Source organism: Vanacampus margaritifer, chromosome 1 (genome assembly GCF_051991255.1).
Source record: "Vanacampus margaritifer isolate UIUO_Vmar chromosome 1, RoL_Vmar_1.0, whole genome shotgun sequence".
Classification (NCBI taxonomy): domain Eukaryota; kingdom Metazoa; phylum Chordata; class Actinopteri; order Syngnathiformes; family Syngnathidae; genus Vanacampus; species Vanacampus margaritifer.
Window position 1 is genome coordinate 48289769 of NC_135432.1, and position 144179 is coordinate 48433947.

At 39.7% G+C, this 144179-nt stretch overlaps 6 protein-coding genes across 16 annotated transcripts in view; 3 read left to right on the plus strand and 3 right to left on the minus strand.

Annotated features, from left to right (window-relative positions):
* Positions 1-19920, minus strand: part of pals1a (protein associated with LIN7 1, MAGUK p55 family member a) — a 27409-nt gene extending 7489 nt beyond the window's left edge. Inside the window, exons 1-7 of the mRNA XM_077566346.1 lie at positions 19747-19920; positions 5116-5412; positions 4676-4847; positions 4190-4290; positions 1990-2097; positions 803-880; positions 556-696 (exon numbers count right to left, since the gene is read on the minus strand). Coding sequence (XP_077422472.1) covers positions 556-696; positions 803-880; positions 1990-2097; positions 4190-4290; positions 4676-4847; positions 5116-5295 — 780 coding nt within the window. The 5' untranslated portion in view covers positions 5296-5412; positions 19747-19920. The remainder of the gene's footprint in view (positions 1-555; positions 697-802; positions 881-1989; positions 2098-4189; positions 4291-4675; positions 4848-5115; positions 5413-19746) is intronic.
* Positions 19921-21123: 1203 nt separating this feature from the next.
* gphna (gephyrin a) lies at positions 21124-67091 on the minus strand. 4 transcript variants are annotated; one of them, XM_077566632.1, is made up of 25 exons: positions 65620-65659; positions 65298-65381; positions 56611-56689; positions 56479-56536; positions 54167-54259; positions 53879-53973; positions 53704-53770; positions 50850-51137; positions 49306-49407; positions 41850-41987; positions 36997-37039; positions 36759-36896; positions 36505-36597; positions 35794-35849; positions 34503-34622; positions 34366-34424; positions 34110-34263; positions 33907-34028; positions 32124-32211; positions 31932-32005; positions 30721-30785; positions 28565-28668; positions 27272-27368; positions 25492-25630; positions 21124-25400 (listed from the first exon to the last, which is right to left on the minus strand). In XM_077566632.1, the coding sequence occupies exons 1-24, from the start codon at positions 65642-65644 to the stop codon at positions 25497-25499; spliced, it is 2376 nt and encodes a 791-aa protein (XP_077422758.1). In that variant the 5' UTR covers positions 65645-65659; the 3' UTR covers positions 21124-25400; positions 25492-25496. The 4 variants fall into 4 exon arrangements, with proteins under 4 accessions (XP_077422758.1, XP_077422674.1, XP_077422589.1 ...); XM_077566548.1 differs by lacking the exon at positions 65620-65659 and adding an exon at positions 66973-67091 and having other exon boundaries at positions 34366-34622; XM_077566463.1 differs by having other exon boundaries at positions 34366-34622; positions 65620-65664.
* dnal1 (dynein, axonemal, light chain 1) lies at positions 66774-77153 on the plus strand. 4 transcript variants are annotated; one of them, XM_077566842.1, is made up of 9 exons: positions 66774-67189; positions 73897-73959; positions 74505-74546; positions 74713-74822; positions 74970-75025; positions 75108-75163; positions 75296-75422; positions 75528-75668; positions 76559-77153. In XM_077566842.1, the coding sequence occupies exons 1-9, from the start codon at positions 67061-67063 to the stop codon at positions 76600-76602; spliced, it is 768 nt and encodes a 255-aa protein (XP_077422968.1). In that variant the 5' UTR covers positions 66774-67060; the 3' UTR covers positions 76603-77153. The 4 variants fall into 4 exon arrangements, with proteins under 4 accessions (XP_077422968.1, XP_077423051.1, XP_077423123.1 ...); XM_077566925.1 differs by lacking the exon at positions 66774-67189 and adding an exon at positions 74048-74220 and having other exon boundaries at positions 72825-73959; positions 74680-74822; XM_077566997.1 differs by lacking the exons at positions 66774-67189; positions 73897-73959 and adding an exon at positions 73968-74220 and having other exon boundaries at positions 74680-74822.
* Positions 77154-77823: 670 nt separating this feature from the next.
* Positions 77824-89441, plus strand: tedc1 (tubulin epsilon and delta complex 1). Of its 2 annotated transcripts, XM_077567044.1 has the most exons (9): positions 77824-77895; positions 77975-78103; positions 78714-78795; positions 81420-81625; positions 81746-81883; positions 82295-82360; positions 83677-83763; positions 84646-84783; positions 85872-89441. In XM_077567044.1, exons 1-9 carry the CDS (start codon positions 77851-77853, stop codon positions 86199-86201), a joined length of 1221 nt encoding a protein of 406 aa, XP_077423170.1. In that variant the 5' UTR covers positions 77824-77850; the 3' UTR covers positions 86202-89441. The 2 variants fall into 2 exon arrangements, with proteins under 2 accessions (XP_077423170.1, XP_077423184.1); XM_077567058.1 differs by lacking the exon at positions 83677-83763.
* Positions 89442-101012: 11571 nt separating this feature from the next.
* On the minus strand, positions 101013-122792 carry rin3 (Ras and Rab interactor 3). Of its 3 annotated transcripts, XM_077574601.1 has the most exons (16): positions 122775-122792; positions 120315-120415; positions 119888-120032; positions 116751-117210; positions 113320-113431; positions 113165-113237; positions 112328-112419; positions 111087-112023; positions 109011-109185; positions 108748-108919; positions 108467-108588; positions 108190-108376; positions 106118-106249; positions 105863-106029; positions 102926-103040; positions 101013-102719 (listed from the first exon to the last, which is right to left on the minus strand). In XM_077574601.1, exons 3-16 carry the CDS (start codon positions 119920-119922, stop codon positions 102451-102453), a joined length of 3048 nt encoding a protein of 1015 aa, XP_077430727.1. In that variant the 5' UTR covers positions 119923-120032; positions 120315-120415; positions 122775-122792; the 3' UTR covers positions 101013-102450. The 3 variants fall into 3 exon arrangements, with proteins under 3 accessions (XP_077430727.1, XP_077430736.1, XP_077430745.1); XM_077574610.1 differs by lacking the exons at positions 120315-120415; positions 122775-122792 and having other exon boundaries at positions 119888-120167; XM_077574619.1 differs by lacking the exons at positions 119888-120032; positions 120315-120415; positions 122775-122792 and adding an exon at positions 119732-119776.
* An 11096-nt stretch (positions 122793-133888) lies between these two features.
* LOC144053093 (uncharacterized) overlaps positions 133889-144179 on the plus strand; it is a 28186-nt gene continuing 17895 nt past the window's right edge. For both annotated transcript variants that reach the window (XM_077567183.1, XM_077567265.1), the window contains exons 1-2: positions 133889-134077; positions 136334-140351. In XM_077567183.1, the coding sequence (XP_077423309.1) occupies positions 136964-140351 (3388 nt within the window). In that variant the 5' untranslated portion in view covers positions 133889-134077; positions 136334-136963. The remainder of the gene's footprint in view (positions 134078-136333; positions 140352-144179) is intronic.

The window sequence follows — 144179 nt, forward strand, 5'->3', positions numbered from 1 at the left end:
TTCCTGTTAGCATTTGAAAGGGACCCTCACTTCACTTTTAGCATTAGCGTTAGGCTAACGATGTTTTAAAAACTAAGCACGTTTTGTATTTAAATATACAGTGGATGTAATTCTTATCGCCGTGTGTTTTACTCCAACTGGGGTGTCATTAAACAACTTAAAGGACGCTTAGGGATAACAGAATAAGAATAACCAGAATAACATACGCCACACACTAGCTAGTTGCTAATGCCACACAAGCAAAATGGTGCATTCAGGGTACTTTTACAGCGTCCGAAACTTCGGTTTTCTTCAATGATAACCTTTTAGGGGAAAATAATCGGCCGATTGTTTTGGCTGATGTTTGAAAGGCAATAATCGGTCGATTATAATCGGCGGCCTATTAATAATAATAAAAAAAAGTCAAGTCAAAAAGGCATCATGATTGTAATTAGAAACAAAATAAATGTTAAACACGAAGACAATACAGTAGACCTATTTGATATTACAAATCACAGATCAGAAATTCAAATCAGAGTTATAGTATTGCATCTGTTTGTATATCACTTGTCTTACCAGTGGTATGTCTTGGGCCTTCTCTATCTGAACAACTTTTACAGTCTCTCCTCCCCATTGTGTCAGTGTCTTTGTTTGACTGGTCAGTGGTTCCAGTTCCATTTCTTTCTCTGCTATGCTGTCATGTGCCAACAGCAAAGACTGCAGCATAAAGACACGGACATTCCATAGGAACTTATTCACAACAAATACCAAATTACTATTTTCTTAACTTGTTGATAGAGTTTAAGAAGGTATGAGTCTTCACCTGGAAGTGAATGTCTGACAGGAGACTGCAGAGTTCCAGTCCTTCTTTGTTCTGACTTGTTTGGCTGAGATTTCTGACCTGAATCAACAACATTGATGCAAAATAAACACAAAAGTGTAAGCAAGACAATGGGAAAATCTCTTCTTTGAATTATGACTTAGACTTTTGCAGCCACACTAACACACAGACTAAATTGTTTGTGTTTACGTTATTAGGCATTTGAAGCTTTTTGAGTAATTGAATATAGTGATCCATACAGTAGATCTGTTTAGTTGACAAAAATGTCTGTTGAGTGCTAGGTTCAGATCGAACACGAAATATCAGGTCACCCCGTGTGTCTATCTCAATCGCAAGGCAATAAAAAAAATTTTATAAAGTTTTTTTTAAATGATCAAAAGAAATTTGCAGTGAATTAAACTTTTTAATGACCATGTGACACCCCACTTTGTGATTCTTAAGTTTTCCTGAACTTGTATGCCAAAACATTTCCCTATGTTATTATGGAAGGAGACTCGTTTTCAATGGAGAAGCTGTAGTCCTCCCTCACTTAAGAGTAATACATAGTTGTGTGTGTGTTTTTTAAGTGTTTTATTTCTTTATAAAAGTGTCTTCACTTAAGTCTATATTGAATTATATTTAACGTGTAAATTAATTTTGGGTCTGAAAAAGATTAATTACATTTCCATCCGTGCTCATGACCCAAAATTGTACACTATTGCAAGCATGCTGTTAGTCAGTAGGTAATGAATTACACGTGGGTCTTGCATTAATGACCAGAAGCTTGAGAACAATCCTGTTGACCAAATCAGGTGTGTTGGTGGAGGGAAACAAATATCTAATGTAACATAAAAAAAATAGGTAGGACAGTGGCTCTCGAGGACCAGGCTTCCTTACCCATCATGCCCTAGATAGAGTGATGTTATGATGTGGGGCTATGAGAGTTTTTGTGACGGATGTCAGCTAATGCTGTGCGACAGGACGTTTAGTAAACCTCACTCCCCGATGCCTTCGGAGCTGCACTTTCCAGTAGGCTACAAGTCTGGGCTTTTAGCTAGGTTGTGCTACAATGCAGTCAGTAAATTTCCCTCCCTGATGCCTTAAGAGGTGTACAAGGCGGTGGCTTAGGAGCTTGCTCTCAAGCTGTGGTCGTGGGGTCGAGTGCAAGATGATCACCAGTTACATATTACCTCCAGTGCCAGCTGCAGTGCCTGGTGTGTTTGAGGGTATGGGGGAGAGGGTCTGTGCATGGTGTTGGCCACACCATTATGGATCTTGAGTGCAGACTGGAAATCAGACTAGACACAAAGGGCACAAACATTTAGTGACAGAAATGGGTAAAAACAAGAGCAAACATCTGCCAACTATTATGTCCAGGTTTGTACAACAGACAGGCAAGTTTGAATTTAGAGTAGCGCGCCATCAGTGAAGTACCACATTGTGCCGTTGAGGTTTACTGGAAGACATGCTGCGCAATAGAAGATGATGATGAAAAAGAACATTTTTGATGCTTACATTTATTGTTAACAAGTAATTAACTCATTCACTCCCAGCCATTTCACTGAAGCAACCCCCTTCGCGCTCGGCTATTTTACTGGATTTTGACTGATTTTGCAAGGCCCACAGAATATTGTGTTTTATTGCTACAAAAACATGGAACCTACCAAAAGAAAAAATATCTTCCTTCATTAGGAAAAAAGTACATTTCTATCTGTTTCTGTTTTGCAGCATTATTCACAAATCTGTTTAAAACATTGGGGAAATAACTTTTTGCAACATGGCGCTGGTTGATCCCTTATACTCTGCTGGCCGTTTTTTGTAATAATTACCATTGCTTCAAGCATGTCTTCAGTTCAGAGCCTGCATCGAAGCCTTCTGTATGCTATAGCGTTAAAAACCTGGGACAGCTTTTAACTGTGTGTGTGTGTGTGTGTTTTTTTTAACAGTGTTGAATTCTCGTTTTATGAGTCTGTGTTTTAGTAAACCTCAACTGATATTGAGAAAGAAACAGCTTCAAGCAAGAACAATTTGTTTATCTTTGGAGAATTGTGTAAATGACAAATTGAGGCCAGGAGCCAAGGAATACTTTTAAAAGAGGAAAATTATTAAAAATAGTTTCATTAAAAAAAAAATCTCTATAATGTCAGATTTGCACCTTGTGAGTGGGTCTAAAACAAACGGGGATCAATGTATGAGAAATGTGTATAAATTTTAAAAGTGCTTAATTGATTACAGACAAAGCAGGCTATTAGCATGAGCATTGATGGCTATCCGACCATAACGCAACAGACAATGTCACACCGAATTTTCAAGGTCAAAGTTCTAGATTGATCCAAGCCAGTTCTCTCTACAGTTAGGAATTATACTTTAAATTAAATTATCATGTGAAGAATTACAGTAGAAACAAAAACTATAAGCACCAACTTTAATGTACTCTACTAGGTTTCACTGAACTTAACTATCCTATATGTAGTGATAATATGGGAGAAGGAAGACAAACATGGCCATTTAATTTTCATGGACCTCAGATTTAATCTGCATGTAGACAGGGGACCAAAATGTAGAGAATTGCATGCATTTGATTACTAGCTGTTGGGGGCGGAGCTACTGCAAGTCAAAAGAACCTGGAGGTTTTTCCCTCCTTGAAACCTTTTTACCCACTGAATGTATTTGGACATGGGGCACCAATGTTTTTGAAAGTCAGAGCTACTTCTTGGGTACTAATGTAAAAAAGGCTACCAGTTTGACACAAGCTTGTGAAATAACAAATTTACCCAAATTACATTTATACAGTATGTTCGTATTAAAATTTATGTTTATTTACATAAAGACACTGCTCATGTTTAATATTTCTCACAGTTATTAGGAAACAAAAATATCATAATGCAGCACTTTATTTCTATAAATCTCTGCTTGCGTTCACACTTTCTAATGATCACTTCTACAACATTGATAGAAAATAATGTCCCTTCACTAATGAGCTATGTTTAGAACAGGCCTGTTGGTTAATCATGTATTCCTCAGGGGCTACCTGGCGCCCGGTGGCATCACGTTGGTGATATCTGTAATGGGGTCCTGCAGCAAGAGCAAATGTTTGAACTTCAGCCTCACACTCCCTGATCTCAAAACACAATTAAAATGTGCCTTCTGTTCTTAAAGGACTAAGAGATCGGTTTCATGGCGTAAAGCAGTGTACAAAGTAACATAATATCACTGTTAGTTGTCAGCTTTTGATACAAACCACGCAATAAACAAAAATACTCCAGAGTTTAACTGAACTATCTTCGATAGCAAAAATCTACGGCAATGACTGTTCCAAAATCTCCATATGTATGAACTATCCTTATTGAACTTGACCAAGTGTTCCTCTTTAAATGCCCAATCTATTACCTTGTTAAGTAGTGCAAGAACCAGCTCTATGTCATTCTGACTCTGCTGGTCGGACAGACAGCCCCGGACCTGCTTCAGTGACAGCAGCAATTCCTCCAACTCTGCAGAAAAAAACATTGATATTACAATTCATAGCTTCTACCATCTAAACTTCTTGCCCAAGGGCATAATGAGAATATTGCCTTGCACTGGCTTCACAGTAATTGAAAAATGCTTTTGTCCCATTTCATAGTGAAGAGTAGAGCATGTATAAACATTACAGTCCCCAAGAGATTTAATTAAGTTTCTTCCAGGAGTCTCTTATGTCTGTCTCTCCCTCCCTGTGGAATTCCCTCCCACATGTTCTTCCGTACATTCCTTTCACTCCAAGCTTTGCTTCCTCTTCTACAGCTCACCGTTTTCACTAACTAACTTTATGTATGCTCCAAAAGTGAAATAAATGCCACTTCTATTACTTTATTTATTCTGAAATGTTAGTTGTCATACCAAGCAAAGTGTCTCGACTGCCGAGCGGCGGTTGCTGTGACGTGTACGTGTCCTGCAGGAATGTGGGGTTGTCAATGCCAATGTGGGGATTCTGGGAGAGCTTCTTCAGTCTGAGTGAGGCATTCAGATCTAGCTGCCGACCCTCCTCCTCTCGACGGCGACGCAGGTCCTCCTAGCAAACACACAAGTCAAGGACGCACGTGAGACTATGAGACGTTTGGCGGCCGATTAGCAAAGTTTCTCTACAAACAAAGCAAATATAATCCCTAATACTGTCAGAAAAAAGAACATGTATGTACTGAACAAGGATGTAGTGACCAATATCCTCAGTTATTATTCTTGTCAGGGTCCGTCTTAGTCATGAAAGACACTGTAAAAATAGAAAATATATTTTTCGGTAAAATCTTTAGTGCATGCAACCATATGGTGTGTTTGCATACCTGGTGTTGTCTTATTCTCTCCAGTTGAGCAGATCGCCGGACTGGCAATGTCCGGCTCCCGAGTTCTCCTGGGCAGTCGACGGCCATTTCCCTGTGCTGCTGTCCTACCCTGAGCTCTTCATCTCCTCCTCTTCCTCCTCCCTCGCCAGCAACATGGCCATTCAGATGAGAGGTTGTCATCCCTCACACACTTAGAGCCACAGTACGACTACAGATTTCAGGGTTGCCCAGATATATCACTTTATACGGATTTCTAGGAGGGTAGCTCAGTAAACATGGCAGCCATGTTACCTGCACCTAGTGGAGAAAGCAAACACACCAAAAGTTAAACTTGTGCATACTTTTTTTTTTTAATGTTTAAATAGTGGCACAAAAATGTTTAGTCAGCTACCGTGTGCAAGCTCACCCACTTAAAATAAAGACAGAAATAGAGAATGTGAAAATGTGGTGCAGCCATAGCTCAGAAGTCATCCAGTAAATGAAGGGTTGATTGTTCGAATCCTGCTCTAGCTGAGACGTGTCGTCTTGTCCTTGGGCAAGACACTTCACCCACTTTGCCTCCAGTGTCACACTGGTGTACGGCTGGGTGTGAATGTTTGGTGGTGGTCGGAGGGGATGTAGGCGCATACTGGCAGCCACACTTCCATCAAACCACAACCAGAGCATGAATGTGCGAATGTATGAATAATGTATTCATTGTGAAGCGTCTTTGAGTGTTCAAAAAAGTACTATATAATACTGATGCATTATTATTTTATTTTTTATATCGTGGAAATCACGTAAGATTTTCAGATCTCTGCCATCATTTTAAGTCGGAGAACTTGCACAATCGGTGGCTGAAAAACTAAATACTTTTTTTCGGATTATTTTCGTAAAGTGGAAGTCAATCCTCCCCAAATTCTTTACATTAATATATTGTATGCAACCCCGACAAGTCTTAAACATGATATTCTGATTAATCTTGCGTTTGTGAAATATCAATTAAGCAAAATTCACCTGTTTTTATCCATGCACTAAAGGTTGCCTGAGCCCTGAGCAATTGTGATGTCATTTTCAGTGGACAGCAAGTGGCAACCTGGCGACCCGCTGAGATGGATGAAAATTATATGTATATCAGTAATTGCAAGTGAAAATCCATCCCTACAGTTAGGGCTGGACGATTAATAAAAAGTTAATTGAGTTCAATTTTGGATTCTCTCGATCTGTAAAACATAATAATAAAAGAAGAACAATTCATGTGCAGGATGGCGTGGTGCATTTACAAGTTCCCTATGTTGTGAAAGTACCCTGAATGCACTAAGTTGCTTGCCGCAAGGCCGGAGCGAATCAATGTGACTCCGCCGTCACTAAGCATCCTTTAAGCTGTTTAATGACACATCAGTTGAAGTTAACTGTAAAACTAAACACACGACAAGAAAACTTACAGCCACTGTATATTTAAATACAAAACATGCTTGTTTTTAACACATTGCGAGCCTAGCGCTAATGCTACAGTGAATAGAGGAACCCATTCAAATGCTAACAAAAATTAGCAACAACTCGGGAGTGATGTTCCTTCAAATAATGAATATTCTTGCTGTGGAAACGCATGCCCACAAATAAGATAATCAATAGTGTAAATTATTCCCAATCTGTGAAAAAATAGTTCATTTAATAGAATTCAATCAAAAACGTTCTTTTGTTGTGCGTACACCATGGATGCATGGCACCACGCTGCCCCCAAGAGGCCAAATCGTAGGAGCAGGAGCACCCAGTATTTGTTTTCAATTGTAATTTTAGTATATTCTTATTTTATTACTAAGTCATATTTAAAAAGCTGAGTTTTCTTTATCACAACTACAACATTAAGTTTAATCTGCTGTCTCTCACCAGCAGGGCTGTGAATTTACATGCGTACGCACACACAATGCTCAGATCCCATGGTGCAGGAGTGAGGAATGCCAGGCAGTTCTGGGAACAAAATTCCACGGCTGGGGGGAGATATGTGTGTGTATACAAGACCATGTATTTGTGTGATCAAGACACTCATCCCTTACAATATTTACACAAAGGGTGGGACTTTTTGGAGTGTTAGTGTGATTAAAACTTTACCAGGACCGTTACCAGTACCGTACCGTGATATTTAGTGGGCATAAATGACTTCATACTATCATTTTAAAGGACTGGTACTAGACATGCGCCGATCGATTGGCCACCGATCATGATCTGCCGATATTCATGATAAAGTATGTGATTGGAATAATTGATCAAAGCCTTTTATTCCCGATCAAAAAACCTATGATCCGCAGGTCATGCTTTGCAGCCTGCCTGGCCTGAGAGACCAGACTCAGGGCAATTGCGGTAACTCTTCTTCCGTCCCCCTCTCCCCTCGCTTTACACAGCAGGCGGCTTGCTGCCCTGTACGCACGCGGCAACACAGCGACTCAACAGCGATGAATTCCCACCGACTGCGAAGCGGTTTCTGTACGGCATCCATACGGACTGCAATTCACACCGAATGAGTTACAAGAGCTGTACGTGTCGGAAAATCCGCACTCGTGAAACCACAAGATTCCCCAGGGTTCACGCTGGACAGTTGAGTTCACGCAATAACAACCGTGTATATATAACGCTACTGATAAACAATAGCCACACTTTCCTGTCGTCACATCAATATGCTTTTTGGACATTATTTCTGGGACTTCTACCATGGTTAAGTACGTTTTGTGTTTAAATAGTGTTTTGTCATTTTTAATTTATTTTGAGCTTGTTTTTTGTCTTTTAAAATGTCTGACTCATGTCAAGCTATGTAGTTAGCCATCTTACTTCCTAAAAAAACGAGTTCCCAAACTGTTTTATTTTGAAATATAACGGAGCTATCTTGATGCCGACACCTGATTTCTTGTTTGGCACGTATTTTGTATTTTACATTCAGTAGGGTATTCAATTCCAGTGTCCTAAAAACCCTGCATCTCCCCCATTTTAGAATGGTTCGACCCAACTTGTCTTTTGCCACCTAGATTCCCCGGTCAATCACTTGAACTTTATTTACAATTCCGTTTACAATTATTTATTTTTGAGAGCTTTGCTATGAGCCCAAAGGGGGACACTTAATGTTGACAACTTTTATGTGCACTATTATTTCATGCACTCTAGTGAATTTGACACCTTTTTTCCCCATGAATGATGCCACAAACACCTAAACAGTGCTTTACTTCTGTAAAACACTACCACCAACAATGAAAATGTGTTTTTTGATAGCAAAATACGTTTATTTACATTCAACAGTGTAACAATTTGACAAAACAATTTCGCAAACTATTTACAAATGTGTGCAACCGTGGTACTATTTACAATTGTGTGGATGTTTCAAATACAGTTTTTCTTTTTGTAACACTCCCCTGCATGCAAGGGGACGCAGCAGGATTTGCACAACAGATTAGTTTCACTGCGATTGCAGACGCTACACTTTTTTGCTGGCTTTTTTGCCGGGGAATAGCAAGTATATACTGCAGTGTGTGTTTGGCCATTTTGCCATCAAGTCTACTCTCAGGATCATGATACGGCGACGTTACGGTGGTGTTACGTCTGGCTTCCCCATGTCCTTCAGTTCCTATACCGGGTGGTTGATCCATCTTATCCGCTCCATTCATGGTGGCATCGTAGTCCATAACCAGTGTCTTCTCCGTGATCAAACTGTACCCACTCCTCCGATGAATATGCATTGGACTCGGGGCACTCTTTGTCGTCCGATTGAACGTTCGCCTGAACGTGCTCGGTTGTGCTCCGCGTTTTCCGGCGTTAGCATCGCTAGCCGGTGAGGCTTTATGACGTGATCATAGCCGCCGCGTCAACGCTTCCAACTTCGGCGTCAACCTCGGAGTCACCATCATCATCATCGTCGTCATCAATGTGCTCTTTAGCATTGGTCGATGCTTTTCGTCTTTGAAAAAAATGCTCAAGCGTGAGCTGCTTGCAACCGGTCACCATTATGGCTTCCTCAGCCATTGCCCCCTCAACACTCTAGCTCCGCCTCACGTCTTCTACTGACGCCTACCCAATCTTGTCCAAAGAGAGTCATCGCTGCCATCTAGGGGCCAAAAATAGGCATTATACTAACTAGATCTGCTTGATACTTTCAGCACAGCTGGCCAAGGATTTCCTCCACCAGCCCCCCCCCCCCCCAAAAAAAACTTGGTGAACGTCTTTTAACGTCTTTGGCGCTCCTCCTCAGGTTTTTACTGAACGTCATTTAACGTTTTTGGCAGTAAAAGAGTTAATGACACCCCTAAGGATCAAAATTATTTTTTGCCTTTTGTGAATCAATGTTGTCATTTGGGCAGAAAGTCTCTAATTTTGTGGAGCATTTTTTTTTTTTGTCCCAGGGACCTGAAGCAAGGGTTTTATGAAATAAAAATATTATAATATAACGAATGGGCAAATTGTGTATTTTTGCTTATAGCATCAACAGTTTGTATTACTTAATTCACCTTGTGTATAGCAACAAACTTTATTTTCATGTCTAGAAGCTAAGCTAAAAAGATTTAAAAAAAAAATAAAAATATAAGTCCTGGTGTAATGTAATGAGAGCATTCATTGTGAAGACCTCAAAAGTCTAATAAAAATTTGGGACCACCTTTATTGTGGCAACAAATAACATCCCTGATAACAAATATTTTATACTATATTAATATACTTATAACCTTAATGCTCACTCCTCATGACGGACATACACTGTAACAGAAGTAAATTCACTTCTGGTTCTGTTTAGCAATTTTCTCTCCAGGCTTCAGACACTTATTAATTTGCCTGCAATTTTGCTATTCAAAGGTGGATGTTTTCCCACTTTACATAACATCTAGGCCGTGCAACGTGAGGGAGTAAAACTCAGAACCTTCCGTATGACAAACGCTAAATTCAGAGGAGCTCTAGTATATTTAAATTAGAAAAGAATATATTTTTTAATATTATTTATTGTGTTTGATGTTTGATCTTGTTCAAATCACTTACATCACAACATTTAAAACTGATGCTCGAGGAAGTAGAGGACAGCAGTCAACCAGAAACAACTGTGAAACCAGTCCACAATCGGGAGCAGGGGTTCGCACAGCCGAATTTGCATATGCAGACAAGACACAGGAATCAAACTCCTAACATGTCCATGGAACCAGTCCACCAATCAGGAGCGGGGATTCGCACAGTGATATTTGCATATGTCACTGACAGTTGCTTGCCTCCGCGGCTTGGCTGGAGGGAAAACATTGAGTCTGCGCCCAGAAAAATCCCAGACAGGCCAAAACAAATCGATCGGACGATACCTTTAAAAACATTTTTTATAAATATATTGTTGGAAAAAATAAATCATACAAACTGTGTCAATTACACCAATATTGCAAACATTTCAATGGCTTTAACACTTCCACATATCCAACAGACTTTATGTTTCATGTAACATGATGTATGTAAACATGGATTGCAGTTCCGAATCCCTCAATTTATCATATAGACAGATGATAAAACATGTATAAACATGTTTTAAAAATTACAGTTTATCGATCTCCGGCCAGTAACATCACACATGCTAACATGTAAGAAAAGTAAGATTATACCTGCCTAAGACCTAGACACGGTTTGGTTTTGTTCATGAACATTTGGCCACACACACCCAAATGCATCCTCTTAATAATTGACCACTGACCGCTTTCAGTCACAGCTCTAAAAGGCTGTTGCTGATTCAATCCCTGGCAGTTTTGGTTTAAGAAGCTGGCCATAGTGAAATGTTACCTTCACCTATTGGGCAGGAAAGGAACCTGACCTGGATCATAGTTGAGTAGTTCAGACTAGATAACAGTTGGGCTCACCTCTCTCATTCTGAAGAAATAACAAAAATAGAGCATTAAATAACGGTCCTTTCCATCCTGCTCCATCCTGATTTATCATTTAAGACTCTTTTCACTCGCAGGTAATCTTGTAACCTAGTTTGCGGTGGGTTATTATTATCAGCTATTATCAGTTCATCTCATGCCATCCATACATTGAACCTCAGCTTGTGGAAGTTTAGATTAAATTTTGTTAAAAATAGTTTTGAACAAAATTCAAGTTTACATTATCTTTTAAAATAATGCCTGGCCTAATTGTTGATGTGCTTAAACTTTTTCTTTTGAATTTCATTTATGAAGCACACTCCAACAATAAAAATGTAGATTTCAAATATTCTCTTCTTGGTATATTCAATTGATTAGTCATGCACTACAATTTTGTAATGTCCTAGAATTCAAATTCTTTATTTGGGGACCTTTAGCAGATATGAGAATAAAATAGACTAATTAGATTAATTAATAAAAAATCCTGTAATTAATTAGATTAAAATTTTTAATCGCCTGACAGCACTAAAATATATGTATAATGTTGCTCCTCTGACAACAGGAATAGAAGTGCCGATTTATTAGGGCTGCCACAAACGATTATTTTGCTAGTCGATTAATCACCAACAGAAGTCGTGCTTAGTAGACTAATTGGAACACATCGTCGTCGTCCTGTGGAAAACATTTATGTCCATTTTTTTTAAAAACGTTTTTGGGATGTCTGTATTCAGTTTCATCTCATAAATGTAAAAATGTCAAAAATGACAAAAATGTACATGTTTTTCACAGGACAGCAACGATATGTAAATGGCAGCATATTGCACCAACAAGCAGCTGTTCTTTTTTAAAACCATCATTAGTTTATACTTTTAATTCTTTAAAAGTATGTACACATTAATAATGAAGACAATTAAGATTATAGTACATTGAACTTTGATTCGATTTTGTAGCTTGTACCATAATTTCTGACATTTATAAATCGATGATGATATTAAGGCTTTAGATTTTGGTTGTTGTTGTTGCTGTAAATCAGTGTATTTTAAAATTGAAACAAAAACTATGCAGGGTAGCACTAATACTATGAAACTATAATATTTCACTCTTCTTGGGGACTAAGCTTTTTTTTTTTTAAATATATATATATATATATATATATATATATATATATATATATATATATATATATATGTCTACTGTAGAAGGTAGTGAAATCAGATGAATAAAATTAGGAAAACACAACTAAAATGAAAACTTGCATTCTTTTTTTATTTTGTTTTATTTAACATTTATGAGATATATTGTTTTGCTTCACTATTATGTGTATTTTAAAAGCAGTAAATTGATCTACACAAACAAAATATGATATGCACCTGAAATGAAAAAAAAAAATAAAATAAATCCTTAAAGATTATGAGGAACTGCAACTGTACTGCATATTATAACGAACTATTTTGTGCTTTATTGTAATATGTGGCCGTTGAGGGATTGTGGCAAAGCTGTCATGTTTTGTTGAGTCTTGCTATGTCCGAGTTCATAAACGCAACACTGTGCGTGGTCGCGACTCACGAGTCAAAAGAGAGAAAACGACCTCCGTGAGGGAACACGTTCGATGTCAATGCGTTCGGCGGCAAACTGTTTTGGTTAATAAACGCGAGTTTGCTGACTAAAGCCTCTATAAACCTTAGAAATATGTTAGTGTGTCAAACAGAACATCATGTTAAACACACTGTGCAAATGCTAGCTTCCAGACATGACTATATACACTCAGGGGTGGCCAAGTTCGATCCTCGAGAGCCACTATCCTGCCTGTTTTCCATGTTTCTCTCCACTAACACACCTGATTCATGATCAGGATCGTCATCAGGCTTCTGCAAAGCTTGCTGATGAGCAAATCATTAGATTCAGCTGCGCTGAAGGAGGGAGACATGGCAAACAGGCTGGATAGTGGCTCTCGAGGACCGAACTTGGCCACCCCTGCGTATGCCAAAAATATTATTAGGCATCAATCACAACATGCTTCCTTTTTAAATGCTGCTTTATCACTGCCATGGTGCCGTGAAAGGGATGTTTACCTTGTATTAAGTATTTTGGTTGAGAGATGCGCCTGAAGTTTCAGGCTCTGTTGCTAACACGGGCTAGCCATGACACACAAGACTACCAATAATGCTTTTCTTTCCATTGCAGATGACCCGGATGAACACAACGTGGTATCGAACATCCCTAATCCTGACCATGCGCCATGACATGCATGTAATCTGCAAATTCGTCGCTTTTATTTTTTACAGGCAGTATGGGCAATAATAACTTTTAATTTTTAAAATAGCAGTCGCCAAGTGGCTCCGGGTCACATCCAATTCCATTCAACAATCATTTCCTTCCGCCATCCGTCATAGGGCAGTCACGCAATCACGTGACGTCGGTGCAAATGGTCAATATGTCATGTATAGCCCTGACTACACCACTGGCCATTGCCAGCGCAAGCATGACAACACTATATACAATTTTCAAACACTGAATCAGTAGCACATTTTCAGTTGTATGTGGCCTAATTTTAAGTCCATCAGGTCACAGAGAGAGTGAGAGTGAGAGTACATTCCAGAGAACAGAGGACTTGTGTATTGTGCTGGATGGGAACCCATGCGCTTGTCCTTGTTAGCTTAATCAGTCTCCGTAAATATCAGCCTTGGCCTCATCACCTCAGCAACATGACCAAATACAGCATAGCCTCGCCATTCCGATTGAAGTGTATAAATGATGCGCGTTCGGATTGACGAAAGGAATATACCACCCCTGTGATTCTGAATGAAATTCCATTCGGATTCAGCCTTTTCATTCTGATTGAGGTGTTTATATGGAGCATTTTCGTTCTGTTTGGCCGTTCAGATTCATTCTAATCGGAATACATGGCTTCATGTAAACCAGGCTATAGTGCAGCTTACTTTATATAACAGTGTAAATGTACAGCCATTAATAGCTAAACCCCTGTAAACAAAAGTGATTACACCCCCTAGGTGAAAATGTCCAAATTGATCACAGTTAGTCCTTTGTCCCTCCCCAGTGTCATGTGACTTGTCAGTGTTACAATGTCTCAGATGTGAAGGGGGTGCAAGTGTGTAAGTGTGAAAGTTTAATCTGGCACCTCATGGAAAAAAAAACGCTCTAAAGATAAAAAAGAAAAAAAGAAAAAAAGAAAAAAAAGAAAAAAAGAAAAAAAGAAAAAAAAAGAATGGTTACTCTATATAAAGATAGCGTAGACTAAAAGAAGATAGCCAGCAAACCTGAAGCTGAGCAGCAGTAGAGTGGCCAAGACCATCCTGCGATTTAACAGGACAGGTTCCGCTCAGAAGAACAGGCCTCGCCTCAGTCAGCCAAAGAAGTTAAGTGCACATGCTCAAAATCACATCCAGAGCTTGTCTTGTATAAATGGATGTACGAGTGCTGCTAGCATTGCTGCAGAAGTTAAAGGTGTCGGGAGGTCAGCATGTCAGGGCTCCGGAAACAGTTTGATGATGACAAGTAGACTAAGGACATGGATTACTGGAACAATGCCGTGTGGTCTGATGAGACCAAGATAAACTTATTTGGTTCAGATGCTGTCAAGCGTGTGTAGCAGCAATCAGGTGAGGAGTACATAGACAAGTGTGTCTTGCCTGCCTACAGTCAAACATGGAGATAGTGTCGTGATATCGGAAGGACTGCAGGAATCAGGGTTTAAAGTACTCCGGGAGCACCATGCCAAAGAGAATGAAGGCAGTGCTGGAATGTAATGGTGGCCACACAAAATATTGACACTTTGGGTATTTTCATTTAGGGGCGTGCTCGCTTTTGTTGCCAGGGGTTCAGCCATTAACTCTCCCAATACATATGACATATCAATATGTCATAAGCGTCATAGTCGCCGCGTACACATGACATATAAATACGTTGTAAGCTTCTTTTTTTTTATGCACGAGTGTACAAGAGGGGCTGGCACGGCTTCTGACTGAAGGATTAGGCTTGAATGCAATGTCATTGAAACAAAACGGCCAGCAGGTGGCAGCAAGTATAAATTAAGACAGTATCACGCAAGGATCTTGTTGCAGAAGAAGAGAAATAGGAAGTGTAGATTGAGACTGGGAGTGTCCTTTGTCACTGCTGCGTGTTGTAGAGCGGGGAGGAAGCATAAAATGAGCGATCGGCAGAACAAAACCGTTAACCCTGCAGGATTGCTTTTTGGATTAAAAAAGCACCCTTATCGGGTCATCAAAGCATGATGGCGGTGATCAAGTTGCTGCACGTCCAGGAATGACGCTTTCCTTCGTCGAGATGCTGTGGCAGAGCTGCAGTCAGACCAGCCAATTGTTTATTTATATGTGCAATAAACTGTTATTTTGTCATCAAAAGCACCTTATGGAATGTTGTCTTATTGCACGAAAACTTTTATTTAGATGTTTGAGCTGTCACAAAAGAAAAAAATTGTAGTGTTTAAGTCCAAGTTATGCTTGAAATGTTCGTTTTACAAAAATCAATTTCTCAACGTTTTTTTTTCTTCTCAGGAATTACATTTGCGCCAAAACTTATACGGGACTTTGATTCCATGTTGTCACTTGTAAACACTTCACCCGTCTTCCTCATGGCTGGCGCCACCGAGTTACGTGACTGAATCCTGCCTGCTGATTTGCAGAATGAAGACGTATCACTTCCTCCTCTTCCGTCTATGCACGCAAATTCGCCAAATGAGAACTTTCATCACTTCCTCCTACTTTTCATCCAATCAATTGAGCCGTTTTCCCCCCCGATTTAGAGATAGTATTAAAACTAGATAATGTCAAATTGGACATGGTGAAAGCCAAGTTGACGATAATATCGAAGACAATAATTATCGCCTACCCCTAGCTGGGACAAAATATCGTTTGGGAATACTGCTTGTCCCGATTCGCGGTATTGATCCATTGAGTGTCGATAGTTTTGGATACCTTATATTGCCGTGCAGCGCCGGCACCACCGGCTTCTTACAATATCTTAACCTGCCAAGCCGATGGGTGGCAGCACTGCACCACCGCAGCTTAGAGGCAACTCAAAAAAGACACAAACTAGAGTGTAGCCTACTAGCTAGTACGCCGCCGATGCAGCAATCGCGGGGCAAACATCTGTCTTTCTGACAGAAATGTTTAAGGCTGAGGTGGGCACACCCGGTCCTCGAGGGCCGGAGTCCTGCAAGTTTTGGATGTTTTTTTTCTCCAACACAGCTGATATATGATTAGCTCATCAGCAAGCTCTGCATAAGTTTGGTTAATGATCCTGTTGATTGGAATCAGCTGCGTTTCAGCAGGGAAACCTCAAAAACCTGCAAGACACCGGCCCTTGAGGACCGAGTTTGCCCACCACTGGTTTAAGGCCACAAGCGTATAAAAGTGCAGGCTTGTAGCTCAGCGTCGTTCCTGTGGCCGGCGCCTGCCGTTACAGCGACAACTGTAGGCTAGAGCGCTCCACAACAGCACCTGAACAAAGCGCACACCATCGAAAAGTTGGACTTTTGAAATAATTCAGCACGCCAGTCAGAATAGTTTGTGCAGAGAATGTCTGGACATTGGAACACCGGAACAGGGGAGCTTCAGCGAGGAGGCTCTCCAGCTTGGTGTGGACCATCGTAAGGAGAAGCGGTTCGGAAAATCGATGAATGACTACTAGACACGTTTAAAAAGTAAGTCCTAACTTTTATAGATTAAATGTAATACATAAAAACCTGCCAACAATTCCGTTTAAGAAAAGCCTCTCGGAAAGCATTGATTGCTTCATTCATATCTTGGGGATTTAGAAAAAAAACGTGGGCTGCTCTTTTCCTTATTTTTTTTCTTTTAAATCAGATGTGGAAAAGCCAATCGTTTGATGTTTGATCAGTGGGCAAAGGTGGAGATGGCCACGGTAATGTTGGTCCGGATTGAGAGACATTTTTTGGACATTCTTAGCAATGTATGCATAGTATGTGCAATGGTTTTGAATGGAAAACTTTTGTCTGATCCCCACTTTTACTGATATTATTTACGGAATTACCAAGACAGATGGCTGACATTGATAATGCATGATAATATTGTTTTCCTGATAAAAAATAAATAAAGAAATCCATGAGTGAGTGAAATATGGGCGATACCGGACGGATGATCCCCCTTTTTTTTTTTTTATAAATACATAGGTTAAGGTTAATACTAGCCCAAAAAAAGCCCAAAAATTAAAAAAGAAAGAAAAAAAAGATCGCAATACATATCGGATCGCCACCAAAGTATTCGGATTGGATCGGAACAGAAGTGGTTTGTCCCAGCCCTATAAAGAACTTACTAAAAGAAGTAGAAATTCACGATAATATCGGTGGCCGATAATTATCGGCAATTATTAACCAATTTGACGTCATACAGATAAACCAGATAATAAAGAAATCCGCTGATATTAATAGACATGCCACGATGGTCCATCTATTGTGGTTGTGGCTCAAGTTGTGCCCAACTCCTCAACCCCTCCCCTATGGTGGTAGTCGCCAGTGTGGGCTTTCTTTTCTGTGTTGCATTTTTAAAACATGGCTGTTTTGTTTTGGCAAAATCAAAATGAGTTACTGGTTGTCTTTGAAGCAGATATATCAATAAAATGCTGCTTCATGGTTCTTTACACAATGTTTCAATACACGTTAGGAATTTAAAGTATATTTGTATTCAAGTTCATTTTGCAAACAATTATCGGCTTACTTATCGGTTATCGACATTGGCACTTCCTAAATTATTGGTTTATCGTATCGGTTGAAAATAGCATTATCGTGCATCTCTAAAAAGAACGTACATTACCAGAGTGGAGCAAGTAAATGGCAGAACAGAATGGATCACGTCACATGTAAACAGGTGGCCACAGATCTTCATTCGGAATGATTTAAATCGGAATGACAAAAAGTCTTCATGTAAACTCGGCGACTGACATACTGTGTCACACTGACATGATCATTGACACACTTATTTACTTTTGAGGGACTATCTAGGGATTTTGAGAAAGATAGTGGCTTTTCCATATTGGTGTTTCGCTACAAATTGTTTTGTGAAATGCACTTCCTGTTTTGCAAATGTCAAGAATGAATGATTTGAGACATGTACCAAAGCGAGTGAATTAAATTGCAATCCCCAAAACCGGTCGTATAAGGCTTTAATGTTGTGTGTGTGTGTGTGTGTGTGTGTGTGTGTGTGTGTGTGTGTGTGTGTGTGTGTGTGTGTGTGTGTGTGTGTGTGTGCCAATCATGGCATTGCTGTTGATGCAGCCCCAAAAGTGTATCTATTTTGGCTGCATTGGGGGAAAAAAATATTGCAGTAGCGTAGGATTTTTCTTTGTCCCCCTACCACCCTAACTTGTCTTTATGCAAATCTGTTCTATGGTGCAAAAATGATTGGGGACCACTATCCTAGAGAACTGCAAATCAGCTGATTGTGTGGTGCCAATCTGTGAGTCTGAAAATTCATTAGACAGTGAGGTCAGTGGTTCAAGCAAAAAAAAAAAAAAAAGAGAGCACCAAGCAACAGAACAAAATCGTTAAGTACTTGACATACGGATATATAAAAATGTCTCACACACAATCCTCTAGCACAGCGGTTCTAATCTCAACCTTTTTTCAATGCCCCCCTGTGAAGTAGCCCTAAGTACTCCTTACCAACACAAAGCATTTCTGGTTGAGAAAAGACTGAAATTAGAGTGTTGTGCCATCAATGTCTGATTTATTACATTTTTTAAATTAATTTCATTAATCGCTTGAACTTTTTGGAAATAAAAAAAGATGTTACTAAGAAAGAATGGAAGAATTAAAGTTAAATATAGATATGTGCAAATTAAAATTGTCACCATTAACTGTTATCCTTTGGGGGTCATAGTAAAGATGTGTTCTCAAAAATAAATAACTTTCTTAAGGTTAAGTATTGAAATGATTGACAGGTGATGCTAGGTGCCAGACAGGTTGGGTCGAACATTTCTGCTATGGGGAGACTCAGGTTGTTTAGGAGAATTAAGTTAAATAACATTTATTTTATGAACTTAAATTTTACTGAAGTATTTGCATAAATTAGCAAATATTTTTAAAGTATTTTTGCATGAATGCCGCGTTTTAATTATTATTTTAAAATCTCACGTACACCCACCCTCATTGCTCTGTGACGTAATGGGTTAGCTGTTGTAACGTTCGAGATAATAACCACACACAAAAAAAACTGTTTTACGTCGTACGCCTCCCTCAGCAGGCATGGCTAATAGATTTACGTCAACAAAACTGGTATAGTACACGAATATAACAGTTATCATTATAATAATGTTAAAATAATGTTTAGATGCATCAGTGACAGAAGAGTTATGCTTTCTCGCCCGTAATTAAAGTTGCGTGAGTACAGAATTTAAAGAGTGTTTATTGTTTTGTGTTAGTCTTTATTGTTGGTCAGTTCTCATTATTTCATCGTAAATTACTTTGTCCATGATTTCACATGGTTTTGTTGTATGTGGGCAGGGCGCGGTGACAACTAGCTGAGAGCAGTCAGCCCGACTATCCAAAGTTACGTCTTTGCCAACAAATCGGTGCTGATAAACGCCCATTTGTTTCAAACACTATTTGCTGGCGTCCCTCAATCAAGGCACTTTCTGAACAGGCCGAGTGAATGTTACCAGTGTGTTGTTGTTTAACTTACAGTTAGCAGGCTAATATTAGCAGCTAACTAGCTAGCTCACTTGCCCCTTCCTGCAGCACCTGTTGATAACAAAGCCACTTCATGTGGTGCCAAAACGCGACAGTACTCACGCAGTTCCAAGGAAGTCTCACGTTCCGCTGTTGATAACAGCACACTTTAATCCAACCAGTTGGAGTTCTTCAGGCGCTATGTCAGTTTAGTTTCACTCTGACAAGTTTTAGTGCTGCTCGGTTCTTGGGCTCCGCAGCTCAGACGTCTACCGCCCCCCTCCTCCTCCTCGCTCTTCTCACACTACTGTCATCATTTCCACACACACACAGAGCAAAAGGAGACGAACGCCCACCCCGGAAACGTGGCCTGACCAATCAAACACTCTTTTTCCGACCAGCTCGGAACATAAATTGCATCTGCATTCGTCTCATACCACTTGCATTACTTTTTATTCGGCAACGTCTATGGCATGCCTATAAAGTCTGAGATCAGGTTTTGTAGATACAGTATACATGTCAATAAAGAGTGTCACAGCTGCCATTTTGAAATATATGGGGTCTGAACGATGTGGATGGAATTTGAAGAGTGTCTGAATGCCAGACAAACTACATTCCACAGGGCAAGCTGTTGGTTATGCGAAAAGGAAGTTGACCCCGAGATAAGGGAAAGCCCGATCAATGAGTTTCAAAGACCCGGCGAAGAGACTCAGATTCAATCTCCATGGCAACAGACTCAGTGAATTTAACCTGTTCGCTAACAGGTTTTGGATGCAAAATCCTTCATTTCTTGCGGTCTCCTCCCACCTCACGCAAGCTGTGCTACATCAAAAAACAACAACAAAACCTTTTAATGTCGGTAAAATTATTTCAGATTGGCACTGCACCAAATGCATAATGTAAATTAATAATGATTAAATTAAGGGTTTGGTCCATCCGCCAGAAAATAGACATGCGTTGATTATTGTTTTCCAAACTAAAAGATGTTTGTAAATGCCTTTTAACACACACACACGCACACACACTCTGAGAATATTTAAAATTTTATATGATCAATTGATTATCAAAATAATTGTTAATTAATTTGATCATCGATTAATATTCGATTAATCGTTGCACCTCTACTAAACTGGAATTCCAATATTAATTTCTGATCAAACATTCATCTTCATAACATACACACACACAGTCTGAGAATATTTAAAATTCTAAATGAAAAAAAAAACAACAACCATGGAGCACTAATACACACAATATATTTCAGCAAAGGTGGCAAATCCAGGTCCAGAAAGTAAAAACGCTGCCAGTTTTACTTTAGCCCTTATCGCCAATTGTTTCAGTTGTCGTGCTAGCTAGCTAGCTCTTATGGTGCTCATTTACCTGCTAGGGCGCTAGCTAGCACTTGGGGCTAAAGCCAAACTGTGGCAGGGTTTTTTACTTTCTGGACCTGGATTTGTCACCTCTGCATTTCAGACTAAATAGAAGAGGACCAAAACGTGATACAGAATAATCAGGATTAATTTTATTAATTCATTTTCAGTTTCAATAATATCATTACAGAAAAACAATTTACATGATCTTTTATACAGTAATAGTAGAATGCTGTGTAATTGCTTCAAGTGCTGGTCATAGTTGATAGTGTGTGCAATGTGAGACTGATTTCAGTCAAGTGTTAATAATCACTCGTACAAAGGCAGTAATAACCTGCTTCTTCTTACTCAAATGAATCTGTTAGGGTTTGATTCCGCCTCTTTGGGCAGGTGCCTGGAAGAGCTCGTATGCTGTGTTCAGGTCATAATGGAGCTACCGGAAATAGAAATTGCACAAAATGTAGCCAATCTTTTGACTGAACTTTTTTATTCTAATGTGTAGACTTCTATTTAACGTATCGCACACAACCATAGAACAAGCTTAAATTAGATGACATTCTCTTCACCTTCCTCCATTTTGCCATCTATGATATGAACGCAGCATGAGCCCCCAATATAAATATGATGCATTTGAGGTATCAGGGATATTTCTGATATACACACTACATACAATACAACCAAAATAAACAAGCACAAATGAAGCATTAACATTAGTTAGAAATCCTGCCCACCAATAGCAACCTGCCCAAAGCATAAGCCACGCCCCTCACGAGAGCTGGGAGGGGAGGTAGGAGCAAAAGTTTGGAGTCAGTCAGGGAACAGGTCAAAGCTCTAAAACACGAGTGCTCGTGCTGCATTCATGTCACAAATAACGATGCTAATATGAACTTTAAAAAATAAAAATAACTTTCATCATCTAATTTTGGGCAAGTGAAGAAAAATGATAACTAGCAGCATCCATTCATTAAAAATATCAACAAGTGCTGTCACTATATTCATCTGATGAAAAGTATCGGTGCAGTAAACTTGCTTTTCTCATAAGATCTGAATGCAGCATGAAAGCTTTTGGACTGCTTTATTTGGCACTGAGAAGAATCACAAACTTTTGGAGCAAAGTGGGCGGGAATAGATTGCTTACAGTGCACTTATTTGGCAAATTTTTGAAGGTCAGTTTCTAATGATGATAACATCGTAGTCAAGTTTGTAGAGAAAGTGATGTTGGAATCGGTTCAATGAAACATCAGATAAAATACGATTAGTTTCACATTTGTTGGGCTGCATACAGTACAGTGAGCTTGTTAAAGGATTACCATGTTTGTTGTTTTTTATTTTTCAATACAACTGAATGATGGCGTGGTAAATCAATGCCAGGTCAGAGGGAACATTATGGAACAACTAGAGCTATGATTTCCACTTGTGTGCTGTGAGAAATTATCCAATTGATTTTTTTTTTTTAAATATATATTTTTTCATGTGTCTATGCCAGCGATGATTAGTGACTGGCAGAACAACGAAATACTCATCCATGAGCTGGCAGAAGGTGCAATAACCTGCGTACAACCTGTTGCCATTTATACAACAGAACTTCAGACGGTCCAGATTTCAGCAAGCCCTTTTCTTCTTTTTTTTACTGGATTTTGACAGATTTTGCTAGGCCCGCAAAATATTGTTTTCTATTGCTATCAAAACATGGAACCTACCAAAATAAATATTAGAGTCTCTTTTTCCATCAGGAAAAAAAAAGTATATTTCTATCTGTTTCCGTTTTGCAGCAATTAGCATAAGAATATAGCTAAGTTTCATCATTATTCACAAACCTGTTTAAAGCACCGGGAAAAAGAGCTTGTTGCAACATGGCCCTGGCTGATCTCTTAAACTCTACTGCCACCTGCTGGCCATTTTTTGCAATAACTAGCATTGCTTCAAATTAAGCATTCTCTTCAGTTCAGAGGCTGTATCAAAGCCTTCTGTATGCTCTAGCATAAAAAAACAACATAAAAAAAATTATAAATACGTTTTGGGGACCATGGCAATATTTACAATATAATGTGTTTATACATTTTTGGGAGCAAATGAGTTAAAATGGTTGCCGTGTCAGAAAGTGTAAGTGAATGCTGAAAAGTTGAGCCTCAGCTGAAGTGTTGTATAAATAAATGAAAAAGTCAAACGACAAACTAAATGATAAGAGCGGACGTTGCCGTTTGGAGGCTGCCAGGTTCCAATTCCTCATAATCTTTTTTTTTTTTGAGGGGGACTGGTAGTTGTCTGCTTCCTGAGCATTGTCTTTGAGCAAGGCACCAAATCCTCTAAATCCAGAGGGGTGCAATACCATTAGGTTTTTGACATCTCGAATTTTTAAAAAAGTCTAATAAAAAATATCCAATAAGACATTTGTTTCTCGCAAGTATGTTTGCTTCAGAAGTCTTAACAACCTTTCTAGCATCTGACCTAGTTCAAAGTTCAAATGTTTGAAAGTGAAATATTAAAAAGGGATGGTCAAATAAAAAGTAAGAGTCATTCAGGTTTGTCCATTGAAATCCTGTAAGCTGTATTCCCCATAATGTCATGAAAATGGAGCAGCGGCATTTTACTATGGAGGACCAAAATTGCCAAAATAAAAATAAATAAATAAATAAAAGTAAAAATAAAAACGGATATAAAAAATATAATTCAAAAAATTAAAGGATATATATATATATATATATATATATATATATATATATATATATATATATATATATATATATATATATATATAAAGTAAATAAACAAACAAATAAAATAAAAAAAAATGAGATTCAAAAAACAAAAATAAATGCCAAAATAAATAAATATATAAATATAATTAAATATCAACCAATAAATAAAAACGCTCTGCAGGTAGAAATATTATTCAAATAAGGGGGCGGTCCTAAGCGTGTCTAGTTTTGCCGGCTTGCATGGAGAGCTCCAGCATTGGACAACTATCTTGTCCACTGTCACCACAACTTGCTGTATGCAAGCCGGAGAGGCTTCCTTGTTTGCCGACCCACTCAAACGACCAATGAAAGGCAGTTTGCAACGGAGTAGCCCAACATAAGAATGCTTAGGACCGCCCCCTCATTTGAATAACATTTTGACCTGACAGAAGGTCTGCATCATGAAATAAATGTGAGAACAGAGCGTTTTTATTTATTGATTGATATTTAATTCTATTTATATATTTATTTTTGTATTTATCAAGACATTTATTTGTATTTTTTCATCTTTTATTTTTATTTTATTTATTTATGGATATATATTTTTGTTGTTTTTATTTCCGTTTATATAAATTTTTTGTATTTAATTTTTGAATTATCCCTTTTTTATATCCATTTTTATTTTCACTTTTATGTTTTTATTTATTTATTTTATTTATTTATTAAGTCATTTTTTTGTTTTTTATTTTGGCAGTTATGGTCCTCCATATTTTACTACAGGCCAGAATTCTGTTTGTTGTTTGCCTGCTCTGCCCCATGAGTTAAAAACAAACAAACAAACAGAAAAACCACAACAATATACCAAAAATGCAAGGAAGAGAAATTCTTGCAAAGTAACAATAACCCCAAGTTGAAGATTCACGAGTTTTATCGGGTAACATGATGTAAACGCATCTCCACACGGGAACTGGACTACGTACTTGCAACGCCGCACCTCCGTCCACAGTGGGAGAATATTCCACAGGCTACAAATGGGGGCCTTGGACTCAATCGCTCGTGAATACACAAGTGAAGCCACTTACAGTCAACTTCCACAAAGTTTGTTTTAGGTCTATATTTGCTGCGTTGATGGTTGTCCGGTGTCATTCAAGTACGACTTTGCCAATGATCCACCGCTCTCAGCAAGTCAGCAGTTTTATGGTGTAATACAATGCACCATTTGATTTTTGGGGGAGGTCAATCAAAGTCAGGGGAAGGGTTTTCCACCAATTGCAGACGGATTCTACAAAAGGCTGTTTTGAGAGGAATGGAAGATGGAAGAGCAGAAATGAAGGCAGAAGCAGAGGAAAGTCTTTCTATATCACTACCAAGGAAAAAGGCTGAACGCACAAAGCAAATGACCTTGAGAGACAAGAATGTGATTACTACCATAATGATGATGATATTCAATCATAACCATAATAATATCATATGAAGTACGATAATAATCATTATAATCAGGAGAATTATATAATATTACAGAATAAAACTCATTTTTATATATTTCTGCACTTTTTTTTTTCATCTTCTCAATGCAGACCTATGAGGATTTTTTTCAGCCTGTGCTGGCTCCAATTGGCTGTTGCATATGACATCCCAGCTAATAGATGCCCCCGCCCATTTTTTCCCCCCTCCTGTCCAGGCAGGAAGTCCCAGCACCGTCAATGTATTTGTCTCGAGGGACTGAAATCTGGGGAGAAAAATATCTGTGTTGGTTGATACATTATCAGTCTTGGGCCACGTTCAAGATGGTGATGATGAAGCAAAACGAGAGAAAGCACCTGCATCATAGCCGTCCGATAACCATGACGTCCACAACTTCTCCCTTGTGCAGTTCCACATACTGCTCGGTTTTAGGAGGCAACATCAGCAGGCCGTTGGCGCTGCGCATCGACATGAGCCTGCTGGACACTTGGTTACCTGAAGGGTGGGGCCAACATATTGGAAAAGATGACATCTTCAGAACATTTGTTGATCATCTCAAATATGAAGCAAATCTAATGTGTTCACAAATTTGCTGCAAAGCACAGGTCAGACTTACACTGACACCTCCAAATCTAATACATACAGCTCACTTTTTTTTTTTTTGTCAATTGGTCGTATGAATTCTATATATTTAATATGTCTTACCTTTAAGTGTTCTTATACAGAAATGCGCTGCTTAATATGAAGAGTTGTTTAAAAAAAATGTGAACAAAATTGAAGTTTAAATTATCTTTTAAAATAATGTATGGTCTAATTGCTTTGTTAATATGCTTAAACATTTTCTTTTGAATTTCATTCATGAAGCACTCTTCTCATCTTGGTGTATTCACTTGATTAGTCATGCACTACAATTTTGTAATTTCCTGGAATTCAAATTATTTATTTGGTGACCTTTTATCAGATATGAGATTAAAATAGATTAATTATTTTAATTAATTACAAATCTTGTAATTAATTAGATTAGAATATATATATATATATATATATATATATATATATATATATATATATATATATATATGATGAGGGTGGCGCGGCTGAGGACCATGGTCTCAAATTTGGAGGTGCTGATCTTCATCCCAACCGCTTTACACTCGGCTGCGAACCTCTCCAGTGAGAGTTGGAGATCACGGCTTGATGAAGCCAACAGCACCACATCATCTGCAAAAAGCAGAAATGCAATGCTGAGGCCATAAAAGTTATGAACAGAATCGGTGCCAAAGGGCAGCCTTGACGGAGTCCAACCCTCACTGGAAACGAATCAGACTTACTGCCGGCAATGCGGACCAAGCTCTGGCACTGGTCGTACGGGGACCGCACAGCCCCTTTCAAGGGGTTCAGTACCCCATACTACCGAAGTACCCAAGACAGGACTCCCGAAGGACACGGTCAAACGCCTTCTCTAAACCCACAAAACACATGTAAACTGGATGGGTGAACTCCCACACACCCTCGAGGACCCTGCAGAGGGTGTAGAGCTGGTCCACTGTTCCACGGCTGGGACGAAGACCACACTGCTCCTCCTAAATCCGAGATTTGACTTCCCGACGTACCATACTCTCCAGCACCCCTGAATAGACCTTACCAGGGATCCTGAGGACTGGGTTCTCTCTATAATTGGAACACACCCTCTGGTCCTCCTCCTTAAAAAGGGGGACCACCACCCCGGTCTGCCAAAAATTGTCTAAAATTGACTTTTCAAATTGCTATTTCAGGTGATTAATAATTAGAGGAAGCCATTAATTACAAGTACCAATAACACATACTCTCTTTTTTTTATCCCATATTTACCAATACATAAAGAATAATAAATTAATAAATAAGTAAGACTACAAATTAGTATGAAGGCTTTCGATTACCGATTAGACACACAGCCTCAGTATGTAAACCACCTACTTTCTATTGTCATCAACCTGTTAGCTTAGCTGGAACTGTAAATTGGAATATGACCAACAAATATTGAATGTTTATCTGGAATTTATTTATTTTTTAACAGAAATTAGAGGTCAGCTGACTTTTGGTTGATAGAAAACGTGCGTTCCTTGGTCATATAGGTCAATACTTGTGTGTTTGCACCTGTGCTTTGAGCCCAGGGCAGCGGCTCTTGGTGATGCCAGGTGAGAATGCAGCGATGGTACTCTGGTCGAGGATCCAGCTTCACATCACACGAAAGCTAAAACATAAAAACAACTAGTGTTGAGAGAGACGCGACGTGAACATACAGTGTGAGTATATAGGCCTGCAATTTCCTAGCTCTCGCATCAGTCACTGTAGCTTACAGTGACGTTGCCAGTTGAGGCTAACGGCAGGTGCGTCAAGAATGCTTTTGACTACTGCATTTTGTTAACGTTTGTTTAATAAAGTGATTGAACGAGCACCAGCAACTGTTTCCGTCCTTCCTCTATACCACCCGTTATGGATTAGAATTCATCATAACCAGTCGTGGTAGGCTGTATATTCAATTTGCTAATGATGTTTACTTTCACATGGACATGTGGATGAGTAAATTTACTATTCTGTACAACTTAAAAAATAAAAATCTCTCAATAAGCAAAGCACAAACACAAGACTCAAGCAGTACATGAGAAGTATGTTATTGCGTGACAATTTTATTTTTGTCAATTCAGGTTTTTAAAAAAAAGACTTGATAGTTAAGATGAATGCAGAAAACAAGTATTGCTGCCATTGTAGTTTCCGCATGGTCTTGCATGCTTGGAAGTTCATATTGGTTGCTGCCATTGATTAGATCATAATGTGCACAGTTTCTATTTTTTTTTTTTTAAATAAAAATATGACTCGTTTCAATGCTTTCAGTGCTTGTATGTGTATGTTTTTCATTTACATTTCCTTTAGCAATATCATAATACTGAGAGTGAGAGCCATGATAATTTTGGTGTGAAATTGTGAATTTTTCATACCATTTCATCCGTGGTTTAATCAATTATTGATTGTACAATAATCCCTCCTGATAATGACCATATTTTACAGCTATGTACAATAAATGCATTTACATCGATGTACTGAATTATTTTATAATCAAACTCATTTTATGACAAACATCTCAGAAGTTGTCCACTTGAATGCATTCATTTTTACAAATCAAATCTAGTTATTCAATAATATTAGAAGATTGGTGGTTTTCACTTTAGAGTAGACGATGATGAAAACAGAGACAAATGCTCATATTCAGTCTGTCTGTCATATTCAGTCTATTATGCATTGGATACCTTTGACAAACAGACTGACGGGTGAATCAAAAACATTTTTCCTTCAAGTTGACTTAAAAAAAAAAGGCAGTTTTTTTTTTTGTCTTGCCTTTTTTTTGCCATTTTTTGTCAATGTGTGTGAAAGAGTGAGTAAGAAGGTTACCCTCGCTTTAATAATCGTGGGTCTAGGGTCCAGAATGCCTTGCATCTTCCTCAGTGCAGGAATCACGAAGAGATTACATGTGACCACTGCAGACACTGGGTTACCTGCAAAAACAAGTTATCACAGGCAGTGGTATAGTGGCCCTTTGAGGAGTGGGTATACTGTAAAATTCCACTTTTTTTTTTTTTTAAAGTCGTCTCTTTCTGAATTAATGTGGAATGAGTTTGTCATTGTATAAATAATGATGTTAAACAATAATTAGTTAACAAGGAACAACAATTGTGAATAAACAGTCACTATAAGATCTCAATATTGTTTAAGGCCGAATCTTAACGTACATGTCTCCATTTTTGTGTTTAACTTACTTTAAAATCCACTACCAGTCTGCTACTAAAACAAAAACTCGATCATGTAGGTAAGTGTGTAACCGGCGGCGCCGACTCCGGGGATCGAAACCACACAGCAAGTCCTCTCTGGTGTACAGTATGAGCACAATGCACTCAAAGTGTGGAATGCCATCAGCGCTCAGGTCAATATTTGAAGGATCATTTACTCTCTTTGTGACCCGCCCTACTCTGCCTATAATTGGCTCATCAGTCCTCAATGCGTAAAATTAGCCAATCTACTGTAATCCGAGAAGGCATCGCCTACCAGCCAAGTACAGGCAGATGAGGGTGGGCCATGGCTTTACCATCATCACATACTGAATGGTAGACGCAAAACTGAGGATTTTTGAGTTGGTAGACGCAAAACTGACTGAAAAAGAAGTGTGTATACGCCGTATGCCCGCGTATACCCTGGACTACACCGCTGATCACAGGTTTTGAGATGAAAAAAAGCAGCACTTCATGCCAGCTGAAATGCAGTGTACATACATTAAGTGGTAGCATTTTGAAGAAATGGAACGTGTAGAACCACCATTTAAAATGGCCTATTTATATCTGACTTCCATCCGCTAATGGGATATAAGCCACGGAGGAGGCGGGGCTTCCAACTTCCTGGTTTTCAACACATCAGGTTTGTTTCTGTTTCCTGTTTGCAACGTGCGAGCCGCTTCCGTCTTTGTGCCCCTCGGTTGCGCGTTCCCGTCGACGGGTGCAAGTGTGTCTGTTTCAGTTGTCTGAAGCATCTCAGAGAGTTGAGACTCCCTGCGGCGGGAGCGCGCGGTTAGGGGGCGCAGGGGTGGGGGTGCGAGTGTTGGAATGCGGCCATCAGTGGCCGCAAACGACGCTGATGTGTGAAACCCGGAAGTCCGTGGCATCTACCCCATTAAAAAGTAAGGAGAGAACAGAAAAATAAGGAGAACACGAACACCTGACTTGACCATTCAGTGGAGTGAACAGACACTCTTGCAATATGTAATGATATTCTTCAGTACACGGGCTGAGCTAAGATTTCATTTTTGCAAAGATATTTTTCTCAGATCTGACTGAAACCGTCAGAGAGGTATTCATCTAAGATAAGAAGGCCTTTATTATTGTAGTTATAGTTTGCTTTGGTAGAGAATTGTACTGTATCATAAATATAAAATGTATCTATTATTTTGAAGAAAGAAAAAAACGGTTGGATATTGAGTGGACTCAGTCGGGTCGGGGAACTTTATTTTGAAAGTTTTACAACCCAATCAACTATTTTTAGACACATCACAGCTGGAAGTGGTGACAGAGATGGTTCTCTTTACCGGGATGAAGAATTATTATTTTTTGTCTGAACAAAAACTAAAACCTACTATAAAAAGTAGGGATGTTCTGTACATGTACTACTTTTTTTTAGACTGATACCCGTATGATACTCAATTCTTGAGTAGTCACCGATATTGATAGCACTACTGCTTTTAATACATAACATTTCCCAAAAACAATGATGACAGATAATTTTAAAGAAATACTTGTATATCCCAATTACCCAATATAGCATTTTTTCTTAAAATTTTCTGTTCAGCTGATTTCTAGTTCCTGATGGTAAAACAACCACAAGAGGTAGTAAAGAGCCGCCGATGCGAGTACCGATACCTTGACATATCAGTATCAGTATGCACTCATCCCTAATAAAAAAAAGAAGACAAGATTAGTGCTATAATAGAATGTTAGATACCAATTCAACGCTACCAACAAAATCTCAACATCAACACAAACATACAGACACAAGTTTTGTACCTGGCAGAGCAAAGATGAGTTTCCGTGCTCCATCAATGTCAACAGTGGCAAAGGTAGTAGGAAGACTGAAAATAAACACAGACCACTTTTTTTAAGCATAGCTTTAAAAGCAAAAGTTGATTAGAAGGAGGTATAACTTCTAAGGTTAGTGTGTTACGATTTTCTGAGCAACACAGCAAAACCTGGTTCAAAATTCATTGCGTTCATACTCAGGAGGAGATGACTTATTCTTAAGATGACGACGAAAAAAAATGGTAGTTATGGCAACTTGGTTTCACTTTCAACAACAAGGCTACAATGTGATGTGGGATACTAGTTAAGGTAAGGAGAGAAGTAATTAACTCATTCACTCCCAGCCATTTTCACTGAAGCGACCCCCTTCGCTCCCGGCTGTTTTACTGGATTTTTACTGATATTGTAAGGCCCACAGAATATTCGGTTCTATTGCTATAAAAAACAGGGAACCTACCAAAAGAAAGATTAGAGTCTCTTCTTTCATCAGGATTTTTTTTATACAGTGTTCCCTCTATAATACAGCCTCGCTGAATCGCATATTTTATTTAGTGCAAGTGCATGCTTTTTTTTTTTTTTTACAGTAATGTACCTATTTTATAAAATGTATGAAAGTTTGAACATTGAGAATGTTTAAACAAGAGAGAAATGTGAGAAAATGTAAATGCCTCAATGAGAAAAGTGTATCAATTGTGTGATAAGGGGTTTAACAGCCTTAAAACATTTATAATAAATGTAAAAGATAAAGCTAACTACTTAGCGGATTTCATTTATTGAGGGCATTTTTTGGAACCTAACCCCAACGGAAAATGAGGGAACACTGTATTTCTATCTGTTTCCGTTTTGCAGCAATTAGCATTAGAATATAGCTAAGTTTCATCATTATTCACAAATCTGTTTAAAACGGTGGGGGAAAGAGCTTGTTGCAACATGGCCTTGGTTGATCTCTTATACTCTGCTGGCCGTTTTTGTAATAACTACCATTGCTACAAGCTTTCGCTTCAGTTCAGATGCTACATCAAAGCCTTCTGCGTGCTCTTGCATATAAAAACATTTAAAAAAAACATATAAATATGTCTTTGGGAGCATGGCAATATTTAAAACAGAACGTACTTATACGCTTTTGGGTGCAAATGAGTTAAATGAAGATGAAAGGGCAATAAAGAAAAATGATGACATCAACCTTTAGGTCTACTCACCCTGGTTTCATGAACACGCGCCCAAAGTGAATCTGAGCATGAAGGTCAATGTCCAGCACCTGCTTTAGGAAGTCCTGATTGGACACGCAGTAAGTTACGGTCAGCTGACTGTGCCAGATGTAATTCATCAAATTTTGCCAGCTGATTAAAAGTGGATGATTCATCATGGAAGCGTCAGAGGGTGGAGCTTACCTTCTCTCCCATGGACACACCCCCTGAGGTGATGATGACATCAGCACGACTGTTTCCCTCATGGAGAGCTGAGAGCAGATCATCAGGGCTGCACATACAGGTAAAAAAATGTCACCTAAATGAATTGAGTGAATCTGTTACATTTAGAACAAGAGAGTTAAGTGTGATTAAGCACACGTTTTTGAAAGCTGAGTATAATTTCACTGGCCACACCCAGGCCTGATGATCGACAGATTTGTTGAAACACTGTATTAGAAAATCCTACAACATCCATCAGTTTGTGCCCTTAATCTTAAAAACTATTGGATTATGCAGCAGGACAACAACCCACAACACACAGGCAAGTCTGCTTTGGTCCAAAACAAAAGCAGAAAATTGTTTTAAGATTTTCAAAGGATATCAAAGGCCAGATTAAATCCAATTGATATGCTGCGGTATGACTTTAAATGGAAAATCAAAAACACTCCACTATGAGTTAGAAAAGCAAATGGTTGGTTGTTATCTAAAATAACAAATACAGTAATAACTGTTGCCTTAGTGAGGTTGGGCATGCAAACTCTATGAAAACTCATTATAGTTGCTGTTTAAGATGTCTAATGTCAAAAGGTACATAGGGTTGCAGATTTTATATATTTTTTATATTCTAAATAAAATATTGCACATTGCAGTGCTTTCTCTTATTTATATTTATTTTGGCAAAAAATGATCTATTTTGTTACGATAATAGTGAAGTTTCTATACAAATTTATCTCTATTTAGTTTTGAACTTTCAATTTTTTTTAATACATGTTATATAAGAATATTAGTTACTATAGTTGCGTATAATGTATTCTAATATTGTTCTAATAATGACTTGTAATTATTTACTCATACACTATGATGAAATATTTGCACAAAGTTTAAAGGGACGGTATTGAACTGCTTGGTATTAAACTTTTACTGAAACAGGAAATATGTTATTGTGATTTTTATTCTCCCCACTTTTTTTGCCGTGTAACAACTCCCAGATAATACTTCTGATTAAAACCATTAAAATTGAAACTTGCTTCAAAGACCCACGCCTTCCGGGGTATATATCGTCTGTTTCCACATTACTTACAGTATTTGCACAACTTACCGTTAAATATCAACTTTTCCCCATTAATTTGCAATGGGACAGACATTGAATGCAACTTTCCACGCCCACTTCCAGATATACAACTGATCATCATTACCAGCTCTCTGATCCTGCTCAGTGGCACAGTTTTGGTAAAGTGCATTGTCCAGTAACCAGGAGGTCACGGGTTCGAATCCCACCTTCGACTGTACATTGCAAATATATCCATGGCCATTATGCTAAGTGATATACATGTATACCAACTGACTATCAGATCAGGGATTATAATTTCCCTGAAATGATTAAACACGTGTCCCTATTCAGCATTGATTGCTTTCAGCTTTGTACAAAACTTTTAAATATGAATACGCCCTGAGCCATGAGCTATAGGACTTCACTTAGCTCAGTGCGCTTAGAGTAATTGCCTGTCACCACGTAGAACCTGGGTTCAATCCCTGCTTGGACCAAATTTTAGTACATTCGATGGTTTGAATCCCACCTTAGACTGGTTGCAGCTCAACTTATCTTTTTTTTCATTTACCTTTCAACTACAATTAACAATGAGTAATTTACACATAATTTATCTTTCAATTTACTTCATAAGCATTCAGCTTTCAGCATTCTCACGCAATTTCTCAGAAACTGTACTTAGTCTAGTTATATATAGCATAGTTTGCAATGATTTACTTGTCTCCAACAATGCCCAGGTTGATGGTGGGGTATCCATGTTCCTGGATGGTCGCTAGCAGAGTCGAGCGATTGGAGTCTCTGATCTTTCCTGGGTGAAGGTCATCCTCTGGATTCAACAGCTTGAATACAATACATCAGTGGGTTTATTAATCAAGGACACAGTGGGAATAATCTTGTTTTGATTATCTGAGGGCACACACCTCATTTCCAGTAGACATGACAGCCACCACTGGGAACTTGTGCACGCTAACATCAGTCACTCCCACTGTAGCCAGCAGACCAATCTCCGATGGGCCCATGTGTGTCCCTTTGGCTAACACACACTCTCCTCGTCTGATGTCATGACCTATAGGCCTGAACAGGCAAGAACAGTTGGCTTCAATTACAGGTGAAATTCTGAAGTACCTTTAGGCCCGACTGTGCGTGTGTGTGTGTGCTGACTGTTGTTCTTTCTACCTGATGTCTTGTCCAGGCCGAGCCTGCACCATAATCCTCACTTCTAACTCTTCTGTGCCCTGAAATATACCAGAGATAATGTAACTACTCTTGATGAGATCCATGTACTCCCCGCCAACAACTTGTTGGTTGCTTACATCTTCAGACTCCCGCAAGAGTTCTGTATCTTCCACTTGGACTACTGCGTCAGCGCCGCAAGGAATGGGAGCACCGGTGGTTACCCTCATCACTTGGCCTGGCATCACTGTGTGGGTGGGCTGCATTGATGCACAGTCATATTACAACTGTCAACTTTGAACTATGGTGCATACTTTGCCTCAAGCTTGTAATTGTTACTTATGTTTCTTACCAGTAACTGCTTCAAAAATAAATATAAATATATATATATATATATAATTTCCCATGGGAGCATCTTTCTTTTGTTGACTTGTTACTCATTCCTGCAGTTCAGACCTATGACAGTAAGTAATGAGTAATGTGGCTGTGAATATTTTTATAAGCACACCCTCCATCCATGTTCTACTTTAGTCAGCCTTCAGGCAATATGAGCTGTTGTACCAAAAAAAGCCAATCTGGGATGACCATAGAATGTGTGTGCGATGCCTTGTTGTGTTATGAATGAGCTACTCTCTTCAAGTGTTGGATTTGTCATTGATAGAGCACTGTTAAAACATTGCTGGCTAGTTTATTCAGTATGTGTAATACCTTGTAACAACACATGACAAGTTGCAAACATTTTGTGTATTGTGAATGTTCAAAACATGATACCTTACATGGTTAGCAAAGGTTGTAGCATCTTGATGTGCTTCTTCCAATGCTCATTGTGTAGTACTTGTAATTTCATTCTAAAATGAATTCTAAGTCATACAGTGTTAAAGCTGCTCTCTGTAGTAGGCTAACTAGCAGACTAATTTAATGTTGTGGTATTTGTGGTCAAATCAATTTATTTAGCACTCTTGACTTTATGTTTTCATAATTGTTCAGACATCCTGATATGTGATCAAATACAACATAACTATTGACATTGGTTGGAATGTTAAGCTATTTTAGATTGAGACAATACTACATATAAAATTATATAACTTCATTAAAACACCGGCGAAACTAAAGTGGGCTGGTCTGAGCCTTGAAACTCCAGGGCTGAAAATTTGTCCCATTCCGGCCCTGACCATACCCAGAATGAACTTAATAAGATCACAGATATAGTGCGGAGGAAGACTAAAAATTTTGGAAATGTAAGCAAAACAAATACTTAATTTTAAAGTGTACACCTCTCCTCTTTAAGTTCTGTACCATTGCAGGTCATACCCCAATGGGAGAATGCCAAAAAAGGATGCTATGTATAAATATTTGTCATCTTCATTACTTTTGAAAATGGAAAAGTAAAGTCCTCATATCGATCATACTGACTAATGAATAAGGGCTGACCTGTTGTCCAGCCTGTGATTCTCCCATGATGAAGCGATCTCCTGGGCCATCAGCAGCTGCAGGACAAAGAATTACATAAATACAATCAACTCATTTGCTCCCCAAAACGTATAAATATACGTTTTATTTTAAATGTTTTAAGTGCCCCAAAGACATATCTATACGTTATTTACGCTAGAAGATACAGAGGGCTTTGATGCAGCCTCTGAACTGCAGAGAACAGGTGAAGCAATGGTAGTAATTACAAAAACGGCCAGCAGGTGGCAGCAGAGTATAAGAGATCAACCAGGGCCATGTTGCAAACAAGCTCATTTACCCACAGTTCTAAACAGATTTGTGAATAATGATGAAACTTAGCTATATTCTAATGTGAATTGCTGCCAAACGGAAACGGATACAAATGTACTTTTTTTCCCTGATGAAAGAATATACTCTAGTCTTTCTTTTGATAGGTTCCATGTTTTTATAGCAATAGAACGCAATATTCTGTGGGCCTTGCAAAATCAGTCAAAATCCAGTAAAACAGCAGGGAGCGAAGGGGGTTGCTTCAGTGAAAACGGCTGGGAGACAATGAGTTAACTGAAAACTAGAGCATCTCTCCTGAATGGTGATTTAAGATTGATTTCAATGCCGAATATACTGTGAAAAATCTCAACCTCATCAAAAATCTCATTTAATGCAAAAACCATCAGATTGAACCAAACTGCCTACCTCTTACAGCATAGCCATCTTTAACTGAGGCGGGAAATGGAGGAAGGTTGTCTTTGGCATAGATGTCCTGAGCAAGCACTCGACCCAATCCGTCTAGAAAGAATACCATTTCAACAACATTACAACCATCACAACAAGTACAGTTAGACATTAAAATGAACTTAACTGCGCACATAGTAGTCAAAATATAACCTCTTTATACGATGCAAAAACGGATCAGTGCACTCAGCACACAATCTATGCTGGAGACTGACCTCTGTAGTTAATGACTTCAATTCCCAGAATAGGAGTCATCTCTAAGACAGTGATGAAGGCTTTGTCCATTGATGTCAGTGGAAATGGGGACATTCGATGACGTCGTGCCACTTTGCTGATGTCTACCGCACTGTGGCCTGCACACACACACACACACAACAAACACACGCACACACAACGAAAGTTATAGTTTGCACAGTAATGCAGATTTTCAAGAGTGATGTGTAAATGACTTACTGGCCCTCAGGATGTTCTCATTACTGCCACAGCGAGACTGGACCTGGGGGTGGACAATGATTTTCCTGTTTTAGTTGTCGTTTCACTCGCATGGAACCAACTCAAACACTTTAGTTCTTTACAGTTCAACTTAATTGACTCCTCACAAAGGATTGGGAGTGGATGATTGAAAGTAAGAAATATTACGTAAAATTGCTTCAAAATCATGATGAGTTTGGTTACCTTTGGCACAGCCTTCATTCGACTTTGACTTGTAAAAACCAGAGCGACCTATCTATTATAACCTCTGCAGCACTGATAAGTTTAACTTGCTATTACACATATGAACAAAATTGATGAAAGAAAAAAAATGTAGAAAAATGTTTTATTTTAAAAGTTTTAAGTGTTCCAAAGACGTATTTATGATTTGTTTTTTTGTTTTTTTATGCTAGCCCGTACAGAAGGCTTTGCTGCAGCCTCTGAACTGCAGAGAACGGTTGAAGCAATGGTAGTAATTACAAAAACAGCCAGCAGACTATAAGAGATCAGCCAGGGCCATGTTGCAAACAAGTTGATTTACCCGCACTTCTAAACAGATTTGTGAATAATGATGAAACTTAGCTGTATTCTAATGCTAATTGCTGCAAAACTGAAATAGATAAAAATATTATAATAAATATAAAAGTTCCATGTTTTTATAGCAATAGAACACAATATTCTGTGGGCCTTGCAAAATCAGTCAAAATCCAGTAAAACAGCTGTGAGCGAAGGGGGTTGCTTCAGTGAAAATGGCTGGCAAGTTATAAAACTGGCCTGGACAAAAACGATGGAATTCTTAACATTTTATTGCACAACCTTTTGAAACAATCACTGCAATCAAAATTACTTTTGTAACTATCAAAACTGTCAATGAGATTTAAGCACTGCTCTGGAGGTATTTTGTTCCACTCTTCATGAGCAAACTGCTTCAGTTGCCTCAGGTCTGAACTTTGAAGGGTGCATTCTTTCTCCAGACAGGCATGTTTCAGCTCCTTCCACAGATGTTCAATAGGATTTTAGATAAGGGCTCATGAAAGTGCCACTTCAGAATAGTCCAGTCCTTCTCAAATAGTGGGGCGGGCCCCTTTTTCTTTCTTTCTTTTTGCCATACGAGAATAAAGTGTAATTGTGCATCCTCTACAGTAGGTAGCAGTGGTGCTCTTAATTTTTGTTTGAATAGCAGCCAAATTTATGTAGGCTACATCAAATGGATGTTGTCAGTCTAAAACACAATGTTAATGAAGTTATTATTTGTTGTAAGTTGATTTTATTTTTTGTTTTCCTTCATGTTAGCAAAGATAAAATGATGTGCAGAGGTGTAACAATTTTATAGATCAATGAGACTATTTATAGTTGTCGCGGAGAGCTGGGGGTGGGGCGAAATGTTTTCATCTTCCTAAGAGGAAGCAACAGAGAATAAGCACTCAAATAGTTCTTTGTCAATGTTGGTAATGACGTACTGAAAGAAATTCCTGAGCCAAGAAATAAATATGAAGTAGATAAATAACTCATACACTATGTTTCTTAGTGCAGTAAATAATACTGAAGCTTTAAATGTTGTAAAAACCCTAAAAAAAAAAAGCCCACTGATTGCTTTAATATCGACATGACATTAGTCAAAAGCATCATCGAAAATATTGTACAACCATTCACATATATCTGTAATTTATCATTTAAAGCTGGTATCTTTCCATCAAAAATGAAAACCGTTAAAGTCATTCCTAGTTATAAAAATGGAGATAGACATTTATTCATTACCTATAGAGCAATATCACTTTTGCCATCGGTCTCAAAAATTTTAGAGAAACTTTTTTCACATAGACTGGACACTTTCATCAAGAAACACAAGCTCTTAAGTGAAAATCAATATGGATTTAGAGAAAAACTATCACCCTTGATGGCAGTAATTTACTATTGGGATTTTTATAGATTTAAAAAAAAGCATTTGATACTATAGATCAGGGGTGGGCACACTCGGTCCTCGAGGGCCGGAGTCCTGCAGGTTTTGGTTGTCTCCTTTCTCCAACACAGCTGATATATGATCAGCTCATTAGCAAGCCTTATATAAGCTTGGTAATGATCCTGTTGATTGGAATCAGCTGCGTTGCAGCAGGGAAACCTCCAAAACCTGCAGGACGCCGGCCCTTCAGGACAGAGTTTGCCCACCACTGTTAAAGATCATAGTAAATAATTGAATAAATTAGAGATACGGCATAAGAGGCTTAGCATATAAATGGATTAAAAGTTACCTAGATAACAGATATCAGTATATGTAGTTCAACAACATACTGCACATTCAAAACAATTGATGATCTCTCATGGCTTTTCCCAAGGGTCAATGCTTGGCCCCAAGTTATTTATATTATATATAAACGATATCTGCTACTTACAAGTGTTTTGTTTGCTGATGACACAACTCTTTATTGTTCTGGAGAAAATCTGAAACAGCTTCTGATTACGGTGGAAAATAAATTAAAAGTATTAAAAAATTGGTTTGACACCAACAAATTATCTCTAAATTTAAACAAATCCAAGTTTATAGTTTTTGCACGAGACAGGTCAAGCACTAAGTCACAATTAGAGTAGATTCTAATGAAATAGAAAGAGTGTATGAAAAAAAATTCTTGGTGTAGTTATTGATGAAAGATTAAGATGGAAGTCCCACATAGACAATGTTAAAAGGAAAGTGTCCAAAATTATAGGGATCCTTTATAAAACAAAGGAAGTTTTGAATAAGAAGTCTTTATATACATTATATTGCTCATTATTATTATTACCATATCTAACCAATTGTGTGGAAATATGGGGAAACGCTTACAAAACAAATACTTACCCTCTTTTTAAACACACAACAACCTACTTTGCCACAATATTCAGAAGCTGTTTGAAATCAGAGACAGTGACTATGATTTGAGGGGTATAAGTGTCTATTAGTATAGTGTGCAATTAAAAATGTATGTATAAGACTTTGTGCTGATTTATATATCTGTAAAAATGTTTGCTTATCAACTAAATGTGCAATACTGTTGGCATATCTATGCACGTATAAGTGCAGCTGTTTATGTGTAAGTTTGTGTTTGTTTTTTCTTTTGTAAGGGGGTAGGACTCGATAAATTTAAAAAAAAAAAATTCTTTTAATTCTTCCTACTTCCTTTTGAACATGTAAGCTGTGCTTAATGATGATTGTGTATGTAAAAAAAACATTTTCTTTTAAATCTTTTTTATTTTAATTGCAGTATTGCTGTTGCTGGTTTATATGTTCAACAAATAAACAATAGTCCAATGTTTTGCTCTTAGCCATTCTTGGGTGTTCTTAGATGTGTGTTTTGAGGAATTATCCAGCCCACTACTTTAGCACTGAGGCCAAGCTTTGTGACATTGTGCAGCACATTTCTCTTTACAATACCTGAAAGTCTTGAGATGACGTATTATGCATTGATTCAAGACACGCTGGGCCAGATGAAGCAAAGCAGCCCCAGTACATAACAGAGCCTCCTTCGTGTTTCACAGTACGGACAGCGTTCTTTTCTTGGTATGCCTCATTTTTGTGTTTGTGTACATAGGGCTGATGTGCCTTGTTAAAAAGTTCCCATTTGACATTTTCCCAGAAGCTTGTCAACATGCAGTTTGTCAATTCTACATTTTAAATTATTTATTTCCACTAGTGGTGTCCTCTTTGGGCTTCTTCCATGAAGTCCACTTTGCTCAAACATCGACGGATGGTGCGATCTGACACAGATGTACTTTGTTGTCCTTGGAGTTCAACTTTAATTTCGTTGGAGGGTGGTTCTGGCCTCTTTTGGTACAATTTGTAATAGCCGTCTGTCCAAGTTGTCATAAATTTCCCTCCTGCGGCCACATCCAGGGAGGTTAACTACAGTTCTATGTGCAACTGCAGTCACCGAAACATCAAATTGATGGTCATGTAGGCCTTACCTTGAACGTGCTTGTCAAAAATTTTCTTTCTACACTCCTGAGACAATTCTCCCCTTCGCTTCTTCTGGTCATGTTCCGTGTTTGCACAATATGTCACCAAACAGCATAGTTGACGATTTGTTAACCTTTAAATGGGCCAAGTGACTGCTTACAAGTTCGAAGACACCTGTGATACTAATTAGAGGACATACCTTGGTTGAACATTGATCAAAAATATGGTCAAAACATTTTCAAACTTTGATAGTGGTACCATCTTTTTTTCCCAGGCCGGTTTCACAAGTTTATTTTTTTTAAATAATCCTGCTGAACCACAATTCAAAAGCAATTTCTGATTTTCACTGGTTCATTTAATTATTTATCTTTTTTTTTCTTTCATTGTTGTTATTTTTCATTCATTAATACGGGAGTACCAACAATTTTGTCTATGTTTCAGACCTTGATGGAATACAGTAATGTGTTTCATGAGCATCATTATCAGCATGTCCCTCATCAAAAATTCAGTCAAGAATCTTTAGAAAAAACACAAATGTGTGCTGGCTCAAACAGTAGGGACATGCTTTCTACCAGTGAGAGAAGTTCTGAAACAGCAACTTGCAAATGTGACCTTTGGAACAATTCCAGCATGAAGTTTTTGCATGTTTTTCCCGGTTTAGAATGTGCATTATTTGTCTTTGTAAAGCACATCTTAGCATATTTGTATTATGCTTGCTTGGAAAGACATTGACAAACTTTGAGAGATGGGGCAGACACGGCAAGATATGAGCAAAAATGCAGGAACGGTTTCTTTTTACATGGTTGGAAAAAAAAGCTGCTTTTTGCCACTTGCAAAGAAGATCTTGTTTTGGGCTTTAGTTTTCTAGTGTCTCCATTCATATTTTAACATGACTGTATGTGTGTACCTTAGGTGTTGGGCATGATGCAGTGGAAAGGCGGGAAGTTGCCTGTGTAGCCCGTGGTGACTCAGAAGGGGTGGAGCTCAAAGAGGCAGAATCTCGAGGAAGCACCTGAACACCTCGAGAAATGATCGAGTCCGGAATCTACAGGTTAAGAGAGCATAGACATTGAGTTTATCCATGCCTCCCTTAAAATCTTTGACCTTGCTGCACAGTAACATATTCTTGAAACATTAAAAAGAAAACTATGCATCAAAGATTTGGTCTATAGTTAACAGAGACATCAACAACACTAAGTAAAATGTAAATGAGTTTAATATACTGAATGATAGATAATTAAAAAAAAAAAAAAAAAAAAGATGGTTAAGAGAATTAGAGTATATTGTAACAAAATAAACATATTACATCATTCCTTCAATTAATTTAAATGTTGTCATGTTAACTTGTGAAGGAGATTAAACTGATTTCCAAAGCAATGACACCTATTATATTACAGAAATAGTTACATCACAGTTTAACATGCCTGACATAGCATACATCTAATTTTTTGAAAATAATGTAAGACGCAAATGACTCATTTCACATGAATTAGTTTTACAGTCCCCAAGGAAAGCCAGTCTCGTTTTGTTTAGAAGTATCCTAGTAGTAGTAAAACGATCCTCTTATAATGAGGTACAAACAAGGTAATAACTGTGAAAACGCATAATTAAAAAAAAAAAAAGCATTAAAAACATAAACATTGTATCATCCTGTAGTTCCAATTTTGTTGTTATATATGGTGTTTTAAGTTACATTTGGAAGTACTGTATTTGGATTTTGACAGTGGTTTTATGATTTTGCCATTACATAGCACCATATTAGATTTTACATCAAATAATCAAGGCGTGAATTGAGTGTAGACATTCAGCTTTAATTTTAAAAGTTGCACAAAAATATGGCATGTATCCATCCATCTTCTTCCGTTAATTCGAGGTCAGGCTGTGGGGGCAGCAGCTAAAGCAGGGAAGTCCCTCTCCCTAGCCACTATATCCACCTCTCTCGGGAGAACCCTGAGACGTTCCTAGGCAGGCTGCGAGACATGGTCTTTCCAGTGTGTCCGGAGTCGTCCCCGGGGCCTCCTCCCAGTGGGACGTGTCTGGAAACCCTCACCAGCAAGGCGCCCAGGAAGCATCCTAACCAAATGCCCGAGCCACCTCATGTGGCTCCTCTCAAAGCGGAAAAGTAGCAGCTCGACTATGAGCACCACCCGGATAACCAACCTTTCACACTAGCTTCTACTGAGAGCCCAGAAAATTAATTTTGGCTGATTGCTGGCGGGTTCTTATTCTTTCGTTTAAGACCAAGCTCATGGCCATAAGTGAAGGTTGGAACGAAGATCGACCGGCTCAGCCCATCAGCACAACTGACTGAATTCCCTTTTGTAGTAACTTAGTGATATGACATTCCTTGGTGAAGACAAAAAAAAACCCTTCACAACATCAATAAAGAATACTGTGAAGTAGTAAAGTATGCATATCAATGACAGAATTTAAAATAAAGTACCTGCTAAATGTAAATAAATAAGCTTTACAAAGGCACAAACAGTGGTAATATTCAAGAAAAGTAAAGCCAAATTATTATTATTTTTACATTATTGAAGTGATGAAACCAAGGTCTACTTGCATGGTAATATTGGTGAAAGTGTGGAGAAGGAAAGGAACAACTTGTCGTGATGCAAAGCATACCACCACGGCTTACTGCTATTTATTGATGATAGGACTGCTGACCTATGTAACAAGCGGAATGCTGAACTGTGGCTATACTAACACTCACACAGTCAAAATAACGCTACAAAAGATGACAGGACTAAGAATTACTTTGCAGCTGGTTAAGGAACCACAGAGTACAAAAGTCTTGGCCTGTCAGTGCAACCTAAAAGAGTGAACTTTTCACTAACTGGAGATAAAATGTAAGTAGGGTGAGAAAAAAGCTTAATACCCAAAATATTGTGGCAATATGGGTTTGATATTTTCAGAGGTTGAAGTTCACTTGAGTAGAGATGTGCATATGAATTTTGGTGATGATTCATAGCATTTTTGTGTCATTAAGAGACATTTAGCTTTTGTATATTTACAGTTGTGCTCATAAATTTACATACCTCTCGAGGGTATCTACACTTTCAAGCACAACAGCAATTATAATTGCGTCAAAATGCTATTGACACCCTGAAAATGAAAATTCCCAAACGTCAAACTCAAGCTCAAAGACTACACTCAAACCATTGTTACGACTGAGGTCGTGAGGTCTGTGCAGGTGATACCATTTGTGTCCTGTACCCTTAGATGGGGCAAAACATCACACTTGGATTGTTATATTTCAAATCATAGAGGTGTGTAAAGACAAGATAGCAAAAATAATAAACATGTCAACACTTCTGGAAATGTATCGATCAGATAAAATAATAATAATAAAAAAAAAAAGTTGTAGCTGCAATGCCAATCTTAAGCCCTCTCTGGTTGCTAATAATTTGATGTAAAACATGCAAAAACTGTTAGTGTCTACAGCAAGTTGAGATGTCTTAAGCACTTGAGTAATTTCATCAGACTGACATAGCACCTCCAGAATCACAGAAGAGATTATACAACTAAATGCCTGGGATGGTCATAATCTAGTCACTTGTGAACTGACTAACATACAGTATACAGTACAAACCCCAAGGAAACTTGCATACAGTACTTTTCTGAGAAAGGGGAATATATATTTTGATTACCGATATGTAAAATAAAACCTGCTCAGGATGTACTGCATATAGTGGTCCCTTGCTACTTTGTGGTTCACTTATTGCGGATTCAATTTATTGCGGATTTTCATTTGGGTCCTGGACATAAATTAATCGCCACATACACTGTCGCGCCATTGCAAACGAAAGTGCATTGAATTATAACATTTTGATGAAAATAAGCATTAGTATTCACATTCATATGTATAAAGTATAATAAAATGAAACATAGAGCATTCCTGCCTGATAATTCAATATGGATGGCAGTGGATAGCATTTCCATACTGCTCGGTGAAGGCGGACATGGATCGTCACGAATGCTCGCAAACAGGAAGTACGTCGGCGGAAACCGGAAATGCGTCATCAAAAACCGGATGTTGGTTTAGCGATTAAACTGTTCCTTAAAGCAACACAAAGGACTTTTCAGTTTTTGTTGATTATGGCGGCACCATATGGACGAAAGCAGTAGTGTTTTGCCTTGAACGAAGACCATATTTCTCTTGAGGATCAGCGCATAGTGTTGTGAAATCCTCATCTCCCGGTAGCCTGAAGTTTGGTTTGAAATACATTTCTGTTTGCAGTGGCTGTGTGAAAAATGTATAGCAATGAGGTAAATTATCTATTTTCTATCTTTGGTAACGTTTCTCAAGTATGTTAACAAAAGACATTGGTTGGTGATCTAAGCTTACCTTCTTTATTGCAAACACAAACGGCCGCGCTCACCCTCGCTCCCTTACCGCGATGCATTCACAATCACTCGTGAACAAGAAAGCACAAAACACAGCCAAGTTCGTTACAGTACTTTTGAGTGTTGCGTGGCTGGTCAGGTCAATGTGGCGAACTATCAAGCTGATGGCTATTTATTGCCACCACACAAATTGACATTAGCATAATCACTTTGATTTGAGCATGGAAAGCTACATACTAGTCCGGAAAGAAAAGAGCCGAGCCTCACAAAGGTAGCGTTGGTTGGAACAGTCTTTGGCCTCACGCCAGCGAATGGAAGCTGGGCCAATATTAATCCTGTACTGTACTTTTATCCACGTAAGCTCCCTTTTTATTTATTTATTGTCTCAACTCAACTTCCGTCTTTAGAACGAATAGGGCAAGCGGGACGTGACATATGCCGTAAAGCAGTCTGCACATTTAGTTTTTTTTGTGTGGCGGTGTTCCTACCACCAACCTGAAAATTGCTTAGTGCAAGTAAAAATGATACAGACCAACTCAGGCCATGACAAAGGTTCCATTAATCTAGCTGTAAATCGAATAATGAAAATATTAATTGAAAGTGTAAAAGATCATAAGCGGGGCTTTAAACATAAATACAATTATTAATTATCCATCCAAACAATTAGTAAACCTTTTTTAATGACAAAGAAAGATTTTAAATCTTATTATTTAAAGCCATGAACTCATTCATATAGAAACAGCCTTAAAGGCAACACAACTGGCGTACTGTATAGTACAGCTTTATTCAAATATTTTTTATTAAATTTGTTTGGACTGAGAGGTGGGTTCATTATGGCTCAGTAGATGTGTAACTTGCCTTTAAAAGCAAACAAAAAATATCTATTTTTTACATTTTTATTTTTTATTTTAACGACCTCTACTTCGCAGAAATTCAACTATTGTGGGTGGGCGTGGACCAGGGGCGTGCAGTGACTTTTGGAGGGGCAGGTGCTCAAAGCAAATAGGGGGCACATGATAAAGTACCTGCACTATCCACCTACTAGAATAGGGATGGGGGAGTACCGATACCAGGTATCGGGCCAATACCAGAAACATTTCATGGTATCGGTACTCGCGACGGGTATTGATACTGGTATCGGCCCCCGCTCTTGTGGCCGTTTTTTAGTCAGGAACTAAAGGCTGAAATGGTTATTTTGCATTTATTGACCGCCACAGGTACCTCAAGTATGATAAATCCGAGGGCTTTTTCTTGCCTCAAGTACTCGTTTATTTAAGGCTTTTTAGCGTAGTGGACACAAGGGCTACTTTTAATTTAACCACTTACGCCACCAACGCAAGGGGAGGAAGAAGAAGCGGATGCTAGTTATTTGATTCAAGCAGCGGGAACAAAGGAATTAAAGACAAAAAAAAGGGGCACATGATAACGTGCCTGCACTATCCACTAGGGGTAAAAAAAATCGATTCAACAATATATCGCGATATTACAGCGCGCAAATCTCGAATCGAATTGGCCAAATAGATTTTTCAACATCACTTTTTGACGGAAATATTCAACAAATGTCTTACTTTGGGTTAGGGTTAACACTTTAAGCATGGAAGAATGTTATATAAATGGAACATTAGCCTTAATAATTTTTTTCAGTGCAAGTTTCAGATGAATACATTTTCATACAAATCTTACATTGTACATGTACAAGTTTACTGATTTGTAAAAATAGTAATAATCAATTTATAGATTTGCATCGGGATTAATCTAAATTGTTAGAGGGTGTCTATGTAGATATGTGTGTGCGTACGTGTGTGTGTGTGTATGTGTAGGGGCTATCGATTGTAAAATTCTTCATTGAAATAATGGCTAAACAATAAATCACACATAATAAACTGCTGTTTGTCTGCAATGCCAATAAAAGCGTTTTTACATTTATGCATGAAGAATCATTTATTAACAACAAATTCACATAAATAAAAATGATTCTGTAAAATGTACATGAAATTTAAATTTTAAATGACACAATTAGGATTTTCCAATTGTGTAAATAGCATAAAAAATGTCTTACTTTACATTTAGCTTGATTCAGGTACGAGAAAATGCCTTTTATTATTATTTTGCAGGTGTAGAGGTTAATATTTTATTATTGGGACTGTACCCATAAATTACTGTAACTGCCACATCTTAACACGCTACATTGTTTGTTTGTTTTATAAAACACTGATTGTTGTTTTTTCTTCTTTTTTGTTGTTCGTTCTTTATTGTCCCCCTAATTTCTGAACACACTGCTACCTGTTTCTTATTAGGACCTTACTCTGACCGCAAACCCCCTAAAACGAGCTGTTAGTTAAAATAAAAACAAAGATCATGTAGCAATTTCCACATATATTTTAAAGTATATGTCAATTCAGCTATCATTGAGTACATGCTACAAGTTGGAGTCTTCAAGAAGATTTTATAAAAAAATTTTAGCGAGAGTTACAAATTCTGACATATTCTGTGTATCTTAAACGATCAGTAGTTGAAGCAGAATCTCCATGCCCCATCCCAATGGAAGAAGAACGTGAGTTTTACCGGAGATTTTTTTGCCGAGGCGAAAGTGGATGGGAAGGATTGTAGTATTTATGAAATGCCCTCAGAACCAACTGCGCCCAAATGTCAGACTTCATCGTAGTTGCGAGGCTGATTTCAACTTGTGTCACTACATTTCAAGTGAAGCTAGGCTAGCACACAGCATGCTCTGTGACCATGTCAACAAGATTTATCAAATAAAGGCATTAGTTTTGCTTTAGTTTTCTGCATTCTATCACCTTGGCTTTTGTTTACTGTGAGTGAGACTACATAAATACAAACGGAGCGACCAACTTACAAGTGTAGTGGCGCGCGACCTGGCAAAATGGGGCACGTCTCCTAGCATGACGTCATCCAAGGAAAACGTAATAATAATAATAATTTGTTTTATGTAAATGATGTTGTTGAATTTTTGCTTTAAAAGGCAACAAAACTACTTTCACAAACTATTTTTTATTAAAAAATAAATAAATAAATGAACAAACGGGCACTTTGGGCATTAGTGCCAAAAGGGCATGTGCCCCGGCACCCTTAGCCCGGCACCCTTAGCCCAGCACCCTTTGCCCCAGCCCCCCGCCCCCACTTCCGTGTGCACGTGCCTGGCGTGGACCGTATCACCCACTAAAAGTGAGGGAACACTGTATTCATAGTTCATTCTTCCCTTAGATATACTGAGGTTTGTGCTACCATAACAGTCTTTCCTTGCGGATCTCATGTGATGTAGTAATTCACCTTCACCCTGACCAGTTCATACAGTCGAAGCATTGTCAGACTTTCCTCAATCCTCATGAACCCAGACCAAAGGATTCTCTGTGGTTGCTGGTATTTCCTCCAAAAGAGCTTACAATGGTCTCTTGATTTTCAAAGTACAAACAAACAACTTATTTTTTTTGTTCGATGCGGAACTAAGTGAGGTTGGTAGGATAATTACATAACACACAATACCTGCTGTTAACACACATAACAAGAGGACACCAAACACTTGCCTGGCAAATGCTAATTAACTGCCACACATGACTGGAACTATTGTTTAAAATGTTATCTGTGAAAAGGAATGTAAACACTAAGGATGCATGGAGCCTTGGGTTCTAACCATTGAAATTGAAAGTTGACCTATAAGTAAATAAGCATGCGCTCAGGAACATTTTTAGGAATATTTTGGAATGTTTAATTGAAGTTTCCTTTTTAAATTCAATTAAATTTTCAAAGCAATATAACATTCCACTAAAAATTAGAATTTAAGAAGGTATTTACTATTTATTGTGAACAGATATGTATCCTTCCAGCCACTGGTTGGTTCTACTTAAAAGAAATTACTAACTACTGCTTTGTGTGTAGTGTAGCATTCTACAAACATCAACAATGTATGTCTATTAAAGTATGAATTGGCAGGTTCTGACAGACATACATGATGAGCTGATCAATGACAGAAGAGGGAGTGGAGGGTGCCTCACCTGCTGGTCATGGGTACAGGAGCAGGTGAAATGAGTGGGAGGGGCAGGCGTGTTGCTGGGCAGATAGGGGCCTCCCTTAGCCATGACCACAGCATGGCTGGTCTGATGGACACGAAAATGCATGCATGGGTCACACACAGACACATGTTGGCAGAAGTGAACAGGTGAATGACATGATGTGGGCATATTTTCAAACCATGCACATTTTACATGAATGAATCAGGGGTATAAAACATTCATCCATATCAGGTACATTGGACACCAGAGAACTTCAACAGTTCAGCAGTCAAACAACTTGCAATTTATAGGAAAAGGAAAATGTGATCCGAATGGGGGGAGACAACAGAACCCAAAGAAAAACAGGAAGAGATGAAGTACAGTGAAGGACAAGGCAGCTTAGCATCAGCTGATGGCCATCCGCACACTCCATATGCTTGTGTGTGTGTGTTTTTCTAAATTTCTCTAGTGTTTTTGTCTGTATGTTCTTTTATTAGCGAACATTAGCCAAAGAAGAACTGGGGAAACTAGGAGGGGCTTAACACTAAATGACATTTGTTATGTGTTAAATGTGTGGAGTTTGCCAAGTGTCCATATAAACAATGTGTAAAAGCTACAATTTGAAGCAGCAAAATGGAATGCACCATGTGGCAGCAATCAGTACAGATGACTGTTGATTAAGTCAAAATTACAGTACTTTGCTGTCTAAACAAACTGAGATATACAATAAGTTATCATGACAGACAGACAGTGGCACTCTTCTCTTTTATAATAAAGATTCAGATGAGTGGAGTAGTATAGTTATAATATATGGAGGACAAACTAATTTGCATATAGAGTACAGTACTGCGCCAATCTCTCAGGCCACAACAAGCTTTGTTGTTTCAATTATCTTTTCCCATAATCGTTTTGACATAGAACAACTGTAAACTTACAGACTAGATACAGTGATGACATTAATTATGGCTCCATTCCGTACAGATAAGAGATGCAGTTTCTTTCCTTGAAACCATAGACTACGGTATATAATCCGTTTTGTTTTGTTTTTTGTACAGGAGGTCCTCAGTTTTTAGACTAGTTGTTTCCGAGGTTAAAACGACATCATCAAGCAGCACAAGAAGGCGCACACGTTTGCCGCAGTACATACAGATTATCATTTGATTTTTTTTATATTCATGGCCAAATAGTGTTTGTCATACAAACATGTACTGTAATGATGACTTTCCTTCTACACTAGCAAAGGCCATGATAGGCTGGTTCCACAGAAACGTAACTCAGTTGTAAATCAAGGACCCCCTCTCTTCTCAAGATTCACATTTTCAACCATTTACAGCGTAAATAGGACACAAAAATGGTGACATACCTGGTAAAATATGCTGTATAAGCTATTAACACAAAAGACCCACAAATCCAACGGATGTCATTTCCTCAAATTGTCTCAATAGCCTTGTTATTTACTGTATGCTCCAATTACCTACAATGATTCGAAAAGTTTCACTGATCAAGTTTGCAACAGCAATTAATTCCTGCCAGTCTGTCAGTGTTACCTTTGCAGCAATAGCAGCTGCGGTGATGTGGGAGGAGCCATGCTGGTGATGGTGATGGTGGTGGTGCGCATGTCGACCTCTCCGCCTGTCTTCCTCCTCATCGTCCTCCTCCTCGCACTGGGTGCCGCGCTCCATAGTGTGTGAGTAATCATGCGCGTTGGTGTGTGCGTTGGACAGTGGAGAAGGCAGCTGCTCTAGTGCGGCATGTACGGCTTTAACCCTGACTGTGGCCTCTCGCAGCAGGTCGATGGCATGGGGTAGAGCAGGAAGGATGAATTGAAAACACTCCTGGAAAAACAGCAGAATGCATACAAAGAAAAGGATGACCTGAAGTTAGATACAGTCATTTCTGGACTACAAGCCACTACTTTTTTTTGTTTCCTATGGGTCTGTCTAGTCTTGACCGATATGTCTGAGCCCAGAACTTCAGTTCAGGAGTTAACATATTCTGATGTGCTTTGAGCACATGACAGCTGAGCTGAATGGGATTCATAACTCTGGCAACAAACAGACATCCATGTGACAATTTCATGACGCTGCTGGTTCTTCCCCAGCCCTTCTACTGCCTTGTACACCTGTCAAATACTTGTAAGAAAAGAGTAAATGATACCACCCACAACACAATCTGTGCTGCAGCATACATTTTGAAAAGATAAACTATATAGGCAAACGTATACAGACATTTGATGAGTACACTGCAACAACTAAAATCTTAAGTAAGATATAATTTCTTAAATTTAACCTAATTTTTGCTTACTTTTATTTGACAAGTTATTTTTACTTAAAATTAAATTGTCAGGCAAGATCATTTTGCTTATTTTAAGATACTTATTACTTAATTACCTTATTTGATCAAGCAGTCTTGGCATTGAGTGTTAACCGACAGTTTTAAGTATTGTGAGGATTAAAACAAGCATTTCCCACATTTTAAGATGATAACTAACCAACGTCAAAGGCACTGAACAGGGGTTTAATGGGTTTTCTTATTTTAAGATTTTGCATAATCTAATCGTAATAAGATAAATGGAAAAAAAACAAGTATGAAAACAGACGTGTGGTTAATTTAATTTACTAAGGTCATTTTTTCCTTCTTTCAGTACCAGCTCAGTGGTCTAGTGGTAGAGTGCCTACCCTCAGACATGTAGATTGTGGGTTAAATTCCTGGTTAGGTCATGAAAATGGGACATGTTACCTCCCTGCTTGACACTCAGGCTAAGTTATCCAAGTGTAAAAAAAAATACTCATGTATTTTAAGAAAATAGTTCTATTTATTACAGCTTGAAAAAAGTCAACATTACTTGTTTTTAGTCTAAAAGTACTATTTTCAAGATTGCAGTGGTTGATATCGGCCTAATATCATTTTTCAAAATCTTACAGGTAATTTTAAGTAAATTTAATTTAAATTTTCTTGTTCTGTTGGCAGATAATTTTGCTTATTTGAAGTAATAATTTTCAGATTTTACTATATGTTTTCCTTTTTGCAGTGTACCTCAACATCCTACCCACAACCCAAGTGAGGATAAGCTGTATAGAAAAATGATGAATGGATGGAATTAGAGGTTGACCTTTTGACTTTCCATTGCATCGACTTATTCCACTTATCCTATTCAATTTCACAGGTGAGCTGGAGTAAACTTTGGGCAAGAGGAAGGGGAAACCCTGGCCTGGACTGGCCGGCAGTCAATCACAGGGCACACACAGAGTAGACAAAGAACAATGACAATTCATACTCATATTTACACGATGGTCAATTTAGAGTCTTCAGTTAGAAGACTTTTTATTCATATTTTGCATAAGGTCCAAACTTAATTGGAAATGGGGTTTGTATATTTTGGGCTGAACAGGTCTTCTTAACTCCTTAACTCTGTTTTACTGGATTTTGACTGATTTTGCAAGTCCCACAGAATATTGTGTTATATTGCTATAAAAAGAATGATTAGAGTCTCTTCTTCCATCAGGAAAAAAAAGTATATTTGTTTGTTATTTCCGTTTTGCACCAATTAGCATTAGAACATAGCTAAGTTTCATCATTATTCACAAATCTGTTGAAAACACTGGGAAAAAGAGCTTGTTGCAACATGGCCCTGGCTGATCTCTAATACTCTGCTAACACCTGCTGGCCGTTTATTGTAATAACTACCATTGCTTTAAGCGGCCTCTTAAGGTCAAAAGCTGCATCAAAGCCTTCTTTATGCTCTAGCATAAAAGTACATAATAAAAAAAATGAATAAATGTGTTTTGGGGTTTAAATGAGTTAAAAACGTCGTATGTCATCTCTCATTCTCCCAAAGCTTGGGACACTACACCACATTTATTAAGGTTTCCTCCATCGTCCTCATGCAGCCAAAACAGCACTAAATCTTTCCATCAGCCCCTCTCCTATTGGAGGAAGTTGTCTGAAATCACGGTGATGCCACAAATTTGAGGTGCCTTGCCATTACGGCAGACTCTCCTCTTGCTACACCGTGCCGCCTAGCAACAATTCATTCCATAGTCCCCGCCCCTCATCCAATACACAATGAATGGGTTTGACAACAGTGGGCTGCACCGTACTAATTGCAGTGTGAAAAGGGCTTAAGAGAATTGACTTAGAGGTCAGCGGTTGTGAGCTAAATAACAGAGATTTGCACATGAGCTACTAGTATCTCTTATCCATTAAAATGCTTGCTGTTGTGTAACGTATGACAAAAAATAGTTGGGGGGGAAAAAAAGTCATCCCCTCCAACCATAACCAAAATTTTAAATTAGCGTAACCATTGTATTGACTTTTCATAACCAGTGTAATTGAATATACCCTTTAAGGATCAGTTTAATGTAGCAGAAAATCTGAGTGAACACAGCCATACAATATTACCTGAGAGCCCTTCTTGCTCCCTGGCAGGTTGATGATCAGAGTTTTACCACGGATACCGCACACCGGCCTGGAATCAAAATGATAAAACGAGCACACGTGAAAGAGTCTAGAGTCAAAGACATTTTTGTGAAAAGATGAGTAATGTGGCTGAGAAGAAGTGAGATCAAATCTTCACCTGGACAGCATGCCCAGCGGTGTAACGTTAAGGGATCCCATCAACATTGCCAGAGCCATGCCTGGAGCCTCTCTCTCAATCACTTCTCTGGTGGCCTACACGGATTGATAGTTGCCAATTGATTCAATTATATATTAAGATAATAGAACTTAAGGCAATGGACTGAGTTAGTCGTGGAATTTCAAAGGAAATCAGTCAAAGCCTGAATTAACTGAGACGTTAAATCAAAATACGTTTCTGAACATTAGTTCAACACTTTCAGTTTTTTCAGAGACAAAATGTGAGTACCTCTGGCGTAACATCTCGTGGTGCAAATCCTGTTCCTCCTGTAGTGAGAATAAGATTAAGCTCCAGGTCATCGCACCATTCCAAAAGAGTTTCCTATACAAAACACATTCGCAGAATTAACAACTGTAACAGACTAGTAACTTGATGAGAAGACACAAGAATGAATGTCAGCCATTGAGCGCTATAAAAATGAAGATAAAATATATGACCATTTTACTAAATTTCGAAGTATTTCTGGTTATAAAAGAAGTAACAAGAAAAATCTGATTTACTGTTTTTAAAACTCATTTGCTGCCTTTGACAAGTATACTTGTCAATTTAAAAAAAATTCTACGGGGCTAGATGGGGGAGATTATGCTCCACTGTAAACGTCAAACTTGGAAACAACTTTACTGATGCACAACCACCAGTAGATGACATCATTGTCCCATTTTATATGAAATAAACAGTTTGAGAGTCCATGGGAATAATGGCTGCATTTTGCGCAACCTACATTTTTCGACTGTTGATTATAAAAGAATGCGACAAGGCAGAAAGGAGAAAGTCTATTCTGTCATTTGGCAGATCCGGTTTAAATATAATTATTGAACATAATATCATGTAGGTATTGAAAATGTTGACATTTTCTAAAATGGCTGGCAGTCAATGAGTTTTAAACATTAAAGAAAGATTGGACCCAACAGAATGTGCTGGTCACTTTCAATTAGTGAATAAACATACTTATTTGGTCGTTACAATTTTTATTTTGTTGTACGATAATGTAACCACATTATACCCCATAATAACATCCATATCTAAGTCTCTCGAGAGATAGACGGACAGCCCTGCCCATTTCCTTGAAGGGCAAAATTAACATTTTAAAAATGAATGTGCTCCCCAAACTTATATATTTGTTTCAAAATATCCCTCTGCCACCGCCAATTGACTTATTTTCCAAGATGGAAACGATGTTCAGCATTTTTATACGGAAAAGTAGATGGTCCAGGCTCCACTTGTCTCTTCTGTATTTACCCTATGACAGGGGAGGTCTCCAATATCCCAACATGTTGTGGTACTACTGGGCTAATCAATTGAGAACTTTAATGTTTTATTACACAGAGAACAAAACACCGATGTGGAAGGACTCTTTGCTCTCTTACATCTATTCTGATGATCCTAAAAACCTTCAAAAATAATGTAATGTAATCCTATAGTGGAAAACATGATATTTGTATGGCTAATGGTCGGGAAATACTGTATATGAAAGAATACTGTTCTTTTTACCGCTTCAGAACTTTTTGGGGAAATAAGTATTTGCTCCAGGAAGAGCTGGTGCTGGCTTTAAAATCTGGGCTGATAAGGGTGCGGCACAGATAAGATCTATTTTTTGATAACCCAAATTAAAATCCTTTTTTATTTCAGGATCTTGTTTCTAAATTTGAAATTACTCAGTCAGAATTGCAATGTAAACATATCATTAGATAATGACAGTGTATATACAGACACTCCTGAAAAAAGAAACAGGTTTGATTCGAATACACCGGATACATGCACTAGGATGGGTGAGGATAAGGGTACATTGTTCCACTGCATAAGGGGTTATCCTACACTACAGGAATTCTGGAGTTACGTTTGAACAAAAAAAGGTGAAATAACTGAAAACAAGTTTTAGATTCTAGTTTCTTCAAAATAGCCACCCATTGCTCTGCTTACTGCTTTGCACACTCTTGGCATTTTCACCTCAAGCAAAACCATTTCAGGTGACTACTCTTAAAGCTCATTGAGGGAATGCCAAGAATGTGCCAAAAAAAAAAAATCACATGGGCAAAGAGTGACTATTTTGAAGAAACTAGAATATAAAACATGTTTTCAATTATTTCACCTTTTTTTTTAAAGTACATAACTTCACTTGTTAGTTCTTAGTTTTGATGCCTTCAGTGAGAAGCTACAATGTAAATAGTCATGAAAATAAAGAAAATGCATTGCGTGAGTATGTTCGTCCAAACTTTTGGCCTGTACTGTACTTTGGGGTAAACAAGATATTTTTCAAGGAGTTTGGGGACAATTTCTGGACTATGTTAGACACAATGACATTGGACTGTGTTGCGTGCTTTAAAGGACATGTGGTAGCCCTTGCAAGATCTTTTCAGTTTTTTTTTTCAAAGACATTTTCAGTTATTTTTGTTAATTCTATTTATAGTTTTCCATATTTTACATTTGAAAAATTCAATAAAAATTGTGTGTGTGGGGGGGAATCTGAATATTCTAAATGCAACAAAATGTTCCTCGTGTGACTGTTATGGCTTCATGTGCACCAAAGTCAAGTCGGGTACCTTGATTTCATCAATCTCATCTGGAACAATTTTATAGGCTGCGATGACACCACCTAACCTGCAGATTGTGACAGAAGGAATTAGAGGAATCTGTAGAAGTAAATGTATGTACTAGTGCGTAAGCAGACTTACAGTGATGGATCATGGACCAGGTCCTTCAAGTTGACCCCACTCCTGTCCTCAGCCAAGTTCTTGAAACAACTGTCACTGACTGAGAAGAAGGCCACATTTTATGACAAATCAAACAGAAATGTACAGAATTACCCAAAGTACGTGTGCTAATTATATAAATTTGAAAAAAAAAAAGTTGGATGGGGAAAAAAAAAATCCTGTATATATGTCAACAACCCAAACTAAAAGTGAAATTGAAATAAAGTCCACAACAAAGCATACATTTTAGATTCCAACTATGAAGACATCCTGCTCAACTGAGATTTGGAACACTTGATCCATGCTAGTGCAAAACAGCTTCATTGACAAGGGGCATTTCTTACCAGTGGTGTCCAAACTCAACCCTCAAAAGTTAAAGTACCACTGATTGTCACACCCACCTAAGTGAGTTGGAATTTGTTCTCCGCATTTGACCCATCCCCAGAGGGAGCAGTGAGCAGCAGCAGGGGCCGCGCTTGGGAATCATTTGGTGATCTAACCCCCCAATTCCAACCCTTAATGCTGAGTGTCAAGGAGCGCGGCAATGGGTCCCATTTTTTTATAGTCTTTGATATGACCCAGCCAGGGATTGAACCCACAACCTCCCAGTCTCAGGGCAGACACTCTACCACTAGTCCACTGAGCTGGATTCCTAGTTTTGGATGTTTCTCTTCTCCAACACACCGGATGGTCACATGCTGCATAAGCCTGATAACGATCCTGTTCACTGGAACAAGGTGCATTGGAGTAGGGAAACATCTAAAACCTGCAGGACTCCGGTCCTCGAGGACTGAGTTTGGACACAACTGATGTAGACAGACCATAAACCAATACTTGACCTCCGATTCCGCTACTATGTCGTTGAACAGTTTTTGTTGTCATAATATTTAATGCCCACTAGGGCTGGGATTTATGAAGAGAAAAAAATACGATTATTTTGATACATATTGAAGTTACGATCATTAAATAATAACTATTATTTACTGATTTCAAAAACGTATTTATGAAAAAAAAAAAAAAACTACCACTCAAAACTACTCTTATTCTCTGTTGCATGATGTAGGAGGTATTATATGGCGCCGCTGAACATGATTTTTTATTTTTATGTCCACTTGTGGTCCCAAAGAAAAGGAGACGCAGGAGGTATGTTGTAAAAAACTTTTTTTTTTTAGCATCACTTCCCAAGTAAACAAGAAGTTGACCAGAAGCCCAGCATACAAATCAACGTCCTGAACATATCCCTCAACTATGAGTTCCATGGGGAATTAGTCAACAAGCACCACACTAAACTTCACTGTTGCGCACGACTTCAGAGGTAACAGTGAGCCATTTGTTAGAAGACTCTGGTTTTCTCAGAGCACTTTATTTGTACATTTCTTTTGTCTCCTTAAACATCACAAGGCCCCGTAGCATTTAAAAATGTCTTGCACAGCTTCCGAACTTTTTTAGGGATGTCCCGATAATGTGATCGGAAATTGGGCACGATCACGTTATTTTCAGCTGATTGGAATCGGGAGAAACAGATTGGATTTTTTTTTTGTAAGGGCTACAAAGCAACAAAATAATCTACAGCTACAGTGATATTGCCAAAATAAACAAATATAGACACGCTTTATAGCACAGCCAATGAGGGAACGTTCTGGTAGAGGTCTCAGGAAGCTAATGTGAAACATGTAACAATGATGAAGTCTGCACTGTGCACTCTCCAGTATGAAAATATTTGAATGTGGAAAGCGAAGACAGTGCAACGACAACTTACAATGAGTGCAAATTGAGCTATTCGCGTGGTGGAATGGATAGTAGAGCTGCGTTTAACACAACAATATTAACTCTTTGACTGCCAGACGTTTTCAGAAAAGGGATGCCGCCAGTGCCAGCCGATTTAAGCATTTTGACTGATCTTTCAAGGTCCACAGAAAATGTTGTGTTTGGACTATGGAAACACACATACTACCAAATTGATTGAAAGATTGAACTCTCATCTTTCATCAGAAAAATAAGTTTGTTTCTACCTTATTCCGTTTTTCAGTAATCAACAATAGAAAATGGTTAGTTTCACCGAAATGCTCTGTTTTGAAACAAAAAACGGAGATAACAAGCTTCTTGTGAAACGATGTTATTTCATGCACTCTAGTGAATTGTACACTTCTTTTTGTCCATGAATGATGACACAAATACCTAAATAGTGCTTTACTTCTGTAAAACACTACCACCAACAATGAAAAAGTGTTTTTAGATTGCAAAATACATTTATTTGCATTCAACAGTGTAACAATTTGACAAAACAATTTCGCAAACTATTTACAAATGTGTGCAACTGTGGTACTATTTACAATTATGTGGATGTTTCAAATACAGTTTTTCTTTTTGTAACACTCCCCTGCGTGCAAGGAGACGGAGCAGGATTTGCACAACAGATTGGTTTCACTGCGATTGCCCCTTTCGCGTGCAAACGTTACACGTTCTTGACGGCCTTTTTTTCCGGGGAATAACAAGTAGCAGACTGTACCCACTCCTCCGATGAATATGCATTGGACTCTGGGTACTCTTCATCGTCCGATTGAACGTCCGCCTGTGCAGAAGTGCTCGGTTGTGCTCCGCGTTTTCCGGTGTTAGCATCGCTAGCCGGTGAGGCTTTATCACGTGGTCATAGCCGCCGCGTCAACGCTTCCAACTTCGGCGTCAACCTCGGAGCTACCATCATCATCATCGTCGTCATCACTGTGCTCTTTAGCATTGGTCGATGAGCTGCTTGCAACCGGTCGCCATTGTTCGCTTCCTCAGCCATCTAGCTCCGCCTCACGTCTTCTACTGCCGCGTCAATGCTTCCAACCTCGGAGTCACCATCATCATCATCGAAGATGATCATCGTCGTCATCAATGTGCTCTTTAGCACTGGTCGATGCTTTACGTCTTTGAAAAAAATGCTCAAGCGTGAGCTGCTTGCAACCGGTCGCCATTTTCGCTTCCCATCCCCAGCCATTGTCCCCTCTAGCTCCGCCTCACGTCTTCTACTGACGCCTACCCAATCTTGTCAAAAGAGAGTCATCGCTGCCATCTAGGGGCCAAAAATTGTCATTAGGCTAACTAGATCTGCTTGAAACTTTCACCACAGCTGGCCAAGGCTTTCCTCCACCCATTTCCAAAATAAAAAAATTGGAGAACGTCTTTTAACGTCCTTGGCGGCCCTCCGTAGATTTTTACTAAACGTCATTTAACGTCCTTGGCAGTAAAAGAGTTAATAAGACACCTGGAAAAATGGGAAAAAAAAATATTTAAATGTTTTACTGCCACACGTTATCCAAAAAACAACCACGACAGTGACAGCCGATTTTGAGCATTTTAAGTCATCTTACAAGCATCTTTCAAATAATTACAGACCAATAAGTATTCTTCCAACTATTTCAAAAGTAGCAGAAAAATGGATCACTGATCAAATTGTCCATCATTTAGACAACAGCTATTCTTTCCACCCAATGCAATTTGGCTTTTGGGCCAAACATTGGTCTGTTTGTAGAGAAAATAAAAGTATCTCTAGATTTGGGTGGTGTAGTAGGTGCAGTATTTTTGGATCTTAGGAAAGCGTTTGATACGGTAAGTCAGTCCTTCTCACTAAGTTTTCACATTTTAACTTTTCCATCTCTGCAGTGAAATGGTTTGAATCCTACTTACACAATCACTCTCAGTGTGTTTCAATTAACAAATATAAATCTGAGCTTCTCAAATTATCAACAAGTGTTCCTCATGGATCAGTTATAGGCCCCTTATTATTTATTTCTATATATTAATGATTTGCATACCGTTCTGCTCCAAGATGTCGAATGTATCATGTATGCAGATGATACAGTTGCATTTGCTCACCTTCGTTCAAAAGACATTGTTGCAGCCAAACTCACTAAAGCAATCGATAATGTAACTATGTGGCTGCAAGAGTGCTGTCTACAGCTGAATGTCTCCAAAATTTTCATTCAATCAGGAATGGAATGTTAGCTGAGGCGGCAAAAATATTTTTACACTCTATGATTTTTAGCCACCTTAATTATTGTTTAACGAGTTGGTCTCAGACCTCAAGTAACACAATGAGACCAGTTGAAATATTGTATAAGCAAGCCATCAAGGTTTTGGATTAAAAAAACAAGTCACTACCACCACTGTAATATTTTAGACAAATATGGTTTTCTAAACTGGACTGACCTTCCTAAGTTTGCAGACTTATGTTTGATTTATAAGGTTACTCACAATTTAGCCCCAGCTCCATTATCTAAGTTTATCATTCAGAGAAATAACAGTGAGCGTCTGATGAGAGGACCTGCGAGAGGAGACTTTGTTATCCCTCTGCATAAGAGCATCTTCAGTCAAACCGCCTGGTCTGTGAGAGGGGCCAGGGAATGGAACTCACTGACGGATAAGATTAGACCGTTAACAATATATAAGGCTTTTACTAAACATTTGAAAAAGTGGCTTGTTGATTCATATACTTGTCAACACTAAAAGAAACTGAATCTGTTGTGTTATGTGTATTTGTAATGTACTGTATTGTTTCTATGCTTAACAACAAAGTTGTGTTGTCTTTTTAGTGTGTCGGGGCCTGTTTAGTCCAATTGTATGTTTTTACTAATTGTGTGCCTATGCTATACTTATGTTTTTGTATTTTATTCCTTTTTTTAACATCATGGCCAGGGGACTACTGATGGAAAATAGCCTTCTGGCTAATATTGGATTTTTTAACTCATGAATTTCTATGCGTTTCATTATATTGCACTGTCCTCTTTTAAATAAATCAAATTCAAGGCAAACAGAATATTGTGTGCTGTGTCTACATAAACATGGTGGGTAGTAGGTACCACATGAAAGATTGCGTTCCATTCTTTCATTAGGAAAAAAAAGTACATTTCTACCTTATTCTGTTCTTTACTAATCACCATTTGAAAATAGATCATTTGAGGGAAAATTGAAAAGATATGGAGAAAACAAGCTTTTTGTGAAAAGATACATTTTCTGCACAACAGTGACTTTGACACTAATATTTTTTGTTTAGTGATGCTCTGTGAATTAGATTTAATGTGACAAAGGCTTTGATCCTTCACGTCACCCTTGAAAACGTTAAATTTCGTCAGATTCGGCATGTTTCAGTGTTATTCCATACTATCGAGTGTTTAGTTAGTGGGTGTTATGGGATTTCACAAACCCATTGAGTAGGCAGCACTGCGCAACAACTTCCATTGCCCATTGAAAAAAAAAATGTAGTGAACGTCAATTAACGTTTTTGGCGGCATTCATTTGGATTTTAGAATAAGTCATTAAACGTTTTTTGGCGGTAAAATAGTTAAATGTTTTACTTGATTTAAACCACTGTCCCAATAGCCATATTAGAGGTGTCATGGTGAGATAGTTTTGTTTAAAAAAAATATTACAATTTGGACTTAATATTTTTAATGCACGCTGGATGAAGAGAAACTAATGTAAACATTAGGCACCCCATTTACATGTACACATAGAGGTCATTGTGGTATATGGGTAACAACACAAATCCTCCACTAAAACTGTTCTGATTGGATGATTTGCAGGCAGCGAAACAACATGTCATCCCCAAGTCTCGCAACTGTCACATGTGCTCAGTGTAAACCTGCTCTAATCTGTGAAGAGAACCGGGCACGATGGCTAAACTGTCAACTTAGTTTGCGGTGCTCTTGGCACTGCATGCCAATCAAGCTGCACAGTGATGGGTTGTGAAGACAAGTCTCACGAGAGGACCTCCAGCACTCATACCATACCCTTGGAGTGTCTGGCAAGTTTGGTCACAAAGATGCACACAAGTATTCTGCTTAAGGTCATTTTTGTACAGTACTTTGGCTGTATTCATCCCCAACATAGAGGTAAATTATGATGTCAACGCAGCTAGCTTGTAAACTACCTCATGTATTATCCATCCATCCATCCATCCATCCATTTTCTTAACCGCTTATTCCTCACAAGGGTCACGGGGTGCTGGAGCCTACCCCAGCCAGCTTTGAGCAGTAGGCGGGGTACACCCTGAACTGGTTGCCACTCTTTGATCAAGTGCATGGTTAATGCAGCTCTCTACCAGGAAACTTTAAAGCACTACATGCTTTCCGCTGCCGATGAACTTTTTGGAGACGATGATTTTATTTTCCAGCAGGATTTGGCACCTTGTCACAAAGCCAAAACTACCAATAACTGCGTTAATAACCCAGCCATAGATTGACCAACAAACTCGCCTGACTTGAACCCCATTGAAAATTGATGTTGTATCAAGAGGAAGACAAGCGAACAGAAACCCTGAAATGCAGACAATCTAAAAAGGCCAATATCAAAGCATCTTGGGCTACAATAACACTTGAACTGTGCCAAAGGCTGATCGCCTCCATTACCACGCGTCACGTGACCTTAATATAAACAGAAGCCTAACAAAGTACTGAGGGCATATGACTTTTCAGAAGGCTAACATCTGTGTGTTTTTTTTGGTAGTCATATGAAATATTCAAATTTTGTGAAATACTGGATTTTTTTTTTTTATCATCAAAATGTAAACAAATGAAGGCTTGAAATGTTTCACTTTGTGGTGTAGCATGCGTGTTTCACTTTTTGAAAAAAAAAACATTTTGACAAAGAGACTTTTCTTCAATATTTGAATTTTCTGACCAGACCTGACCTAACGGCAAGCAGCATTGTGGAATCCCAGCATTCACATGAGTGTGGATTTCGTTGGGCTCTGGTCTTTTTTACTCTACCACACAAACCCTAAACCTTACAGACTATGCAACAATTTAATGTGAGCCAAATAAAACTGTTATCTGTGTTGTGCACACATAAATCTCCTTGGTGTGGACGGATTACTATGAATCCACCAGGTTTCCCTCAAGTGGGTGACAACGATGAGAATAGCACCCCTTGTATTTATTTGGTAGTTCTTTGGAGTGTTACAAAAAGCTACCGAATATCTTGATGTCTTGTGTAACATTATCCAATGGCGGTTCACTTGCAGGTGAATTGAGAACCACCTCTTTCAGCAGTCTTGGTTTGCTTGTTTGTGTGTGTGCCAGTATAATGGCAGTCACATCGAACCAGACTAAACATCATCTTGTTTGACATCACCCATAACGGCCTTTTCACATTGCTGGTGGTTTTCTTGATTTCCGTTTTGTTTTATATTTATGACCTTGACGTGTTTTTTATAAAAATATTTACTATAACATTGACTTTACTATTGCATTAGCATAGGACACCAAGCAATGAACTACTGCGTGTTCTACCTTGCGTACAAATTTGGGTCATGTCTCCGCCATAGGAATGGAACTCTGTCGCAAATTGAGGATGAGATCCAGAGATGCCGAAGTATTTCAGCTCTCATTACAAGTCAGACACTTTGGTCAAGAACTAGGATGGGGATGGGTTCTGTAAGGAGAAATTTGTAAGTGACCATCGCTAACAGGAGCCCTATACAGTAATATTTGCAGAATTTAAGTGTTGGGGCGCAAAGTATTTTCAAAAGGCCATTACATTACATTGTTGAGTTTTTTAAGTCTGTGCAATTTATGTCATGGTTGGGTCATTAACTGAACTGACGTGACTAGAGGGTGTGAGCTTGAACTGTCCGGTCAGCAGGGTTTTGCATACAAAACGCTACCTGGTCAAAATCACTACAAGAGCTTTCTCAGTCAGCTGCTGGCTTGCATCCTCTTTGAGCATTTTAAGCACGTCTCCTCCTGCCTTGGAGAGAAGGCAGTAGGCCTACTGGTGACTGCCACACGATTCCCCGCTAGTCCCTTTCCTCCTCTTCACGACTCTGAGGAAAACATCGGCTACACGAATTAGTGAAGTTGCTAAACAACCTGCAGAAGAGAATTCATCTTGCCCTGGTGACGCCTCTTGCCTGCTAATTAAATTTGCAAGCGCACGATTTATGATTAACATATTAAATTATTTTAAGGAAAGGTTACACAGGAAGACAGAACAGACGAAATGTCTGTCAAAGTGACAGTGTAGCAATGAGAACGAAATACACTCGTAAAAGCAGGCAACAAATCTACAAAAAAAAAGAAATAATAATAATAATACATGAATAATGCAGCTCATAGGGTTGGTAGGTTGCATAGTCGTCATGCTGCTAGAAATTATACCACTTCCCAGCATCAAGATAGCAACGACAATAGAGCCCCACAGGAAATGGAGCATTTATCTTCAAAATAAAAGCATTCATTTACGTTGAGGCTTATTGAAAGACTGGCTAGTGGGGGGGATAACCCCTAATTGTGAAAGTATTTCCCAAAAGTCTACATTTCTTCTGTCGCTTGGCGCTGATTAAAATATCTCGCCATAGTAGCGTGAATGTATCTAAAATTGTGTTGGATGTGGTACAAAGTATTTACCTTCCACGTCGACTAAATGCATTACAAACATAAATACAGAACAACACGACCGTCGTTCAGAGCGTATTCAACATCTGTCTGACCTGTCAAACCGCTAGCTGCTAACGTAGACCAATGACAGCAAACTGAACCGGTTAGCATGCTGGCTAACCACGGCTAGCTCTGCAGTGAAAACAGCTAGTTTCGTGACACCGTCTAGCAGCGGCAAACGACGGGTAGACGGCACATGCCAGTACAATTTAGGGGCACCTAATCACGTTTCGTCAAACACTTTCTTACCTGTCAGAATTCCCACTCGGGTCTGATGGTCGTGGTTGGTGAGCACCATCCCGTCCGTCGCCATGTTTACAACCGCTGTCTGCACTGTGACAGCACATATATAAAAACAGTGGTGTGGAGCGTTAGCTGCCGCTGCACCTCTGGAAGACGACTGCCTGCCTGCGCGTGCTGGCGCGTGTGCGTGTACGCGCGTGTATGTACACTTCGGTTTTAAATTGCTCTAATTGTATTTTTAGGTGAAATAAAAATAAGATCAAGTGCCATCCGAAAAATCACAGGTTGTGTAGGTTACCAACCTACGGTGTGCTATTTAAAAACGTACCAATTTTTCGCCACACGAAGCACATTCTTCACAGAGGAACACGTAATATACAAATTTGCAGGCGTTTTGCCCAGGAACAAAACCTCATTTGACTTACAGATCCAAACTTTTTTTCTAGGGATGCACGATAAATATCGGTGGCTGATAATTATCGTCAATTATCGACTAATTTGACGTCAAACAGGTAAACCAGATAATCCAGATAATCCGCCAATAATTGTCGGCAATTATCAACCACTTTGACATCATACAGATAAACCAGATAATAAAGAAATGTTTGCATTTTTTAAACATGGCTGTTTTGTTTTGGCAAACTCAAAATGAGTTACTAGTTTTCTTTGAAGCAGACATATCAATAAAATTTAGCTTTATGGTGCTTTACACAATGTTTACATGTATTTGTCCATGTTAGCGTTATAGTAGGACTCAAAAGTATATTTGTATTCAAGTTAATTTTGCAAACAATTACTGTCTGATTTATCGGTTATCGACATCGGCACTTTCTAAATGATTGGTTTATCTGTATCGGTTGAAAATAGCATTATCATGCATTCCTATTTTTTTTCTCTCCTACAAAATCAACAAGTGCATATTAATTAAATTGGAGACGTTGTACAACAGATATTCAAAATAAGTACTGTAATTTATTTTATCAAGCAAATAATAGTAAATAGAAATTTCCAGTTTGCAATATAAGTAGTACCCAGTTTAGGTGTGTTCATATCATGCCTATGTGACATACTTTCTTCTAATATCCCAAATGAAGGAGCAAGTTTTACAGCGTAGGTCACACGCAACAAATATCTTGCTCAAATTAGCCTGTTTGAACCCAGTTTAGGGAGGGTTGAGCACAGACAATAATAGCATTTTCACTTGTGGAGGCAGATTCACATACTGTTTATTTTCACACATGAGTGAGCAGGTATATCAGAAATCCAAATATTTGTATACAGCACAAGCAAAGAAAAAGTCAGTTTTCCAGAATACTGCATGCGCCCTTTAAAATTAATAGGGTACTCTTTCACAAGTATGCAAATTTCTTTAATCAGAGTCAGACTGTAACTATGCTAATATTGACCATTTGCACCGACGTCACGTGATCACGTGACTGCCCTATGACGGATGACGGAAGAAAATGATTGTTGAATAGAAGTGGACGTGACCGGAGCCACTTAGTGATTTAGCGACTGTTATTTTACAAATTAAAAGTTATGATTGCCCATAGAGCCATGGCATTTACGACTTCAACCAAAGTTTGTTTGCCTGTCAGTAGAAGTTGCACATTTAGTCCGGACTCATAGAGCGTGATATTTACTTAAATTGGAGATCGGTAGTTTGAAAACAGCCCCTTACCTTCTGTAGTCTGCTGTTTTTACCGAGTTAATCAAATCGCCGACTTTGCCGAAATTCACAGCGCACGACCTATATCAGTATGTAGTCAATGCCAGTCAATGTCCGACTGACCGGCTCGCCTCCTTACACTGGAGCTGATTTAAAAGCTCGTCGCTGGCGGTCCCTTGAAAGAGATGCTACGCTCGCACCTGGGGACAATATACCTCGTAATGCAAAGGTAAATCTTGTTGACCATGCTAACTGATTTATTTTGACACATTCCGTTCTATATTGAAACGCTGTGATGATGTTATGTTGACCAGCATGGGGGAAAAAAGACTATCGTAGTGGCAAGCTATGTAGTCACGGTGGATTAGCACGTCCGCCTCCCAGTGCAGAGGACGTGAGATCGAGTCCGGGTTTCGCCTTTACTGGGTGGAGTTTGCATGTTCTCCTCGTGCTTGCGTGGGTTTCCTCCCACATTCCAAAGACATGCATGTCATGTTAATTGAACTCTCCAAGTTGTCCATCGGTGTGATTGTGAGTGTGGATGGGTGTTCGTCTCTGTATGCCCTGTGATTGGCTGGCAACCAGTTCAGGGTGTATCTCGCCTACTACCCGAAGCCAGCTGGGATAGGATTCAATGGTTACAATACAGACAAGTGGTTATTTTGCCGCCCAGCTTCCCGGAGGAGGCATTCCTATTAGGGCGGTGACGTCACGTGCAAAAGGACAATAGCTGGTATCGGGCAGAATCCTCATACCTCCAAAATCATCCCTTTTCCTGAGACGCCCAAAATGGCATGTTTGTTCAACCAACCGGTATATCATAGTAAAAGTAAGCAATCAATTTTCAACGCTTAATATTGGTCACAAATAACACCCACACGACACACAGGGCTCTAAATGGTGGCAATTTGCTTCTAAAATTTGAGACAGTGCAAGTACATTTTTCACCAACTCGCATATCTGCAACCAATAATGGCAGATTTTAAAAAATAATAATAAAATTGGATTTTAAAAATTTTAATTTAGATTTTTTTTTTTTACTATTGACAAATTCCTGCTATGCACTATAGCCCATTTATCAGTAATGTAGTGAAAATGTGTGTAGTTACTTTGCAAGTAGTCTTACAGCATGCGGCCCTACATTTTCCATTCGCGCCCCTAAAATTTCAGGTTAAGGGCCACTGTGTTCCTAGTAAAATAAAAATAAAAGTTAGTCTGGACCCCTGCCCACAAGTGGATTTTTTGAAAAAAATTAAATTTACCAAATTGTGACAAGAGGTTCCAGCCTGACATCAGCGATATACTAAGACAAGTATATTGAAGGATAGTCAGGGTTTTTCCTGTGTACAAAATTCTGAGGTGGCCACCTCCCCCTAATTTGCCCGCCACCTCCAGCCTGGGCCACAGATATCGCTCAACACAGCGCTCCAGCTGTGTTGATTGAGCTTGGCAGGAACGCATTTTAACTGCAGTTCCAGTGTTGCGCCATTATGGAGGCTATATCAACAGCACTGTACCGGAAAGACCTGAAGCAACAACCGAAGAAGAAACATCTTTCTTTCTTTTCTTTTTTTCATGTACCGAAGAAGAAACCGATCATGAAGGAACCGCTGCACACGCCCATTTTCTGGTTGCAAGGCAGAGGCGGCGCGCTCCAGCCATCGCCAGTCATAAAAACACTGTAATAAACATAATTGTGTTTTACAACAACGCTGAACTATATTTACAATTTAATATGTACTAGTGGATGAATTTTTAATGATTGTAGTTAAACAATGGCAAAAATTAATGGCAACTTTGTATTCATATAATTTCTAATTTCTAGTCCTTGATCATAAAATGGCTGCAGGAGGGACGGCCATAATGGCACCGGTCAGCACCGCGAGTACCGATACCTTAAAATAAGACTGGTATTGGAACCGATACCAATACCTGGTGACTATGATGGGTGACTAACGGTGCCGATACTTGGTAACGGTATTCACCCATAATAGTCAGGTTGATACCACCTCTGATTCAATTTGAGCCAAGAAAAACCCTGATATGATAGGTAAAGGGGAAGTCAAGCCAAAAATGTTCTTTACAATAATACGTTCTATGTGCCCCTACTAGTCTAAAATTGACATTGTAATTAATACTGAGTTAGTGGAATATGAGTTAAGCAGCGAAATCCACCCATTTTTATCCATCTCAGGTTGCAGCCATTTTGTCACTTGACTGAAAATGACATCACACTTGCCCAGAGCTCAGAGAATGACCATTCATGGCTCAACTACAGAAAACAGCTTTGCAAATCCTTAAAAACGACCTTAAAGTATGATTCAATTTATCAGCAAGAATGTCATACAAGAATGTCACAGCATCCCGTAAAACACTCATTGCTGCTTTCTCGAGCATAGCAAAAAACATTGTTCGCTCTGTGAGTCACGTTAAGGTACTCGATCGTTTTGTCCTTTGCTCCAAATTAGTCCAAGAAAGTGACAATTACAAGTGATATTGGCTATGGTTTATAGCCTAGTCATCTTTCTGATGTTACGTAGTTTGGTTTGGCGGAATCGATCTGTTGGGGGCACAGCAGCAGCCTTGCCACTAGAGCTGCGTTGTAGGCGGGTCATCTGGTGGGTTGACTGGGAGCTCCTGCTGAGTGCATACTTGCATGGGTGCGTTGGCTCTGTACTAATCTGACCAACAAAGAGGCGATAAAGGGTTCATCTTGGGTTAGAATGGATGGATTCTATTTCCATTAATTTTTAAGAGAAAACACTTTTCTTACTTCTCAGACTCGGTTTGCGACCCAAAATGTTTATGAACAGAGATTCTACTGTACTTGTTTTGTCTGTGGAACTGATCCTCGGCTGTTTGACGAGAGCTGTTTTTTTGTGGGTCGTTCCATACCAAATCACCCAAAAATAATCTTGAAATTATAACCAAACAGGCTTTCATTTTATTGATATAATTGGTGACATTGACGGCACAACACTACATCTCAAATTTTAGGCCAATGGGAGCAGGGGATTGGGAGAGAGCTGTAGCCCGCTAAATTGTAAAATTTTCGACAAAAAGGAGCATGGACACTTTCCTTTGAAGGCTTATATCTCAGGAATTACTGGGTCAATCTGCACAGAATAGGCATTGTTACAAAATAAAGTAGAATTCCAAATCTGCAATCATTTACAAGATCAGGGTGTATTTTAGTCAACTTTGACCTTTTGTTTAGTTGACCTTGAAATTTACCTTGTGGATCACATGACTGTAAAGCAACACTTAGGAACCTCCAAAAAGCATTTTGTAGGGGTGCACCGATCCCAATTTTCCAGCCGTCTGATTACCAATCCCCAATCTTTTAAAAACTCTGACTTGCCGATCCAAATTTTTGCAGATCCTGATTTTTTCATAACAAGCAGCATACGCCTTCAGAATTCCAATCTTCTTTTATTGGAAAACCTTGAACAATATCTGTGAAATAATACAAACAGGTTGTTTTAACTGCATATGAAGTAGTTCTCTCAAATAAAAATTAAAAGTATATTAGTCATCTCAGCAGAAGAGGACAATGGCTGCCTTTTTCCAGACCTCTGAGGAGGGAGATGAGATTGATGGAAAATATCCGTTTATTTTTAAGGGCTCTGCCGATTATCGATTCCCTAAAATTAAGTAGAGAATCAAGGAAGGCTAGGGCAGGCCCTTTTACTGTAAAAGCTGTTTTATATAAATACGAAGATAAGCGGTTCGGATAATGGATGGATGGATGGACTGACATGAAACGGATGGCAGAGTCATCCAAGCAATATTCTTTCCGAAGGGGATTCCGAAATGCCAGGAGTCTGAAGTCTGACACTCAACTTCTTCTCATAGCAAACACCTTTTATATTGCTCCTCCTGGTGTTCAAATTGAGACATCGCATAACTAAAATGGCTTTGTGTACAGGCAATATTGAACATGTACAGTATTTTGTAATGACAAGCAGTTATTCTAAAAAGTGTTATACTTATGTAAAACATGCTATGTTCAAGAAAAAAAAGTTATTGAACAATATTTGAGTAAAATCTTTTCTTTTCTTTTTCCCACAGTTGCAACAAGTAATGAAATTCTTAAGCATCAGTATACTTGTACTTGGTCCAAAAACAGGAATTATCAGTCATCTCACCTGGTGGAAGCCCCTCATCCCCCTCCAAACTGAGTGTACTAGGTCCATCCTCATTCAGAGTGCAACTCGTCAAAGTAATGGGGTGAACATGGAGAAGCAACAATGACAGAAGATAAACATTAATAACCATCACGCTCAAACAAACTACTTGTTTTGGCATCTCTTCCTGATCAGCTGTACCCAAACATTCCACGTGAGTGTGCAGGAAATTAGGAATTAAGCCTTCATCAAACTCTGTCCACTTGTGGTTTCCGAACACCATGCTGTGGTGACTTAGCCGGGCCTAACTGGACATGCATCCTCACCTCAGGCACTTTTGTATGGGCTTTTGGTTTCTCGCAAATATAATATATAATATAATGTAATATATATAAACCAAAACGGTAATTTCAGAAATAACAGAAATTTTGTTTTTGTTTGGGTTAGGGTTAACTTTATTTCAATTTACAAAACAAACATGGCAAGTTATTGTACATTACTGGTTCCCTAACCCTGGTTCCTCTTCGGTTTGATAAAGCATATATATATATATATATATATATATATATATATATGCTTTATCGAACAGAATATATATATATATATGCTTTATCAAACCGAAGAAGAACCAATAATGTACAAAAGCTCATCTCTGAAATTAGTAAAAGATATAAAACCACAAAAAAATATATGGGTATTTAAAATAATTCCCTACTGAATTGTGTAATATTGTATATTATTTTTTGGGGGGAGTTGTTTGCATACTGCTGTAATTCCTTATTATTGATGCTTTTGTAATTCTATTATTGATCGATCCTTTCACTTTTGTGATGTTAAATCATATTTGTATTGATGGATCCAACACAATGTTCTTTATGGCAATCTCCCTATCTTGTTGTTCAAATAACTTGCCATGTTTGTTTTGTAAATTTAAATAAAGTTTTAAAAAAATAAAACCAAACAACATTTCTGTTATTTCTGAAATTACCATTTTGTTTTGTTTTTATTTAAAAAAAACACGGTAATTTTCCTGCAGCTGGGGCGCCAGGAAAATACTGTGAAATAACAGTAAACAACAATTTCTGATATTTTACAGTATTTTTCTGGCGCTCCAGCTGCTGAAAAAGTACCATTTTGTTTTTTTAAATTCCCCCCCCCCCAAAAAAAAAATTTTAAAAGAAAAAAAGCATCTTGCCACTATAGATGCCCAAAGGACAACTTCACGAATGTAGTTAGCCCGGGTGGTAATGCATCGAGTGTCGGACCCAATAGGTCGACCACAGCTTACCTTCCACGACTAGCTTTTTTTTTTTTTTTTTTACTAGCTCCTCCCGCTAGCCACTCTTGTTAGCCACTCCAGCCTTTGGCTCCAACTAACTCCCGCTAGCCGCTCTTGTTAGCTGCTCCGGCTAATTCCCTTCCCTGCTGTGCGGAGCTCTACCAGACTACCCTTGACTCCTTTGACGCCCTCTGCCCCCCGCCTGATGGTCAACGAGCCCGTGTGCCCACCCCGCATCCTCCCCAAATGCTTTGTTATTACACTCACCGTGGCTGGTCTGCAATTCCGCATACTCGCATAGGTGTGAACATTTTTACTATACACTCACAGAAATATAACAAGCCTAACTTAAGATTTATGTAATTTTTTTACATGACAAATTTCCGTTTACTTTTTTTTTTTAAAGATAATTTTAACACAAACCTACCAAATAAACCTTATATGATACATATTCATTAGTCTAATATTTATTAGAAATTCTCAGGTTTATGTATTTAGTATTAAGAAAGTATAATTACTCAAAATTGATAATTATGAGAACATGTATTTAAATTACGTCAAGTATATTGTTTGAATTGCATAATAATCAGGTTACCTATACACGATACATATACTGCTATGTGAAAAACACTTATGTCCTTTTTTATTATTCATTTTTTACATTTTTAAGTTTTTGGGATGAAAGTGAATGCAGACATCCCAAAAACATTATAAAAAAAAAGTAATTATATTTTATTATACTAAATACATAAACCTAAGGATTATGCATTTCAAATAAATAGGCTTTATCAGACTAATAAATATGTATCATATAGGTTTTATTTGGTAGGGTTGTGTTAAAATTATCACACAAAAAAAGCATTATAATTTCTTATGCTAATTATTATTATTATTTTTACATAAATCTTAAGTGAGGCTTGAAATATTTATGTGAGTGTTTGTGGCTGGTTGCTTCTCTACATAATCCCCCATGGAACTAATAGGATGTGTTGGGGCCAGATTTCCAGAATTGGGTTGCATTTCAAAAATTGGATGTTTGTCAGACAAGTAATCAAAAACACCTTCCACAAACAGCAGCAGGCAGATAGTTTTGCATGCTTCCATTGTCAAAATTTGAGTTAAGAAAAAAAGGCGCTACAATACAAGAATAAATAATATTTTTTCTATTGTTGTAGAAAAGTATTTTGGGGGAAAACAGTAATAAATGCATGTTATCATAAGCACAAGTAAAAATGTAAGTTCTCATTTACATGTACGTGTCAGGAGAGAAATTCTTATGGCTGATCATTTAACAAATGCAGAGTTTTGATTGCACACAACTTTGAACTCTATTAGTATCAAAATAATGTGGGTGTTTGTATTGTAACGAGAGTTGTTGTTTGACTTCCTGCTTAGTCAAAGTCAATCAGGGTCCGCCACAGCGATCAACTCGCACTTTTTTCTTTTTTTACGCCGAATGTCCTTCATGACGCCGCAACTGGATGGGATTGTCGCTGTGACCTGATTTGAACCCCTCTTTCTTGTGCGAAGTCTTCCACCAACATCATCGCTACGACACCTGCAGTGTCAGAAAAATACATTTGGACTGTTAAGGTACAAACTTGCTACATTTTTTCACATTCAAATTTGGACGTGTGTAAAACGTGTGCTTTTCGAGCAGTTTTCTTGTCTTTTCACGAAGAGCCTCTTTTACGAGCATCATTGCATCGGAACATATTGCATGGGTGACATAATAAAGCTTTGGAACACTGGAAGGCGTTCTTCATTTTCTCGGGGATAGGCGACACTGCGCAATCGCAGATGATTTGTTTGCTGCTAGTATCATAGCAACCCGAGCAGCCTATCAAAATGGTGGTGAGTAGTTTGTCGCTGAGTTTTTGATATTCTATTTATCATATATTAACGCTTCTAAATGTAATTGCTTAGTGGAGGTCAAATAACTATGTAAACATCAGGTCCACACGCTATATGAATAGTTACTGTGTGTTTAGATAAATAATTTATCGATCAAGTGTTTCTGTTCATATAATGGAAACGGAACAAATGTAAGAAACTCAATCAAATCCTAGGAATGACCGTTTTATTTATTTATTTGCTTATTTGTTTGCCTTTAATGTTTTTTTTTTTCATTTTTCCAGGGGGGGAAAGCAACAACGATAAAAGAAGCCCTGACCAGATGGGTAAGTGGCATATGGAGACAAGGATTTTTGAAATACTATACAATTTGCTATAAACTTTAACCTGAGTTTTAATATAGGCCACCTACTGTAGTTAGTAAAATGTGGACTAAAAACAGATTTATTTGTCCTATAGGCCTACCTGCATTTTGTTTTTCTGTGTGTTCAGGAGGAGAAGACCGGGGAGAAGTGCGGTGAGGCAACAGTTGTAAAGCTCTATGGTCAGATTCCCCCAATTGAAAAGTTGGATAACACACTAAACAAAATCCCCAATTGCGAGTGAGTCATTTACATGAACCATTCTAAAGCAAAGTGCAAATCATGTGTCTAACTACAGTAGGCCTATATGTCTATTAGCTTGTCTGTTGTTTTGTTGGTCGGTCTGTTGGTCTCTTTTTCATTCCCTGCGTGCTTTATCATTTACAGAAAGCTGTCTATGTCCACAAATTGCATTGACAAAATAACCAATCTAGGAGAACTCAGTAAGGACTTTATTACAAACACACGTGCAGTGACGCGCAAAACACATTATTAAAATTGTTGCTTTCCTTTCTGGTTTTCCAGAAAACTTGAAAATTTTGTCATTGGGTAGAAATAATATTAAGGCATTTACTGGACTGGTGAGTGCATACACGTTAAATTACATTTCATTAGTTGTTTTTTTCCTGTTTGATTCATATATATTTTATACTTGGTTATAAGGCAAACCATTCATGTTGGATAAATGGTCTTGTGTTGTATGGGTTCTGCAGGATGCAGTTGGTGACACATTAGAAGAGTTGTGGATCTCCTATAACCTGATAGAGAAAATGAAGGGTGTTCATTTGCTGAAAAAACTAAGGGTTCTCTATATGACTAACAACCTTGTCAAAGATTGGGGTGAGCTGCACACATTACGTTACTCAATACAGAACTGAAATGCAAACAGCTGAAGCGGAACAGTATTTTCCCCACCAATCATGATTACATTTTGTTTGTTTGCAGGAGAGTTTTCCAAGCTGGCTGATCTACCATGCCTTGTAGATCTGGTGTTTGTGGGAAATCCTCTTGAAGAAAAACACACACCTGATGGAACATGGATGGATGAAGCTACTAAAAGGTTACCCAGGCTGACAAAACTGGATGGTCAGTATTTCAGCACCACTATCCTCACATATTTAAAATATTGTAATCTGACTGCCTATAGAAACAGTTGTATCCTGATTTGAAAACAAACAAAACAAAACTCCCTTATTTTATCCGAGCTTGCGACCGGCACTACCGAGGCTAGCTAAGCATAGAGTGTGGAAGAATCCCCGAGATTACACTCCAATTAAATTTTGTCTCGTCAACTCACCGGTCCTCTATATCCTGCAGTATGGTTGCGAGTTGTGGACACTCTCTACCTTTTGACAGCTGAACCCTCAAAAGTGTTCCAATTGTATAAAAACTGTAATAAAAATATGACTCACTGTGGCACCCCTGGCAGGGAAAAGTCCAAAGTCACATCTTAATTTTTCAGGTAAAACGTTAAAACAACACTAATTGGGCAATTTACAGTTTACAACCTTACATAGTTTTTTTTAGAGAGCATACACAAGCACATGACATACACCACTCTCAAGCTGAACCTTCTTCCTGAAGGCACGCCAACTCTCTGGTCTCCTGTTGTTTCATGAGGATTCTGAACAGAGGTGGGAAATCCAGGTCTAGAAAGTAAAAACGCTGCCACAGTTTGGCTTTAGCCATTGATGCTAGTAGCTAGCTAGCAGGTAAACAAACACCATAGGAGCTAGTTAGGGAGTTACCTGGCTAGCACCGGGGGCTAAAGCCAAACTGTGGCAGGGTTTTTACTTTTTGGACCTGTAATTCCTATCTCTGATTCTGAATACAAAACCTCCTGGGAAAGCCTTCTTACTTTGAATCCAGTGCACAATTAAATAGTTTCACCCACAAGGCAAGGCGGAATATCAATTGATGTATGCTTGCTTTACAGTGAATATTATAAGTACCTTTTTTTCTGTTTTTTTTTCCAGGGATTCCAGTCATTAAACAAGATGCAGGAGAAGATGACGACTGATATGCTTTAGTACTGTACTGCTGCAAAACTACAAAAGTCATCTATTTGAAATTTGAAATACCAATCATATCTAATTCTCATTGATTTGTCACTAATAATGATGCTCAGTTAAAAATAGCTGTGATGTAGTATTTTGACAATGACTCATTTGATAAAACACAGATGTATACATTTATTGTTTGGTTGTGCAAGCTTCAAATCAAATCAAACTTAATAAAGCACCTTTCATACATTAAAATGCAACTCAAGGTGCTCAGCCATAAACATAAACATCCATAGTACAATTAAAAGACAACCCATCCCTCCCCCAACATCCCCATGTTGGGGTCCCTACAGCAGAGTCAGCATATGGATATGAAATATACAAAATATTTAACAATGTTTATTTTTTTTATTTTGTTAAATCGTTTGCATACCCTGGCAGAATCTGAAATATTGGCAGTGAAATATGACAGAGGGTTTTTTCTTTATTGCTGTTTTGTTTGATGATTGTGCTATAGGAAATGTCTTATTTGAATATTAATCCCATTAAAATAATATATATTTCAAAAGTTTTGTGCCTATTTTTTTGGTCCAGAATAGAAGACTGCACATTGCACAAAATTTTGTGGGGTGTGTCATCTTATGAGAACAAGTTACAACTGCATAATTTTATAGCTGTAGACTAGCTCTTTTGTTACAATAATTAAACATATAGTTATTTACTAGACCGTACTATATGAAATGTCTTATTGTAATATCAATCCCCTTAAAATAATATATATTTCAAAAGTTTTGTGCCTATTTTTTGGTCCAGAATAGAAGACTGCACATTGCACAAAATTTGGTGAGGTGTGTCATCCTATGAGAACAAGTTACAACTGCATAATTTTATAGCTGTAGACTAGCTCTTTTGTTACAATAATTAAACATATAGTTATTTACTAGACCGTACTATATGAAATGTCTTATTGTAATATCAATCCCCTTAAAATAATATATATTTCAAAAGTTTTGTGCCTATTTTTTGGTCCAGAATAGAAGACTGCACATTGCACAAAATTTGGTGAGGTGTGTCATCCTATGAGAACAAGTTACAACTGCATCATTTTATAGCCGTAGACTCGCTCTTTTGTTACAATAATTAAACATATAGTTATTTACTAAACCGTACACATTTACTTAGGAACAGTATATGTAGCAATGTACATTCGTATGGAAAAGGAGGTAATGATGAGTTGGTGTAATAATGTCCGGAAGAGGGTAGTAATGCTCCGAACAACGCCCAACTTGCCAAGAATTTCAAGAGAAGAAGTAACAAACCTGTCTTTTTTTGCAGCGGATAGATGGTTTGTAGATATGAATCAATATTTTGCTGTGTGGTGTAATGCAGCGTCATAAAGGGAGTGTGGAGGTCAAACAGGTGATTGGAATTTTGTGCAAAGTATTGACGGCCACCGGACTCCAAGATGTTCCTGCGCCGGAGACTTTTAGACGGGCGAAGTTTGGCGATGTCAACGTGGTAGGTGTCTCTCCGTTCAACTTCAAGTAAACTCTAACGTGACCATACTGTCGGAATGGTCAGTGATGGCGTACATATGTATGATGTACATATGTCTGACTTGGGTGTGATCAGTTCAGTTGCCACTAATGTTACATATAGACAGTGAATGGGAGTCTAAATGGTTGGTTGTCTGTCGCCCAATGTGCCTTGCGACTGACAGGCGACCATTTCAGGGTGCCACAATTAAATGAGAAGTGAATTAAACTGCGATCGAAACCATTTCTGCCACTAATAGAAGATATGTTTCCAGCAAGAGACTGCACGGTACAGTACACCTTTTCCTAGTTAAATGACAGTGCCCTGCTTTGTACGCCTATGATATACCTTTCTTGTTGAATGAATAGTCACAGTATATTGTTGTTAATTTGGATTGGTTTTAGTGTTAATAATAGGGATGTTCAGTACCACTTTTTTTCAGACCGATGCAAATAAGTATGAGTACTCTTGAGTAGTCACGGATACAGAAAACCAAATACCGATGCCACTGCATAAAATACCCCCCAAATACAGATAATTTTAAAGAAATACTTGTATGCACATCTCTTTCTGCTGTCTTATTGTTTTTCAGGAGGATCAATTTTGGCAGCTGCTTGCCAGTATCCTGCAGATGAGAACTTTATCCACTGCTGGCTGCACACAGATGAAAAATGGTCAGTCACAGCTAGGTTTTTACAGACTGCAGGATTTTATTAGGGTTAGGCATCAAGTGTCGAGAATCAATTGAAACTGCGAGTGGGACTAACATTTAACCAGAATAATTTAAAATTCAAATTTCAGTTCCCTGTTTTGATGCACTGTCCGCCAACTCGAAGAATAGCCTTCAATAGCCACCTATGACCTAGGACTGTGGTAGACAACCCTGGTCCGAGGGAGGCACTGTCATGCTTGTTTTAGATGTCTCTGTCCTCCAACACAGGTGAGGATAGGTTTCAGATTTTTTTCAGAGCTTTCTGATTATTTGAATTTGGAGGAGGGAGACATCCAAAACACAGACCTGAGATTTAGCCAGCTGGGCTCCTAAGCTAAAAATGGGAAATTGAGGTAGCCCGACAATTTTCCAGGGAGCCTGACCCTTTGAAGAGAAATATAAGCATTTTTAATTAATTAAATATTGAAATAATAAAATAAATAATTAAAAATAATTCAGGGTTCTACATTAAGCCTTTTCGGGTGGTGGCCCAGAAACCAAATTGTGGTGGCGCTGCCAGAACCAGCACTGTCCCTGTATCGCTGGCTTGGTCCAATACGTCACATATCATAATTTGGTCAATTTAATATAAAAAACAACAACAACTATACTCTTAGTCAGTCGCATGTGTTATTTTTGGCAAATTATTCATCAATAAGATAACTATAATAAGTAACAAAAGAAAATAACGATTCCTATAGTAATAATAAAAGATAGGTGAAAAATATTGTATATTATACAATAAAAGTGTTGATTTCCTCACATTTATTTATGAAATTTGTAAGGCCATTTTTTTATCTCAACTCTATGTCCAGACTATATAGAGAGCCTGTAGAATGCACAATAAAATTAATAATAAAAAAACAACTAAATACATTAATAAAATGAAAGAAAACTAGTGCCCATAAAAAGTCAAATTCAAACTATGTGGTTGTATAAAGAAAACTATCTAGTGCCCATAAAAAGTCAAATTCAAACTATGTGGTTGTATAAGCTTTTTTCAATTACATTCGATACAACAGTGAGTGGTTCAAGTATGTTTAAGAGTACACTAAGTATCTCACATTTATCTGGAGTTCAACACAACCTGTGGTGTCCCAGTTTGAACACTGGGTAGCACTTTGGGTGCCACCCACGTAATGGCGTAATTTCACTGAGACAGCCGAAGAACGGCCACAGGGAACACAAGCTAATAGCACACTCATTGCACGCTCGAATGGGAAAACGAAAGTATGCAAGAGGTCTTGCAATACTGGTCGCAAAATCATGGTGTTTGAGCAGTGCTAAGTGCTAACGGTGCCGTCTTCTTTCGATTCAGTCACCAAACGAACGTGGCTTTCTAGTGCGTGCTGTTACGAGTCTGTGTGCACTCGCAATCATTTTAAATTTTCAACCACCTGGGCGAATGATACCGTAAACTGAGTTTGCCCGACGCAGTTTTTAGTCGCCATTGGCTAGCTGGCAAATGCTAAAGCTCAGCCCTGAAAACAACGATAACGGCAATTTCGCAATATTAAAATTGACACAATATCGTCGTCATCATGTCACGATATTAAAAGCAGAACATCTGTTACAAAGGTGAGGCTGTATTCCATTTGTGTAGTCCTGGCACCCTCTGGTGGTAAATTTATTAGTGCAGTTTAATTTTAAGTAGGAATGTTTTGGCTACTGCGGTGGTTAAAAAGGCAGATAGGATCATTTTTCTCAGCAACAACTGTTTGCGTTCATACCAGTGCTGTCAAAGTTAAAGCGTTAACTAATTAATTAATCACAAAAAAATATTGCATTAATCATGTATTAACGCAGATTGATCGCACTATTATTTTTAACCGCAGATTATTCTTAAACCGACAGCAGACGGTTACGTTAAAGGTAGTACAGGTTGTGTTTGAACAAATGAACAGAACTATATGTATTAAAGTAAAGTATTCAATACATGTTTCAGAATATTTGTTCATGTCAAACTATTGGGGTCATTTTTTTAAAATTTTAAATTATACAAGTAATTGACTGTAGAAGTAAAAGAGGAGGATGAGAGTGTGTAGCGTATCAAAACATGTTGAAGACGTCTTCATAACATTAAATGTCAAAATAATTAACACATAGCAGGTGCTCGTCAAATTTGGCGGGCAAAAAATGTTGATAAAAAAGCAATTAATCGTGATTAATCAAAATTCTAAGATGTGATTAATCAGATTTAGAAATGTAATCGTTTGACAGCTCTTAAATCAGGGGTGTCAAAACGGTTTCTTCCACTGTGACATCCTTCATTTATTTATCACACTAAACCAGTCCATCAGTGTATATGAAGTGAAGCTATAATAATAAAAAAATGCATGGCTGCAGTTTGGACTTTGGACACCCTTGATTTTAACCATGCAAACTTGTTTCACCCTACCTCCTAAAAGAATCAGAATCAAGAATAGTTTGGAACCGGAATCAAAGCGAGGGATTGGATTGGAACCAGAATTGTTTACATTCAAAAGATGCGCGACCCTAGTTTTCATGATGTAAACATGCCAGAATCCGAATATAGCTCTAGCAGGGCCGATTAAGGTTTTCCTCCATGTTGTCTGTACTCTTTAGTTTCCTCTGAGTGCAAGACGCTGGTGAGCACAGGCCTGTGGCGGAGTGGTTACTATGCTGGCTGGATGTATGGAAGCGAGGTTGGAGGAGTCTCCAGCAGGGAACTCCTTCTGGCACTTGGCTGGCTGCTTGCTGCTGGAACGCTGGAGAAACTTTTGACCGTACGAGTCAAACAACTGGACAAAACACTTGTCCCGCCCATACTTGTAAGTCTCTGACCAATACAGTCACCATGTGCTCACACAGTACACGACATATAAAGCCCATGCATTTGATTACATTTGGTGGTGCAAGTGATGTATTTGATTTGCGATCTGTGTTTTTAGATGAAACTTGAGATTCCTCGGGAGCCCCTTATCAAGTGCAGCTCGGTGAGAAGACTTCAGTGGCTCATTGGTTGCCTGAGACACCAGGGACGAATGTTGCTCTCCACGCAGGACGAGGGAGCCTCTTTGTTACATGCTGTGAGGAAGTTTGTCTTCTCTAACTTGATAAACACAACTAGTTTGATTAATGTGCTGTTGTGTGGTTAAGTGGTGTGGTTAATTCTGCTCTAAGCTCTTAAGTGGCTGAAGCTGAGTAACTGATGGTGTCTTGTTTATCTGATGGCAGTCCATGATTCTTACAAACAATAAAACAGCACTGACAAGTGCGTGTGAATACTGAGGAATTCCATCATTAAAGCAAAATGCTAGTGGGCTTGAAATAAGCTGATGACAGAATTGCTGCGTAATATTACAATACATCATACATATATCATGTGAGCAGCAAAACTTTTCTACTTGCAATGCAGAATTAATTATAAAATGAATTAAAATGTACACACTATATACGACTGATAAGTGATATAATGTTTTTGTTTTTTTATTTCTCAGGTTTTTTCTGCTAGCCTACCTTCTCGATCATCCTCCTCAGGTCAAAGCTGCTCTGTGCTGAAGGAGGTGTGTGCATATATTACCAATTGTAATCAGATACCATCTTCTTTAAAAAAAAAATCACCGTGTGTGTTAATGTATTTTTGAGCAGTAGCTCTTCCTATCAAGTCTGAAAAGCTTTTTTATTTTTTTATTTTGGTTTGCTCTTTTGTTTGTTTAAAGCTACCGAATGCAGAATATTATATTTTGAATCACTACTGCCACCTGTCGTCAAAAAATGAAACTGTTTTTCACTTAACAAAATGCGTGCATGACTTCATATTTAATCTATTTTAAACATGCATAGCGTGTCATTAGTGACTGCCCTCTGCCGGGACACTACAATTAAGCTTACTTAAGTGCTTAATATTTGTCTGAATGTGGGCAATTTACCGGGCGTCGGACCGAGGAGGGATACCTGGACGTGAAGGAAGGGATGGGTAGGATCTTTTTTCACTGAGGGGGTCAATTGGGGCTAGACGCAGGTTCTTAAATGACCGTCACTCCATTAGTTTTATTACACAGACGTCCACTAGCAAGCTTCGTGATGCTTCCGTCTGTTCCTTCGGTTTCAGGATATTGACAAAGTAAATGTGTTCAAGAAATTTTCCATTTTAGCCTATTTTACCTCCGTTTGGATCTTTCTTTTCTGTCTGGAAATTGGGAAGAGTGAACGGAGGTTTACAAGCGTACACCTCCGTCTTCTCGAGCTTTGCAATGGTGGTTAGGACAGTTAAAAATGGCACAAAGTGCACCTGTTGTTTTGTCACTTAAGGCTGAAAGCCGTTGCAAGCTTTAAGGTGTGCAGTTACGCAAAGACTTTCAGCACTCTAATCTCCGCCATTCAAATGACTGCTATGTTTGGTACCAAGTTTTTTTTTTCTCACGCATGTGCAAACATAATGTGCACTTTGCTTATTAGAATATGTTTCTGTCATAAATGTTCAATTAAAAAGGCTATTGTAAAGATATTCTTGGACAAATTGTTACAAAGAGCAGCTTTAAATTGCGACATGCAAAGTCCTCATTACAAAGAAATTAGAAATTTAAATAATCATGCAGTAGAACCTTTAAGGGTCAAATACAATTTTATTTAATTAGGACACTGTCCAATCATGAATTTGTTAACATTTAGATTCCCCTTCTCCCCAAGAATGGAAATAATGTACACATTTGTTTCTCATTGTTTAGCTATTCTTTGAACTGTGCCATACAGTAAAATATAACATATTGTATGTGCTTGGGAGGGGATTGTCTTTACAGTAACCCTTCACATTATTAACCTTTAAGCCACCCCTAAGAAGAGATAGATGACTTTGCATCTACATTGTATGTGTTTGCAGACATGCATTGATGTGCAGAAACTTTGTGACCTCCTTGAATTGTACCTAAACTGGAAGCAGGTGGAGAATGTTTTCTGGACCTGGATGGTGAGTTAGACATAGGTATATTGCAGGGCTCCAGACTAACTTAAAAAATAATAATTATTGAATAGACAGTGTGTAAAACTTGGCGCCATCCAGGGGTGAACTAATAATACATTAATTAAAAAAACAAAACTGTTAATTTCAATAATATGTAAAAAAAAAAAAAAGTTCTATTGAATCAACATTCTTTTTAACATATACTGTATAATCGTAGGTCTAGTAACCACTAATTCTATTACATAGGTCACGCCGTGCCTTACAGGAGCCTGGCATGTTTCGCCGCCATCTTTCTGCTACAGATACCCAAAAGCGAAGAACTTTGCAAACGTAGTTAGCCTCTGGTGGTGCTTGCAGATAGTGTCGGACCCAATGGGTCGACTTCCACTTACTAATTTACTACAACTGGGGCCTGCAGGTGGTTGTCGCTGAGTCCCGTGATTCGGGCTCCGACCGCTTGTCTTCCTCTGCTTTGCTCGTGCTAGCTTTTGCTAGCTTCTCCCGCAAGCCGCTTTTGTCCACAGCTCCGGCTAACTCACTCAGATACCGTAGTGCATGTGCTTCAAATTAATTGCATTCTAATAGGTCACCACTAGATGTCACTAAATAATACACACTACGTTTCATGAGGAGCACGGTGGCACTAACCTGAAATTTTAGCCAGTAGAACATTTAGGGGCCCACACTGTAAATCAGCTTGTGAGGTAAAGATTCATATTTACACAAATTTTCACTATATTACTGATAAATGGGCAGAAGTGTACAGTAGAAGTTTGTCAGTAACAACAACAAACAATTCAACACGTGCAAATAGATGGAGCCATGGTATGAACACCTCAAAACCTTCACAATACACAAAGCATGCTGTATGCGTTTGTTCACTTGTAGGACAGTGTGGTGGATTTCCATGAGAAGGATGCTGTCACTGAGAGGCCTTCACGCATAAGGGGAGCAGTAGCTTGCCACCCTGGACAACTGGCTGTAGACAAACTGGATGACATCCTGCTGAAGCTGCAAACAGTGCAGGTGCTGGCTGACGCATAGCAATTGTGATTGATGCAACTGACACAATATAATACACATTACACATTAAGAAAACTTGGAGAGATCATTTGTCCGTTCTTGTAAAGCTATTCCAACTATAAAATAATGGAGTAAAGTGGGTGTAGGAAAAGTAAGCACGCTGTAATCCAACGGGGCCAGTCAGAGAAGAATTCACTCACACACTTCTTAAAGATAAACTACATTACACAAATGTATGAGTGGAAAAGACTTCTAGTTTAATTATAACGAATAAGGATATATACTTTTTCTTTTTAAACATCACAGTCATGGCAATTTTTAATTTGTAACCGAACTAGGTTGCCACAGCTGTCAAAGTGGTCTGCATAGGCGGCTTGTCACTTGGAGTGTCTCGCTTGCTCTTTAGACTTGAGGCGTATTTTATTCAGCACCTCCTGAAGATAGCTTGTGTAACGTCATTAGTGTTATTTGTGGTTCGTTTGCAGGAAAGCTGGGTCACTAATGACAAACAGATACAAGTATATAATGTTGTGCAAGGGAGGCACGACAACACAATTTAGCAATAATAAATATGATAAAACAAATTTGTCAGTGGAGACTGGGGACTAGTTGTAATTTATAATGTACAAAATGAGCATAAGTTCCTTCATGTTACAATCAATTAATTTGAAAAGAAAAAATGTTTAAAGAAATTGTGAACATGTTCGAAATATGGGATTTATCCAGCCTATTCACAAAGCAGCACTGCACAAGACATTTGAGAAAAATAAAAACGATAGTTGACGTCAATTGACGTTATTCGCTGTATACAGTGGGCGTGTCTTTAACGTCAATCGATGCTTTTGGCGGTAAAAGCGTTAAAAAGATTACAGCAAGATGGGAGCGGCTCATAGAAGTGGTGCCTGTTCAATAAAAAGCGCTAATGTGCTGCCCTACCACTGTCGCGTCACCTTAAAATGGACAAAAGCGAAAAAATGAAAACAAACCCAATCCCAATGAAGTTGTGATGTAATAAATAATAAACATGAGATTATTTGATAAATGTTGATTTTTCTAAGTAGCGTTTTGCTGTTCTTCCCCCACCCCAACAGAAAGGACAGCAGATCGAAAAAGGGGACGTTAAGGACAGAAGAGGGAGACTTCAGCGTGGCTTTGATGCTTTCCGTGACACACCTTATCTTGTCTGTCAGGCATACCGAGCCAGATTCCAGGCTGGGAAGACAATCAACAAATGCTCAGTCAAGAGTTTCCATTGTACAGTTGAGGAGGCAGACGAGCTGCCGGTGTCTCAAGTTGTGGGTCTGCTTTCGCAAACTGAGAGACAGCTGCTGGATGGAAGGGACACACAAAGACTGGCTAACAGGATGCAGCTGCAGGACATAATCGGCAGACTGGACCAACTGGTGTTGATACCACCGTAAACATTCATTATGCCTTTAATTTCTTAGTGGTCAACACATTGCAAATGACATCTACCTGCTTTAAGATATTATGGATGTTTACATAAATAACTATCCAACTTATTCCTACATCTACGAAAGAGGATTAGAGCCAGTGAAGAGAGAGAAAAAAAGTTTGGCGGGATTCTGACTTTAAAGTGAGAATTCTGAGAATAAAGTCAGAATGTGAGAATTATTACTATTCTCAGAATTCTCACTAAAGTCAGAATTTTGAGATTTTGAGCTAATGTAACAGGTTAGTACACTGTAAAAAAGGAAAAAAATCAATTATTTGAAAAAAACTAGTTTTTTCCACTCAGAAATTCTAAGTAAATTTTACGAGGAGAGTTTTGAGTACATTTTAACCGTTTATTAAAAAAAATAGTTACTCAAGCGTTGAGGAACAAACTCATGACCTTCAGCTTGGGAGACTGCCACTCTACCACCTGAGCCATGCCACTCTTGCTCTTTGCCACTACACTGCATTGCTGGTGTGCCAAAAATGAGACCAAACGGGTCACTTGGAGGTACATGGATTTCGCCAGACACTATCAGTATACTAACACACAGCAGGAGTGGCATGACACAAGTAGAGTGGCTGTCTCCCAACCTAAAGGTTTGTTCCTCAACCCTTGAGTAGCTTTAAAAAAAAAAAATAAAAATAAACAGGTAAAATGTACTCAAAACTCTCCCTGTAAAATTTACTTCCAATTTCGGAGTAAAAAAAACTTTACTAGTTTTCCCCCCCAGGTAAATACTGTTATTATGGTAACAGTGTAGGATGACATCACAGAGATGCCAGCGACAACGTACAGTCGCATCTTTACTTTCGGAACTCGATTCAGATGCGAGGCAATGAGCAATCTCACAAGCTCTAAAGTTAAAGTTGGTTGCATTTCGTTAAAAGAGATTGGACACAATCTTTTTTTTAAGTTTAAGACAGACATAGGAGACTGCCCAAGCCACTGCGTACCACTGCATGTTGATTATATTACCGGCCAGAGTATTCTAAAGCTTGATGTAAACAATCTTAAGCCAGATGTACGCAAGCCTTTCTATTTATGTCAACTTCAACTGCTGCAACCTTTCCCAAAGGCACTCACTACCGCTTAATAACAAAAACGCTTAAAATTAAAATATTGCAACGATCGTTCTAATAATTACAGAGGTTGACTAATACTAAAGTATCGTGTCTCCCATACGTATAGAAATTATATCTGATGTTGCCACCCAGCACTTTGTCCACAAAATGACACAAGCATAGGTACAACGTTGATATGGGAGATATAAGATTGTCAGACTAATTCCTCTGTGATCCTCATCTCGGGTAGGCGCTAGAAACTATCATTCCCTCTTCTTCGTCCGGGGTGCACTTCAAAACATTGCTTTTGTAGTCACAGATTCAACATCTTCTGCTTATTGGTACAAATGCAACAAGTTCCCAAATTGTACACATGGGGGCTTACAATCGTTTGGAAAGGGGGGGGGGGGGGCACATTCAAGTAAACTGCTCCGTGACACAAAAGCCGCAGTAGCAAATAGCAAGTTTGTTCTGGAAGTATCATTTCGGAAGTCGGGCGCATAATTGTATCTCCATGAGAGCCCGTAGGAATAATCTGGATAAGGTGCTCAGGGTCATCAAAAAACAAAATCATGCAGGCCTGTGAAATGATTTAAAATGACAACATTATTTATGATGACATATTTAAATGGGAATTAAACCCAAGATGTCAAAATGTTTATTTTATGTGTTCATATTTTCTTTATCAGCTGCTGTTTACTTAAAGGTGCCTTGTGCAGTTCAAAAAAGTAATTCTAAAGCTTTTTCTACGGATGAGTATTGGGAGCCCTGCCTTTTTTTTTTTTACTCCGACAGCTACTATTAGCTTGTATCTTCCCTTTAGTGTGGAGTGTTCGGGCGAACACGCCACAGTTTCTTGGGAGAGGGGAGGGTTGGGAGTTGACGTCATGTTTCAGCTCAGACTCCAAGAAAACTAAAGAAATGAAGAGTTTATTCGAGCGTACGTACTCACACGCGCACCATGCATGAGCTTGACACAGGTTGTAATTACGCTTTGTGCCAGAGGGTGGCAGTCATGAGCAAAAATAAACTCCACAAGACTTCTTTAAGTCTTAAGTTGTTGTTGTTTTTTTTAAACATTGTAACCACTTGTGATGGGTCACTCTGATAAGATTTGTGAGAATGTGACCTGATCACCAATTCCTGCCTTCGTTATGTACAACTCCTCAGTAAATATTCAGCAATGACATGCTGCACATTTGATTTCTGTACATTTGCAAAGAGGTTGATGTAGGACAACGCTGCACTTACTCTGATGTCTGCTTCGTGTTTTCCATCTCTATTAAATCCATTGATCTCCGCAATCTCATCTGACTATTGAATTCAAAGGCCCACCATATTATCATGGAAATGATTTTGGTCAACTTGGCACTGCCCTTACAAGAATAATTACGTTTCATTCTTATTTCATGAACGCCAAATTTAACAGAGGACTGTTTTACTAGTGCTGGCAATGACAATGTATTCTTGCTTTATAAATGTTTGGGTTTGGTTATTATTGTTGTATTTGCTTACCTTTGCTCTTTTTTGGGGGGGGCTATACTAGAATAAATGGACTGTAGTAAATTGCACATTCACTACAGTATGTTCTGTCTTTTTTTCTTTTTCTTTTTAAAGTATCTTTGTGCAGTTTGTCACTTTTTTCAACTCGTGACTGCTACCTCTGGCCCAAAGCGTAACTGCAGCATCTCTGTCAGCCTCGTTCATAGTGCGTGTGCGAGTACGTGTACGATCTTAAAACGACAGCCACAGTTGACAAACGACATGACTTCAAATGAGGTAAGAAAAACTCTGCCCCTCCCCAAAGAAACTGTGGAGTGTGCGGGTCCGAAAAAGCTTTGACATTGCCTTTTGAAACGGCACAATGCACCTTTAAGGCAAATTGATCCACTTTAAATATTTTGCTACAGACTAAAAAGGAATGTTAGTTATTTTGCCTAAGTTGGTTTGAGTTTCTCTCTTTTTGTGAAAGGATACAATGTTTTACAGTGGTGTACTTATCAGATGCCAGCCGATCGCAGGGCATAAATAGACAAGCAACCATTCATTCATTTACTAAACGTTGAATAGAAGTCTTCAAATAACCTACTATGCGTTAGTTGTTGGTGTTATATAAATAAAGTTGAGTTCTTCTAAAGTAATGATCAACTGTACATTTCTAATAAGCCTAAGGGTCACAAGTTTAGTTGTTGTTGTTTTTTAAACATGATCCTGCTTTTTATTTGGAAGCATGCCTGAAATCCATCTCCAGCCCTTCCTTTTTTGTTATCCTGGTTGATATCATGCTGGAGCTGGACTACATACCTTTTTCAATTATCAAAACATAAAATAGTAACCTTAAGAACCTGAGTATAGCTGAATAAATAGAACTGAATGAAATAAGATTTAATAGGTCTTTAGTGGGTTAATCCCATGTTATACTGTTTCAGTGGTTTAATTATGTTGCAAAGAAAAGTTTTTCCCAGGCAGTTGCACTGATCTTCATTATCAATGCAGTGTTTTACATAAAGTATTCACTTGCCTACTTAGTAAATTGCAATAATTATAGGTTACTTGTCAAGCCAGTCTGTATAGTCAAGCCAGGCTGTTGAATTTGTAGTTGCGAAAGACTATGTAACTACATACACAAAACATACAGTATAACAAATATAGCATAATAATTAGAGCATAGCTTGAGATAATAGCAAATTACAGACTTTTGACTTAATACATACTTAAATTACTAGTCTGTTGTGCGTTGTTAATTATGAGGGGCCGGTCTAAGCCAAAAATGTCGGCTGATTTTTTTGTCTCAGTCCAATCCCGTGCCTGGGGCAATGATTTTCTCTCAAATGTACCGTTTTTATGAGACTTTCATCCTAATTGAGTCAATGCGAGAACTCATACTGCAAGTAAGGGATTACAAGTTTCTTTTTTCCAGTCCAGTTGAATGAAGAAGCTGAGAGGTGTTGCAATAATGAATAATAATGACCTTGTTTTTTTGTCCAATTAATTGACAGCCTGAGTTTGACCCATATCCTAACACATACATTAACTCAGGTAGTGACTCTGCTTGCAAATTAGGCATTATCTTTTGTCCTGTTGCCATTTTTACACCTTTGCTCCTGTTGTTTTTTCTTGTCTTATCCACAGTGTTCAATGACAATTGCAAAAAAGAAAAAAGTGGACTTATTGGGTAGCCCTGTCTCGCAGATCTCTTGAGCTCACCGTTGATTTTAAATTTTGCTAATGGCTTATTGTGTGAAGCCTCCATTTTGTCAAATCCCAAAATTTCCATAGGATGAAATAATTTCCTAATCAAAGTTTTTTTTAAGCATAATTCTCAGTTTATCGTCATAAAAGTTTATTTTATTTTTATTTTATGTGTCTAATAATATATAAAGTCTTCTAATGTTGTCCCTTGTCTGACAGGACAAAACAAATCCTGTTTGGTTAAAATTCATTATTCTCGATTGAAAGTGTTTAAGTCTTAGCATGATGGAAGAAAATTAAGAGTGGCCTTTTTTTGTGGATAATCTAAACCTGGGGTCTATTTCACAAAGCAGGTTCAACAAACTTTGAGACTAATCCTGAACAGTGAGTTGACCTTCCCTGAGGCCCCGTCCACACGAAAGCCAGTTTCAATGTATCCTCACACACCGTTTAAGCCGTTCGTCCACATTACGGCGTGGTTTCGCAGCTTGAAACCGATCACTTTTGAAACTGGGCTCCAGAGTGGAAAGATTTCAATATGCGCCCCATACGCGTCTGTCTGGTAACAATATACAGGATACTCCTCCAGCGATGACGTAATGGTCGCAGCTCGATGACAACGCATTGTCGCAGATTGATGACGTATGCGCCAATTCTTGCGTGACTGTGTGAACCGTCAGTCTGTCAACAACAATGGCGGATAGCCGTGTCGTAGTCAATGTGCATGCAGCAAAGTATTTTCCTTCTTTATCCCCCAGCCATTGTCACTTCTCCTGTTTGTCATTTTCATGTTGTTTTGATACATGCAAAGCCATGTTTGTTCTGTAGATTGCAATAAAGTTTTATTATTATTATTATTTTAAAGTGTTCGTCTTCTTCGCTGATTCTTCTTCTACGCTTTCCGTTAACTCCCTGTGGCTGCGCTACAGCGCCACTACAGACTTGGCATATACATTACAGCCGTTAGACAAGTCTTCAAATGCTTCTGTGTGTATGAGATTTGTTTGAGGAAAGTTTGCTTCCGTCTGGACGGGGCCTGAGATAGGAAACTGCGATTTTGGTTCCAGGACAGCAGATTTGAATTAGTGTAATCAACGTATTGTAGTTTCACCTAGAGTTACCACCAAAAAGACCGCATCAATGGAGCCCTGATTCGACGAGTCACCATGGCAACGGGGTGTAGAGGGCGGCACGACCCTCTGCTTCGGGGGTTTTGTTTTGTTTTTTACCCCTCTTAAATTGCAAATGCCAATGTGATTATATGGCAAATTTGAACATGTCTTTAGAAAAAAAGTGCAACACCGCAGCACTTGAATTAAATAAAAAATAAAACAGTCATTAAACTTAATATATTCACTTGAACTAAGTTAATCAAAAATTAATTCAAAGTGAATATACAGTGGAACTTCGGAGTTTGAACGTCTCGGAACTCGTACAAATCGGACTTCAACCAAAAAAATCGGAGTAAAAAATGCCTTGGAGTTTGAACTCATTTTCGGAGTTCGAACACTCAAGCAAGCTAAGCCGAATTTACCTTAGTAACGTGTGCCGAGTGAAGCCAAGCGATGCCAAGCAATGCGGAATGCTCACGTTGCGGTAGTTGAGACGATGCACTGCTCATTTCCAGTCAGATTGTAAATACACCCAGAGGTACTCCATGCTCGCGATTTAATTTTTCCACTGCAATTTTCTTTACCATGGACCCAAAGAAAGACAACAGTGGCAGTGACAGCACAAAAAAAACATACAGCGCTACGAACCACAGTGGAATTAGGAAGGAGATTACCGTTGTAACTACCGTGACTACTTCTGTAAATACTGGCACGAGGACCCCCCTTAGCTGTTCAACAACGTACCTGACGTTAAACAATGCACGTAAAGACAGTTTAGTAGTCTAACAATATGCTCAATGTAAAATACACAAACTCAGCACTGAACTAAAGCAAGCATTAACATAGCATTTATCATCCAATGATGCCATCACACCACAACAAAAAAAGGGAAGGTATTTTTTAATTATTGTTTAAAGAGTGTACAGGGTGTAAATGTAAAGAACATAAATATAAATTAAAATAAGAATTTTCTGTTTTTGGAGCTTGGGAACTGATTAATTGCATTTACATTATTTCCTATGGGAAACAATGTTTTGGAGGTTGAACAATTCGGACTTTGAACACTTTGCAGGAACTAATTATGTTCAAACTCCGATGTACCACTGTATTAAGTTTAATAAACTCATAATGAATTGAACTCAATATATTCACTTTGGATTAAATTAATTCAATATTGTGTTACCAATTGAAGCAATTCTATTAAGTTGGTCAACAATTCAATTTGTAATCTTAATTTGGTTCAACAATTCTCTTTTTAGTGCACCTTCATCAACGGGATAATTTGTCAAAAGGACATGCCATGTTCGTGAAAAAAATAGACTTTTAAGTTTTATTTCTTTTAATAACAGACAGCAGAACTACGTTCTGCCAAAACTTGCCAGCTGACTGAATAAACGAGGAAATGAAATGTCGTGTGTGGCTTAAAGGAGGAGGAGACAAAAAGAAACTCAAGGTTCATTGTGATAAACCTACTACCTGTTGTGATTTGTGTCTGTCATGCTTGGGTTTGTTGTTTTGGCTTTGTGTCTTGTCTTGCTGGTTGGATTGTTTGCACCTGTACTCGTCGTCCAATCATCTCCCCCAGCCACTTATGTCTTGTCCAGGTGTCTCTCGTTGTCTCGTCAGTTGGCTTGTATTTAGTTTCCAGGTTTTGTTCATTCTGGGTTTGATCATTGTCGCTGTCACCACTCTTGTGTTTTGTTGTTACTTTGATTTTTGGTCTTTTCATAACTTTGTTGGTTTTGTTTATTTAGAGTTTTACAGTTCCCCTGTTAGTGTTTTGGTTAAATAAATTGTGTTCAGTATTACATGCATTCCTGCTGTGGTTCTCCTGCCTCCCTGCATTTGGGTCCTCCACCTCATCGTGACAGAATGATCCAACCAAAAATGGAGCCAGAAGTGCAAGAGGCAGGTACCAGTTCCCGTTCCGGCGGCGCACGTGCTGCGGCCGCCACCAGTTCCCGTTCCGGCGGCACACGTGCTGCGGCCGCCACCAGTTCCCGTTCCGGCGGCGCATGTCATGCCGCTGCAGCCCCTGGCCTCTTCGCCTGTGCCGCTGCAGCCCCTGGCCTCTTCGCCTGTGTCCTCTTCCTGCAGTCCCTGCATTTGGGTCCTCCACCTCATCGTGACAGAATGATCCAACCAAAAATGGAGCCAGAAGTGCAAGAGGCAGGTACCAGTTCCCGTTCCGGCGGCGCACGTGCTGCGGCCGCCACCAGTTCCCGTTCCGGCGGCACACGTGCTGCGGCCGCCACCAGTTCCCGTTCCGGCGGCGCATGTCATGCCGCTGCAGCCCCTGGCCTCTTCGCCTGTGCCGCTGCAGCCCCTGGCCTCTTCGCCTGTGTCCTCTTCCTGGCCCCACTGCCATGTTCAACTTTTGTTTGGGACATCTGGGATCCGTCCCTTGAGGGAGGGGTACTGTTGTGATTTGTGTCTGTCATGCTTGGGTTTGTTGTTTTGGCTTTGTGTCCTGTCTTGCTGGTTGGGTTGTTTGCAACTATACTCGTAAACCTGTTCTCTTGTCGTCCAATCATCTCCCCCAGCCCCTTGTGTCTCTCGTTGTCTCGTCAGTTGGCTTGTATTTAGTTTCCAGGTTTTGTTCCTTTCTGGGTTGGATCATTGTCGCTGTCGCCACTCTTGTGTTTTTTTTGGTCTTTTCATAACTTTGTTGGTTTTGTTTTAGAGTTTTACCCAGTTCCCCTGTTAGTGTTTTGGTTAAATAAATTGTGTTCAGTATTACATGCATCCCTGCTGTGGTTCTCCTGCCTCCCTGCATTTGGGTCCTCCACCTCATCATGACACTGCCGACCTGGTTAGGTTCATAGACTCCGTTGCTACGGTAACAGAGTTTAAGTTACTGTTTTTTTTTTATGAAACGGGCTAGAGTTGGTTCTTTTTTTTTTTCTGGTTTACCTCTAGTTACCTCCCCTTCTGAAATGGAAAATGCAGCATTTCCCACATTTCAGGGTTAGCAGACTCAGGATTCTCACTAAACCTGCTTTGTGAAATGGACCCCTGCTGTCTAATCAGCATGTTGATATGCCGCACCTGTCAGATGGAGGGATTATCTCACCCAAGATAAGAAGGCTGTTTGTTTACATATAGTGCATATCTAATGTGTTAATTTGAAGAATTGATGCTGTGTTCACAAAGATAAAACCAGGCACATTACATAAAGAAGCAAATGTCCTTACAAATGAATCATAAAATACACTATTTACATTTAGATGATCATGTACATGTTTATTTAACCACTTGATGGCTATGGAATGAAAAACTCAAGTTACTTAGTGGCAATTCCCCTTTAAATAATGTTAACACTTTTGTTAATATTTTGACATATTAGCACATGGAATAAGGGAATAACCCTGCCTTTAGTGCATCATGCTAATGATGTCAAAGAACAGCATTTAGCTGGACACATAATTTTGCTTCGTAATTTTAACATCACAATTTGTCGAAGTGCACAATGAAGAACTGCTCCCTTACCAAGTGGCAATTTAATGATACAGATACATTTGTCCAGAGAATGCTGATGGAAAAGCATCTGTACAAGAAAGGTCAGAAGGAACTGTAATATGTGTTTAGATTTAAAAAATGCAATACACGTAGACAAAATAGTTAGTAACCCCACAGTCGTTGCAGAAAGAAAACGAATCGGACAAAAGTTAGAATTTAAAAAAAGATGAGGAAAATTAAGCAATAAAAATCAGACATTGCTTCTGAGTTGTGGTTCAAAAGGATTTTAAAAAACACACCCATGAAACAGCTAGGACAAAAATTATGGTACCCCGAGTAAAGATTGGAAATAATTTGGCCACAGGGACACGTTCAATCAAGCTGTCATCAAACTTGGAATTAGTCAATCAGCCCTTTTCAATTTTTGATGTCACCGTGCTTTTTTGGGACATGGTGTCTGTACCAAAATTATATACAAGCACGTTAAAGGTAAAGGGTGGAGCGGGTGGAAGAAAGTGTCAGCTGTGACAAAAAGAGCACCAGCTAAAGTAAAACAGCAGGTTACAAGGCAGTGAGACCAATCATGCTGTATGATTTTTGAAACAGTAGCATGAACCAGATGACATGAGACAGTGCTGAAGGTTTCAGATTTGAAGATGCGGAGGATCAGAAATGTCATCATCAGTGGGACGGCACAGACTGAGTGGTTTGGCGCTAGAGAGGCCATTTTGAGGTTGTTTAGCCATTTGCAGCGGAGAGTGAGTGGATATTACGGTAGAAGGTGCTGGAAATTCAGCCGCCGAAGAGGAAGATTAAAGTTGAGATTTGTTGACTTAGGGAAGATTTGCAGGCAGATTGATTTAGAGTAGAAGATGCAGAAACAGAGTGGGATGTGGCAACCCCTGAATAAGGTTAACCCAAAATGGAAGACAAAGCCTCAATTACAGGATTTGTTTGGTCCTGAACCTGGCAAACTATTGCAGGAATTGTTTTGAGCATCAGCAAATGCTTCCTATTAAATATCCATCCAACCATTTTCTACCGTTTATCGCATTCAGGGAGACGATCCCAAATGACATTTGGAGGGAGACGGCGTACACCCTGGACTGGTCACAAGTCAATATTAAACATGAACTACCTGAACAAAATGGTTAACATTGCATTGCAGCACAAACAAAGTAGGTTCACAAAAAGGAGTTCCAGACCCCAGACAATTTATTACACAGCTGTTATGGTATACTATACTTGAATATTGCACAGACAGGACACTGACTGAAGACAATCTGATGTTAAAGGTCCCATGCAACCATTTTTATTTTTCTTTAATCATTTTTTAAATCATTTTATAGGGTTTGCAAGATCATTTTAAATGAGCAGGATGCCCTTTGTCAAGCTATTTTCATTGGTCAGAAATGACTGTGATTTCGAATGGTCTGTTTTCTCAATGTAAAAAAATTCAAACAAACAAACATTGACTTCCCACCCAGAAACATTCCTCTTATGGCGCCTTACCAAAAAGTAGTATGCATCAAGTACATAATCTAGAATATATTTAAGTATACCTATTTTTTAAGTGTACTTATTCTTGTACTAAAAGTAAACTTTAAGTAAACTCCTTGGGACTAAATTGGAACATCTTAGTACACTTAAAAGTATACTTAAGTATATTAATAGCTATACTTAAGCATACTTTCAAGTATATTTAAGTACACTATTTAGTATACTTTGTGCTATAAGTGCACCACAAATTTTGTGGTACACTTATGTCCACAGTTTAGTTTAACAGCAAAACACCCAGTGATGAATTGACAGGGATCGAACCAGCAAACACAGGTACTGAAGGTAGTGACCTTAACTTCTTGGTTATCCAGCCACATAATGAATAGGGCTTTATAAATAAATCTAACCTATAATTTTGGTTCCTTGGCGAGTGCCTTCTAAGTATATACTACAGCAGGGGTGCCCAAGTACGTTCCTCGAGAGCCCGTATCCATCCTGTTTTCCATGTTTCTCTCCACTAACACATCTGATTCATGATCAAGATCATTATCAGGCTTCTGTAAAGCTTTCTGATTAGCTGATCATTAGATTCAGCTGCATTGCAGGAGGGAAACATGGAAGACAGGCTCTCGTGGACCGACTTGGGCACCACTGTACTACAGTTTGTAGACTTTTAGTATATGTTTTAGTATACTTACAAGTACGCTTAACATTTACTTGTTGCAGTATACTTCCAATAAGTACAAGAAAAGCAAACTGGATGTATACTCTCCTAATTTTGAGTATACTTCAAAAAGTACAAGTACATTCTAAGTATATGCTAAGTATGTAAACTTTTAGTATATGTTTTAGTATACTTACAAGTACACTTAACATTTACTTGGTGGAGTATACTTTCAATAAGTACAAGAAAAGCAAACTGGATGCATACTCTCCTAATGTTGAGTATACTTCAAGCAAACTTAAATAAACGTCTTTTTGGTAAGGGGTAAAACACGAAAAAATAGCAAAATACAGGCTTTGGTTGATGACAAAGTCACCACCACACATTACCAGAAGCCCAGAGGTGTTGATTGAGAAGGATTTCATGTGTATCCATCCAGTATTTATGACGTGTTTATTTCTAATTGAAAACTCAAGACCCCACCTTTAACAATGTACTCACGTTACTTTTGTTCAATCCTCATCCACTAATCGCTCAAAGTACTCATCTTCTGTATCTGAAACGAACAGCTGGGCTGGTTCTCCATCAAACACGCCAGGTTCCTTCTCATCATTGTAGTATTGTCAGAGTCAGTCTCTTTACAGTGCGGCTCCTCAGAAATGATGCCGGCTTTTGCGAAAGCTCGAACATTAGTGCAAGCAGACACGTTTAGCCCAAGTATGCACAATCCATTCACAAATTGTGGCGTAACTCGCTCTTGCAGTTTCATAAAGCGAAAACAGACTGCAAAAAGTCGTTCAACTGTATCTTATGTACAGTAAACCCGGCCCTGGTTCAAGACCGACAGGCATGAGAAACCGAAAGACTCGCGTCATCTTTCAGGTAAGTCTTTTGGGTTCTCATGCCTGCCAGTCTTCAACTAGGGCTGGATTTCTTGTATATAAGCAGTGTGTTGGCAGAAATGCTCCCAGACAGACAGTCAAGCGGCGCGCTTACCGAAGTCGCACAACATTTACAGATTTTGGAACTCGGTGCACACAAAAGGCATACCTCACTATTAGGCGCACTGTCGATTTTTGAGAAAATGTAAGACTTTTAAGTGCGCCTTATAGTCGAGAAAATACGGTACATCCATCCAGCTCCGAGGCAACACTGCGCTGCGACCTCGCAGCCGCCAGACGGGACCGATCAATATACGTGGATATGTGGCTGTGTGCCTTAAAACAAAAAAAAGCTTAACATTGACGAAGCCATCCTCCACTATATGCGGCAAACATTTCTGATTCTAAAATGCTTCATTATTCGAGGTGTGTATTTTATTTATTTTTATTGGTCCTTCTTCCTTCGAGTTTGGCTCGAAGGAAGAAGGACCAATAAGAATAAATAAAAATGACGATGGTGATGACGATGGTGACTCCGTGAGTCATCACCTTATCGTGGTGGAGGGGTTTGCGTGTCCCAATGAGCCTGGGAGCTATGTTGTCCGGGGCTTCATGCCCCTGGTAGGGCCACCCAAGGCAAACAGGTCCTAGGTGAGGGACCAGACAAAGCATGGCTCAAACGACCCCAATGATGAGTACAAACATTGGATTTTCGTTTCCCTTGCCCGGACGCGGGTCACCGGGGCCCCCCTCTGGAGCTAGGCCTGGAGGTGGGGCTCGAAGGCGAGCGTCTGGTGGCCGGGCCTATACCCATGGGGACCGGCCGGGCACAGCCCGAAAAGGCAACGTGGGTCCCCCTTCCCATGGGCTCACCACCGGTGGAAGGGGCCAAAGGGGTCGGGTGCGCAGTGAGTTGGGTGGCAGCCAAAGGCGGGGGCCTTGGCGGTCTGACCCCCGGCTACTGAAACTAGCTCTGGGGACATGGAATGTCACCTCTCTGACAGGGAAGGAGCTCGAACTGGTGTGCGAGGCTGAGAAGTTCCGACTAGATATAGTCGGACTCACCTCCACACACGGCTTGGGTTCTGGTACCAATCCTCTCGAGAGGGGCTGGACCCTCTTCCACTCTGGAGTTGCCCACGGTGAGAGGCGCAGAGCAGGTGTGGGCATACTCATTGCCCCCCAGCTAGCCGCCTGTACGTTGGGGTTTACCCCGGTGAATGAGAGGGTAGCCTCCCTCCGCCTTCGGGTGGGGGGACGGGTCATGACTGTTGTTTGTGCTTATGCACCGAACAGCAGTTCAGAGTACCCACCCTTTCTGGAGTCCTTGGAGGGTGTGCTGGAGAGCGCACCCCCTGGAGACTCCCTCGTTCTACTGGGGGACTTCAACGCTCACGTGGGTAATGACAGTGAGACCTGGAGGGGCGTGATTGGGAGGAATGGCCCCCCCGATCGAAACCCGAGTGGTGTTTTGTTACTGGACTTCTGTGCTCGCCACGGACTGTCCATAACGAACACCATGTTCAAGCACAAGAGTGTCCATATGTGCACCTGGCACCAGGACACCCTAGGCCGTAGTTCGATGATCGACTTTGTAGTCTTGTCATCGGACTTGCGGCCGTATGTGTTGGACACTCGGGTTAAGAGAGGGGCGGAGCTGTCAACTGATCACCACCTGGTGGTGTGCTGGCTCCGATGGCGGGGTAAGATGCCGGTCCGACCAGGCAGGCCCAAACGTACTGTGAGGGTCTGCTGGGAACGTCTGGCAGAATCCCCTGTCAGAAAGAGTTTCAACGCCCATCTCCGGCAGAGCTTCTCCATTGTCCCGGGGGAGGCGGGGGACATTGAGTCCGAGTGGACCATGTTCCGCGCTTCAATTGTTGAGGCGGCCGATCGGAGCTGTGGCCGTAAGGTGGTTGGTGCCTGTCGTGGCGGCAATCCTCGAACCCGCTGGTGGACACCAGCGGTAAGGGATGCCGTCAAGCTGAAGAAGGAGTCCTATCGGGCCTTTTTGGCCTGTGGGACTCCGGAGGCTGCTGACGGGTACCGGCTGGCCAAGCGGAATGCGGCTTTGGCGGTCGCTGAGGCAAAAACTCGGGCATGGGAGGAGTTCGGTGAGGCCATGGAAAACGACTTCCGGACGGCTTCGAGGAAATTCTGGTCCACCATCCGGCGTCTCAGGAGAGGAAAGCAGTGCACCGTTAACACTGTGTATAGTGGAGACGGAGTGCTGTTGACCTCGACTCGGGACGTCGTGAACCGGTGGGGAGAGTACTTCGAAGACCTCCTCAATTCCACCAACACGCCTTCCTTTGAGGAAGCAGGGTCTGGGGACTCTGAAGTGGGCTCCCCTATCTCTGGGGTCGAAGTCGCCGAGGTGGTTGGAAAGCTTCTCGGTGGCAGGGCCTCGGGGGTGGATGAGATCCGCCCGGAGTTCCTGAAGGCTCTGGATGTTGTGGGGCTGTCGTGGTTGACACGTCTCTGCAGCATCGCGTGGACATCGGGGACGGTGCCTCTGGATTGGCAGACCGGGGTGGTGGTTCCCCTTTTTAAGAAGGGGGACCGGAGGGTGTGTTCCAACTTTAGAGGGATCACACTCCTCAGCCTCCCAGGTAAGGTCTATTCAGGGGTGCTGGAGAGGAGGGTCCGTCGGGAGGTCGAATCTCGGATCCAGGAGGAGCAGTGTGGTTTTCGTCCCGGCCGTGGAACAGTGGACCAGCTCTACACCCTCAGCAGGATCCTCGAGGGTGCGTGGGAATTCGCCCAACCAGTCCACATGTGCTTTGTGGACTTGGAGAAGGCGTTTGACCGTGTACCTCGGGGAGTTCTGTGGGGGGTGCTTCGGGAGTATGGGTTACCGAGCCCCCTGATACGGGCCATTCGGTCCCTGTACGACCGATGTCAGAGTCTGGTCCGCATTGCCGGCAGTAAGTCGAATTTGTTTCCGGTGAGGGTTGGACTCCGCCAAGGTTGCCCTTTGTCACCGATTCTGTTCATAACTTTTATGGACAGAATTTCTAGGCGTAGCCGAGGCGTTGAGGGGGTCCGGTTTGGTGGCCTCAGCATTGCATCTCTGCTTTTTGCAGATGATGTGGTGCTGTTGGCTTCTTCAAGCCGTGACCTCCAGCTCTCACTGGAGCGGTTCGCAGCCGAGTGTGAAGCGGTTGGGATGAGGATCAGCACCTCCAAATCCGAGACCATGGTCCTCAGTCGGAAAAGGGTGGAGTGCCCTCTCCGGGTCGGGGAGGAGGTCCTGCCCCAAGTGGAGGAGTTCAAGTATCTTGGGGTCTTGTTCACGAGTGAGGGTAGGTTAGAGCGGGAGATCGACAGGCGGATCGGTGCAGCGTCTGCAGTGATGCGGACGCTGTATCGGTCCGCTGTGGTGAAGAAGGAGCTGAGCCGAAAGGCGAAGCTCTCGATTTACCGGTCGATCTACGTTCCTACCCTCACCTATGGTCACGAGCTGTGGGTCGTGACCGAAAGAACAAGATCCCGGATACAAGCGGCCGAAATGAGTTTCCTCCGCAGGGTAGCCGGGCTCTCCCTTAGAGATAGGGTGAGAAGCTCGGTCATCCGAGAGGGACTCAGCGTCGAGTCGCTGCTCCTCCACGTTGAGAGGAACCAGTTGAGGTGGCTCGGGCATCTGGTTCGGATGCCTCCTGGACGCCTCCCTGGGGAGGTGTTCCGGGCATGTCCTACCGGCAGGAGGCCCCGGGGACGACCCAGGACACGCTGGAGAGACTATGTCTCTCGGCTGTCCTGGGAACGCCTTGGGGTCCCGTCGGATGAGCTGGCTGAAGTGGCTGGGGAGAGGGAAGTCTGGGCTTCCCTGCTAAAGCTGCTGCCCCCGCGACCCGACCCCGGATAAGCGGAAGAAGACGGACGGACGGACGGTCCTTCTTCCTTCGAGTTTGGCGGCTTCCGATGGCGAGCAGGTGGCGGGAACTGCTCCACAGACCTACCGAGTGTTCCTTCTTCTGTGCTGCGGAATCGGTATCGAAATTTAGCACCGACATTTAGAAATATGAACGATCTTAGGAGAACCGAGATGCGAATCGCAGTTCCACTCTGTTCTCGATACCAACCATAAAAATTAGCCACAATCCTACATCACAACGGTGTCAAATTTGTCTTTTAAAGACTATTGAATGTGAACACCAAACTGCATTATTGTTATGCAAAAAAAGGGGGGGGGAATGGATTATGATAACATGGAACCTTTAAGAAATTATTCCAGTCTTCATCAAAATACCAGGTGAAGCCAAACTTTCTATCTTTGCATTCGGCACCAGTGTTGCAGTTACAGAGCAATACAAGAGTAGCTGCTGCGGCAGTGAAGCAATTACCAGCTAATCAGACAGCCCTCTTCTTCTGGTTCTTCAGTATCGACAGCTGAAATGTTTTGGAAAGCACTTTGTGGAGGTGGTTGCGGGGGCGGGCTCGTGGGGCAGCTGCGGCCAGGCCGGGCTTGTTGGTTGTAGCCATGGTCCATGGGGTGATAAATGAAGCAATATGCCCCTTGTCGACATTTGTTCTTCACACTCAGTGCCAGCTCTGTAGGGGCCAGGGGCCGAAGAACGTCATCTTCATAGATACTGAGAATGCATGAATCTGGAGAACAGAAAGAAGGCTTTATTACACATGGAGAACGTATATAATGGAAATTACTATTACGAGACATTATTACTAACCCAAGATATTTTGGTCCTGTGGTTACACTCAAGCATAGTAAAATACACAATATAGAATATTTGAACACCCGAGTATACACTTAGAAACTGTTATACTTCCATTATCCACAAGTTACACATATCTACCTGGTTCAAAGCGTGCAGCACATTGTTCAGTCAGCTGTTGGATTGTGGTGGTGGGAAGAATGCCAAAAGTTTTGGGATTACTTCCAATATCTGGACAGCACACTGTCAAGAATTCCTGCACAACACCCATAAACACAAGGGTTACACCTGTCAACATTTATACAGTCATTACATAATATGTAATGGATTTAGTGTGTTGTCATAGTAATAGTAATAGTAAAAATAACCGTGTTTTAGGGATTTGTAACTGCCTAGGCATATTTGGTTAATGTCAATTTGTGTAACTGTCCATTCCCCAAGGCAACGATTACAATATTTTACTTGAAAAGCTAATGGGTAATGGAAAGCTAACCCTAACTCAATGAAGCTAATGTTTTTCTATATTTCCATCCATCCATTTTCTGTCCCTCATCTGGAGTCAAGTTACAAGGGCACCATCTCCAGCAGAGAAACCCAGACTTCACCAGCCACTTCTTCCATTTCTTTCAGGGGAACCGTGAGACGTTCCCAGCCCAGCCAAGAGACATAGTTTCCAGTGTGTCCTGGGTCGTCCCCTGGGCCTCCTCCTGGTGGGACATGCCCGTAACACCTCACAAGGGAGGCATCCATGAGGCATCCTAATCAGATGCCCAAGCCACCTCATCTGGCTCCTCTAATACAGACGAGCAGCAGCAGCTGGTCTGAGCCACTTCCAGATAACCGAGCAGATAACCGAGCTTCTGAACACCCTGCAGAAGCAACTCATTTCAGCAGCTTGCATCCTGGATCTTGTTCTTTGGGTCACGAGCTGTGGGTCACATAGATGAGGGTAGGTACAGTACATGGACCGACCAGTAAATCGAGAGCTTTGCCTTGTGGCTCAGCTTCTACTGCATGACGACAAACCGATACACCATTGCAGACGCTGAACCGATCCGCCTGTTGATCTCCCGCTCCATCCTGCTTTCACTCGTGAACAACACACCAAGATACTTGAACTCCCCCACTTGAGCTCGGATCTCATCCCTGACCTAGACAGGGCACTCCACCCTTTTACGACTGAGGACTATGGTCTCAGATTTGATGGTCCTGATTTTCGTCCCAACTGCTTCAAACTTAGCTGTGAAATGCTCCAGTGAGAGTTTCATATTTTGTCTTCATGAAACCAACAGCACCACATAATCTGCAAAAAGCAGAGATGCAATACTGAGGCCACCAAACTGGACCCCCTCAATGCCCTGGCTGCGCCTAGAAAGTCTGTCCATAATGGTTCTGAATGGAATCGTGATGAAGGGTTGCCTTGACGGAGTCCAACCATCACTGGGAACGACTGAAATGCAAACCATACTCTGACATTGGTCGTACAGGAACCCAACAACTTGTATCAAGGGGTTTAGTTCCCCATACTCCCGAAGCACTCCCAGGCCCATTTTAAGAGTTTATATGTTTGTTTTAAGTAATTTCTATTGACCCACAATTTAAAAGCAATGTCTGATTTTCATTGGTTCATTTTCATCAATCCATTTCTTTGACCGCTTATTCCACACAAGGGTCACAGAAGTGCTGGAGCCTATCCCAGTTAGCTTCGGGCAGTAGGCGGGGTCACCCTGAACTGGCCGCCAGCCAATCCAGGACACAGAGACAAACAACCATCCACACTCACAATCACACCTAGAGACAATTCAGAGCGCCCAATTAACCTGCCATGCATGTCTTTGGAATGTGGGAGGAGACCGGAGTACTTGGAGGAAACCCACGCAGGCACGGGGAGAACATGCAAACTCCACCCAGCAAGGCCGAAGCCTGGACTTGATGGTTCATTTTCATTACATTATTTTTTACTTTTGTCAGATTCAAGTTATTTCTGTGACCACTGTGGACTTAACTCTCATTAAAACACGGGTAACAACATTTTGTGTGTAGGTCAAGAAGAGAGAAAATGTGGAATCGTATGAAACCTACAGTATATTTCACTGGCATAAAATTGATTGATTGACTCTATTATTTCATTAAAGTTTTTTGGTATGGAGGAAAACTGCCAAAATTAAAAAATAAATAAATTAATAAATAAATGCCAAAAAGTGAAAACAAATATGGATATAAAAAATAGAATTCAAAAATTAAATACAAAAAATAAATATACATGGAAATAAAAACAATAAAATATATATGTATCCATAAATAAATAAAGAAAAGTGAAAAATAAATACAAAAATAAAAAAACAACAGATTAACTCTGTTGTGTACATACCCATGTGTGTGTGTATATATATATATATATATATATATATATATATATATATATATATATATATATATATATACATATATAAAAGTGTGTGTGTATATGGGTGTGTGCAATGTACTTCTCTACACATGTATACTCTGGGAAGTCTTCTACTTATTGCTGTACTTCTTATTTATTAAATTTTAATTTCATCTCTTTCTATTCTATTCTGTTGTTTTCTCTTACTGTAAACTGCAGCTGGACGGAGTCCAGGAAAAAGTTCCCCACGGGGAAAATAAAAGTATATCGTATCGTATCGTAACCCAAGACATGCCCCCTCATTTGAATAACATTTCGACCTGACAGAGCGTCTGCAGCATGAAATAAATAAATGCAGAGCGTTTTTATTCATTGATTGATATTTAATTCTATTTTTATATTTGTTTTTGTATTTATTTCAACATTTATTTTTATATTTATTTTTACATGTATTTATTTATGGATATATATGTATTTTGTTGTTTTTATTTCCATTTATATTTATTTAATTTTTAATTGTATTTTTATATCTATTTTCATTTTCACTTTTAGTCATTTATTTATTTACTTATTTATTTATTTTTAATTTTTGATAGTTTTGGTCCTCCATAATTTGGCTAAATATATAAATCCAACCTTTAAATTACACGAGTGTATATTTTGTGGTTGAGAATATATGAGAGTGTGCATACCTGAACAGCTCGTTGGTCCAAACATTCCTGGTTGAGTGTCCGTCGTCTCTCCCAACATTGGATGGAGTCCTGAATCTCCCTACTCAGCTGACGTGGAGCTGACTTCTGCTGGTCAAACGACTTAATATGCTCAAGAGCACCGTACGTGGTCGTCAAATAATATGAACCTACATATACAGTACGCATAAAAGTTACAATCAGAGGTCATTAAGGGAGCAGATAATTGTCTGTGAAATGGAACATACTATACGGTACCTTCTCCTATTGTTAGCGCAGGGTCCATCAACTCCATCATGTATTCCACATCCAGCATTAAATCTGACAGATTAGATCTAGCCAGGACATACATCATTACAGGCAGGAAGTCATCAGCTCCATGGGCCCGCCCTGTAAAATCATAACATAGTTGATTTAATTACATGCACTTCCTGGTAGTGTTGTCACGATACCAAAATTTTGACTTCAATACTATACCTCTACATAGTGCCTCTGATAATGAAACGATACTACAGAGAAAAAAATGTATAAGAGCTGACAGCTGAATAACTTCATATTTGTTAAATTATTGATATTAAGAAAATTAAAAGGATGTTAATTAAAAATTTTGATAAAATAAATACATTTGGAACATTTTTAAACATCAAACATCAAAAATAATAAAATCACTTGAATATCACAAGGGCATGCACAAGTGGCCATTGTAAACAGCACAATTCTAGGTTTTATATAACACAAAGAGACTGAAATAGTTGCAAATAGTGATGGAAAATGAAGCTTCATGAACCACTTGTAATTATTTTGCGTGCGCAGATACTCTGTCATCAACATGCGCTACCGCGATAAGACGGTAGACTCAATTTAGTCAAAATCTCTACCTTCGGCAAAATTTATACCTTATATTTAATATACTGTTGATATCGCCCGGCCCTACATCAACTACTGTACAAATGTTTTGGGCCACCAAAAAATTTGTTCTTTTAGCGATATTATCTTCAACAGTGAGGCAAAAACATAGGGTGACCTACAAGAGTGGAAGAAGGTGTACACAGGTAGACTACATTTTGTGTAGACGGTGTAATCTGAAGGAGATCAGCGACTGCAAAGTAGTGGTAGGTGAGAGTGTAGCCAGACAGCATAGGATGGTAGTGTGTAGGATGACTCTGGGGGTGAGGAAGACAAAGACGGCAAAGGCAGAGCAGAGGACGAAATGGTGGAAGCTGAAAAAGGAAGAGTGTTGTATGACTTTCAGGAAGGAGTTGAGACAGGCTCTGGATATTCAGGAGGTGCTTCCAAATGACTGGACAACTACAGCAAATGTGATCAGGGAGACAGGTAGGACAGTTCTTGGTGTGTCATCTGGAAGGAAAGGAGATAAGGAGACTTGGTGGTGGAATGAGGAGGTGCAGAAGTGGATCCAGAGAAAGAGGTTAGATAAGAAGAAGTGGGACACTGAGAAGACTGAAGAAAGTAGACAGGAGTACAGGGAAATGCATCTTAGGGTGAAAGTAGAAGTGGCAAAGGCCAAACAAGGGGTTCACGATGACTTGTATGCTAGGTTAGACAGTAAGGAATGAGCGACTGATCTAAACAGGTTGGTAAGGCAAAGAGAGATGGGAAGGAGGTGCAGCAAGTTAGGGTAATAAAGGATAGGGGTGGTGTGTTGACAGATGACAGTAGTGTGATGGGAAGATGGAAAGAGTACTTTGAAGAATTGATGAATGAAGAAAATGAGAAAAAACGAAGAGTAGAAGAGATGACTGTTGAGGATCAGGAAGTAGCAAAGATTAGTAAGGATGAAGTGAGAAGCGCATTGAAGAGGATGAAGTGTGGAAAGACACTTGGTTCTGATAATATACCTGTGGAGGTATGGAAGTGTCTAAAAGAGATAGCAGTAGAATTTCTGACTGGGTTGTTCAACAGGATCTTAGATAGTGAGACGATGCCTGAGGAATGGAGGAGAAGTGGGCTGGTGCCCATTTTTAAGAACAAAGGAGGCATGCAGAGTTGTGGCAACTACAGAGGAATAAAGCTAATGAGCCACACAATGAAGCTGTGCAACATGGCCCTGGCTGATCTCTTATACTCTGCTGCCACCTGCTGGCCGTTTTATGTAACAACTACCATTGATTTAAGCGACCTCTTTCAGTCAGAAGCTGAATCAAAGCCTTCTGTATGCTCTAGCATATAAAAAAACATTAAAAACAAAACAATACGTATAAATACGTTTTTGAGAGTGCAGGACAAGGTATTAATAAATGTATTTATACGTTTTGGGGTTTGAATGAGTTAAAAAAAAGTGTATTTTTAGGAGTTTTGTTGACCCTTACCAGGACAGCTGACAGACATAGAGTCATAGATGATTTTACAGGCCTTCAGCAGTAGCTCAATCTTCTTTGGAGGAGAGTATTCAAGATGTAGATTACTGAGTTTCACGCTAATCTTCTCCATAGCTGTAGCTTCCGGGACGGCGGTCGTGACTCCCAGAGCTGTGGTGGTACTACCGAGAACTATGGACTAATTTACACAAAATTGCACAGACTGGATTTAATAAAGAAATTGAGCATGTGATGATGAAGCCACAGAGATAATAATATGTTGTTGTACCTGTTTCTGTGCCAGTTGCTTCAGGCTGTCATTGTTCGTGTGTAGTTTCTCCAGATTGCGGTAAACAGTCTCCCTCAGTGGCTTCAGTACACTCTTACACAGAGCTGCTTCCACTATGCTCTCTGCAGGGTCATAATACACAAATCACCCTGAAACTCGGACTTTGTGAGAGGGACATCACGTGCATCTATGACTGCTTTCTTCAAAAGCAAAATCCGTCTGTACAGTGTCGTTGCAAATAAAACAGCAAGAGCTAAAGCTAACCTATACACATGACATACCCAGTTTGTCTTGCGGACATTGATGCTGTGGCTCCATCATGGCCTGCAGTTCAGAACTCTGCAGCAGGTAACTCTTCAACTGAGTCATCATCTGCCTGATCTCCTGTAACAGCTCAGTGGAGGTGGAGTGGTTGGACATGGTCTCAAGGGTGAACGCCCGGTACTCTTTCACCTACAAATCACACATGAAAACTCAACTCGATTCTTTGCCTTGGATGTTTTTGAAACATCAACATGATTATATTTGAAGTTCAAGCATTTACCAGGTTTCCAAAATAGCTCAGCGGGTCTCTAGCGAGCTCCACAATGCGTTGTGAGAGGCGCCGGTCGTGACTGATGAGGCCGGTAATAACGGTAGACAGGCGGGAACGAGCTTTGCCCAACATGATGGTGGTTGGCGTCCGCTTCATTTTGCTGCCACGATTCTCGGACGGGTTACTAAAAAGAGGAGAACAGTTAAGTTAGTTCTTTAACTATTTGTCCACATTTTAATAGCACCCAAACATGACAAGTTTAATGGGTCATGTCAACAAGGGAATAATTAACTCATTCACTGGCAGCCATTTTCAGAATATTGTGTTCTATTGCTAACAAAACATGGAACCAACCAAAAGAAAGATTAGAGTCTCTTCTTTCATCAGGAATAGAAGTATATTTGTATCTGTTTCTGTTTTGCAGCAATTAGCATTAGAATATAGCTAAGTTTCATCATTATTCACAAGCCTGTTAAAAACAGTGGGGAAAAGAGCTTGTTGCAACATGGCCCTGGCTGATCTCTTATACTCTGCTGCCACCTGCTGGCCGTTTTTTGTAATAACTACCATTGCTTTACGTGACCTATTTAAGTCAGAGGCTGGATCGAAGCCTTCTGTATGCTCTAGCAATAAAAAACATAAAAAATGTATAAATACGTTTTTCGCAATATTTAAAATAGAACATTTTTATGCGTTTTTGGAAGCAAATGAATTGCTAACATTGGCAACTTTCCCAATGCCCTTTAACATCCCTTAAAAAAAGGCATTTTCTATTTTTGGCATTTTAAGTGTATTGCCCTTATATAAGCCGGTCGACAAACACTTTAAAACTTTTTAATAGTTCAAACAAATTTATGATTGGTCTGTGAAGTTTGACTTTTTAAAAATAGTAAATAGAAAAATAGTTCACTTCCTTGATTTTATTTCTATTCTAATTCATCCATATTTCCAATTCATTTTGTGTACTGCCTATTTTTCAAGAGGGTCATGGTGGGTGAGCTGGAGCCAATCCCAGCAGATTTTGAGTGAAAGGTAGAGTACGCCATGGACAGGTCATCAGCCAACGGCAGCTCTAATTCATAATACTGTCATTTATTTATCTAGATATGGTAATTGTTCTAAAATATCTTAAAATGAGTAACTCCCCTTGATGAATACAAATGCTGAGGCAGACCTGCCAAATCTGAAAGTCCTGAAAAACTGTGATGGACTTGGACTGCAGTTGTGTCATTTTTTGGCAGTAATTTTGGAACTAATTACAATTCACAAATTACATACATTACATTAAATAGACATATTGTTTGAATTATTTTAGTACTGATGCAGCTAAAACACAATCAATATTTGTTGCAGAAATATATGAATTGACATTACTGATTGCAAACCAGAGGTGGCAATTCAAATTTATAGCGGCCGTGGCTCAGGGTATAGAGATGGTCGTTCAGTAACCAGAAGGTCAGCTGTTCGATCCCCGCTCCCCACAATTTATGTGTCATTGTGCCCTTGAGCAAGGCACTTCACACATGCTACTCACACTGGTGTATGGAAGGTGTGAATGTTTGGTGGTGGTCGGGGGTAGGTGCACACTGGAAGCCACGCTTCTGTCAGCCTGCCCCAACGCAGCTGTCGATACTTAAGTAGCTTACCGCCACCACAGTGTGAATGTTTGAGTGCATGAATAATATATCCATTCCATTGTGAAGTGTCTAGAAAAGTGCTATATAAATCTGATGCATTATTATTATAAATCCAGGTCTAGAAAGTAAATACTCTGCCACAGTTTGGCTTTAGCCCCTTGTGCTAGCTAGCACCTAGCAGGTAAATGAGCACCCAGGGAGCTAGCTAGGGTGCTTGCTAGCGAGCACCTGCGGCTAAAGCCAAACTGTGGCAGGGTTTTTATTCCTGGACATGGATTTGCCACCTCTGTTGCAACCCTGCACTTTTCTTTTCTTTTTTATTTGACACTGTAGCACTTTGACATTTCTCTTGAAATGTAAAGTGCGTTACAAATACAATTAATTATTATCATTATTATTATTGTTATTATTATTGATGTCTTCCAACATTCAGTTGTGCCAGACCTACTTATGGTATTGGTCTTGCTCCAGGTTTGTCTCTCCTTCTTCTTCAGTGCTACTGTTAGAACAAGAGTCGGGATCTGTGCCAAGCATGGCGCCCCCCTGTGGAGAGTACAGTGACACGTCTGGCCTTTGTGCCGGGGAGGGAGGGCCGAGTTTTGACCCAGACTTCTGATTGGCCGGTCCACCGTCAGGCCTGTCTGGTGAGGGCGGTTTCTTCCTTGGTTGAGGTACGGGTCGACTGGGTCGCTTCACTAAAGTTTGAGGACCAAATTGTTGTTTGTCCTCTTCTTTGTTCTTGCTCGCAACTCGTTCCCTACCTCTACTGTTTGACAGTTCGTCACCCTCACCCAACAGACATGCTTTGTCTTCGTCTCTCAATCCTTCTCCATCTCCAGGTTTTTGGCCCTTGTCGCCACCATCTGTACTGTTCCTGGAGGAAGTGCGGCGCAGAGGAGCAGGACGCAGCGAGGACATGGCTCGACTCTGCGGGGGAACAGGAGGCCGTAATGGAGGAGGTGATGTCAGTGCTGTCTTCCTCTCTTCTTTGTCCCCGCCCGCCACCCTTCCTTCCTCTTTTCTGTCAGCTGTAGAGGTCAAATATGAGTTTTTTTCCAAGGGGGGAGATGAGAAGAGCAGGCCCATGCCAGAGCCTGATGCCAGGCTGGGGGGTCTGGGAGGAGGCCGCTTGAATTTCGTGTCCTGGTTAGAGTTTGTCTTGAGATTTTTGGCCTCTCTGTTTTCCTTCTGGCTTGATTCCCCATTGAGCAAGTAGGAAATTATGCTTTTAGGGGTGTTGATTTGTAGTTTGGACTCTTTTGGCTGCTTGGTTGCTGTCTCTGCCAAAGTGATCGGGTTGATATACAAATGAACCATGTTGGGACTCGGATCTAAAACTAGGTCCTGTTTTTTTGTCTTCTGATTCATATCTGATGTCCAAAAGTCTGCAATACATACAATGGAAAATGCATATTAGTTACTATATTTATCATGTCTCATAGATACAGACAAAAAGATAGAAAGCATAGTGAAGCATACGCTTGGAAAATAAAACAACCAAACCTTATATTGCTGGTTGTGGCATTTATGTATGGCCTCTTTTTCCAAATATCTCAGTATGTACTCTAGTCTGTCTATGCTTGCTGGTGTGTTCCAGTTTTACAACTTTTCATTTCAGTCACTGTTGATGTAATTCCACCCCACGCCTATCCTAAATTGTACACTACAAACAGCAGATATCTACCATACCTGCACCCATGGCAGAGATGGTCTCCAGCTCCTCTTTCTGTGTTGCCACTGAAATGGCTTGCGCTAATTTCAGTGGTGTAGTCAGGATGTCCCTAGTTAGATTCAACAAACAATGTTATGTTATTATTAAGAAGTAATAAATAGCACCTTCACCATGACATGGCATTAACATCTTGGATAGGGTATGCAGATTGGTACAAATTATATCATTCATGGGGGTGAAAATTATTGTGAAATACTTGGAGACAGGTCATTTTGATATAATTGGATCAATAATGGTAAAGACATTGAATTTCCTTTTCAAAATTGATTAATTTGACTGACAGTATTTGAATTACAAATACAATTTATTATTATTATTATTATTATTCAAAAGACAATAACTTTACGGTTATGTCTCCCAAATGCAAATTTATGATTTGCAGCATGTTTTCCGAAAAAAAGAAAGAAAGAAAAGAAAAAGCGACTTTTTTTTTTTGTCCTTGTTTTTTGGTTCTTTTACAAATAGGCTTTCGCTGTAACTTGAGCTGTCTTTACCATTCATGCCACTGGAGGGAGCTTCATTATGTTGTTGCAATACAACAGAGGAATCTGTGATTTCAAGTGGCAGCCATTTTGCATGCACACAACAGCAGACAGTCAAATAGGTGGTGTTATTTCTGAGTTATGTGGGAATTTGTAAAAACTTACAGCATGGCAAAAGTATGACAGTTCACCAACAGCTCAGTCTTTCAACAAGCAATGATTGCTTAATTAAGAGGTGTGCCTTTCTACTCTTTCCGCATATTTTGTGCATCTTCCCATAAACGTGCTTCTGTCTGTGTGCATGCGTGTCACCTGCTGACACAGTAGAAAGAGATGAGTTTGTAGATGTCATCAAAAACCAGAGCCGAACCATCTAAGTGAAGAACTGTGAGAGAACAATCACATGCTGGTTATTCAAGGCCACATTATTGCCGCTTGTATATGCATTACTAAGAAGGTACACATACAAGTATTGTGCTGTTTGACCTTCACGCTGTATACTGGCATTGCTTCCTGCTTCTCAGGCAGGCGCACCGACAGCATCATGCCCTGCTCCTCTGTGCTCTGAACCAGGAAGACCTATAAGTGCCAGTCAGACTTTATGCAATGCACGATAGCCACGCGGTAGAAAGTTTGCAGACGAGATGTTCTTTTTGGGACAAAGGGCTTTCTTACTTTTTTTCCCCGTTTTTTTGCCATGGCCTAGCAAAATGAGCAATATTTTATTGTCTATTGTGCGATTATTATTATTTTTTTTACAAAAATAACTCACTACCGCCCCCTAGAAAATGTTAATGAAGCAGCCCCGGTTGTACATTTAAGCAAGCTCTACGAAGATTTTTTAGGTATATGAGGGAGCCCAAGACCTGCAAAAAACTCTCTTGGACGCACATGCCAAAATTAACAGGAAGTGAGCTACAAATTTTTTAATGTCCGATTTTTGCACATTTACAGGGGGCATTCTTTTGCCCATTTCTCCTAGACATTTGATCCGATTGACTTCAAACTTGGCCTGTACCATGTCAAGACCTGGGACATCAACCGGGGAAAACAATCTTGAGTTTTTAAAATACTATATGACAGGGGCGGGCCATCATATTTTGTGTTTCATATTTCCTTCGCCATCAAAGACGAAATGCGTAATAACTCCCCAGTACATGCTCCATGCTCCAATTCCCAAACTTCTTATGTATGTTTATAGTCATGACCTGAAGGTATCTCTATGACAATATTCGGTTACAAATATAGCGTCACCTATCCCTTGGAGCAATTTTTTTTTTTACCCCACATACGGTAATTTGTACAAAATTTGGATACTCTTTGTAAGTGTGTCAAATGACTTTCTTTCTTTTTTTTGCCATGCATGACGACATAAGAGGCTAAGAGAGGTTTGATATACTGCTGAGATGGGCTTCATTTAGACCAGAGGTGTCCAAACCTATTTTTTTGAGGGCCGCATATAGAAAAATGAAAGGATGCACTTTGAATTTATTGAACTTAAATATATTGCTAAAATCAATCAAGTTAGCAATTATATATTGTTTATATTTTCTGGTGAATTTAATATACTTAAGAATAGTTAAGGGTTTTTCCAAATTTTGGTGTGGCCCACAGCCCTGTATTGCACTGAACTAGATCCACCCCTGCACCGAACAGCAGCCGAATCCCATCTCAAGAATTATAACCAAAGCAAGAGCAAGCTGTCATAACCTTCTACTGTAAAGTTGGATTTATTCACCGAAGCGTTTTGAAGAGTAATTGTGTTAATCGTAAATAATTTATTTCTATCTTTGCATATTTAGAATAGCTCTACACAAATTAATTATTGTTAGTGGCACCTATTTATTTCACACGGTCACTCTACTCACCTCCACACAAGTTTTTTCTTTTCTTTTTTGAATAACTTTTCGGGCCGTGTAAAATGCCACTTTTATATGTATAATATACGGGCCGCTGAAAAATGAATGATGGGCTGCCCACAGGCTGTAGTTTGGACACCATTGATTTAGCCCAACAATGTAAAACTCAAGTCTTGGGGGCCAGTTCTGGCCCGCCATATCATTTGATAAACTTTAAAGAGATACTTGACTCATTGAGCCATTTTCAGGAGTAAAAAGTTAATATTTTATCGAGAATTAATTCGATAACTTCATTATTTTTCATGTAAAATTATTATCTTTAAAAACGAATTTTTCCACTTGCTGTCGACTGAAGATGACATCACCTGTGCTGAAGAAGAATGTAATGACCAATCATGGCTCAGTTTGCTGACCAAACCCAGAAAACAGGTGAGGTATGATTAGTTGTTACCTACTTCCTCAGCACAAGTGATGTAATCTTCAGTCACCTCCACACAATTTTTTTATTTGATTTTTTAAATAACTTTTCGGGCCGTGTAAAATGTCATTTTTATATGTATAGTATATGCTACGGGCCGCTAAAAAATGAATGATGGGCTGCAAATGGCCCACAGGCTGCAGTTTGGACACCATTGATGTAAAACTCAAGTCTTGGGGGCCAGATCTAGCCCGCTATATCATTTGATAAACTTTAAAGGGATACTTGACTCATGGAGCCATTTTTAGGAGTAAAAAGTTAATATTTTATCCAGAATGAATTCGATAACTTCCTAATTTTTCATGTAAAATTATTATCTTTAAAAAACGAATTTTTCCACTTGCTGTCGACTGAAGATGACATCACCTGTGCTGAAGAAGAATGTAATGACCAATCATGGCTCCGTTTGCTGACCAAACCCAAAAAACGATGATGATGATGATGACAAATGATTGGTCGTTACCTACTTCCTCAGCACAAGTGATGTCATCTTCAGTCGACAGCTAGTGGAAAAATTAGTTTTTAAAGTATTAACTCAATTTGCTCCCAAAAACGTATACAATGTTCAAATTTATTTTTACGTTATTTTTACGGAAGTTTTAGCAAGGGAGAAAATTAGAGTGATCAGTAATCTGTATCTTGAATTCTCTCCTCCAAAGAAGAGTGAGCTACTGTGAGGCCTGTCTATGACTCTGTCTGTCAGCTGTCCTGGTAACAAAACTCCTAAAAATACACTTTTTTTTAACTCATTCAAACCCGAAAACGTATAAATACGTTTTTTAATACTTTGTCCTGCACTCCCAAAAACTTATTTATACTTAAAAAAAAAGCAAAAACTTTTGATGCAGCCTCTGACCTGAAGAGGTCATTTAAAGCAATGGTACTTATTACAAAAAACGGCCAGCAGGTGAGAGCAGAGCATAAGAGATCGACCAGGGCCATGTTGCAACAAGCTCTTTTCTTCAGTGTCTTAAACAGGCTTGTGAATAATGATGTAACTTTAAACTATATTCTAATGCTAATTGCTGCAAAACGGAAACAGATAGAAATATACTTTTTTCCTGATGAAAGAAGAGACTCTAATCTTTCTTTTGGTAGGTTCTATGTTTTTATAGCAATAAAAAAAAACAATATTCTATGGGCCTTGCAAAATCAGTCAAAATCCAGTAAACCAGCCGAGAGCGAAGGTGGTTGCTTCAGTGAAAATGGCTGGGAGTGAATGATTTAATTGTACATGAAAAAAATAGGAAGTTATCAAATTAATTCTGAACAAAATATTGACTTTTTACTGCTGAAAATGGCTCAATGAGTCAAGTATCCCTTTAAAAACGTTTTTCTCAAAACGAGTGATTTCAGCCTGCCAACATTGAAATTGCTGTAATTTAGTAACATTTTTTGGTACTTCCATGTATTATATATAATTTTAAAGGGAATTAGGAGTAGAATGAGAATAAATGAATATCTAAATTTTTGTTTTCGGAGACATACATCTGTCTACAGCATTTACAGTACTTTCTAATCTCAACATTTCCGGTAAAAGACGTATGTGTGAGTGTCTCACCCCTGCAGCCTCCTCTCCCAAGATGCACGTGATTTGTTCTTGGCTGAGTCCTTTGGTGAGCCAGACAGAACTGCTCCCCACTAAGAGATCTATAAGGCTTAGCATTGGTGTTGGAGCGAGTGGCAAGATGACAGGGGGAGAATGTAGGCAGGAGGGGAGCGAGGTTGAGGTTGACACTTCCTGGGGTGAGGGTGATGAGGGGGTATGCTCAGCCTTGAGAGAACTCTGTAGGAGAAGTGTCGGGGAGAGAGGCTGTGGGAGAGATGGAGGAGGTGGATTGGAGGGCAGCGGTGAAGTCGGCTTGGAGAGAAAAGGGAGTGACGGAGGAGTGGTTGGGGGTAGAGGAGGTCGAGAAGGGATTTGGGAGGATTTTATAGCTGGAGGAGGCGGCTTGGGTCGACATGGCCTTGAAGGGGGAAGGGAGGAGGTGTCGTGCATTCCTATCAGAGAGTCCGGGTGGCTGTGAAGGACAAAGAGAAGGTTATAAATTCATGCTGGCAAGTTGTCTCAACTTCACTTTGCCTCAGGAGACAACTCTGTGTGTTGTTTGCATGTTTTGCTTATGCTGCATTTGATAACAATGAACCTGTTTTCACTTTCACCTAGGCATTTTCAGATTTGGGTGAATGCTATGTCATAAGAGATGTTCATTTATAGCAAAAGTGTTGACATTTTTGAAGTGTTTGCGCTTCAGGGTTAAAACTGCATGGTTAAAATTTCCTCTCCAAATTAGTATTCGTTTATGTAAAGCTTCCAAACAGCCGTTCTGGTAAACACATCAACACTGTTTCTTATTTACAAGAGTCGCACGCACAAACAGCATAATCACCTGACCACATGACTAACAAATGACTCACTATAACTCTATTTCCATTTCTACTCAGTCTTTAGTCACAACACATTTGATACATTTTAGTTTCCTTATTAAAAGCATGTTGTGTCTGAGGACAGATCTGGCAATCACAATCACTTAACTTAAAAGAAAAAAAATGCTTATGTTAAAAGGTAATCATGGAGACTAAAAATTTAAGTATTCAACTTGCAGCTCGGCTTGCGGACATTCTCATTACATTCTGATCTTTAGATTTAGAAAGTAGATCATGTTTACTGTTCAGTGGTTCACAAAGGAGGGTATGTGAGCTTTTAAAATACATTTTAAAAGTAGCATCCATGCAAAAACTTTTCAAAATAATTATTAAATTACATGTGTGTCAATATTTCAGGAAAATATAAGTTCGCAAAATGAATTTTATATTCAATAGGCATGTCAAATTCCACATAGCACCATCTGTCAATCATTTAAAATTTTTATTTACAACTAAGTTAATGATTTCTTTTTGATCCATATATAATCCCAAAGGAGGACACACATGATGGTGATCATTTTTATGTGCACACATTTTAATAATTAAGTGAATTATTTTTCTTTAGTTCTATCTTTTTGGTTCTGGTTTAGATGTCAATAAACGTAAAATACTATGGAAGCACTCATCAATCAACACAACACTTATTAAGTGTGAAAATAAACAACCAAGTGAATCTTAGTTATCTGACAAATTTAAGAAAACTAGTCTGTGAGCGAGCCTTTCAGCACTCCCGCCCCTTTGTTACAATACAGTGGGGCTGATTAACATAGTTAATATTAAACAGCAAATATATCGTGAAGTGTAGAAAATACGTAATATATTAATCAACCGAACATTAAAGTGCAGACTAATTTTGGTCATTGGCTGCATTATTTAGTCATTTAGCTTCAGTTTATTGCATTTCCATCCATCATTTTTTGTTCTAAAAACCTGCACTTTGTTGCACATCAAACATACATTTTCTATAAAGTACTTAATGCTTAGCAATAAAGCTTTTGCTTTCACTTTTCTCTTGTTTTGTCTTTAAAGTCCCTTCATTGTATTGTGTGGAATGAGAATGAATGTGAAAAAAGTGTCAGATGTTGAGAAAGTTACACAGTTACAACTTGGATCTTGACGTGATGATAAAAAATAAATGACTACAAATCAGAGGTACAGCACATATACGCCATGGCAGTAGGGCATGGGGTGTATGCTCGTAGTTGGCCACGTGACCACACTAATTAGCAAGAATACATGGCGGCATGGTAGTGAAGTGCTGCCTCCATGAGTAAAATTGTCAGGTTTTCTCTGCTATTTTACCGCTTGCCTTTCTTGTCAGACTCTCTCAGGTGTTTGAGAACAAGCAAACTAGTCCAACACCCTAGCTCCGCCCCCTGGTAGCCATGGTAAGGACATTCTTTTGGCCACGTGCGAACAGTGACTCATTTGCCTGAGACAGAACCGACACTCAAAAAACTGTTTCAAGTGGTATTTTACAAGGGGGTATTAAGTGTGCTGTAATTCTTTATAACTTAAAATATCAGAAAACTTTGTACTTGCTTGCATGCAATATTAATCATTTTGAGATGCAGTTGCATTAACTACTAGTATGTTGTTTTGGGGAGTAGTCTTTGCATATACAGCAATACAACAGCAACAAAGAGCTCATGCTAATGTTTTTATTTCTTATGATTAATGAAATGTAAAATGAAAAACTTTTAAAATATGCCACAATAATGAAATGTTGAATTTCCAACTATGATTCAATGAGTCCCTTGAAAAGAGTTCGATCACATACACCGTACACTAGCAACAAAGCTCTCAAGTTGTCACATGTTGCAGCATGTGACCATTTAAACAACAATCCAGTATTTGAACTTGACAAGATTTCTGTCTTTGACCTGCAAGTGAGGGTCGAGCTCTTGAGTGGCAGATGTCAGGGTCAAAAGCATTTGCATGTTTTCAGCGCATAAGGAACTAAACAAAGTTCACATATAATAATAATAATAATGCATTAGGATTTCCATAACAAAGTTGATTTGATTCAGTGGCCTTGATAGAGCTGATCTATGGAAAGCAATATTAAAATGTAAGGACGTGAAGGCATGAATCCAGCTTTTTGTAGCCACTGACCTATTTATTAGTGAGTCACATCTGTTTTTCCTGCTGTGGCTTGCTGACGTCCACCCCCACCCCCCGACTGCTCCTTCCCTCCTTACACTTACAACAGTCTTGCCCAAATACTCTTCCTCACTCCATTTTCAAGAGGCTCACTGCTCCCAAACTCACCCTGTTTCCTGAGAATCAACGCTGGCTTCCATCATAACTTCTCAAGTTGACTGTTGGTTGGACTGCTCCGTCTCCTTTTCTTTTCGCTCTCAGCTTCTCCAAATCCCGCCTTCTCTCTGCCCTGCACCCTCCCTGGTTCTTCCTCCTGTTGAGTCCAACAAGACTGAATAAGGCAAAATAAGGGGAAACTATCTGCATGTGTCAGCTGTGGCCTCAACTTCCTGAGCTGTAAGACAGGAAGAGGCTGAGAACTGTGGTCAAGTTTCCTCTGCACTCTCGGCTTTTTCATTAATGGCATGTGTTTTATAATATTAGACTATGTCATGATTTTTTTCCCCTGCCCCTTCATGCAATCTCTTCTAATTGCACCAATTTAAAGGCACACTCACACATCCACACACACACATATACAGTATATATGTCTCACCTTCTGTATAATGTGTTTTACATATTCAGCAGTTGCTTGTCCATACTCCTCCTCGTCTCCTCCCCCTCCTTTAAAGGCTTACAGATGGATCCAAACTCGCACTGTGGAATGTAAAACTTCAACTTCTCTGACGCACCCTAATCATTTCCTATTGTCTTACTTCCTTTTTAACTACTGCTTTAACATTAAAAGCAATTGCTTTCATTTCTGGGCTCCCCCAGCTCTGCTGATTTCAAAGAGGTTCTGACAAACAGAGATTTTGGACACATAGTGAAACATACATGCTTTTTAAACCAGTGCACACAAGCACGCTCTCTACTCTTTATTTGCTCTTTTTTAAATTTACTGTTGTAAACATACACTATTTAGACATGCATGTGTGGTCAAACCATCCACAATAAACAGCGAGCATGTTGCATGTGCAGCTGCTTCCTGTGTAAACACCAGAACTCATGCAAAATTAACAGTGTGATTAATCTGCATTAATTCATTATTAATGTGATAATTTTTGTGATTAAACAATGACTTAACGCTTTAACTTTGAGAGCGCATATATATATACACAAAATGCGTGCATGCATGGTCTTTATATACTCCATTATACAGAATAAATCCACTATTCAACAACAAATGGGTTGAAACAAACAAATTTAACCCACTCCCTTCCAGTAAACATCCAGGGAATAGACATTGAGATAGTGGACTCTTACAATGTTTACCTTAATAGGAACCTGGACTGGACTGACAACACTCAGGCTCTGTACAAAAAGGGATCGAGTAGACTACACTTGCTGCGTAGACTGAGGTCCTTCGTGTTGCAGAATGACTTATTAAGGACCTTCTATGACCCTGTGGTGGCCTCAGTCTTATTTTACGGTGTGGTCTGCTGCCGCAGCAGCATCTCAACTGTGGAGGAAGAGACTGAACAAATTGGTGAAGAAGGCGGGCTCTGTTCTGGGCTCCAGCCTCGAGAGAGTAGAGGTGGTAGGCAACAGGAGAATGGTGACAAAGCTGTCATCTATCCGGGGTAGCGCCTCCCACTTCCTGTGCGGGACTGTTCGAGCCATAGAGAGCACCATTAGTGCTAGGCTTTTTCACCCACTCTGTAACAAGGAAAGGTACCGAAGGTCCTTCCTACCCGCTGCTGTTAGACTTTACGATCAGCTGTACTCTCGGTAGACCATTGATGTGGTGTGATGTGATGTTTTAATCTCAAATTTAACAAATGGGATGATGATGGTGATGCCATCTACTGTATTTGAAATACTGTGTTTCTCTGTTTTTGTTTAACTATAGGCTACATAAGTATTTTTTTGTGATACATATTATTTATATATGAAGTGTGATGATGTGTATTGCTGCTGGTAACACTGTGAATCTCTCCACTGTGGGATAAATAAAGGTGTATCTTATCTTATTTTAACAATAACCAAATACTGTGATTTTTTATTTGATTATTATTCAAGGATTGAAGGACGGCACTAAATGACAGAACATCAAACAACACTAAGTGCAATAACTCATTTTGTGCATGTTTTCACAAACATAAATTCACTCAAAATGTAATTATTGTAGTATTTACCATTTGTACCGACGTTACGTGACTGCCCTATGACGGACGGCAGAAGGAAATGATTGTTGAATGGAAGTGGACGTGACCCGGAGCGACTTAGTGACTTAGCGACTGCTATTTTACAAATTAAAAGTTATTATTGCCAATAAAGCCATGGAATCTACTATTTCAACCGAAATTCGCCTGTCAGTCGAAGTTGCACATTTAGTCGGGACTCATTGAGCGCGATATATTCTTAAATTGGCGATCGCTAGTTTGACAACAGCCCCTTACCTTCTGTTGCCTGCTGTTTTTACCAAGTTAATCAAATCGGCGACTTTGCCGGAATTCACAGCGTACGACCTATATCAATATGTAGTCAATGCCGTCTCTTCTCACACCGGGGCTGATTCAAAAGCTTGTCGCTGGCTGGGTCTCTGGGACGAGATGCTACGCTCACACCGGGGGACAATATAACTCGTAATGCAAAGGTAAAACTTGTTTATCATGCTAACTGACTTATTTTTACATAGTCCGTTCTATATTGAAACGCTGTGATGATGTTATGTTACTATATTTCCTAGCATGGAACAAATGACTATCGTAGTGGCAAGCTATGCAGTCATTTCATGAATATGATTCCAGCCGGCTCCAGAGTGAAAAATTCCAAGCATAAAGACGAAATCCCCCATTATTAAACAGTCAAATGCACTTAATAGTTTTGAAGAAGGTACATTTTAAAACTAAGATGTGTGTTCGTGCAGTTTGAGTGGACGTTAACTATCTGGCTCCTTAATGTGATTTGAAACATGCAATTAGACAACTCTGTTACAATCTTTGTTAGAGTGTATGTTTACTAGTAAAATGTATGAACATTTATCTACTAATTACATTATTTATCTACTAACCTTGCAAAAAATGATCGCTGCAAATCCGTGAATACTTTGTGGGCTGCCAGTCCTTTCTGTTGATTGCTGCTATCAATCGACGTCTTTTTTCTTCCATTAGTAGGTATGCGATAAAAAGCAACATTTGGTTTACTCCTTTGTCTGCCTGTACAACCGACCGCACAGCAAGATATGATCATTTTATAAGATAATCGATTAGATAAAGGACTTTACGCTGTACGAGATTCAATGGTTACAATACAGGCAAGTGGCTCTTTTGCCGTCCAGCGTCCCATTGGGGGCGTGCCCATGAGGGTGGTGACGTCACGTGCAAAAGGTCAATTGATACCCGGTTGAAATGCAACTAGGCCATGCACCCCATCTAGTGGTGAATGGTGGTATTACAAATTGTAACTATACAATGGAACCCCGCTATTAGCGAGTTTGCTTTGTAAACAAAATATTGAATATTTGGTATAGAACTAACATGTACCATGTTCAGTTTAAATAAATACATTAAAAAAATGCTTACATTCTTCTGTTTTAATTAATTTTAGTAAGTTAGTGTCGTATCACTGGTGAGCTATTTTTAGAGCTGATCATGGACTGCTCATGTTTCCTTTGGGGCAACATGAGTAGATTAATTAATTAATTAATTTATTTATTTATTTTTAACGCAAAACAGCAAAAAAGGCATTTTTCCCTTTTTGGTGTAGGAGGCTCCTTACTGAAGGGGAAAATTAAAAGTTAATTGGAGGCAATAAACTTCAAAGAGCTCAGCTCTTTTAGCATCAATATATCAAAACACGAGACCTCATGGCTGGACTGGCCATTTGGCATACAGGGCTGATGTCCGGTGGGCCGGCCTCTTTTAGGGGCCGATGCAGTGCTTTTCAATGATTATTTTCCCGTTTTACCCCAAGAGATTGGCACCAAATTTAGAGGGACCAGTCCATTAATCCATTTCAAAGATAGATAGCAAACTGAAACATCATGAATAAACATCAGTGGCAGAACTACATGTTAATCGGGCTGGGCTGGTGTGAATAACTCAAAATGCAAGGGCCGATTCTTTTGTACCAGTCCAGCCCTGCCAGACCCCAACAATAAGCTGGAACACCGACGGGAGCAGGCTGCGTTGCCATGTTTGACAGTTACCTCCTTTTTTGAAAACAGCATTAATTGAGATAAAAGGAGACTTTTAATGTGTTTGCATCTTAGTTAGTTGCATAATGTTTGTTATATATTTATGTAGCAGACTATAAAAAATGTATTCCCAAAACCACCTTAAAACTATTGTCAACGGAATGGCATTTACCATTGTTTTCATCAAATTGTACATGTCTCAATTGCCTCAGTTGATCGGTGCAAATGGTTGAGTACATTTAGCCTACAGTTAGCACAATGTGCCCACATTTAGCACATTTTCCAAATGAATGGATCTTCCTGATCGAACTGCATGGATAAGTTGTTTTTCAGTCTAATGCACAGTGAATTATCTAGAGTAAATTTGACTCTATTTAGAGTGTTACCAAATAGACTTAGTTTTAGGCTACGTTCACACTCTTCTGTGCGTGCCAAATTCAGATTTTTTCTTAAATCCGATCTTTTTATGGACTGTTCACATGACAAAAACAAATGCGACTTCAATGTGAACGCAATGCGCCCATGATTCGACTCGCATGCGCAAATGAACATGGCCCCTTCGCAGGTCTCAGTCGTCACGCTTTTATGGCAATTTCGAGGATAATGTGCTACCGGAGCCAACATTTTCTTGACCTGCTAGTTTCTCGTATTGTATTAAGAAGGAAAAGGGCAAAAATTTTGGCAATGGCAGTTTGTGGGATACTTGCTGCTTCGTTTGGTCTAAGGAGCGTTTGGGTGAAGAGTCGAGTAGTGGGACATTGACGTGAGCCGCTTTAATGACGTAGATTTAAAAAAAAAAAAAAACTTTCGGATGACAAAAAGAACCTTTGCTTATATTTGTGAGCGCCTTGCCCCACATGTCATCAAGCACACCTTACGGTAAGCAAGCACGTTGCAATTGGGCTGTACTGGCTTGCAACTGGTTCTTGTCTTCGAACTGTAGCAAACCTTTTTGGTATCGCCGCGTCAACAGTCTGCAAAATAATTCACGAGTTTTGTAGTGCAGTATGTCAGGTTATTTTACCGGAATACATCAAGATACCCAAGGGAGATGACTGGCAAGAGGTGATCGAGGGCTTTCGACAGCGGTGGGGTTTCCCTATGAGCAGAGGGGCAATAGATGGGAGTCACATCCCTGTCATTGCTCCACAACATAACCATGGGGATTACTTTAATCGCAAAGGATGGCATTCTGTCATCCTCCAGGGTGTCGTGGATCACCAATATTGGTAAGAGTTTATACATTTAATATTATAGTACTTGGACAATGTACTATAAATATTATTAGGCAGTACATCTATAGATACCCAGATTATGTTCTGCATTCAGCACTAACTTATTATCTCTTCTACCAGTTTTATGAACATCTATGTTGGATGGCCGGGAAGTGTCAATGATGCCAGAGTACTAAGGAATTCTAATATCTACCAGTTGGCAGAGAAAGGAGAGCTTTTTCCACCTGTGAGTTAATTTGATGAAAATCCATTAATCATTTACCCATATTGTTTTTATGAATCTTTATCATTTTGTTTTCCCATGATCTAAGGATACTGAAGAGATCATGGGTGTTCAGTCAAGTACCAATCGTGCTTCTTGGCGACCCTGCTTATCCCCTGCAAAACTGAATGCTCAAAGAGTATGCGGACACAGGAGCCCTGACAGTTGAGCAGAGGTACTTTAATGAGCGGCCCACAGCAGGGCCAGGACAACTGTGGACTGTGCCTTTGGTCGGCTGAAGGGGCGTTGAAGGTGCCTTGCTAAACGCCTGGATGTGGACATCTCAGCTGTCCCCGCCATCATAGGTGCATGCTGCATAACATTTGTGAGAAGTATGGGGAGGTCTATGAAAACTCTGACAATACTGTACCCCAAGAAGAAGGTCAGGCCGGCAGATGTGTCTCACCAGATGTTGAGCCAACAAGAGTGAGAGAAGCAATTACTCGACTCTTTTACAGCCGGCGATGATTAAGGATGGATTTCAGCGTGGCATCAAAAGTGAATGGTTTGGAGTTCAACTGACATAAAAAGCAAAATGGGTACTTGACCTCAATTTATTTTCAAATATTAGGTTAAGAAATGTCATACTTATGTCTTGAAAGCATTAAAACCATAAGATTCAGACAAGATGTTTTGTTTTTAACGGAAGTAGCTACTTACTTGAACCAGAAGTCATGCTGAAAATAAATTGTGAGTAGGACAGACATTGATTGAAAAAAAAAGTCCTAAAATGACTTTTTAAATTCATAAAATAAAATAATTCACATATATAAAATAATTCAATTTTAATTCATAAAATAAAGTGCCATTTGGCATGCAATGCTTTTTTTTAACACAGAAAATTAGTTGTCCAAGTTTCTATAACTACTTAGCAAACATGTTTGGCCGTATAAAAAATATTCAAAAGTGTCTTATTTGCTGATGACAACTCTCTACTGCTCAGGAGAGAAGCTGAAGCAGCTTCTGACTACTGTGGAGAATGAATTGAACATTTTAAAAAAACTAGTTTGACTTAAAAAAATTAGCATTAAACTTAAACAAAACGAAGTTTATAGTTTCTGGTACTAGACAAATCACTCATGAAGTCAAAATGATGGTAAACTCATGGCAATACAAAGAATACATGAAAATAAATTTCTTGGAGTAGTTATTGACGATAAATTATGTTGGAAGTCACACATAGAAAATGTCAAAAAGAAAATGTCAAAAATTTTAGGGATACTCTCTAAAACAAAGGATGGGTTAGAATATGAATATGAAATCATTATACACATTATACTGTTTGTTATTATTACCATATCTGACTTATTGTGTGGAAATCTGGGGAAACGCATATAAAACAAATCCCGACCCCGTTTTCAAACTGCGAAAAAGAGCCATAAGAATTATTAATCTATCAAAATATACAGAACCAAAGCATTCACTATTTATTAAATTAAATTAAATACAATGACATTTAACGACTTAGTTGAGTTTAAAATAGCAGAAATAATGTATAAAGTCTACAACAATCTACTCTGTTACAGTACTCTTTTCTCTCTTATTGCTATTTGAAATTAGAAAGAGTCCTTATGACATAAGGGGTACAAGTACAAGTATAAAAAAATCGAAACAAGAACAAATATTAAGCAAAGGTGTGTTCCTGTAAAATGTGTTAATTTGTGGAACAGTTTTGGTACTGACCTGAAAAGATGCAAGTCACTTAAAAAGAAAAGTTCAAGAAAATTATTGAAATCAGACTTGAGCTGGCAAAACAGCAGAGATTGTGTCATTTCCCCCCGATGTATCAGTATGTGTCTAATGAAAATTGTATATGTGAGTATGAGGATGAAATATTATGGTGTATGCCTATGAATTACATGTACTTATGCTACTGGCAAATGTATGTACGTACATGTCAAAGTGCAGTTGTATACACAAACAGGTTTAGACATTTTCTTTCATTAAAATATATTAATCTTTTATTGTATCTATTGAAACAAGTTAAAACATAAGGGGTAGGACTAGACAAGTTTTCAACTTCTTCCTACTCCCTTTTAAACATGTAAACTGCAAAATTAATGATGATTTTTTTCCTTCCTATTGTTTTTCTTTTTTCACTTCAACTTATATTTTATACTTGTAATGTGTTTATGTTTATATGTTCAATAAAACCAATCAATCAATCAATGAAGTGCAATTTCAACATGTGGCCGTGAAATCAAAGCACAACAATATCAAACTATTGTGCAAACCTGCAGTAACATAACTTAAATTGTAAGAACCTCTTTATTTAGCTAGTTGTCATCTGGCGGATGTTGCCGATCTTGAAGGAAAGATGTTGGCTGAGAACGTGATTAAATTGAGGGGAACGGTGTGAAATGCTGATTGGGTAGATGATGTGTGTAGTCCTGGGATGGCTGCATTGGTGCTTGGCATGAAGGTGGGTTTAGAGGTTGTAATCTGTCCAGACATTGTGTTAACATGCTGAACATGTTCTAATCATGCTCGTGTTGAGCTGCTCTTCATCAGAACGTCTGTGTCATCATTTTTCAAGGCATCAGTAATTCTGGTAGCAAAACACTCCAAGGTTGTTTCCATCTTTGATTTGATTTTTCTGAGTTTGACAGATGATCCTGTACAATAAGGAAAGATTTAGAAAACGAGTTGAATAAAATGTTACTTCTTTGCTGTTGTTATGTCTATAGAAGCAATTCATCATGTGCAGTAAAATACAGAGTGCAGGCATTGTTATGAAGAGCCCTGTTAAACACCAACACAGGAACAATTGAAAAATGGTTAAATCAGGCAAGATTACAAGTAGGGTAATCCTATTGATTGCCCATTCAAATAACCAAATAACCACAGTAATTGTGTTGCATAGTACTTATTATAGTTGCTAAACACACATTATTTCTTACCTCGAGGGAATTTGGAAGCTGCATTTTCACTAAGTGAAGCCGCAAGGGGGAACAAGCCAGTGCCTTCTTGTGCTGGTCCCAAACCTGGATAAATACACAGGGTTGTGTCAGGAAGGGCATCTGACGTAAAACTTTGGCCACAACACATATGCGAATCAAATATATGACTTCCATACCAGATCGGTCGAGGCCCGGGTTAACAACGACCGCCATCGGTGCTGTTGACCTACAGGGTGCCGGAGGAAACTGGACTACTGTTTGTCAAAGAAGGAGAGGAGGAAGGTGTGTTTGTAGGAAGAAAGAGAAGAAGAACACCAACAGTCTAGGACTGAGAGTAGGGACTTTGAATGTTGGAACTACGACAGGAAAAGGTAGAGAGCTGGTTGACATGATGCAGAAGAGGAAGGTGGACATACTGTATGTTCAGGAGACCAGGTGGAAAGAGAGTGAAGCTAGATGTTTAGGAGCAGGGTTCAAGTTGTTCTATCATGGTGTAGATAGAGATATAGAGTAGGATTTATCGTGAAGGATGAGTTTGTTAGGAACATCCTGGAGGTAAAAAGAGTGACAGATAGAGTGATGAGCCTGAAGCTAGGAATTGAAGGTGTGATGATCAATGTTGTTTGTGGGTATGCGCCACCGGTAGGATGCGAGCTGGAGGAGAAGGAAAACTTTTGGTTGGACCTTGATGAAATGATGCAGAGCATTGGTGCAGACGTCAATGGACACATTGGTGCAGGAACCAGAGGTGATGAGGAGGTGATGGGCAAGTTTGGTATCCAGGAGAGGAACGCAGAAGGAGAGATGGTGGTTGACTTTGCAAAAAGAATGGAAATGTCTGTTGTGAATACTTTCTTCCAGAAGAGGCAGGAACATAGGGCGACCTACAAGTGTGGAGGTAGGAGTACACAGGTAGACTACATCTCGTGTAGATGGTGTAATCTGAAGGAGATCAGCAACTGCAAAGTAGTGGTAGGTGAGAGTGTAGTCAGACAGAATAGGATGGTTGTGTGTAGGATGACTCTGGTGGTGAGGAAGACAAAGACGGCAAAGGCAGAGCAGTGGACGAAATGGTGGAAGCTAAAAAAGAAAGAGTTGTATGACTTTCAGGAAGGAGTTGAGACAGGCTCTTGATGGTCAGGAGGTGCTTCCAAATGACTGGACAACTACAGCAAATGTGATCAGGGAGACAGGTAGAACAGTCCTTGGTGTGTCATCTGGAAGTGGATCCAGAGAAAGAGGTTAGCTAAGAAGTGGGACACTGAGAGGGTTGAAGAAATTACACAGGACTACAGGGAAATGCACCGTAAGGTGGCAAAGAAGTGGCAAAGGCCAAACAAGGGACTTACAATGACTTGTATGCTAGGTTGGATAGTAAGGAGGGAAAAACTGACCTATACAGGTTGGCAGGGCAAAGAGACAGAGATGGGAAGAATGTGCAACAGGTTAGGGAAATAAAGGATAGGGATGGAAGTGTGTTGACAGATGCCAGTAGTGTGATGGAAAGATGGAAAAAGTACTTTGAAGAGTTGATGAATGAGGAAAATGAGAGAGAACGAATGATAGAAGATGTGACCATTGTAGACCAGGAAATAGCAAAGATTAGTAAGGATGAAGTGAGAAGCGCATTGAAGAGGATGAAGTGTGGAAAGGCACTGATGATATACCTGTGGAGGTAGGGGAGGTGCAGTAGAATTTCTGACTGGGTTATTCAACAGGATCTTAGATAATGAGAAGATGCCTGAGGAATGGAGGAGAAGTGTGCTGGTGCCCATTTTTAAGAACAAGGGAGACGTGCAGAGTTGTGGCAACTACAGAGGAATAAAGCTAATGAGCCACACAATGAAGCTATGAGAAAGAGTAGTTGAAGCTAGACTGAGGGCAGAGGTGAACATTTGTGAGCAGCAGCGAGGTTTCATGCCCCCCCCCCCAAAAAAAAGAGTACCACAGATGCAGTATTTGCTTTGAGGATGTTGATAGAGAAGTATAGCGAAGGTCAGAAGGAGCTGCATTGTGTCTTTGTAGATATGGAGAAAGCTTATGACAGGGTGGCCAGAGAGGAATTGTGGTTTTGTATGAGGAAGTCTGGAGTGGCAGAGAAGTATGTACATGACATGTATGAGGACTGTAAGACAGTGATGAGGTGTGCTGTAGGTGTGATGGAGGAGTTCAAAGTGGAAGTGAGACTACATAAGGGATCAGCTCTGAGCCCCTTGTTCGCTATGGTAATGGGCAAGATGACAGACGAGGTTAGACAGGAATCTCCATGGACTATGATGTTTGCTGATGACATTGTTATCTGTAATGAGAGCAGGGAACAGGTGGAGGAAAAGCTAGAGGTGTGGAGGTTTGCCCTGGAAAGGAGGGGAATGAAGGTTAGACGTAGCAAGACGGAGTATCTGTGTGTGAATGGGAGGGACCCAAGTGGAAGAGTGAGGTTACAGGGAGAAGAGACCAAGAAGGTGGAGGAGTTTAAATATTTAAGGGTCAACAGTCCAGAGTAATGGAGAGTGTGGAAAAGAAGTGAAAAAGCATGTGCAGGCAGGCTGGAACGAGTGGAGAAAAGTGTCAGGTGTGATGGGTGATAGAAGAGTTTCAGCTAAAATGAAAGGAAAGGTTCATAAAACTGTGGTGAGACCAGCAATGTTGTTTGGTCTGGAGACAGTGCCACTGAGGAAAAGATAGGAGGCATAGCTGGAGGTGGCAGAGATGAAGATGCTGAGGTTCTCTTTGGGAGTGACCGGGATGGATAGAATCAGGAATGAGGGACAGCACATATTAGAGGCTTTGGAGATAAAGTCAGAGAGGCCAGACTGAGATGGTTTGGTCATGTCCAGAGGAGAGATACTGAGTATATTGTCAGAAGGATACTGAGTTTCCAAATGCCAGGCAGGAGGTCTAGAGGAAGACCAAAGAGGAGGTTTATGGATGTAGTTAAAGAGGACATGAAGGTGGTTGGTGTGAGAGCAGAGGATGCAGAGGACAGGGTTAGATGGAGGCAACTGATTCGCTGTGGCGACCTCTGAAGGGAAAAGCCAAAAGGAAAAGAAGAAGAAGAAGAAGAAGATTTTCATTCAGTGAAGAACTTTCCTCCAAGGCTGCCTCAGAAGATGACGTCAAGGACCAATCACCTGTGAACACCAAATAATGGGCAGGGGTATATGATTAGAGATATCCATCCATTTTCAGAACAGCTATTCCTCACAAGAGAGGTACGTTGAATAATTCTTAAAAACGCATGGGTTACAACAAGCTATGGTCACAAGTCCATGACATCCGGACTCCAGATTATACGCAAAATGTAACTACTCAAAAATTAATGTTATTTTGTAAACTGCTAGGACAACGGTGCTATTTAAAAAAAAAATCATTAACTCATGGTAAACCAACCTACCTGTGTCGCCGACATAGCCGCTCTCTGTGCTAGCGGCTGCCACCATGCTTGTACAATGAATGTTGTCCTCTTTTGAACTGTCAAGCAGCTTGAGGGGCACACAGCTGGGTTTATCACCCCAAATTTTGCCCAATATTCCATAAAATAGACAGGTCACCCGACCGCTTCTTTGGTTGGTGTCTTTTGTTTCTTTATATTTACTGCGAAGGCTCTTGATTTTCCGCTGGCATTGCAGCCAGGAACGCTTCACGCTGCGCTTGGCCAAATCGTTCACTATTTCTTAAAAAACGCTTGATTGCGGTATGAGCCATCTATTTTTGCTTAGACTGACCGGTCCCCCCATATATTTATTAGTTCTTTAGTTTCTTTTTTTCGCCACAGAGTATTTTCTCCGCCTTCGTCTGCCATTGCTATTTCGCGCCGTTTTGTCGAACAGTGATAACGTTGGTCTCCTGTTGATGACGTATGAATCGGATGAGTGCGGATGAGCGTTCACAGTGCAGGCGCATTGCATGCATATCAGATTTCTATACACATATTAAAGAGGCCCAGGTCGGGTGTGAAAAAAATCTGAATTGTACCGTTCACACTGCATGGAAAAATCAGACACTTGTGAAAAAATCCAAATTGAGCTGCAGCGTGAATTTAGCCTTAGAGTAATATTTACACTTGGAAGAGAGTAAAATAAAGAATTGGGAAATAAATAAATAAAAGTCACTCAAGGGTGAAGGAACGAACTCACGACCTTCAGCTTGGGAGACAGCCGATCTACTCCCTGAGCCATGCAGCTCCTGCTGTGTTAGTATATTGCTCATGTCAGTAGGAGGGGCATAACTCAGGTGGCAGTGTGGCAGTCTCCCAAGCTGAAGGTTGTGAGTTTGTTCCTCAACCATTGAGTGACTTTTATTTATTTTCCAAATTCTTTATTCTATCCAGAGTCAAATTTACTCTATAGAATTTACTGTATGGTTGTCCTCTCCAAAACATGGCAGCAGGATTTCAGTTTGTAAGTCAGTAGTAGTGCTCACACAATGCCAAAGGTATGATGCATTGTGGGGGCACTGACTACTTGTATGACATAGAAATTTGATTTTGACACTGTTTTGTGAGAGATATGAGCTTTTTCAGATGATCCATGATGGTGTGCAAAATCATCCAAGTTACTTTTGGCAAAAGCACTAAGTGAATGCAGATGAGCCAAAGCAGATCTTTGCAGTTGTGACAGTACAGACTCTTTGTTTGGGAACGGAACTTGGAGTAAAGCATGTGTGATAGATATGTGCTTTTGCTAATGAACTGATAGGTTGTGCACAAATCTAACCCTGTTTGGCCAAATGAGCTTTTTGAAAATGGCATTTCAGTTTCAAGAAATGTGCCAAACCTATGGAGAAAAACTGTAAGTGTCTGAAGTAGGCCTACAGTAAATCTGTGACAAATGTCGCAGTGTTCCTGTGGTGCCTTACTTTCACTGAATCACTGAGCGTATCCTTGTCAATCAAATCAGGCTTATCTGGCTTGGATGAGGCTGGTGGTGGCAGCCGTTTCCATGTGGATGTTGTTGCTGCCGCCGCTGCTGCCTGTACTAACTACCTTGCCGCCTCCACAGTGATGCATGTTGCATTAATGCTGAGGTGAAGAGTGGGAGGGAGAGGGCAAGCTGAGAGGGCTATGCAAGAGGGATGGAGAGTACAAGTGTATGGGAGCTGTTAGATAGATAGATAGATAGATAGATAGATAGATAGATAGATAGATAGATAGATAGATAGATAGATAGATAGATAGATAGATAGATAGATAGATAGATAGATAGATAGATAGATGGGTGGATAGATAGATAGCTAGTTCATGTTACCATCCTGTTCAATTCTAATGCCCTTGTTGTTTTTCCCAAAGGTACCCCACAACCAGGTCAAACTAAATCTAGAAGCAAATTAAAGAATAAAAGCATGCATACAGTATTTTAGACAATAAATCACAGATAACTCATTTAATGAGAAGGACAATGTAATTATGAAGGGTGAATTATTGTAAAGGAAAGAGAGAGAGAAGAAAAGTTAGTCTCTTGTTGCTCAACTAACCCCGAAGCTGTATGGAGTGTAAATGAGAGAGAGAGAGAGAGAGAGAGAGAGAGAGAGAGAGAGAGAGAGAGAGAGAGAGAGAGAGAGAGAGTGAAGGGCAGAGGAGGAGGAGGGCTTGCGTTGGTGTTGTTGGTTGGCAGAGAGTGCGTCTCTCAAAAAAAAAAAAACCTTCCTCTGACAGAAGGCATGATTCACAGCAGAAAGAGAGAGCAAGAGAGGAGGAGAATACAAGCTAGTGAAAGGGAAAGAGAAAACGACATGGATCAAGATGTGAGATGCATCAAGAGGCACGACACAGACACGATTCTGGTAAGGAAAACAATTGTACATGCGTGAGGGCAATTCACAGAACGGGATGGGAGACTGGATTCTAAAGACTGAATGCGTTGATAAGGTTTTCTATTGACCGGAGGAAATAGAGCAGGTGGCTGGGGCAGTGATGACAGAGATCCTTAGATGCACCGGGAGAGAAAACAGAATCATGCCAAGAAACCTAAATAAAATAATGTGATGGAGATTAATTAACTTACTTCAGGTCTTTAATGAAACGAAAAGCATTATCAATGAACATTGTTTTTTTTATAAAAAAAAAATGATTAAAATTGTCTACTTTCTTATTATTATTTTGAGCTGACGCAATGGTGGTTAAATTAACTGTTGTACATATATCACACCTGAGAAATTGCTTAATGTTTGTAAAGGACACACACACACACACACATATATATATATATACAGTATATATATATATATATATATATAATTATTATTATTATTATTATATTATGTATTATATATGTTATACTGTATTGTCTGTAATTTTGTTGAGAAACCTTTGATTAAGTCCCTAAATCCAACATATGTTATTATCTATGAGGTCCGGGTTCCATGTTCTCCTTTGGAAATATGTTGACTTCACTGAGTCAAATATGAAGACAAAACTTGATGCACTGTAGAAGCCTGCCTCAGCCAAATCCAACATGGCTTTCATGTGGATTAATTAGGGTGACCAAGTGTATCCTCTTTTGGGAGGACAGACTATTTTCTTATGTCTTGTTCGGTCGTCCGGGGGTTTTATAAATTCATGAAAATTTCCGGTTAGCATTGCGTGTCTAATACGAGGTGAAGTACACTGTGTAACTGCGACTGGTACCACAATTTCAAGGACGGGGCAAGTGGCCTCTTTTTTTGGAAATGGGAATATGGTCCCCCTAGATTTAAGTGAAGACAGGAACCATCGGAGTCTGATAGAAAATGACGTCAGCTTTAACAGTTGCTCTGTTTAAATATTATTAGTTGTGAGCAGTGGAATAGACCTTTCGCAAACCACGGCCCCAAATGCCCCTCTGACTATCAAGCTTCTCTCGGCTCCATTGAAATGCATTATAAAATTGGTCCACAAAACTTTTGTTAGCTTCAATAAAACTAGACAAAACGAAAATCCAACATGCTCTGGACCTCCAACAAACAAAATAGTGAAGTGATATGTCCATAGATTGTGTAAATTATGAGGAATCCACAAAGTGGAGCAAAACAGGCATTTCCTACATTTGCTCCAAGGTAAGACTATAATGGGCTAGGCTAAAGCTAACTAGCAACTGGACAAGCTAAAATCCTAGTAGGTAGCTTATGCTGGGTCATACTGGGAGCTCTGTGATGTTTCATCGATTTACACAAAGTGAATATAGCATCGTAACGGGCACTTTGAACTTAGTTTTCATCTTTCACGTAGCATTTTGTGTTACCTCAGAGTAAACAACCGTTCTGTTTTAGACAGAGTAAAAACACGTATTCAGTTTCCATTTATTAAAAAATTACAATTTCCACAATGAGAGAGAGAGACAATGTTGTTGTTTACCGGACTTATCTTGAGACCTGTATGCTTTAGCCTCTATAGTTGTGAAGTCTGCTTTTCTGCATATTTTAGTATTATGAATATATCGTTCCAATGCATACTGTAGTCCTTTTTGCCTCGATCTAGAAGATATTACATCAAAAACACTCACTGACATGCTCTGGTACATTCATTTACACTGTAAGCGTACAGAAGGATGTCGGGCCTGGAAGCGTCAACTGAAGAGGGCAGGGGTTTTTGCGAAAGTTCCATTGGGTGCTATGTTGCCTAATACGTATTGCACCAAGACCAATGCGCATGTCACATTTTTAATGAGTTCACTGGCGATGATCTGTACACCCAAACAGGAAGTACATTATTGTTTGAGATGCCAGAGATAAACAAGTCAGTGTTACTCATCAATAGCTATAAAAAAACAACAACATACTTAAACAGTATTTTGAAGCATTTTTATAGTAATATTTAATTTTCATTATTTAATTTTTGATCCTTTCAGCGTAAATTAGCTAGGCGGGAGGGTGGCACCCTAGCGCTATTCAATGACGAGCCGCCACGGGGATACAACTCTATTTTGGATACCAAATGTAAAGTCTCTCTTTTTTGTTTAAAGTTCTTTTGAAATGTAAAACCATGGACTTTGTTTAGTAAATATCTGAATCTGAATATTTTCCATGCTGTGCAGCATCATCTTCCTTCTTTGTTTTCCACAGATGGATGACTCAAGTCAACAAATAGAGCAAGAATTAGAAGAAGCTTTGACTGCATCCAGCCTACCTTCCTAACACTTTGGTGGATTAAGACACAACTGGCTCCAAGCACATAGGCATAAAAAAAGAATAAAACAATATTTAAACAAACTTAAAGTGGAAGAAACATGGGAGAAAAAAACTTCATTTTTTTCCATTGATGAATGAGTAAAGAACAATAACTCTGAACATACAAAGTGGACCTGTTTGGCATTTCCATTTATGTCATCCAAGGTCATTTTTGACTAAGGACACAATTTCCAAACTTCTTTCTACATGTCGCTTCAAGTCATGGGTGTTATTTAAGTGACCTTTTTGAGCAACTGAAGTGTCTTGAAGAGGCTCTCTTATAAGTCTTATGAATCCGCATAGAAAAGAAGGATAGTTCTTCATTGTTTTTACTGCAAGACTTCATTTTAAACACTTTTTTAAATGTGTCTGTTGGGCTTGTCTTCTGCCCGCTGCTGTGTATACTGCAATTTATAATATCAACATTCTTCAGATCGTAGTTTAACAAAAGACTTCACAATTGACGCTTCAAACTTCCCCCGTGTATCCCATCCACCCTTCCCACCATCTAGCTTCCAACAAAACATGGGCAAACCTCTTAGCCGCCCAGGTTGTTTCAGAAAGAGCTCATGTTGCCTGGAGAAACATGCAGTTGGGGAAAGAGGAGTGAGAGGTCGAGATGTGATGATGGAAGGGGGATACGGCGACGGCTATGTACCACAACGCTCTATCTATGATACCATGTGTATCAACCAACAAATTGATAGCCACCACCATCACCACCACCACCACCCTGGAGCATCCACACGGCGAGATGCTGGAGGTGAGGGGAGTTTCAGCTACTCTACAAGTGGCTCCCTTAGGGTTAGCAGATCCCCAGCTGAAATGTTCGACTCTCAGCCTTGCTCCCTAACTCCAAACCCCTCATTTGTTCGCCGTCTCGATGAACGGACCATCTACGATTCACTGAAACTCGGAGTTCAGGATACTGATGGGGGTGGACATCAGACATCGCCCGGACATTTCAACCGATCGGTTTCTCCGGCTGTGTCCTCATTCTCAGCACCAGGAGTGTCATCATCATCCAAAAAGCACCACCACCACTATCACCCTCATCATGGGGACAGCACAAAGAGTAGAGATGGTCGTCACTCCTGGAAAGTTCTCACACCTCCAAAACACCTGGAATGTTTGGACATCTCTACAAATGAAATGATGGCCCAAGGAGGGGGATGTTTGAACCCAGCACACTATTCTCACCAAGGGGGTCCATCTTCCTCTCTCACATCTCCCCTTATATCCCCCTTCTCTGGTTCACCACTATCATCTGGCTACCATACGCCAGTCTTCTTCTCACCTGCCAAACCTCGACCGAGTCAATCTCAAAGTTTGCGTTGTTCACCTCCCCATGTGATTCAACCGAGGCATTACTCCCAAAGCCAGAGCCTAAGGATGTCACCACCCCATGAACTTAGGCGTTCCCCCTACCGAGCCCCATTGATTCAACTGTCTGCTCATGACCTTGAGCAGGACCTGAGGGAGCAAGGTGGATGGGGCTGTGGTGAGCGAGAACGGGAGTGGGAAAGGGAGAGAGAGCGGGAGATGGAGAGAGGGTGGGCACAGCGAGAGTGGGAAAGAGAGAGGGAAAGAGGGAGACTAGAGAGAGAGAGAGCAAGAGCAAGGGAAAGGAAGGAAACAAGTTTTGGGACGTTTGGGTACGGTCGACAGGTTCCTCTGCGTTCAGACAGAGATTCTGTCTTTTTAGAACCTGAACAGGTCTTAGACACAACCCCTCTTTTAATTCCCCAGCCTTCGCCCTCACCTTCACCTTCACCAAGTGCTGCCCCAAGAATGGGAACTGGTGCAGTGGGTAGAAATAGAGCTGGTTCAAAAGTAGGCTCAGATTCTATTGGCGGAGGTATGGTTTCTAAAACTGACAATGGGAATATGAGCTCAGGATTAGTTGAAAGCAAACCTAGTTGTGGAACAAGGATGGTCAGTGGAGGTGGAGGCATGGTTGAGGCTGACATTATGACTGGGATGCATGCAAAAAATAGACTTGGAAGTTGGAGCAAATATGAAAATGGAGCCAATGCTAGTATTAAAAATGGGTCTGAAAAAAGAATGGGTTCACAGGTGAAAACAAGAGCAGGAGGGAGGGCATTGGAAGGAAAAGTGGAATCTGGAGTACAAGCGCAAAATGTGTCAAAAGCTGTAAACAGAGAGGGACAAAGGGGAGGGACAAGGGCTGGAGAAAAAATGGGAAGAGGTGTCACTAAACCAGAACCAATTGCTGAGGCTACACCATCTACTTTGTATAATGTAGACAACAGAGTTGTGCTTGGAGATAAAACTGATACTGGAACTGTATATGATTTTAGAATGAAGGTAGATATTGGCACAGGGCCTGAGATGACAGAAAGTCCAAGGCAGGTGGAGAATGCAACACAAGAAGAAACTAATGTTAACAAGTTGAGCTCAGACCCAGCTGAAATATTAGAAACCAAACTTGAAAAAGAGGAAACAACTGTGTCTTCACATGAGCATGAGGCAGCACTTGATGTGGGACTGGGTAAGGAAATAGAAACTAAAAATAAGAGTGAGAGTGCCAACAAAGAAAACAACATAGAGAAAATCCAGGGAAATAAAGAGCCTGTGGGGAAAACTGAAACTGCCCCTCCAGAACAAGCTCAGAAAACACCTGTGGATATCGAAAAAATTATAACCAGCCATGTTGGAAAAGGATCCAAAAGCCACAAGTCTAAATCCTCGAAGTCCAGTTCCAGGTCTCGACCCGGTACAGCCACAGGGTTAAGACCAGGGGTGATTAGCCCACGACTTAGAAAAGGTCTTGCAGATCTGGAATCAACAGGTCCTGCTGAAGGCATTGAGTCAACCTGGCCTCGTCGGATCATGGTTAGAAAGAGAGCTGTTCGGCAAGGTGGTGCAGTCCATAACCTCCCAATCCTTCCACCACTTCCGTCAGTAATCTCTGCCTTAGAGAAGCGCCGCCCAAATTCCCAACTCCATTTTCGTCCAGGCCATCACTCAGAGAACCCGCTTTCGACAGATCTTACCATTTTTACAGGCCGGTGCTCACTAAAAGAGCCCTCCCATCAAGAACAAGTACAAGGAGCCAATTTAGTGGGCAGAGCATCCCTGAAAGAGCAGAACCTGGAGCACTGGAGGGTCTACAGAGACCAGGAAGAACCCCGAAAATGTAAGACCCAGGAGAAACAAGGCGATAAGAATGAGAATAAAAATGAGGAACGGAGAAAAGATAGTATTGGGGAAATTGACAGCAGCTATAACAAAACCAAACAGAATGTTGTAAAGGCAAAGGCTACAGTGGGAAAGCAACAGGTGGAAGAAATCAAACAAGACAAAATAAGCTTGGAAGAAACAGTTCAAGAGAGTGAAAACAAAATCAAAGAAGCATTAGAAGAAAGACACCATAAAACAATTTTTGAGAAAACAGAAAAGGGAACTACTGACAATAGAAAACAAGAGCAACAGTTGCAAACGGTGGAGGTGGTGGCACATGTAAAAAATGATGAAGGCGTGGTGGAAGGAGGAACTGGAGGATCCTTTGGTGAGGGTCATGAGATGGAGAGCTGGGATTTCGTGCTCGAGATGGTCAACACTATATGGGATGATGGCTGGGATAAAGGGGCAGCAGCAGCAGGTGATACGGATTCTTTATCTGGATCTCTTCAACGTTGGCCTCTACTTCAGCCCCCGGTAGGCTTTGGAGGCTCCCATCCCCCCTCCTCTGCAGCTTCGGAGCTCAGCTTGACGGAGCTGGAGAAGAGAGCGAGAGAACTGGATTCTGATTTGGAGAACCTAGATCTGTCTCAGAGCCATGGGGACACCCAGGATTTATACCAAACACCACTGGAGCTTCAAAAGGAGCGATCTGATATGTACCAAACTCACCCCAGACCACAGAGAGAACAAGGGTCTGTCTTGACAGGTAAGACATATCCTATGCTCTCTTATTTATTTATTTTATTTTGCATCCCTTAGGATGGAACATGTTAGCATTTTGTTGAATAGCATAGCACCATTTGCAAATCTGAAAAATCAATTTTAAGACTGATTTTGCTTTCAATTTGAAACCAACAGATGAAAATTTAGTAAATTAGCACTGTACATTTTCTAGGTCATTGGTAGTGTGAGACAAGAACAGGCTTAATTCCTGTTCATAGTCAGAAATGGCCCTGAGCCAACCCATCTCGACAAGTGTGTCTACTTTTGTTTTGTTTTTTTGCCAAGTACAGATATTTTTTTATTTTGAAAGAAAAGTTTACCAAAAAGTTGTAATTTTCTTTCACTTTACTACAATCATTACATGCATATGCATGTCTATTGTGTATTCAATGGTAAAAATAAGGCTGATTTTTATTCAGGTGTCATCGCTTCCTGTGAAGGTTAAAAGTTCACTTTTGGGCAGGTTAAACACAGGGAGTGTGCTGTTTTTTCCCCACTGGTTTGATACAAGCATGTCGGTTTGTTATGCACACCTTTGAAGTTGGACTGCCACACAGCGCACTGTTGCAAATTGTCACAAATTACAAGATAGAATTGTTAGATGTTATGTCCTAAACATCAGTAATGAAAAACAAGTCAGGTTGTCCAATCACAATTTGTGTCAGCTGTCCCTCAGCTAACTTCATCGCCTCCACCAGAGTCATTTGGGGTCAATGAAATCTAAGAGCTCTATTTTCATATAAAGTACTGTACATGTGTTCTTGTCAGAGAAGTTAGCGCATCCTGATTTTTGTACCAGGGCAAGTGTTTGGGAATTTAGCAGACGGCGCTGTTAGTGACTGAAAGTAGACTAAATCTTATAATGGGGATGGGAATTTTATATGCTGGAGGAGGTCACAATTTTTCATCAGTGCTATTAGGTACATAGGTAGGTTTTTGTTGCAGATTTGGTGTTGGAGTAATCCAAGAGCAATTGAAAGAACAGTAATTAATTGCATTACTTTAATATAACGGGTGGCTAGTAACTGTATCGGGAAACATTTTTAAAGTAACCCCCTGAACCCTGATTATAAGGAAGACTATACAGTTATTCCCATTTTTAAATTAACTTGTTTTTTTGGCATCAGATCTATCCATACATATAGGGTTTTTGTATTGTGCTATGTACAGAACTAACTATGCAGAGCGGGTCATTATGCGTGGAAATCACCTGTAGCTGTAAGTCCATGCACCTTTCTTTTTCTTCTTGGTCATAGGCTCCTGTGTTGTCTCATCACTGGGCCTTTTCTACGTTGCAAAGAAACTTTACAAATATGACAGTTTTTTTACCCATTTTGCTAACTTGTCGATTAGCATCAGCGCTACGCGACTGAGATAATTAGCATCTTGACATGCGTTAAGAGTCCGTCGTAAACTGAGAGAATCCGGTCACTTTTCAAAATAAAGCCTCGGGCTAATCAATTCACCAGAAGTGCAGGTTTTTTTTTTTTTTTTTTATTCTTTCAACTGTGCGGCCTGGTCCAAAGTGGCCCATGGCCCGGGACTGGTCTGCGGCCCAGTGGTTGGGGACCAATTTTGAAACTCAAATTTTAATGCCCCACTCCCATCATATAGTCCGTCAAAAACTTTAGATTTTTTTCCCCCTGATGTTGTCCCAGGTATTGAGACGGTACAGCCCAAGTTTAAAGTCAATTGGATTAACCATGTAGGACAAAGGGGCAAAAGTATGACCCCTGTAGATGTGCAAAAACTCAAATACTCATAGCTCATTTCTTGTTCATTTTAGGGTATGGTTACCAAAGCCTTTTTTGTTCATCTTGGGGGCTACATGTGCCACCCAATTTTTGTAGCCGTAGGTCAAAAGTAGCAGGACAGGGCTCTGTAAACCCATGTAGATGGTGCTACAGACACATGTTTTAGTACTCATGTATGACTTTAAAATATCAAATTTTTTGCCGGGCCCGGTGTGTGTGTAAATTTTGGTGAGTTTTCGTTCACGTTTAATCTCTCAAACATCAGATCGTTTGCGGAGAATAAGAATTCCTACAAAAAACATAGGACCTCAGAGCGGCACTGCTCGGGCCCTCATTATATAGTAAAGGTGAAGCCATGTACTTCCCAACATTCTTTGCAGCGTTCTTTGCAAATTGTAAAGCACCAACTTAGACGTTGCTTTTTGTTGCGTTTCTCTCACTTTGTTCTGTGTGTCTGTGACGTCTATAAAGATGACAGAGTAAAGGAACAAAGAAAGACAGAGTTTTTCCAACAAAAGGGCAAAAAGGACATTTTTGAAGCTTGAAAGTTAGCTCACGTAAAGCAGTCAGCGTCGTCAGTGGATTGACTAGGTTTAAGTTGTTTCCCATTGCAACTCCGGACTGAATGTGTTTTCTGTTATCGCTTGTGGGAATAAAGCGACTGAAGAGCATCAGCGAATGTATCATCCTTTAACCACGTATGAAGGCACTACTATAAATTTCAAAAATTGCATAAAAAAGAGCCACACAATTTCACTTAAATCTTGGCACTGATCTCTTCTTTTTAGGAAAATCCTTACCTAATATGTTCCAATTGAGAACTTAGTCTAGGAGAGAGGCGTATTGAATATAAATGAATATGCAGACGCTCCCCACCTTACGAACGAGTTACGTTCCGGACGATCGTTCGTAAGGTGAATTTGTTCGTAAGTTGCTTCAGTGCTATATTTTGTATTATAATTTATGTTTAAAGCCTATATAAGTATATTGAAGGTTTATATAAGTATTTTTAAGGCTTGTACAAGTAACCTGCATTGGTTTGTACTGAAAAAAACTTTTAATAAAATGGAGAGAATACGTACAGTATTGTACTGTACTACGTATGTTAGAGAGAGAGAGCGAGAGACACACACAGTATGTACATGTACGTAATAAGATAAATAAAATGAAGTTTAACTTACTTTTGGAACATGTACTCGATGCTTAAGGAGATGATGGAGGAGGAGGAAGAGGAGGATTTTATATCATGAGAGATTCTTCGTCATCGCTGGAATCGGCTTCAAAAGTTATTTCCTCCTTCATGGGGACCGGCGTTTCTTCCTCCTCCTCCTCGACACGTTGCTGAGCCTCCAATGAGCTCTCACAGCGCCAAGCGTCGGTATTAGCGGCGGAAAGAAGCACTACGCGCAATACAAAATCTAACTTACAGCATCTCTTTCCGAACATTTTTCGACATACTGTGTATAATAATAGCATAATGTTCGTATGTACCGTTGTTCGTAACTCGAATGTTCGTAAGTAGGGGAGCGTCTGTAATGTCACTCTCCAAGCATGCCAGATAAGGATATAACGATAAGGATATTTTCCAAATTAAAGTCCAACCTGGGATGCGTGTTAAATATTTCAGCATCTCGGTTTACGATGACATTCCGTTCCTTTGGCAGTGACATAACCTCAATTTGCAGCATCTGTGCTCGTTTATGGTGCGCATACTAATATGTGCATGATCTTAAAGTGACAGCCACTGTTGTCAAACAAAGACGTGACTTCAAATGAGGTAAGAAAAACTCCACCCCTCCCCAAAGAAACTGTGGAGTCTGCGGGTCCGCACACTCTACTATAGGGAAGATAAAAGCTGATAGATGCGGTCAGAATAAAACAGTCAGGGCTCTTCGTTCTCATCTGGGCATTGGTGCAGCATGCATGATGTAGAAAAACCTTTTTAACCCATTCTAAATAAATCGTAGGCACCTGCTGGGGTATACTTTCTGTCAGCCATGTTTCAGTCCTAAATAATCTGTATTTGAATCCTACAGTAGTTTTTTCCACCAAGGATC

What these genes read in the sequence shown, in the direction of transcription:
- gphna (XM_077566463.1), bottom strand. Translation starts at nt 65,644, where the DNA reads ATGTGCTTCGTGTGGCGAAAAATTG. An exon ending in CCGAGTGGGAATTCTGACAG is followed by an intron (nt 56,690 to 65,297) that starts GTAAGAAAGTGT and finishes CCTTCTTCTCAG; the next exon opens with TCAGTGACAGTTGTTTCAAG. An exon ending in GCCCTGGGCTCAAAGCACAG is followed by an intron (nt 25,631 to 27,271) that starts GTGCAAACACAC and finishes CCCACCCTTCAG; the next exon opens with GTAACCAAGTGTCCAGCAGG.
- dnal1 (XM_077566842.1), top strand. Translation starts at nt 67,061, where the DNA reads ATGCCAGTCAATGTCCGACTGACCGGCTCGCCTCCTTACACTGGAGCT. An exon ending in ATATACCTCGTAATGCAAAG is followed by an intron (nt 67,190 to 73,896) that starts GTAAATCTTGTT and finishes TCTTGTGCGAAG; the next exon opens with TCTTCCACCAACATCATCGC. An exon ending in AACAAAATCCCCAATTGCGA is followed by an intron (nt 74,823 to 74,969) that starts GTGAGTCATTTA and finishes TATCATTTACAG; the next exon opens with AAAGCTGTCTATGTCCACAA.
- rin3 (XM_077574601.1), bottom strand. Translation starts at nt 119,922, where the DNA reads ATGATGGAAGCCAGCGTTGATTCTCAGGAAACAGG. An exon ending in TCTTTCTACTGTGTCAGCAG is followed by an intron (nt 112,420 to 113,164) that starts GTGACACGCATG and finishes GAATCTAACTAG; the next exon opens with GGACATCCTGACTACACCAC. An exon ending in AGCAACTGGCACAGAAACAG is followed by an intron (nt 108,377 to 108,466) that starts GTACAACAACAT and finishes TGTGTAAATTAG; the next exon opens with TCCATAGTTCTCGGTAGTAC.
- tedc1 (XM_077567044.1), top strand. Translation starts at nt 77,851, where the DNA reads ATGCTCCGAACAACGCCCAACTTGCCAAGAATTTCAAGAGAAGAA. An exon ending in CACTTGTCCCGCCCATACTT is followed by an intron (nt 81,626 to 81,745) that starts GTAAGTCTCTGA and finishes CTGTGTTTTTAG; the next exon opens with ATGAAACTTGAGATTCCTCG. An exon ending in ATGTTTTCTGGACCTGGATG is followed by an intron (nt 83,764 to 84,645) that starts GTGAGTTAGACA and finishes GTTCACTTGTAG; the next exon opens with GACAGTGTGGTGGATTTCCA.